The 144,179-nt window shown below is 38.6% G+C and overlaps 5 protein-coding genes and 1 long non-coding RNA gene across 15 annotated transcripts in view; 3 read left to right on the top strand and 3 right to left on the bottom strand.

Annotated features, from left to right (window-relative positions):
- The window catches only part of cebpz (CCAAT enhancer binding protein zeta), a 19,084-nt gene extending 16,678 nt beyond the window's left edge, over positions 1-2,406 (top strand). The window contains exons 12-15 of the mRNA XM_067417411.1: positions 304-485; positions 1,493-1,560; positions 1,719-1,800; positions 1,977-2,406. Of these exons, the coding sequence (XP_067273512.1) occupies positions 304-485; positions 1,493-1,560; positions 1,719-1,800; positions 1,977-2,134 (490 nt within the window). The 3' untranslated portion in view covers positions 2,135-2,406. The remainder of the gene's footprint in view (positions 1-303; positions 486-1,492; positions 1,561-1,718; positions 1,801-1,976) is intronic.
- A 12,387-nt stretch (positions 2,407-14,793) lies between these two features.
- ndufaf7 (NADH:ubiquinone oxidoreductase complex assembly factor 7) lies at positions 14,794-48,548 on the bottom strand. 6 transcript variants are annotated; one of them, XM_067417404.1, is made up of 10 exons: positions 48,373-48,548; positions 43,549-43,709; positions 38,930-39,010; positions 38,744-38,854; positions 33,074-33,284; positions 32,930-32,988; positions 32,706-32,819; positions 23,533-23,676; positions 19,545-19,718; positions 14,794-15,212 (listed from the first exon to the last, which is right to left on the bottom strand). In XM_067417404.1, the coding sequence occupies exons 1-10, from the start codon at positions 48,410-48,412 to the stop codon at positions 15,015-15,017; spliced, it is 1,293 nt and encodes a 430-aa protein (XP_067273505.1). In that variant the 5' UTR covers positions 48,413-48,548; the 3' UTR covers positions 14,794-15,014. The 6 variants fall into 6 exon arrangements, with proteins under 6 accessions (XP_067273505.1, XP_067273510.1, XP_067273508.1 ...); XM_067417409.1 differs by lacking the exon at positions 48,373-48,548 and adding an exon at positions 46,987-47,662 and having other exon boundaries at positions 38,935-39,010; XM_067417407.1 differs by lacking the exon at positions 48,373-48,548 and adding an exon at positions 46,987-47,661.
- Positions 48,549-54,704: 6,156 nt separating this feature from the next.
- Positions 54,705-60,572, top strand: LOC137041037 (uncharacterized). The gene is made up of 6 exons (XM_067416962.1): positions 54,705-55,169; positions 56,182-56,488; positions 56,998-57,138; positions 57,976-58,081; positions 59,979-60,236; positions 60,371-60,572. Exons 1-6 carry the CDS (start codon positions 54,987-54,989, stop codon positions 60,570-60,572), a joined length of 1,197 nt encoding a protein of 398 aa, XP_067273063.1. The 5' UTR covers positions 54,705-54,986.
- Positions 60,573-61,411: 839 nt separating this feature from the next.
- Positions 61,412-63,401, bottom strand: LOC137041900 (uncharacterized). The gene is made up of 3 exons (XR_010898177.1): positions 62,873-63,401; positions 62,312-62,467; positions 61,412-61,946 (listed from the first exon to the last, which is right to left on the bottom strand). It is a non-coding gene; the product is annotated as an uncharacterized lncRNA (long non-coding RNA).
- Positions 63,402-69,385: 5,984 nt separating this feature from the next.
- rps6kc1 (ribosomal protein S6 kinase polypeptide 1) lies at positions 69,386-131,906 on the top strand. 4 transcript variants are annotated; one of them, XM_067417402.1, is made up of 16 exons: positions 69,386-69,596; positions 70,145-70,180; positions 80,660-80,780; positions 84,776-84,891; positions 87,294-87,387; positions 95,608-95,958; positions 97,586-97,707; positions 100,488-100,580; positions 103,437-103,484; positions 108,101-108,233; positions 108,325-109,530; positions 112,867-112,956; positions 120,601-120,683; positions 127,708-127,744; positions 127,833-127,944; positions 131,207-131,906. In XM_067417402.1, the coding sequence occupies exons 1-15, from the start codon at positions 69,495-69,497 to the stop codon at positions 127,895-127,897; spliced, it is 2,697 nt and encodes an 898-aa protein (XP_067273503.1). In that variant the 5' UTR covers positions 69,386-69,494; the 3' UTR covers positions 127,898-127,944; positions 131,207-131,906. The 4 variants fall into 4 exon arrangements, 3 of the variants coding, with proteins under 3 accessions (XP_067273503.1, XP_067273502.1, XP_067273504.1); XR_010898081.1 differs by lacking the exon at positions 127,708-127,744; XM_067417401.1 differs by lacking the exon at positions 127,708-127,744 and having other exon boundaries at positions 69,387-69,596; positions 127,849-127,944.
- Positions 114,844-116,991, bottom strand: LOC137041899 (E3 SUMO-protein ligase ZBED1-like). 2 transcript variants are annotated; one of them, XM_067418569.1, is made up of 4 exons: positions 116,903-116,991; positions 115,752-116,371; positions 115,316-115,660; positions 114,844-115,005 (listed from the first exon to the last, which is right to left on the bottom strand). In XM_067418569.1, exons 2-4 carry the CDS (start codon positions 116,277-116,279, stop codon positions 114,913-114,915), a joined length of 966 nt encoding a protein of 321 aa, XP_067274670.1. In that variant the 5' UTR covers positions 116,280-116,371; positions 116,903-116,991; the 3' UTR covers positions 114,844-114,912. The 2 variants fall into 2 exon arrangements, with proteins under 2 accessions (XP_067274670.1, XP_067274669.1); XM_067418568.1 differs by lacking the exon at positions 116,903-116,991 and having other exon boundaries at positions 115,752-116,834.
- Positions 131,907-144,179: the final 12,273 nt, after the last annotated feature.

The following is a 144,179-nucleotide window of genomic DNA, read 5'->3' as shown; positions in this document are numbered from 1 at the left end:
TTGAAGGTAAACAACTATGACTTTTATTTAAAGGAAATTGTTTGGAAACTAATTTGTGCAAAGTGAAGAGTTGGTATTAATATTGGATTAGTTGGGAAGGTGCATAAGACTCTAGTGTAGTCTGTCCATGGAAGGTTGCTTATACATTGCACAATTATTTTTTCTTTCCACTCGAGTAGAACCTGCTTGCACAGCTATAGTGATGATTTGTTTTTAGTGAATAATTTCTTTTACACAAGTATTTTTTTTAAATCATCTTAATCTTTATCCAGTAATATTAATGGCAGTTAATCTTTGTTGCAGCAATCTGATGTCAAAGTCCAAGAAAGGTGAAGATCAAGAAGATTCAGTTTCTGACTCTGATGATGACCTTGATGATGAGGAGGTCTCTCTGGGCAGTATGGAAGATTTTGAAGATGAGTTTGAGGATGAAGGTGGAGAGTTCATGCAAACAGAAGAAGATGATGGTGATGATGATGAAGCAGGTGTGTCAAAGCATAACAGTTTTCATTATCATGAAAACAAGTATGAATTTCCGTAGGAAATCTAAGAAAGAAAAAAGGTAATTGTATCAGCTGCACCCTTAAAAAAAGGTGCCAGGAAGAACCAAAAATGGGGTTTCACTGTAATGCCATAGAAGAACCATTTTTGGTTCCCCAAAGGATCATTTTGTAAAAGGTTCTTTAAAGAACAATTTTTTCTAACCATTGTATAGTATAGTCAAAATAACATTTTTGCACTACAAATAACCTTTTGTGCAATGGAAAGGTTCTTTGGATATTAAAGGTTCTTCATTGAACCATACACCCTGCCAAAGAACCATTTAAGAACCTTTATTTTTAAGAGTTTGTAAGCTCTTGTTAAGCTCTGATTAAAGAATCGCTTTTTTTGGTAAATATCACACAACCCAATGAAACTGTTCTTTATTGTATTCATTGGGCATGGTAACTGGTCTTTAGAGACGGTCAAAATAATTGAGTTCTAGTGCATTACCAATTTGAGATCCTAACATATTTAACCAGATTAAAACTCACTGAGAAGAGCTGGCTAAGACATGATGATGATTATTATTATATTTGGGAAAATTAATAAATCAAAGGTAAACCGGTATACATAATGCATGGTTCCGGTTGAGTTTTTGAAACTAGAAGGGTGGGGGTCTGCTAGGAGTCATTGGCAGTGAAATCAGAGCCATGCCTATTAATTCTGCAAAGCAGAAGAGTTCCTAGTTTCACTGATTAAAGTGCAGCACTGTTCTTTTACACAAGTAGCTAGTGTTTTCAGTATTTCGGAGCAGTACATTTGAAGTAGATGCCACTTTAAACAAACAATTACATTATATACAAACATTGGCTAAATTTGCTTAATACATTTTTCATTGTTAATTTTTTTTTCTCATTCAAAGTGTTTTTGTGAGATTCACCCTTATGTTTTTTCCCTAATCAACTGAATCGGATTTCCCTTTTTTGTGTGTGAACCCATCATCCCAAAGGTGCTCAACCTGAAAAGAAAAAGAAAAGAAAAATGGAGGACCAAGCAGTGTTTGCATCAGCTGAAGAGGTACATGGTTTAAACTGTAACAATGTTTGTAAATAATAATTGAATATAAATAAATACATAATTATTAGTGAAGGAGATGTGCACTTATATCAAAAGAAAGAATATTTAAAGCACATTTCTAATATAGCTGAATGAACAGTAAATATCTTTGTAAACAGTTTGGGTGTTTGCTGGAAGAAAACGCAGGCTTGAAGTTTGAAAACACCGGTATGAATGCATTGGCTAATACGGACAAAGCTGGTGAGTGCTGATAATGGATTTGTTAGTTTTCTAGTGGAGAAATATTTATACAAAAAAATAAAATTATTATTATGCTTTATCATTGCTTAATAAACTGTCTGTGATTGATATCTGCTGAAAGAGTTGCTGCTTTTGTGGAATTAAATCTTTCCTGAATTCCCTGTCTCTTCAAACAGATGTTAAGCAACTGAAGTGGGAAACTCAACGGAATGACTGGGTCTGCGGGAGAGATGTCAAAACACTCAGGCGTAAAAAGGCCACGTTCAACAAGAGAAAGTTTGGAATGACCAAAAAGCATCAGGGTGTCAACAGGAAGAAGTTAACCAAAAAGTAGAATAAAAATATACTCTTCAATTTCTTCTCCAGCTTGGTGGACCAGGTCTCCTGAGCTGCTTCCCATTTGTCATAGATCCCAGCCCACTGATATACGGGAGAGGGAGGAATGCTGTGCTATGTTTCTATAATATTGTAGCTGTAGAGTTGTAAAGTAGTTCAGTCAATATTGTCTGTTTTCACTCGTTGTATCATCCCAGGTTCATACATTCTTGTGAAGATTCTTGATTCTTTTATGCTTTAAAGTTGATATTTTAATATCATCTGTGAAAATGCTTGGGTTGGTTTTTATTATACAATAAATAAATAACCTGGGGCCTATACCATGAAGCCGGTTTAGCTGGCTAGCTAGATAAGTTTAAGCTTAGTTTGTGCCAATCCTAGGTTTAAGGCACCATTAAATTGGTTTGGCTTTTAGCAGTGTTCATCGCCACAGTAAGTAATTTACGCTCCATGGCTAACCTGCTTCAGGGCAGGTTATGTTCTGGATGAGAGATCTCAAACTGAAATTGGACCAATAAGCTGTGAGTAAAGTGACACACCTCTGATGCAATAAAGTCACTCCCCCTGTTCCTACTCCAAATTAAAGGTCAGCAAATGGTTTTTAAAGATTAAAGCGCCTCGCTTTTAGTAGTGCTTATTTATAATAATAATTTTTAATGATTAAGATATAATTTATGTAATTATTATACCCTTAATCAATTACACATTTATAATTTTAGTTAATCAATCATTAATAGGCTATTTATATTCATTTTAACAAAGTGCCTATTTAAAGGTGTTTGTGAAAAGTGTTTCAGGTTTATAGACTGAAGTGGCTCAAATGGGGCACCTTTCATGGCCTCTAGGACCGTGGAAAAGCCCCAAATAGAATCTGCTGGGGTTTGAGGTAGGTTCAACCTCCTATCTCTGGGGAAGTGCACAATTAGGTTGTTTCTCCCCTATGACTGTCCGGCCACATGACAAAACTCAAGTCCAAAAGCTCTTGAAGAAAGGAGAGGACTTCTGTTACTCCACATGAGTGTGGGTCCAGGTTCTGAGGAATGCCAGATTGTCCCATTCGCCTGTGTGAGGAGGTCTCTCCTCAGCAGTATTGGGCTGTTTCTAGCAGCTGAGTCAACTCGGAGAACCATAGTTGGTTCTTCCAAAGAAGGGCTATTGAAAGCACTGCACACTAATCTCCCTAATCCGTTTGATGATCTGAGGTAACATTGCGACCTAAGATAATGCATACAGCGGACGGCTGGGCCAGTTGTGGGCAGGTGCATCCCAGCTCCAGAAGAAATATGACAGAAATATAGACAGTCTATGTGCAGCCCCTCTCCGAGATTGACCAAAGGCCAGTAATGCGCCTGCTTTTTTGCATGGCACCCCAACCTAGTTTGGATGCATCTGTCGAGATCACTTCGCATTTTGAGACTGTGCTCCTACTCAAGCCAGAATGGTACCAGTCTGCTGCTTTCCAAGGAACCAGGGCTTGGATCCAGCTGTGGATAACTTTGATGCATAAGTGACCTGACCGCTGGATGGGGCGCATATACAGTAGGCCTAGTTTGAGTATTGCTGATGCTAAGGCCATGAGGCTTAACATCCTCTAAATGTTTGAGAGGAGTGTAAGTGCCTGCTTTAAAACTACATCGCTAGGCACTGGATGGCGAGTGCGCACTGTGACGTAAGCAGCGCTCTCATCTGTATCGAGTTTACGACTGTTCCCAGAAAATAAATATTCTGGCTGGGAGACAGCGCACTCTTGCAGTGTTGATCCTTAGACCCAGACATTCTAGATGGCTGAGGAGCTGGACCTGTGAGTCATAAACTGTGCCTCTGATTGGGCTATAACCAGTCAATCGTAGAAGTAGTTAAGGAACTCACTCTCCCCATAGTCTTAGGGGGGTAAGGGCTATTTATGCACTTCATAAATGTATAGGGGGCTAGATATTACTTTGGAATGATGAAGTTGTGACTGTAAAAGCCTGACTTATTTATTGCTAAGGGGACAGTTTCCACACACCGCACAGCTCCCTTTTCTAACAGTTTTGACACTTGGATGCGAACTTTGCGAAGCATGTGACTCACGTCGCTATTCACAGATGTCTTCACCACCGCGCGAAAGTGCAGGGATCTGTGAGCAAACTGTTACGAGAAACCTTGTTTTATTATTATGTTCAACACCCATTCTGATATACCGGGGATGGCCTCCAAGTGCCCAGCTTGCATAGCAAGGGGTTAAATAAATTTAGGAGATGGGCCACTCTGTAATGGGGACTCGGTCGGCCACCTGGTTTGTGTCTGCTTGTAACACTGTTGGGACAGTGCGTATGTGTAGTGTGGCACACTTTGTAGAGGGTGCTTGCTCTACATTCAGAGAATTCTGCGCAAACTGGAAAGCGAGTCAACGGGATAATCTGTGTGAACAGTGCATATGTGCAGGTGTGCATATTGTATGGGCACCCTGCCAGCAGTCAGAGCAGAGGGAAAAAAAAGTATTTTATTAGGGAAGTTGTTAAAACAGTGTTTGTGTGTTTGATAACAGGCTAGTTGATTGTAATGTGTATATCTCCAGCTGCCTGAATATATTGGACTGGTAGAAGTGTAAAGAGAGTGTAAGTGGTGCAAGGCTTGCGACACCTTCTGTGCTTTGATGAAGTACTCGACGCTGTGTGAAGTGCTTATGTGCAGGGTGCATAGTGCTGTGACGTAAGCCACACTATCTGCCATCTATGTTCCCAGAAATAAATATTATGGGTGGGAGACAACACTGACACCACTGGCGGCTTGAGTAGAAGAGAGTCAGTGATCACTCCCCACTTCCGGATGCAGCGAGTGTGTCAGCAGCCTGGTCAGCAGAGGCATACGCTTAATCAGCGAGAGCTGACGTAGTGTGGTGGGCTTGGATGGGTGCGTTGCTTTTGACTGCTGTCCCCTAGCAGAGGTAGGGCAAAGACGTGCGGCGACCGCTTCCTCAAGAGGGGGAAGGACTCCCATAACCTTTTTGCCATTGAGTAACAAGAGCACTGAAGAAGCCAATTATTTGAGACTAGTTGAAAATGGTGTTATACGATTGCTCTCTGTGAACTTTTAGGGAAAAGGGTGCGGGCCTCTGCAGGGGGGCCTAACGACGGGCTTGCAGACACCACTTGTCCAGCCTGCTTTGCGTGGGTTCCTCGGGATGACACCAATCGAGTCTGGAGTCTCAACATCCCTGGTCAATGAACAAGACTGGCAAAGAGGATTCTTAGAGCGAGACAAGCGGGGAGATCTCCAGTGTGTGATCGCTTGTCTGCTCTGGTGCGGCCCGAGGGAGAATGGAGGGAGCGGTGTCCTCATTGACACTGATCAGTCGAGCGCGCAGGGTCGACAGCATCTGAGCAACCGCCTTTAGAGTGCAACTTAGTCATGGTCACGGCCTAAGCACGTGGTGCAATGAATGTGACAATCCCCGCCAAAGAGAGGGCCTCTGCAGGAGGCGTTTGAAACAATAGGTGCGTTTACATGGAGCACTGTAATCGGTTTAAAAGACAAATCCGAATGAAAATGCTCCATATAAACACCTCAATCAGAATAAAAATGCCCAAACCGAATAAAATTGTAATCGGTTTGAGAGAGGTGGGATAAACCTTTTCATGAACCGATCAAATGAAAAATTTCACCATGTAAACGACCTGACCCGATTACTTTTGAGTGTGCGTCCTTATATGATGTAATACAGCACGCACTTTCACCACTGAAGAGCGTGCGCCACGCTCATACAAACCAGGCTATAATGCTGACAAGAGAGGAAAGTTTATTTTTCTGAGGGGTAACGTTAAACTTTTTATTAAGTTATATATAAGTTATTAAGATAGTGTTGGCATGACACAGACATAGCCTGGCTACACCCTCATCTTGACTGCGTTTGTCCCAGGCACTTTTTACTTCAACTGCGCCTGACAGAAGAATGTATTTTTCTGAAATGATTATTACACTTTACAACAAATAAAGAGAGTTGAGTCGTTGAGAGTTGTTATTGCATCCGTGAACACATTCCAGCTGCTGGAGAGGAAAGCGTCAACATTTCTGATGGAATCGGGTCACACACCGGACTGAAGATCAGCGTCATGTCTCAGGATCTCACGCCGGACGCGCAAGCTCAATTCTGAATGACTTCTGACAGAAGAGCTGCACGGTGGGTGTATCTTGTTACGCAGAATCAAATCAGTATATTGATCAGATCAAATCAGATTTGAGGGAAATAGAATAGCCTATACATTTAATATCATATCTTGAAATGGCCCGTCAGGATTTTGAACAACTTCCTGAGTCGCCGCAGACAGGCACTGAATGTGTGTTTACACTCATTGAAAACAAAATGTTTGAATTTTAGAGACGTGGCGCACGCTGCGCTTCGCCTCCGGTGTGCCACCCCCTTGATGCGGCAGACAAACTGCATGTCACAAAATGATTGCGATTGAAAGTCAGCACATGTAAACACCAGATCGGTTTAGATAACATCTCATGTAAACAGTAAACACTAAATCTTTCAATCAGAATGACAAAAAAGTGTGCATGTAAACGTGGCTAATGTCTCAGCCCTGTTGTGAGTGTGAGTGTTGCAGTGGTGAACACACACAGCTTGTAAATGACAATGACATAAAATGATATCGAAGATGCCGGGTGGCGCACTTGGAACAGCAAAGGCTGAAGGTTGAGTCCAGAAGAAGGAATCTGGTGTACTCAGAGCTGCAGGTCGACAGTGGTAACTTCACAATCCAGAGGTCAGCAAAGGGTGAGTCCGCTGAAGGAGATTAAATCTGAATCCTATGTCATCGTGCAGGTTTTTACAGCGATAAACCACGGCCATTAGGTGGGAGTTGATGTGCTTGGGCGTGAAGCGACCCCATTGGTTCGCATGCCTCAGCCACAGGTTCGTGCAGTTGCCGCATAACAGCCAATCTTGAACAGCTAGTACTCTTGAAAGGGAATGGTAAGGACATGTCTGGGTATAATGCATGTTCTTTAAATACATAATACAAAATAGCTAGAGACATAGGATTCCTTCTTAAGATTCATCTGTGGCAAAAAGAAGAGGAACAAGACGAGGATGAAGCCAAACAAGAGAAACATAAGTGTTGTAAATCTGTTTTTAAAGTTGTTTTTCAAATAAAGATTTCCGAGTGATGTCAGCTTGTGAAAGTGTTTTTATTGTACTTACCCTGTAACTACACAAAACAAGAGGGGAACAAACACCACTTTAATTTACAGCCTGCAGATTCATACTTACCATGTAATTACATAGAATAACTAGCACCATTTACCCTGTAACTACACGGATAATTACTCCTTAGTTAAAAATAATTACACAATAAATGATTTGTTAATTTTCATGATAGTTACACCTTTATGCCGCAAATATTACATATTGATCCCATATACCTACACATACATATTTTATAGTTACACTGTAATTACATAAAGTTAAAGCTACTGTAAATTTGCTTTACTTACGCAGAACTTTCCAGACTTTGATCTTAAGTGTTACCAAATTCTGTCATCATTTACTTACCATCCAGTTGTTCAAAACCTTTATAATTTTTTTTGTTCCTACTTTGTTCTTCAATCTACTCTTGAATATCAATCCCATAGATTGGCTTAACCGACCGCCTGCTAGCAGTCTAACGTCACAGAAGTCAGATAAATCTCAGCACATATAGACTCTTTCACCTAGATATTATCACATAGTAGTCTGTTCCATGAATTAGTACATACAAAACACCATCAAAATCATTAAACGGTAACAATTGAATTAATGTCCAACAAATAAACAACATATATAATATAGATGAACAAATGATGAAGCTCGGGCTGCTGAATAGTCGATCGTTTGAACGCTTATTGTTAATGACATAATAACAGATAATCTGGATGTGCTGTGTTTAAAAGAAACCTGGCTAAAACCTGACAACTACATTACTTTAAATGATTCCATCCCCCAATATTATTGCTATAAACAAAACCCGCATTTGAAAGGTAAAGGGGGATGTGTAGCTGTAATTTATAATATCTTAAAGTACACTCTGGTGAAAAATTAACGTATGGGTTAACACAAGGTTACAGAGTAGATCGTTCTTTGGGATGTTTTCATGAAAATCGGAAAACAGATTAGCTTTTAACGCTTGTCTGTGGGGCACAGAGTAGTAAAATTAAATTGCTAGTTAATACCACTAACAAGGCTCAAAATAGCCTCACGCTTACATGGTAGCATAATGAAGGTCCCTACATGCAAACCGAAGCACTGAGAACTTTGAAAGTGTACAAGCAGTTTAATAAGAAGATACTTTATAAAGCCAGAACATTACGCATATCTGGACAGCAGCCATCTTGGAAAACGGTCTCGTCAAGCCACCAACGTTGTGCTAAGTGATGAACTGTGACTTATCTCATATAGTCCATTGTTTCCGGAAAAAAGCACTGAACGCAGCAGAGAAAATAAATAAATAAAAATATCCATGTAATTAGATTTCACAAACTTAATTCCTATCGACCAGCTCACTTAGCGTTTGTGGTTCGACTCGTCAAGACTTTTTTCCAAGATGGCTGCTGTTTGTATACGCGTAATGTCCTGTCTTTATAAAGTGTCTTCTTATTAAACTGTTAGTACACTTACAAAGTTCTCAATGCTTCAGTTTTTATGTAGGGACCCTCATTATGCTGCCGTGTTAGTTTGAGGCTATTTTGAGCCTTGTTAGTGGTATTAACTAGCAATTTAATTTTACTTACTCTGTGCCCCATAGATAAGCATTAAAAGCTAATCTGTGTTTAGAGATAAAACTCTTTACATCCGATTTTCATGAAAACGCATCCCAGATAATGATCTACTCAGTAACCATGTGTTAATTACCTCTAGGTTCATTTTTCACTGGAGTTAGTTTTTGCTGCAGATAAAGTGCAAAGTCTAAGTGATTTTAATATCCATGTAGACAATGAAAAAGACGCATTGACAATGGCATTTAGAGACATTCTAAATTCTATTGGAGTTAGGCAATGTGTCAGGACCCACTCATATCATAATCATACTTTAGACGTAATACTGTCCCATGGAATAAATTTTGATACTGCTGAAATTCTGCAGCAGAGCCATGACATCTCAGATCATTGCGTAGTATCATGTATACTTAATTTAGCTAAAACTGCAAAACATCCCCTCGCTTCAAATATGGCAGGACTATCACTGCTGTGACTAAAGATTGCTTCATAAATAATCTTCCTCATCAGTTTCATCTCCTCAGCATCCCAGAATTATAACCATGCAGCCATCTACGACAGTATCACATCAGGCAGAACATTGTAGTGTCACTGAGGAACAATGCTATAGGAGAAGAATTATTGGCTAAACTTGTTAAATCATCAAAATTAACAACTTGTGCCCAAGCCTTTAGTGACTAGGCTATTAAAAGCGAGGCTTCCAGAGGTAATAGATCATTTTCCTAATAGCATCAATTCATCGTTGGCATGAGGTTATGTATGGAAAACTTTTAAGTTGGCTAATATTAAACCACTTATTTAAAAAAATTTGATCTTACAGAATTAGTCAATTGTCAATTACAGGCCAATCTCAAATCTATCCTTTCTGTCAAACATACTACAAAAGGCCGTGTCCTCACAATTATGCTCCTTTTTAGTGATGATATCCAGTCAGGAATTAGACCATATCATAGTACTGAGACTGCTCTCATCAGAGTAACAAATTATTCACTCTTATCATCTGATCGGGGCTGTATATCTCTTCGATACTGTTGACCACAACATTCTTTTGAATAGATCTGAAAATTATGTTGGCATTAGTGGAATTGCATAGGCCTGGTTTAAATCATATGTATATGACCGTTATCAGTTTGTAGAAGTAAATGAAGAGATGTCACACCGATCACAAGTTCAGTATGGAGTACCGCAAAGCTCAGTGCTAGGAACGTTGCTTCTCACCCTGTATATGCTACCACTGGGAGATATTAGGAAGTTTGGCGTTGGCTTTCATTATGCTGACAATACTCAGCTATATATTTCTTTACGCCCAGTATGGAGACGAAAATTGCCAATTCACAAGATTAAGATAATGCATAGCTGATGTAAAAAAATTGGATGACTAATAATTTACTACAACTTAAGTTTTAAATATTGGACAAAAAAAAACCTCCACAAGTAGTAACCTAGAATACTGTCTAACACTTGATGACTGCTCTGTCAAGTCCTCGTCGTCAGTGTGGAATCTGTGTGTGCTCTTTGATTTGAAAGTCATGTTTCTAGCATCTAAAAAACGGCATTCTACCATCTTAAAAATATATATAAATTACAGCACATGCTTTCAATGACAAATGCTGAACAGTTAGTTCATGCGTTCATGACCTCAAGGCTAGATTATTGTAATGCTCTACTGGGTGGTTGCCTTGCTCGCTTAATAAAAAAACTGCAGCTGATCCAAAACGCAGCAGCTCGAGTTCTTACTAGATCTAAGAAGTATGACCATATTAACCTGGTTCTCTTACTGCACTGCACTGGTTCCCTATTAAACCTTGCATAAATTTTAAAATCTTGCTAATTACTTACAAAGCACTAAATGTTGTAGCTCCTCAGTATTTGAGCAATCTCTTAACGCATTATAGTCTATACGTCTATTGCGGTCTCAAAATTCTGGCCAGTTGATAATACCTAGAATATCTAAATCAACTGCAGGCGGTCAATCCTTTTCCTATTTAGCACCTAAATTCTGGAACAGTCTTCCTAGCATTGTTCGGGAAGCAGACACACTCAGTCAGTTTAAATCTTGACTAAAAACGCATCTCTTTACTATGGCATACTCATAAAACATTATAAATTTATATTATTCAAATCAATTAACTGATTGTTAGGCTGCATTAACTAGGTCAGCCGGAACTGGGAACACTTCCCCTAACACCTCACGTACTCATTAAATCATAAAAAGAATGGCATCTATGCTAATGCTAGTCCCTCTGTTTATCCAGAGGTCTACTGCAGTCAGCCAGATCCGGGCCGTATCCAGATCAGATGGTGGACCTGCGTCTGGTCATGACCAATGCATAACTGAAGTGTCTGCAGAGATTGAATATTCAGATTTAATATGACTTCTGAACTTTTTTGGTTGCCAGAATCATAATCATACAGTTTGTTAATTGGCCAGAGGAGAACCGTCACCCAACTGAGCCTGGTTTCTCTTAAGGTTTATTTTTCACCATTATGCCCTGATGGAGTTTTGGTTCCTTGCCATTCATTTGGGGACACTAAATTTTCAACTAAATATCTAATTAAATTTAATTACTAAACTAAATGAACTATATAAACTAAATTACTCCTTTGCCCACATTATTGCTATATGATAGTTGGGTAGCACTTTACAATATGGTTTAATTTGTTAACATTAATTAAAGTATTAACTAACATGAACTAACCATGAGCAGTACATTTGGTACTGTATTTGTTCATCTTTTTTAACGTCAGTTAATAAAAATAGAGCTGTTAATGGTTTGTTCATGTTAGTTCACAGTGCATTAACTAATCGTCTTTTTCTTTCGGCTGTTCTCTTCAGGGGTCGTCACAGCGAATCATCTGCCACCTATTTCTATCCTCTGTATCCTCTTCTCTCAGACCAACTATCTTCACTACATCCATAAACCTCCTCTTTGGTCTTCCTCTTGACCTCCTGCCTGGAAGCTCTAACCTCAGCATCCTTTTTAACAATATATTCACTCTCCCTCCTCTGAACATGTCCAAACCATCTCAACCTGAACTCTCTAACTTTGTCTCCAAAACATCTCACGTGCTGTCCCTCTGATGTACTCATTCCTGATCCTATCCATCCTCGTCACTCCCAAAGAGAACCTCAACATCTACAGCTCTGCTACCTCTAGCCCTTCCTCCTGTCTTTTCCTCAGTGCAACAGTCTCCAAACCATACAACATTGCTGGTTTCACTACTTTGGTGTAAACCTTTCCTTTTAATCTTGCTGGTATTCTTTTATCACACAACAGACCTGACACTTTTCTCCACTCATTCCAACCTGCCTGCACACGCTTCTTCACCTCTTTTCCACACTCCCCATTGCTCTGGACTGTTGACCCTAAGTACTTAAAATCCTACACCTTCTTTACCTCTTCTCCCTGTAACCTCACTGTTCCACTTGGTTCTCTCTCTTCACACACATGTATTCTGTCTTGCTGTGGCTAACCTTCATTCCTATTCTCTCCAGAGCAAACCTCCACCTTTCTAGACTTTCCTCCACATGCTCCCTGCTCTCACTACAGATCACAATGTCATCCGCAAATATCATAGTCCATGGAGATTCCTGTCTGACCTCATCTGTCAGCCTGTTCATCACCACCGCAAACTAAAAGGGGCTCAGAGCCGATCCTTGATGCAGTCCCACCTTCACCGTTAAGTCCTCTGTCTCACCTACGGCACACCTTACCACTGTCCTACTGCTCTCATACATAGCCTGTACCACTCTTACAAACTTCTCTGCCACTCCAGACCTCCTCATACAATACCACAGCTCCTTTCTTGGCACCCTTTCATAGCTTTCTCTAAATCTCTAAATTGGTGCATTAACTAATGTTAACAAGATTATAATGAAGTATTAGTAAATATTGAAATTAAACAAAGATTAATAACTGTTTTATAAGTGCAGTTCATTCATGTTAACTATGTAGTTAACAAATGTTAACTAATAAACCATATTGTAAAGTGTTACCGATAATTGAAATTAGCTGGATGACATCATCGTTCTCTCCAGAGTGGTTGTGCAGCCAAATCAAATTCTGTTGCATTATTTTCCTGTTAATACTGTGAAACTGCTTTAAAACAATCAGCATTGTAAAAAGTGCTATATAAATAAAGGTTACTTGACTTAGTCGCTCCTTTCATTTCATTATTATTTCCCTTTAATTTGTAATTACACTATGAACTAAATTTACTTGCTTCCCTTTCAATAACTACAACAAGAAAATATGGTAATTTCAAAACTAATATGAAAATAAAAAGATTTAAGAGATAATTCTTAAACAAACAGTGCTTTGCGAAAGTATTTGGCCCCCTTGAACTCTGCGACCTTTTGCCACATTGCAGGCTTCAAACATAGATATAAAAGTGTAATTTTTTGTGAAGAGTCAACAACAAGTGGGACAATTTTTAACAAATCAAAAAATTGGCTGTGCAAAATTATTCGGCCCCTTTACTTTCAGTGCAGCAAACTCTCTCCAGAAGTTCAGTGAGGATCTCTGAATGATCCAATGTTGACCTAAATGACTAAAGATGATAAATAGAATCCACCTGTGTGTAATCAAGTCTCCGTATAAATGCACCTGCACTGTGATAGTCTCAGAGGTCCGTTTAAAGCGCAGAGAGCATCATGAAGAACAAGGAACACACCAGGCAGGTCCGAGGTACTGTTGTGGAGAAGTTTAAAGCCGATTTGGATACAAAAAGATTTCCCAAGCTTTAAACATCCCAAGGAGCACTGTGCAAGCGATAATAATGAAATGGAAGGAGTTTCAGACCACTGCAAATCTACCAAGACCTGGCCGTCCCTCTAAACTTTGAGCTCATACAAGGAGAAGACTGATCAGAGATGCAGCCAAGAGGCCCATGATCACTCTGGATGAACTGCAGAGATCTACAGCTGAGGTGGGAGATTCTGTCCATTGGACAACAATCAGTCGTATACTGCACAAATCTGGCTTTTATGGAAGAGTGGCAAGAAGAAAGCCATTTCTTAAAGATATTCATAAAAAGTGTCATTCAAAGTTTGCCACAAGCCACCTGGGAGACACATCAAACATGTGGAAGAAGGTGCTCTGGTCAGATGAAACCAAAATTGAACTTTTTGGCAACAATGCAAAACGTTATGTTTGGCGTAAAAGCAACACAGCTCATCACCCTGAACACCATCCCCACTGTCAAACATGGTGGTGGCAGCATCATGGTTTGGACCTGCTATTCTTCAGCAGGGACAGGGAAGATGGTTAAAATTGATGGGTAAATGGATGGAGCCAAATACAGGACCATTCTGGAAGAAAATCTGATGGAGTCTGCAAAAGACCGGAGACTGGGACGGAGATTTGTCTTCCAACAAGACAATGATCCAAAACATAAAGCAAAATCTACAATGGAATGGTTCAAAAATAAACATATCCAGGTGTTAGAATGGCCAAGTCAAAGTCCAGACCTGAATCCCATTGAGAATCTGTGGAAAGAACTGAAAACTGCTGTTCACAAACGCTCTCATTCCAACCTCACTGAGCTCGAGCTGTTCTGCTTGGAGGAATGGGCAAAAATTTCAGTCTCCGATGTGCAAAACTGATAGAGACATACCCCAAGCGATTTACAGCTGTAGTCGCAGCAAAAGGTGGCGCTACAAAGTATTAACTTAAGGGGGCCGAATAATTTTGCACGCCCAATTTTTCCGTTTTTGATTTGTCAAAAAAGTTTGAAATATCCAATACATTTCGTTCCACTTCATGATTGTGTCCCACTTGTTGTTGATTCTTCACAAAAAATTAGTTTCATATCATTATGTTTGAAGCCTGAAATGTGGCAAAAGGTCACAAAGTTCAAGGGGGCCGAATACTTTCGCAAGGCACTGTATTAACCAATGACATTAAATGACTGATAGGGTTTTCAGAGGGATGAAGTTATTTTTGTTTATTTAACAGGGACCATACACAACACAAATGTTGTGAGTTAGGTAAATAGCTAATTTGCATCTGTATGTATGTAAATATGTATTTCAGCAAAAACAATCAGTACAATCCAATGGACATCTGTAGCACAAGCTTTTCTCTAGTTGTCTAGATATTCAGAACATGTGGATGTTGCTATGTCCAATTACAGTCTTTTCATTGCATATTCAGCTCAGTAAAGCCCGCCACAGGTGTTGTGTCCTTTTGCAATTCTGTACTTTGAGTCAGCCGACCTCGACCGAGCATAGAGAAGAACTGAAACCTATGTCCCATTTTCTCAGGGTTGATTAGCATGTCATAGCTGTTGATGAGCTGCGCTCTGGTGGAGGGGTCATGACAGCTCCTCAGGAGAACCTAAAACACAACATGACAACTAAAGGTGATGAGATAAAACAACAGTTCTTTGCTAAAAAAATAAATAAAGCCCAAGTACACTTTATTTTGGATCAGTTATCAAAACACATACTCTAAACACTTATATATGATTTTGATTAACATACACAGATCAGTCATAACATCATAACCACCTTCCTAATATTGTGTTGGTCCCCCTTTTGCTGCCAAACCTGCCCTGACCCATTGAGGCATGGACTCCACTAGACCCCTGAAGGTGAGCTATGGTATCTGGCACCAAGATGTTATCACCAGATCTTTTAAGTCCTGTAAGTTGTGAGGTGGAGCCTCCATGGATTGGAATTGTTTGTTCAGCACATCCCACAGATTGGATTGAGATTTGGGGAATTTGGAGGCCAAGTCAACACCTCAAACTTATTGTTGTGCTCCTCAAACCATTTCTGAACCATTTTTGCTTTGTGGCAGGGCGCACATGTACATAGTCTGCAACATTTCTTAGGCAGATAGTACGTGTCAAAATAACATCCACATGGATGGCAGGACCCAAGGTTCCACAGCAGAACATTGCCCAAAGCATCACACTGTCTCCACTGTCTTGCCTTCTTCCCATAGTGCATCCTGGAGTGTTCCCCAGGTAAGTGACACACACACACACACACACCACTAGCGTAGCTACGGGTGGGCCTGTGCCCACCCAGTCCCAGATTGACAGCTTGCCCACCCTGTCAGATACAGGGATTTATTTTTTATTTTTTTAATAACACTATTTTCTAATGTTTAACAATTCTTCAATAATTATTTTAAATGTGATTTATTTTATCATGCATTAGAAGTCTATTCTAATATTAATAAAAATATGCTAATTCCTCTCTTCGATTACGTCACGCCAGTAGTGATGTTATATGGTTTTCTTCGCGGCCGGCAATAATCGGATTCGATTTCAACTAGCAGCGCCTTTTTTGTTATTAAAACATAGCTAAACTGCCATTTATGAGACATTTAAGAAGAAAACACGTCTTGACAAAGATGACAGGACGCCATAACACTTTTGTTGTTTGAAAGTGAACAGAATATGAATACAGAATATGATGATATTATCAGCATCTTCAGCCAACTCCTATTTGTTTAGAACAGCTTACCCAGGTATACAAGGTAAGCTCTATGGGTAGGTTTCTAGTCTGGCCTGCCGTGGCATGACATTTGCATGTAATATTTGTGAGCAAGTGGTTTCCTTAAATGTACATAAGCCACATGTACTGTATTAGCAATGGCAGGTTTATTATACAGGACTCAGACATTGTGATTTCTCCTCATGATATAGTTATAAGGACTCGGGTTATATCTAAGTTATCTCATACTTTGTTTTTGCTTTCATTTTTTTCACGTTGCAGCCGTTCACCGGAGCTTAGTGCTTGCAGTATTTCGTTTCTGCGACACTATAGTAGCACCTAGCGGAATTGTAAAAAATTCTGTGCGCTGTGTTCAAATATCACAAACACAGTTCGTACTACGGGAGCTTGAGAAGGCATCAACATGCAGAATAGACTTTATTAAAGTAAATAGACAAAAAATGGCCAACATATGGGGAATAGCCTACTTTTTGCTGTGTTGCTATACGTTTCAATAGGAATTTATTGGTGGTTTGATCCCCGGTTCCACCTGACCCAAGTGTCGAAGTGTCCATGAGAACCTAGACACCTAACCCCAGCTGCTCCCGACGAGCTGGATGGTGCCTTACATGGCTGACATCGCCGCTGGTGTATGAATAGGTGAATGTGAGGTAAAAAAATGTAAAGCGCTTTGGATGGCCATATGGTCTGTTGAAAGCGCTATATAAATGCAGTCCATTTACCATGAGTCTCGATTTTTTGTTGAGACATTCAGATGGTAGAGTCAGAATTTGGCGAAAACAGAATGAGAATCATCATGCACTGTGCAGGCTGGTGGTGGTGTAATGGTGTGGGGGATGTTTTCTTGGCACACTTTAAGCCTCTTAGTGCCATTTGAGCATTGTTTAAATGCCACGGCCTATCTGAGTATTGTTTCTGACCATGTCCATCCCTTTATGACCATCATGTACCCATCCTCTGATGGCTACTTCCAGCAGGATAATGCACCATGTCACAAAGCTTGAATAATTTCAAATTGGTTTCTTTAACATGACAATGAGCTTACTGTACTAAAATGGCCCCCACAGTCACCAGATCTGAACCCAACAGAGCATCTTTGGGATGTGGTGGAACAGGAGCTTTGTGATTCTATTCTATTAATATGAGCCAACATTTTTAAAGAATGCTTTCAGTACCTTGTTGAATCAAAGCCATGTGGAATTAAGGCAGTCCTGCAGGTGAAAGGGGGTCAAACACAGTATTAATATGGTGTTCCCAATAATCCTTTAGGTGAGTGTGTGTGTGTGTGTATATATATATATATATATATATATATATATACACACACACAATTAATTGTGCTGTGATTCGTGATCAGACTCAACGTCCAACGTCCCGGGGCTATGTGTTTTCAAGACAGGTTACCAAAGCACATCCCCAGACTGCCTGTTGGGTTATCTTAAATAGTTAAATAACATTTCTTTATTGGTGTGCGTTGCCGTTATTCACTCTCTTGACTTGATATTTGAAGGAAAAATACAAATTGTGGGCGTTTTGATCATGATTTGATTTGTCTGACTCTGCAGTGAGGCTTGTGTGTGCATGCAGGTGTGTTAGCGATGCATGGTTTGTGGTTATATCAGGTGGGCCAAATAATTGAAAAATAACATTCCAATTAATTGCAGGTGGGCAAGAGATAAATCCTTGCCTTTGATAAAGACAATTTGCGAGTCCTTTGGGATCCAATCGGTAACCAATCATTCTGGTTACAGTTTCTCATACGCTTTCAAAACAATTTCTCATGTGTCCTCAGGGAGGAGCAGAAGCTCACTATAATATGTAAAACAGAGCGTTCCATGAGAGAGGCTTAAAACCAGGGTAAAAAAAAATTGCCTATTACTTATTCATTATGATGTTCTTTAATGTAAAAACCAAAAGCCAGTTCATGACCCCTTTAAACTTTTGTAAAGCAACTATATTTTGAAGAGTATAAATATAAAAAAATGACCATTGAGTCTTAGTCCTCTTAAATTTACCCACTTAAATGTGTGACCACCGCTCAGTTCTTCTAAACCCAGAGTGCCACGATAGTGCTTGGGCCCCGATAGTGCATTTTTTTTTTTTTTTTATACATTTATTTTATCAATTTATTAAATGTTTTAACAATTTAATATGTTACTCATAGGAGTGTAACAGTACATAAATCGGTTTTGAAGTCACGGTTTGGTACGATTTCTGTATGATTTCAGTTTTACAAAATTGCTTTTTATTTATTTTTACTTAACTGTGGTTTACTGAAAAAATGATGTTTGTCCTTAAATTAATTTAATTATAACTAAAATTTCTAACTAAACTAAAGATAATGTTGACTCTGAATGACTTAAATATGAAGTAAATATGATGCTATGGGACATTGCAAGCTGTTTTGTCTTTCCGCGGGTTGAAACACAGATTGAGCAAATACACGCAATATGATGCATTTCAGTAAGTTGTAATGTATTCTCAACATACCTTCAATATATTATTATTAATGTTTATTCTTAAGGGATGAGATGATCGCAATCACTCATGCGCCACATCATTGTTTTAACTGAGGCCGCGCCTATACTGTGATCAGTCACGTCACATTAAAGAGAACCAAAATGGCATTTATCGTTTGGTGATAAAATGGACTGAATACTTAATATGTTCATGTGGGAACTCGGATTGAAGAGTGTTCCGTACTTAAAACAAGCCATCTGTTAAGTGTTAAAGATTGCATTCATAACACGTGCACCGAACCAAACGCCCTTTACTGAAACGTTTGTTACAAATACGTATACCGTTACACTCCTAGTAACTCATTCCTGTGATAGATAAAAGCTACATTTGCAACATCATCACTCCAGTCTTCAGTGTCACATGATCCTTCAGAAATCATTCTGATACGCTGATTTGCTGCTCAAGAAACATTTATTTTTATGATTAATATTGCATGTTTTTGTAACAATGTCTTTACTATCACTTTTGATCAATTTGTTGCAATAAAAGTATAAATTTATTTCTTTTGTTAAAAAAAATCGTACTGACCCCAAACTTCTGAATGGTACCTGACAGTTATATAAAATGTGTTCTACTGGCCTTTTACTCATACACACTCAATCTCAAACTGGTGAATTTACAGTAACCCAAACTTCACATTGCTTTTGAAAAAGCACACAGACAAAACTATTGTCATTTTCACCTGTAGGCGCGAGTCAATGCCCATGTTCTTCAGGAAGGATCTTTGTGTGATGGGTCCCAAGCAGGACACCTGATTTCCAGTCATTTGCCTCAGGTAACTGAAGTCCACATCTGCTGTCAAGTCTGCCATGCCAGGGGCCTCCAAGACATTATGGTGTTGATGGCCTTTAAAGCCCTGCAACAAAAATAAACTTTAAAGTCCCAGTGATCCGGAAGTTGCAACTGATTTCATTGCAGTGCTGTGACGTATTTCCAAGTGAAACAGAATATTGAATACAGGGCAGGGCTTTACTTCAGTGCTCCTCCTCTCCATCTCTCACTTATAGCAGACTAACGGTAGCAGGGGAGTGGGTAAAAATATTCAAGGCAACTCTTCAAACTAATGTCATCTGAGAAGGAATGCCAATCCAGACCGGAAGTTACTTTTCAGATTTTGATTAAAGATTACCACGTCAAACTTTTTAAAAAACTTGTTTAATTAACTTGCAAAATTGTTGACCCCAAGACCTGTAATATGTGCTAACAAAGTAAATAATTGATTATTGATGAATTCATGAGGACTATAACAACAAAACATCAAATTCACAGAGAAAAATAAAAATACAATAAAAAGTAATAATAAAATAGCTCCATGTAGTAAACTACAAGTAAACTAGGACTTGGCATGCTCCATTTATTCTGCCAGTAGTAGGCACTTGCTACTATACGACCCATACGACTTCCTCATACCAAAAACCACTGACAATAAGGACTTGCAGCAAAGCGTATTTGATATATTCGTTTTTGACTTTGGACACTTTGCACAACAAGGATTTTTTGTTTTGACAAGGGTGATTGGGTTGTGGTATTGAATTGTTTGTGTATTGTATGTTGTCATGTTTTATCATTCAGCTGTGTTGCAAAATTCTATGCAAAGTTACATAGCTCATTGCCTCTCGATTTATTCTAACCGAGAATACTGATCCAGACCTGCTTAAAATGCCTTGATCGAACTCCAGAGTGTGAAATGTTAGCATACTGCCGACCCAAAGGCATACACAAAGGCAGAAGACAAGGCTTTAGCGAACTGTAGTGCTGTCGCCATATCGTCAAAACGCTGTAAGTATGGAATGCGAAAGCAAAACCCTGTGTTTAGCCTTCTTAAAACACAGATGAAATTAGGAATCAGAGGTTAAGATTTATTTATAACGCCGTTCTTGAGTAGTACAACCCAAGAGTTTGTTTGTGTACACTGCATTTTTGGAGGACAGCTTCCTGAACCTGAGAGAGCACAATGCCAGATATACAAAAGTCGTACTTGCAAAGTTTTTTTCCGATAAATTTACTTGATCATCCATATTTTTAGAATGTCACTCAGGCTCTAAGTAAGACAGTAAAATACTGAAACTTGTGATTATGGTAAGGGCCATTACATTTTCGACAAATGCTTAAGGTGTTTGGCCAATCACAACGCAAAGAGTCAGCTGGCCAATCAGATCACTCTGGGCTTTTCGGAAGGAGGGGCTTTGTAGACATCAGCTTGCTTCAGAAAGACTAGGAATAGAGGCTGCAATAATGTACAGTTATGTGAAAAATAATGTTTTTTGAAAATTAAGGCATGTAGGGATGCTCATTTCGGTTATTTTTCTGACTGACAACTGATGCTCTTTAATCGATTATTAACCGTTAACTGATAAGATTATAATATTGAATTACATAATATAATTGACAAGTGTCTGTTAAAAATACATTGTTTATTTTATTGTGCAAACAGCAAAACATACAGAACAGCTCAACAACAGAATCTAGATTCACACTAGAGCCCTGCATTTATGCCCGACCCCGACGGGCCCCGACTTATTTATGCCCCTATAGGGCCGGGCTTCGAGCCAATTTTCACGTCATACCTAAACGCAGGCCGAATACGATCTTGCAGGCTCAGAATTGTGGCAGAATAGTAACCCCATAGGGCCCCACTTTATATTAGGTGGCCTTAAGTACTATGTACTTACATCAAAAAATAAGTACAATGTACTTACTGTGTTCAAATTGTATTGCAAAACCCTTTAGCTGATATTGAGGTGGATACAGGTAGAGTTAGGGACAGGTGTGGTGGTGTGGGTCAGTTTAAGGGTAGGGTTAGGTGTAAGGGAAGGACCAACTGTGTAATTACAAATGTAACTACAGAAATTAATTACAGACGTAATTACAGGCAGGTATTTTTTTAAATGTAAGTACAATATTAAATCATGTATGTACCCAATAAGTGCATTGTATCAAATTATTAATTACAATGTTAGTACATAGTAGTTAAGGCCACCTAATATAAAGTGGGTCCCTCCATAGTATAAAGCATTCAAGACAAAACCGGACAAGCGTAAATGTATCTGGTTGTTTAAACCACATGTGTAAATTTTACTCCTGGCAAATGGTTAAAAAATAAAGATGTGTGAGAGCGTATTATGGGCTAAATGTTGTAGTCAGACAGATATAATGGTGCTGCAACACGCATCGCCGCAAATAAAGCAAGCCAACGCAAATGGCCGTAAATTAAACTTAAAATAAGTCTTAGATGCTCAAAAACACAATTATCTTCAATAAAAATTAATAAATGATCTTACCAGTGATCGCTCTCTCATATTGCGGTCTTTGAATTTGAAATGATCTGCTAAATAAAATGCATCTTGAATATTTTGCTTTTGTTGCGAACTCCGTTTAATATAGGCTATAACGCGGGAATTGAAGATCTGATTTGGGCCTATATTCATTTTGCGGCAGTGTAAGGTATAAGACAAACTGCATGTTCTTTTATTATTTTTATTTATTTAGATTGTTTAGCTCGTTTAGTTTGTAAGCGCCATTAAGCTGTATCAGCCTGCCTCAGCTCGTCAAAAATGCCTTTTTACTGTGGAGGTAATAATATAGTAGGCTAAATTAAAGCGTTACTTCAGCGATTAGCATATGGCTTTGTGCTATGATTGTGCTGCCCCTTTTCATATCCCCAGGAGACAAGAGATTTATGCATTTTATTTCTGAAAAAATTATTTCTGAGGCTAAAGACTACAGCCAGCAGAGGGAGCTATTTCCACATGTTTTCAACTCACACATGGGGGATGGGAGATTGCACTCACAGCTCAACTCGCAGCCTCAGGCATTCGTGGAAACGGTGCGGCTGGAGGAGTGTTTCAACTTCTCAAATTAATTTGAGATGTGTAACATGTGGTTAACTTACTGTCGGACGCTGGTCGCTTAGTCGTCACTAAAAAAACAACTTTCATTTAACAAACAAAAAATTGCTCTAAACATTTTTCTAAATTAACTTAACAAACAAACTAAACAAAATATAACTACTTTGACTTTAAAAACAAAACTGAACTATGTTGATGGCTACAACAATGTAAGCAAAAACAAAAAACAGGCGAAATCGGGCCAAGATTTTTGATAAGCTGTCGGCCAAAACCACACTACGAAAAGCATTAAACAAGGCTTCAGATGACACTGATGCCCTGGGAAAGAGACACCTCACTAGAGCGACCAGCCTCGGAAAGCGCCTTTCATTTGCTTTCCACCAGTCAGGAGCTTTACTACTGCTGTATTGTAAAACTCAATACCGTGTTGCTTATTTTGCATGTAACTTCGTCACCCTTTCTGTCAAAATAGTCCCACACAGTATGCTTCTGTTCCATTGCTTCATTTTGCGGAATATGTCTGTGTCTGCGCGTGTGGTTTGTTGCATGTGTTCGCGACCCCGTGAGTAAAATAGAAATAAAAATCTTTAAACCGTTTAACTGATAGTGTTAATCGGTCAAAATTCTTACTATCGGGTTAACGGTTAAATGGTAAATATGAGCATCCCTAAAAGCATGCTAACCTATTCTATTACACACAAATAAGGAACTTTTAAAATTTCACATCCCATTATCATGTCTACAAGTTTCACAAGACAAAAACACCACTACTAAGCAGCACTGACCCCATCAGATAAAGCCTGAGAGTATCATGGCACTTACTCTGAAAGTATCAGTTTTTGTTCCATCATGCCCATAGTCGACAATCAATGCTGCGCCTCCGTCATCTGCAATCCGATTGGCCAATTTCTGAACAATGACTCCACCTTCTGGACACACTTCCACATGCTGCCTGTTTTCATCTTTCTAAAAATAATAATAATTAACAGGTTTCATTGACAAACAAGAGTGCACAAGAAAATTAAATGGTAAATTCACCCAAAAAAATAAATTCTGTCATTAATTACTAACCCTTTAAATTAATTTTTGAATCATAAATATTTTCATTTCCTTATGGTTTTAGCTCTTGATAATTTGAACAAACCATTACATTTCATGAATTGCTCAAATTATCTGTTATTTAGAGACAGGCATGTTGGTCTACAGGTGCTGAATGTTTTTTCTTTATGAGACCACAGGCTGGTGTCAAAGTTTTAGCCAGCAGATGCTGTAATGAATCATTACAATGGTGTAAATATGTAAAAAGGATATTTCCCTCTTATAACGGCATTATTTATCTACAGTCCCTGACAAAAGTCTTGTCGCTTATCTATTTTCTAGAAATACCTGATATTAACCTGACTTTTAATTAATTAATTGGTGTTAGAAATAGCTCATATGAAAAGCTAAAACCCTCCCAAATGATGTTTAATGCACTGAAATAAATAATTTTCACAGAAAAAATATTTATCATTTAGACAAGGTCAAATTTTGGCAAGACAAAAGTTGTCGCCTATACAGAAATTGAACAAATTTACTGCAAATACAAAAATATGTCAGCAAATTAAGTTGTGGTGCTGTGAGATTCAAATTTAATATCTTGTATGACTTCCATGAGCTTGAAGGACTGCATCCATGCGGTTTGGCAAGGATTCATACAATTTATTGATGAAGTCATCAGGAATAGCTAAGAAAGCAGTCTTGCATGCCTCCCAGAGTTCATCAATATTCTTTGGTTTCGTCTTCCATGCGTCCTCTTTCATCCTACCCCACATATGCTCAATGATGTTCATGTCTGGTGACTGGGCTGGCCAATCCTGGAGCATCTTGATCTTCTTCGCCTTGAGGAACTTTGATGTGGAGATGTAAGTATGCGATGGAGCACCGTCCTGCTGCAGAATTTGGCCTCTTTTATGGTTGGGAATATAAGAGGTAGCTAAGATTTCTTGTTATTTTAGACTATTGATGTTGCCTTCCACCCTGCAGATCTCTCGCACACCCCCATACTGGATGTAACCCCACACCATGATTTTTCCGCCACCAAACTTCACTGTTTTCTGGGTGAATCTCGGATCCATTCTGGCTCCAGTAGGTATCCTGCAATATTTGCGCCGACTGTGGTGTAATTCAACAGAAGATTAATCTGAAAAATCCACCTTCTGCCACTTTTCCTGCGTCCATCCTTTTAGCCAGCTGTGAGCCTTGGCAAATGCCACACGGTTTTTCAATTGTCTTTTGTTTAGTGTTGGCTTCTGGGCACTGATTCGACCATGGAGGCCATTTCGAGACAGAATCCGACAAACTGTTCTGGTTGACACAGGGACTTCAGGTGACCAGGTCTCGTGGAGCTCTGCTGCAGTGGAAAATGGGCTGGCCATGGATTTTCGAGCCAACAAACGGTCCTCTCGAGCAGTTGTCTTGCGGGGTCTGCCTGACCTGGGCTTGTCAAAAACGTCTCCAGTCTCTTCAAATCTTTTTTTTATCCTCTGTACTTGACGCTGAGACACATTGAAGGTGTCTGCCACATCAGCAGTGGATCTGGTCTTCAGCCTCTTGATAATCAAAACTTTAGTCTCAGGGTGACTCTTAGGCATGTTTGCAGAGGTCTAGTTGCAGTTGATGTGAAGGTCTAGTGTACTGGGGTTCTTTTTTATACACACCTGAGACCTAATTGATCCATTATTAGTCACAGGTAAAGCTCATATGACAAGGTGACAACACTTGCAAAAACACGTCTTTGCAAAAATGGACTCAATGGGCTTTACCAAGCTGTGAATATTAGAATACTTTTTGAAAATTTAGTTTTTCACTGAAACATTATCACAAAAGCTGGTGGGATTAAAATGAGCAATTTCTTGTAAAAAAAATCTTGATTAGAAATATATTTCAGCGGCACTTTAGGTCAGTTTGTACACAAGCGACAAGACTTTTGTCAGGGACTGTATTGCCACTTTGGACAAGCGCATAGTGGGGTAATTTAACTCTCTAAACCACATTGGAGGCATTTAAATCTTGCTCAAAAACATTTTTTAATCTGGCATTTGAGGCAGAGCAAAGTTAATTGTTCTTGATGAGTTGTGTGATTGTACAAATTTGTTATTTATTTATTATAATCTTAATAATCTTATAATAATTTTGAAAAACATTTTGGTTAAAGGGATAGTTCACCCAAAAATTAAAATGTAATATTTATCTGCTTACCCCCAGGGCATCCAAGATGTAGGTGTGTTTGTTTCTTCAGTAGAACACAAATTAAGATTTTTAACTCCAACCGTTGCCGTATAATGCATGTCAATTAGTCCATGGGCCCAGGGCACAATTTTCACTACTTGGTACCACCCAAGGTGGCAAATTCTACTTAGATTTTTTGTTTTAAACCATATCTCTAGATGACATTACAACATGATTAACTTTTTTTTAGTGGTCGATTTGTCACAAAAAATAGCCTTCAATCAATGAAACTAACCGTTGAGCCAACGAATGAAAAAATCTTGTAACTATTTGAACAGAACATGTCATACAAAGAAAAATCTAAATAATTCTACCTTGTTTAGGAACTTATTTGGCCATTGCAAACTGTTTTTGTTTCTGTTTCTTCTTCTTCTTCATCATCATCATCACGTTTTATGACATCAGTATCCTCCTCTTCCCTCTGATTGCTGCAGGTTTGTAGCTTGCTCAAGTGGACCAGCGAAGTGTCCAAATGTCTAGAAATTACCTATACATATTTATTCTATTTTATTATTAGTTATTAGAAAATTGAATTATTGCATTTATTAGAAGTTTGGGAAGGCTTTACACAGCAGACCTGTCCGACAAATACATGGTACACCTTACAGCTCTCTGATGGCCTTGAAAACATTGGTACCTTGTACCATCGCTTGATGTGGTCCCTCAACCTTTTGACATCGGCATATCAGCAGTCCAGAAGATGGACTCAAGGGCTAACAACTATATCCGTAAGTGGCTGGGCCTTTCCCGATGTCTGTCAAATGTAGCCCTATTTGGAAGAATCTCCTTGAGGCTCTTTAAGAAATCCACTAGCTTAGACTACGAGCTGGAGAAGGTGCATCTGGTATACGAGCAGAACGACTCACCGGATCCGGCAGTGCAATATACCAAGGCCCAAAAGTAGACTGTAAGGAAATGGAAAGCATCACAGTCAGTCAGTACACCAGGCCATTACCTGCCTACAACACCAGGAAGTTGTCGGATTGGTGCAATTTGGCAGGGCAGGCTTTGTTTAGAGAACACCACCTAAGATGGGGTCCAAAGCCTAAAAGGTAGAGAGAAAAAACCTGGTGATCGCCGAAGTTGTAAGGAAGGAAAATCAAAGCCGTGAGCCAATGCCAACAAGGGAGATGGACAACCTGGGAGGTTGTCATCGACAGGGCTGTGACATGGGCTGATTTGTGGAGGATGCCTCAGGCAAGGCTTAACTTCCTTATCAGGGCCCCGTACAATACACTACCAAGCCTCCAGAATCTGTACCTTTGGTATGGCTCAGAGGAGACCTGCCAGCTTTGTGGACATGAGAACCCCAGCTTACAGCACATCCTATCCAGCTGCAAAATGGCACTGACCCATGGACGTTATTGTTGGTGTCACAACCAGGTCCTGCAGTCATCGAGGCACGCAGATTAGAAACCAACAAGGCCAGCCCAGCAGCAACTCACGGGCTGATACAATTTGTGAGGCAAGGGGGTGAGGCATTAAGCAGCACCTCAAAGAAGTGGTCCTTACTGTCACTCAAAGGCAACTGGGAACTGAGAGCTGATCTTGATCACAAACTGAAGTTCCTACAGCAGATCACCGTAACCTCCCTCCTGCCACACATTGTGCTCTGGTCTACCATCACAAGAACGGTTATATAGTTGAACTGACTGTGCCACGGGAAGACGGCCTAGAGTCTGCTTTTGAGAGGAAAAGGGAGAAGTATGCAGACCTATCAGCTGCATGCACAGAGGCAGGGTGGCACGCTGTCACATACCCAGTGGAAGTCTGCTGTCAAGGCTTAACTAGAAACCTCCATGCAATGGCTCCTGAAGTCCCTAGGTGTCAGAGGTGCCAGGTTATCAAAGACTAGAGGTCGACCGATAATGGATTTTACCAATACGGATAGCTAGGTTGGACCACGCTTGCCGATAACCGATTAATCGACCAAATAATAATAATAATAACAAATTAATCATATTTACATATGCAATTCTAAATTGCATATGTAAATATGAATATATTAAAATGACAAGTTCTAACAGAAAAAAATCTACAGAAAATAACTAAAACATTAAAATATTACAAATAAATGTTTCTTAAGCTATAACCTAGAAACATGTAAGTGAATGTCAGGTAACAGACTGCAAGTCCCATTTGTTAACACGGATTTATTAGCTTATTTAGCTAGCTTACATGAATCATATGCAATATACCTTTTACACCGTGTAATAATAGTTGAGAAATACAATTGTATCTTAATCATTTATGTTAGTTCATAGTGCATAAAAAAGGTTAACAAATAAAACTAACAATGAATAATATACTTCTACAGTATTTATTAACCTTACTTAATGTTACAAATGGAATATTGGATATAATGTATTATAATGGATTACTGTATTATATTAAGTGTCATTTCATATAACTCCAAACAGTTTGCTTTTTTAGAACACAACGGTTTTCTTATCAAAATAACAAAATATGTATTGAAATCGAATGCGTTTCTGATGCGTTTATATTTCTGTTGGATGCATGACCATACAGTTTGATTTCTTATAACCCCTAGTAAGTTGTTACATCGCTTTAACTGCTTGAGGTAAATGTTACTGCTAATGTTAGCATCCCCTCAGCCTCAACGACAAAGTAAAGTACATACATACTGCTGTTCTTTCGCTGCTAAAGCACCTGTCACCAAAAAAAATACTTTATAATGATTTGGCAACATGTACTGAAGTGTTCTGTATTCATTCCGTTTCCCTTTCGCTCTTTTAAACGCGTGTCAGATGTGTCAGCGCGCAAAGCCTCACGTGTACTCACGTGTTAATGTAAGTCTATTGGATATTCTTAAGTCTTCTGTGAGAGATCTTTCTGAAGAACTTTCTGTTGCAAAGATGCTGTCAAGCAGTTTCTTCATAGTGAAGATGCTATATTTCCTGTGATACAATACTGATGGTATGCTACCTTCAGGTAGGTCCTTAGCAAGATCAAGGATGGGGCTGTAGCCTCTTATTTTAGCTGCTCTGAGTAGCCCCCAACATTTGCATATGTCCGAACATTTTCATTGTCAGGCGAAACTGCGCCGCCGAATCAGCAGGTAAACCTTCACGTGAGGATAGTGAAAACAGCAGATCATGGACACAAATGTCATGTTCCAGGCTATGCAGGGTATGTGAGGACTTTTCATAGCATTCCCACTGATAAAAATTTCAACAGTCATGGTTGATGTTTATTATAATCGGATACCACAACAATTTAATTCAAAATCGTTTGTTTGCTCTGCCCATTTCAAGCAAGCTTCGCTCAGTGTCTAAAATGAAAGAAAGGAGCAATTCCAATATTTCTGCAAGCAGTAAGTAGTGATTTATCCACTTATTAACTGTTTAAACAATTTCTGATTAAATTTAAAGTTTCTTAGAGAGACAGCATCGTCTCAAGATGCTAGTACTGTAACAATAAGAAACTCCAAGTACCATACAAAACTAAATAGTGTGTCTAATGACAAAGATTAATATTTTGTATTACGTACGTCATACAGATCCGTCACTCGATCATTCTAGCTAACGTCACCTTCTCCACCAAGTTAAAACGATAGTCATTTGACAAGGCTTCTATTCATTTTGTAAATAATATGTATATTTTTGAGAACTGAAGTATGATGTTTTTGCATGCTTGTATTTCAGAGTACATCACAGTCACTGTGTAGCCTACATTGTGACTAACGTTATATAAACATGCAATATCGATGACGAAAAAAGACGAGTCTAAAATGTAGATTAAAAAATAAAAACTTGAACAAAAAGCACTGGTTTTGATTTTGTCGGGGGAAAAGAGGATCATTTGTGCTTGTGGTTGCCAGATTTCAGTCATTTAAAATCCCCCAAACAAAGCTTTTCAGTGAAAAGAACACGTATACTATCCGGTGTTTTGCACATTGCACATGTTTTTTTACCTAAACATGTGCAATCTAGCAACCATATGCAAACTCTCTCTCTCTCTCTCTCTCTCTCTCTCTCTCTCTCTCTCTCTCTCTCTCTCTTTCTCTTTCTCTCTCTCTTTCTCTCTCTCTCTCTCTCTCTCTCTCTCTCTCTCTCTCTCTCTCTCTCTCTCTCTCTCTCTCTCTCGAAACACCAATAAACAAGTAAGCTGCATTTCACCAATAAACAAGTAAGCTGCATTTTAGCAATCTCCATTTGAGATGTTCTGCTTAAAGTGTCATTCAGTCGGTCTGTGTTCTCTCAGGACTCACGCTGAACAGCTGAACTTGTGTGAGCTGCTGAAATAAGCTGATCAGAACAGAGCTCAACATTAATATATATGACCCTTCCAAATAAGGCAATAACAGAGCATTACATCCTAGGGACAATTTCTAGGGTTGTAAATGGACCTGTAAAATTGTATCTGGACAATTTTTGCCCTTAAATAAGCCACATACCCTCTATGTAGATATCAAAGAACAATTTAACGGGTTAGTTGACCCAAAAATGAAATTTCTTTCATTAAAGACTCACCCCAATGTCGTTCCACACCCGTAAGACCTCTGTTCATCCTCGGAACACAGTTTAAAATATTTTAGATTTAGTCCGAGGCCTTTCTGTCCTTTGAATGTAAGTGTATGCCCACTTGCTGTCCACGTTCAGAAGGTAATGAAAACATTATCAATGTAGTCCATATGTGACATCAGTTGAATAGTTATGGTGGTTTCACACCGCAAGCGTGAGCGGCGCGTGAGCAGCGCATATTTTTTCCGGCACCCATGTTAATCAATGAGTGCATTCACACCGAGAGCAGGAGCAGCGCGTGAGCAGCAGTGAAGCGGGGGTTTCGGCGGCAAGTCTATTTTTGCTGCACTGCTGATGCCCCTGACACTCAATTAAAGTGAAAGCACACTTTTAAAGGACAAAATAAATATGATTTCACACAAAAAGTGCTTAAAATGCACACAAGAAGCACGTGTAGTGTGTATTAACAATAACTGGAGTATGCCAGAAAAGAAAACGAAGAATAAAAAAATAAAATGTAGAAGATTTACCCATTTAAACTTGTTTTAATTATTCAGTTTGGGTGAAAGTATGGTTATGATTATAAAAAATAAAGTAAAAGAGCCAGAAAATATGATAAACTTTCTTTTAGTTTAGTATGTAGCACTCAGACAGACAGACAGGGATATTTAGGCTCTAGCAGCTGCAGTCACGGTGTAAAGTGAAAGCACACTTTTGATGGACAAAATAAAAATAATATCACACAAAAAGTGTTCAAAATGCACACAAGAAGCATGTGTAGTGTTTTTAAATTTATGTTTTTAAATTTACCTTTAAACTTGTTTTAATTATTCAGTTTGGGTGAAAGTATGGGTATGATTGTAAAAAGTCAAGTAAACTAGCCAGAAAATATAATAAACTTTCTTTTAGTTTAGTATGTAATACTCAGACAGCTATAGGCTCTAGCATTGTGGAAGCCGCTGCAGTGACACTGTACAAACGCTTCCAGTGTGAAAACTCTTGTGCAGCTGCAGTGACGGTGTAGTTACACTGAAGCGCTGCTCATGCTTGCGGTGTGAAACAGGCGTTAGACTCTTTTGAAGGGTCGACAATACATTTTGGTCCAAAAATAACAAAAAATACGACTTTATTCAGCATAGTCTTCTCTTCCGGATTTGTTTTCAAACCTCAAATAAAGATTCAAACGGTCGAGAATCAGCAGATTGATTCGTGATTCATATCGTCAATGTCACTTGATTTCAGTAGTTTGCCAATTTGACACACGATCCGAATCTTCCATCATGACCGTTTGATTCTTTATTTGAGGAACACGGAAGAGAAGTCAATGCTGAATAAAGTCGTATTTTTTGTTATTTTTGGACCAAAATGTATTGTCGATGCTTCAAAAGAATCTAACTAACCAACTGATATCACATATGGACTACTATGATGATGTTTTCATTACCTTCTGGACGTGGACAGCAAGTGGGTATCCACTTACATTCAAAGGACAGAATGGCCTCGGACTAAAATCTAAAATATCTTAAACTGTGTTCCGAGGATGAACAGAGGTCTTACGGGTGTGGAACGACATTGGGGTGAGTCAAAGAAATTTCATTTTTGGGTGAACTAACCTTTTAAAATATTGTTTCAAATCATTCTAGGGCAACTTTAAGCCATACCAAATAAAGGCTTAATTCATTCCTTCTCCTTTGTTTACATCTGACTGAGTGCCTTGGACCTGCCTTTTTGTGTCATTGGACTTTTCCCCTTTCCCAAGAGCACCTATTACAGACTATTTAACTCTTCCTGTGTGCCGGGCTGAAACTCTTGCACCAGATGAGATTCGTCTGATTTAAAAAAATAAAAAATAAAAAATAAAACTTTTCAGTTTCTCGCAGAATCCGATCTTTTCATGTTTTAAAACATCAATGTGCCGCCACGAGCCATATGGTTTTAATAAGGATTTGTATGTCTGTGTGTTTTTTACTCTCATAGTGACTCTCATAGAAAACACTCCATTGACATGCATTATACGAGCAACGGTTTGAGTTAAAAATTTTAATTTTTGTTCTACTGGGAAAAAAAAGCACCAACATCTTGGATGCCCTGGGGGTAAGCAGATAAAAATTTAAGTTACATTTTTGGGTGAACTATCCCTTTAACAGATGTTGTTTTTAAATTTTAAAATGGACTTTTCTTTCCATCTGCTGACTATGATTGGCCACATAAATGTTCTCGGCAAAGGGAGAGAGAACTCACCTGTATAAGGATGCTGGAGGCCAGTGTTGGCCTGTGAGAAACCACAAATCTCAGTTTTTCTGGACTTTCAGGGTCAATATCAACCATCACCTCCCTCCAGCCATTCTCTGTTTTCTAAAAGATTATGTATTGCTGATGTTTAAGTTTGAAAATTACTATTTAAAATGAATGTGCTAAGGTTTTTAACATGTCATGTGAATATTGTACTTTACAATCTGGTGTACCTGAAACTTGTGAATGGGTAAAGCATCAAAAAACTCATGGGCAAGGAAGACACTAAAACCTGGCAAAAGGAAAACAGACTTTGATTACAAGAAAGCATTATTACCTTATCAAGGAGAGAGTGTGTCAGTGTGGTGCATTCATACCCCTTGGAACATCCTCTATCCTGTGGTACCAGTATATAGGCAGGCCAGTACATGTGGTGCCACTGCGATAAACAGGCTGATCATCATTGTGTGTCCATGTCTGGTCTCCAGTAAGACATTTGGCCTGAAGTTGGCTTAACTTTGGGCTGACTTCGACAAGATGAACAGAGATATCAGTCTCTCCCAGGACAGCTTTTAACTGACTGAAAACCTGGCACATACAAACACAACACTTGTCCTTATGAAATTCAAGGCAACCCCACACTTGTAAGCACATAATGCATTTCTTTGTTATTCTAAATTGTACAGTCATTAGTTTGTGCTTAGGCTACTATTATTGCATTAGGCTACACTTGCATTGTGTTTTAAACAAGACTGCCTTCCATGGTGAATAAATGGCATTGCCCTCTCTCGTTCTATTTTCAAATTTAAGGTGCTTTATAGGTATGACCAATATTTTTACATAGTGATTGAGAACTTTAATTCCTGAGGACAGTGTTTCATTCAAAATATCCACAGAAAATCTTTTAAATGTCAACTTTTAATTTAAGAATTTATTAATTTAAAAAGACTGCCTTTTTTTTTTCTTATGCATTTTTTAGCCCTATTTTAATTCCTTTCTATGTAAAGCACTTTGAATTGCCATTGTGTATGAAATGTGCTATATAAATAAACTTGCCTTGCCTTGCCTTGCCTAATTTATAGTTTTTTTTCTCCTCTAAAACAATTATTGATGCCCCTACAATTCTTTAGTTAAATTGAATAATAAGTGAAAAATTAAGTATATTCCAATTAATTTTGTATGCCTTATTAGGAACACTTACAGCCAGAAGCAAATGTTCTCTATCTGCCTCTTTAAGTGCAGAATATGAAAAACTAGTTAAGAAAATTAGAGAGTACATTAAAAAAAATGCAGAAAACCTGCCTCTCACAGCAATGCAAAACACAGCTCAGAGAGCAAATAATTAATTTTTTTAACGGCACTAATTTTATTAACACGCGATTAATGCAGCGCGCATTTTCTGTTTGATCCATGGCCGTAGTTGGAGAAATTGAGATCAGCCATAGACGTAAAGGATGCAGCAGCAAACATTAATAGGGAAAGAAAAGGGTTCAATAACATTACTCTAAAACAAGTGCAGTTATAGCCTAGCCTAGAAATCTAGATGCACCCTAGTGGCAGCAAATTTAATCTGCCCGCAAGTGTCGTCTAGCAACTCTCAATACCCTTCTGAGCTGTATTCCCCTAACTCTTGCCGGACCAATCACATTGTGTATAGAGTTGGTGGGCGGGGTCATAATGATGACGGCCGAGTTGTGTTTGCGCGCTTCTAATAAACACAGAAACTGGCGAACGGCGGCGGTCTTTCGAATCAGCTTTGACCGCGATTCTGGAAGACTTGGAGTTAAGCTTTTCTCTGAGAAAAGAACAAGGAACAGCACTGAGATCATTCTTAAAAAGGGAAGATGTGTTCGGAGTTTTGCTGACCGGATACGGCGAATGTTTAATCTATCAACAAGCTCTGTTTCACATTCGTTGCTCTGGTTGGTGGTAGCGTTATCCTATTGCGTGCAGAGGGAGTTTGAAAGATAACCGTTTATCCCGCCCCTCGGATTGAGCCCTGTCTATGGTGAGTTTCCAGACCAAACATCTTGATTTGGGTCTGGCTTGTCAGGCTAGTTATAGCCTACATAAGCTACCATATTTTCAGCTTAATTTGTATTAGACTCCAGGTCGAAAAAAGTGCAAAAAAACCTCCTCCTATATGATTTATGTTTTCCTCATGGGGACCTAAAAATGTCCCCACAAGGACAAGGATTTCGGATATCGCCATCTTTGTGGGTACATTTTGTCCCCATAACGTAGGGATTACCAGCCAATACACACACACACACACACACACGTAGTGTTTCCATGTTTTATGGGGACTTTCCATAGGCGTAATGGATTTTATACTGTACAAACCTTATTTTCTATCCCCTTACACTCCCCCTGCCCCTAAACGTACCCATCACAGGAAACATTCTGCATTTTTACTTTCTCAAAAAAACTCCTTCTGTATGATTTATAAGATGTTTTCCTCGAGGGGACCAAAAAATGTCCCCACAAGGACATGTCGGATATTGCCATCTTTGTGGGGACATTTTGTCCCCATAACGTAGTAATTACCAGCACACACACACACACACACACACACACACACACACACACACAATACCTGCAGTGCAATAGGAAACACGCATCTCTTAAAGGGGCCACACTATATTCCTACAAGATCACTGATTACGTTCTGCGCTGTGCTGTGTGCCGGAGGAGGGGCGAAGCTTTCCAAACGGGGTGCAGGTCTGATGTGAGCAGGGGTGTTGTGTACGCACCGCGGTTCATCTCACATCTTATGATGCATCTATAATATGGGTTGTAACTTGAAAATAATGCTTTATTTATGTTTCTGTCGATGATACACGTGCTGGCTCCTCGGTGATACGTTACAACAGGGATAAAAGAAACACGTGGGCAAAACGATCTCTCTTTCTAAACTTTGTTCAATGCATGCGAGTGCTGCCGTATGTTCAAATATGACCAGTTATTTTTGCGGTCATAACCCACATGTAGAGCCAGAAGACGCGAATGAGAACTCGCGCGCTGAGAGAAGATCTGTCTCTGTGCATCATCCGAAAGCACGCACTCATCTCACAGCTCGCAAATATTGAGTTATCGTTCAAGTTTTGTGCTTTTTACAGTCTATGGCTTAAACGGACAAACTTACACAAGAAGTATGTTAACATGTCCATCTTGATGAGTCGAACAAGATGACACATATCTGTGTAGTAGGTCTTAAAGGGGCAGTAGCCTTTACTGCTGTCTGATTAATGGCAAACAAAAGATAGGAACATCACTCACTGCTCTTGATTGAATAGCCTTTGTAAGTTTAATAATGATTAATCTTTAATTTAAACAGTTAAATATGCAGTTATTTTACATTTAATTATTTTATTCAATATCTGTACCTGAAAACGAATATTAGAAAAACCTGAAAAGCATTGTTTATTTTATTATTAGTAGTATCTTTGCTCGACAGTAATTATTTGTGCTGCTGCTTGTATTTATATTATTTGTTCTTATTTTCTTTATTTTTATTTGACAGTATTCTATATCTTTTTTCCCCTGAACATATAGCAAATACCAAACCGTACTGAAACCATAAACCTAAAACCGTTATACAAACCGAACCGTGAGCAATGTGTACTGTTACACCCCTAGTGTAATGTATGCGAGGGGGTGCCACAAAATTTTGAACATTTTCAAAGGGTGCTATAAAAAGGTTGGGAAACACTGCAATAGCGTAATGAGATTTAACACAAGTGCTTTTCATTGATTAAATATTTGTCAAATAGACTGACAGACGTAAAGGTTGACCAATAGCATTGCTTTATGAAAAAAATTGTAACAATTAATAATAATGTTCAGTTATAAGTTACGTATTAGTTAATTAGGAACTAATTATTTACAAAACATTAGTATACATTCATAAATTATTAATAATTAATATGCTAAAATGTTATGAATGTTTTGTTTATTTAGATATAAGTCATTTATAAATTTTCCCCTTGAAAACAAATAAAAAATGCTGTTCTGTTTTAAATTAAAAAAAATTAGCAGACCTGCATTTGTGTGCTTTTGAACACAGACCAGCTTACACTGATCATTTACTAATGGTCTGTTCATAATTAGCCATAGTTTATTGAGATGATACTAAAACAATTTTGACAAAAAATACTTTAATGATATATGTTATAAATAAAGTATCATCTAATAACGCATCAAACATCTATTGATCTATTTTAATTTATTTCATGATTGAATTATTTTTAAGATAACAGCACATTTGTAAATTGTTAAAATGCCATTTATTGATGTTATAAAAAAGTCATGATTTGTTAATGATGAGTTAATCATTAAAGGTGGGATAGGTAGGACTGATCTAAAACACTTTTTTCCAATTTTGTTTAAACTTTCTTTATATGTCAATACATAATTAAAATGTAAGTACTCTGAAAAGGAGAGTATAAAAATCGAGTGACTCTAGACTTTTTAATCTGCAATAAACACTGCTCATTATTTTCGTTCGGGACAAAACAAATGATTGGCTTGGGCGACTGTCATTCTCTCTCGCTACCATGGCAACCACCGCTTTCGCTACAGGATCTGCCCACATGTGCACGCTCGTTTGATTTGAGTAGTTCAAGAGGCAAGAAACCTAGGCAAAATAATGGCAGAGAAAGAGCATTCAAAATTCACAGTGCAGGGTTTTACAGTCAGCGAAGGCAAACAATGCAAAAAAGGAAGACAGTACGAGAAAAGGCAATGCACAGAAAGTCTTTGGATAAACAAAGAAATCAAACGCGAGTAAATATCTGCGTGGCTTTTCAACGATGGTGAGAACTGAGGGACCTGAAAAACGACTCATTGCTGGCTGTATTTCTGCTGGACAGTAATCTTTCACTTTGATTATAAATTTTTTTGGTTTATGTTTTCATGAAGCATATATCAAGAGCACATGAAGCCGCCTAATATAGCTAACATAACATTACTTAGCATAAAGTTACAATGTTATACACTTAGACATTAGTAGAGATTAAAAATACTCAATATGTTTAGCTCAAGTTGATCGCTGTTGAATTTCGCAAAATTTAACTTTAGATAACAAAATGCATGTGTAAAAGCTAGTACACCGCATCCAGGAACTTTTTTTAGAACTAAGTTAGCTTTAGCTACTTCTAATCAACAATGCTTTCATCATGGAAACTCTTACATGCAAAACACTGTATATATTATGAATCTTATACGAAATTCATCTTCATTACAGTATAACTGAAAAACATGATGCTACCCGTTTTCTTTGCCTTATAAATATAACTTGCTCGTTATCAAATTAAACAAAAATATATTTTAAACTTTACCAGTACCGGTATTCTAGCTTGATAGTGAGTACTAAAAGACATCTTATTTGTTTATATTCATACTGATAAAGTTAATTTTTTTTATTACATGTGATTCTGCCATGATGTGACTACATGCACACTGCTCGTCTGAGGTAAATAATGCGTCTTCCAGCTGAGCGGCTGGTGTAGCTCGTTCATGTGTTTTGGGGGCGTGGCTTTGGAGAGTTAACTCATGACAATATGCGATTAATCACAATTAAATATTTTAATCGATTGACAGTCCTAGTCTTAATATTAGATCATTATTAATTAATAAAACATATTCATTTTGTTTTCAGGGATGAAAAACTTTAATCGTTTCAAGGGTGTCTGCAGAAACCCCATTATATGGGCTTAAGATTCAAAAGTTTGTGTGTTTTAAGATAACTTTTTTGCATGTTTTTATTTTTAAGTGCCGTTTAAATCTATTACTTTATATGTCCTATTTGTTTTCTTTCAGAAAAACACATATTTTACTTAAAGGCCTTGTATTAAATAGTTATTTTAGTTGACATTTGAAAAATAGAAAATCTATTATTTTCAATCTAAATAATACGATTGAGCCAAATGGGAAACACTTTATAACATGTTACGAATGTATTAGGCCTAATATATTTTTAAAATAATAAAAAAATAGCACCTTTATGGCACCTTTTTCTACCAGGCAATATCCATTGCAGTATTTACCCTCAGGATGTCACTGGCCAATGAACCTCTACCTGGTCCAAGCTCCACTAACTGGAACAAACTGGATTTCCCCGCTGCCATCCACTCACTGACACACCAGACACCCAACAGCTGTAAAAGAAATACTTTTTTTTTAAATAAATGTATATGGTATTATGTTCAATTTGTATTTAAAACAATGCTTACCTCACCAAAAATCTGACTGAGCTCTGGTGACGTAATAAAATCACCACCTGCTCCAAGCATGTCATTTTTCACATAATATCCCTAAAAAAACAGAAAACAGAGTTTTGGTGGATTACAGAATTTTGATGGATTACAATCTAATTAGCTCATCATGTGGGTATGTAGGTTTATATTAATGCATAAACACTTACTATGTAACATTCTTGTCCAGATAATAAATTGTTTTATGCTGTATACAATCTACTGAGCTACTGCTATTCTTGCAGGCAGTACAATTCAGACATGGGGTGACAAAAAATCCAAATTTCTCCATGAAGTCTGCTTTTTCAAAATAATAAAATGTTCCTAGCTCTTTAATGTAAGAAGGGAGAAGGATCAAAGACTAGATTTGCACAAATAGGGTAAAGATAATACAACAGCCATTTAAAACATGTCAGTGCTTATATTCTTATAGTAGTCCTATAAGTAATCAATTTGGTCCTTATCTACTATGTTTTGGACCATGTCAGCAGCAGTCACGTCATGCCTATTCAACAAAGGGATCTGAATGCAGCTTCCAGAAAACAATATATATATATGAAATATTTCACGTCTTTTATTGTTTTAATACTGATGATTTTGGCATACAGCTCATGAAAACCCAAAATTCCTACCTCAAATAAAAGGTACCAATAAAAGAAAAGTGTTTTTAATACAAAAAAAGTCAACCTTTAAATAATTATGTTCAGTTATGCACTCAATACTTGGTCGGGAATCCTTTTGCAGAAATGACTGCTTCAATGCGGCGTGGCATGGAGACAATCAGCCTGTGGCACTGCTGAGGTGTTATGGAGGCCCAGGATGCTTCGATAGTGGCCTTAAGCTCATCCAGAGTGTTGGGTCTTGCATCTCTCAACTTTCTCTTCACAATATCCCACAGATTCTCTATGGGGTTCAGCTCAGGAGGGTTGGCAGGCCAATTGAGCACAGTAATACCATGGTCAATAAACCATTTACCAGTGGTTTTGGCACTGTGAGCAGGTGCCAGGTCGTGCTGAAAAACCAAATCTTCATCTCCATAAAGCTTTTCAGCAGATGGAAGCATGAAGTGCTCCAAAATCTCCTGATAGTTAGCTGCATTGACCCTGCCCTTGATAAAACACAGTGGACCAACACCAGCAGCTGACATGGCACCCCAGACCATCACTGACTGTGGGTACTTGACACTGGACTTCAGGCATTTTGGCATTTCCTTCTCCCCAGTCTTCCTCCAGACTCTGGCACCTTGATTTCCGAATGACATGCAAAATTTGCTTTCATCCGAAAAAAGTACTTTGGACCACTGAGCAACAGTCCAGTGCTGCTTCTCTGTAGCCCAAAAGTGGATTGACCTGGGGAATGCGGCACCTGTAGCCTCAGACTCAGTCCACTGCTTCCGCAGGTCCCCCAAGGTCTGGAATCGGTCCTTCTCCACAATCTTCCTCAGGGACCTCTTCTCATTGTGCAGCGTTATTTGTCACACTTTTTCCTTCCCACAGACTTCCCACTGAGGTGCCTTGATACAGCACTCTGGGAACAGCCTATTCGTTCAGAAATTTCTCTCTGTGTCTTACCCTCTCGCTTGAGGGTGTCAATGATGGCCTTCTGGACAGCAGTCAGGTCAGCAGTCTTACCCATGATTGCGGTTTTGAGTAATGAACCAGGCTGGGAGTTTTTAAAAGCCTCAGGAATCTTTTGCAGGTGTTTAGAGTTAATTAGTTGATTCAGATGATTAGGTTAATAGCTCGTTTAGAGAACCTTTTCAGGATATGCTAATTTTTTGAGACAGGAATTTGGGGTTTTCATGAGCTGTATGCCAAAATCATCAGTATTAAAACAATAAAAGACCTCAAATATTTCAGTTGGTGTGCAATGAATCTAAAATATATGAAAGTTTAATTTTTATCATTACATTATGGAAAATAATGAACTTTATCACAATATGCTACTTTTTTGAGAAGGACCTGTATATGTATGTGTGTGTATATATATATATATATATATATATATATATATATATATATATATATATATATATATATATATATATATATATATATATATATATATATATATAAATTACACCGGTAATTTAAATTTGATAATATAGCTTTTGACCCCTCCAATAGGATAGAACAGGACCCCGGTACCGTGGCAGCAAAGTCACGGCAGTGATATATGACTTTTACGACAAAAAGGAATGTAAAACAGTTAACTCTCACTCCATTTCCCTATTGAAACATACATAATGCCCATAAAAAAGGACTCTTTCCCATGCATTCATGGAAAACCTTCTATAAAGGAACATGCATATCTCCAGGACATTTTGTGTATGATTATAACTGTCTTTTCCTACTCAGTTGTATAATCACTTGAGACATGTAAAATTATGTATCCAATTTCCCTCATGTGTTCTTTTGTATTGTTTGAGTATGTATTAATCATTAAATGAATGTGTTAGTATTACTTTAATCAAGATTATTAGTAGACTTTCTGCTTATTATCTACTAACACTTTAATTTGATGTTCAATCCCATTTCTACCCCTTACCCCTACACTTCCACCCCTCTGTTTTGCGCATTCACATGAAGGGGTAGAACTAATTTGACATAAAAAACATAGGATTCAATATATTCTTAAAATAGCCTCTAAAACTAACAAGGGATAAATATGATTATTTTTCACTGAAAGCCAAAACATTCAACCAAAACCCAAAAACTCTGTTTTCAAGAGTTTCAAGAAAGTTTTCAACATGATTTTGAAAAAATTGTCTGTAAATCTTGGAGCAACAGGGTAAGTCACATATAAACATTGCCAAAGGCTACAGGATTGAAAATCACCACCAATACTCTGCTTAAATATGTTGTAAATCAATCTTGTGCTTATTATTGAATTTTATCTAATTGAATTTAACATTGAAAGCATTTGAATGGTAGTGTACATTTTATTATAAGCCTATTTATTTATGTTTTATTTCATGGGGGACGATAAGTTAACTAGATAATCTTTTCCCAATAAATATTCCTAACATTTTATAAAATTACCAGAGATTTTTTCTAGAATCACTTTTGCTGCTGAATTAACTACTAGTCAAATTTATAATATGTCATAGTTTATGATTACATATTTTACACTTTTTTCTATAATTAAGCAGTGTGCATTTAGTTGATTGTGTTTAACACATAAAAAAGTGATAATCAATTCCACACACAAAGGTATACATAGTCTACAATGAATAAGAAAAAAAACACCACTGATATCAGATTATTATTGGCCGATACTCCGAATTCAGCATTGGCATTGAATTGGTTATAAAAAAGGTTATTGTGCACCCCTAATTTAATAATTAAAAAAAGGACTGCGATTCATTTGAAAAGTTACATTTTACCCAGCCCTAATTGTAATGTTACAAAACATTTAAAGGTGCCTTTAAGTGCCTTGAAACCATAGACTGTAAAAAAAAAAAAAAAAAAAGAAAGAATGGTTGATGTTTATTTACAATCGGCTACCGCAACAATATAATTCAAAGTTGTTTGTTTGCTCGGCCCATTTCACCACGGAGAGTTTTTCGAACCTGGGCTCAGCGTCTCCTGAAACTGAAAGGGCCAATTTCAACCATATTCCTGCAAGCAGTAAGTAGTGATTTTATCCACTTATTGACTGTCGAACCCATTTCGGTCAAAATTGAAACTTTCTTAGTAAGATAACATTACAATGATATCCCCTGTGTTGTCTAGATTCAACGCAAGATGCTAGTAAAATAACAATTGGAAACTCCAAGCAGCTCACATAACAGTTTGTCAAATGACAAAGGTTAATATTATTTCCTGCCAGTGCTGTCATAAAATACAACAGTAGATACGCATGTCGATCTCTTTTGACGGATTGAAATCTAAATTAGCCTATATTTCATCATTAAAACATAACCCAGAAACCAACTACGTTTACTACTACTATTTCGTTGCTTAAAGATCGCTCACTCGATTCTTGTAGCTAACGTCACCTTCTCCACCATCTAAGTTGAAACGATAGTCATTTGACAAGGCTTCTAGTCAATTTGTTAAATTAATATACATTTTTGAGAACTGAAGTATATCATTTTGCAGCGGGTGAGTAGTAAACATGACACTGACTTTTGTGGCTTCTACATTACTTTGTTTGGCTAAATAAATTGACTTTTAAATCAGTACTCTACTGTCAAACTATAACGTTACTGTAAACAACATATTTACGCGCTACCCAGTTCGTGATTCAAAGCTGAGAAGATATCATTGTAAAATCATTGCACAGCAGAGCAGAGCTCAACATTAATATCCATGACCCTTTCAAATAAGGCAAAAACAGAGCATTACATCCTAGGGACAATTTCTAGGGTTGTAAATGGACCTGTAAAAATGTGTCTGGACAAATGTTGACCTTAAATAAGCCACATACCCTCTATTTAAATATTAGAGAACAATTTAACATATTGTTTTAAATCATTCTAGGGCACCTTTAAGGCTAACATTGTCAAACTAAAAGCTAAAAAAACTTCAATTTTGATTTCAGTGGGCCTTTAAGAATTCCATAATACACAGTATAAAAAGTAATATGATACATACCGTCACTGGATTAGTGAGTGCCTCCCTCATATACTCAGCTACTGAAATTGGACCTGTGGCAGTGATTTTGGAAATAAGATGTTTAAGGGTCGATTTGTTTGACTCCACTCTCTTGATGGAAGAATTTGAGCAGGATCTGTTTCCCCAAATGGTCCACAGCACTACAACAGACAGCACTGTATTATTACTATGCAGCTTATACAGTTGTTGTGACTGTCATCTCTCTCTACAAAAAGATAAAACCCTAAGTTTTTAGGTTTTTAGGCAGTAAGTAAGCAGTAATATTAAGCAGTAAGCACATCTTGTTGTAAGAAAGGCTTAATGGATTAGCCAAAAAATTAACCACCACCACCAAAAAATTATAATTAACATCAGCAACTTAGAATGATTTCTGAAGTACTATGCGACATTGAAGACGGGAGTAATGGCTTCTGAATACGCAGCTTTGCAATCACAGGAATACATTAAATTTTAAATTATTGAAAAAAATAAACCTTTTTTAAAACTGTAATAATATTTGACAATATTACTGTTTTTAGGATCAAATAAGTGCAGCCTTGGTGAGCAGAATAGACTTCATTCAAATATCTTCAAATATTAGTTTTGTATGGTAGTTGGAGTTTCCTATTGTTACTGTACTAGCATCTTGCGTCATCTAGACAATCGGGTCTCTCTAAGAAACTTTCCATTTAATCAGAAATTGTTTAAACAGCTCAATAAGTGGATAAATCACTACTTACTGCTTGCAGGAATACAGTTGACCCTTTCTTCAGTTTAAGACGCTTAGCGAAGCTTGCTTGAAATGGGCCGAACAAACGAACGATTTTGAAATAAATTGTTGTGGTATCCGATCATAATAAACCTCAACCATGACTGTTGACATTTTTTATCTGTGGGAAGGGTAGAAAAGTCCAGACATCCCCTGCACAGCCTAAACATGACGTGTCATGAGAGCCGTTTTTGCTATCCTCCAGTGTCTTGTTTACCTGCAGTCCCAGTTACCGTCAGTTCCGACTGACTATGAACATGTTTGGACAGTCTATGGTTTGGACAGATGCAAATGTTGGGGGGCGTGCATATAAATGTTCCCCAATGCTTGCGTCACGGTTGGGTTTATGTTGAGAAGCACTTATTTTTCCATGGTGTTTTTGATTCACGAAATTTACATATGAAGGAGGAGGGAATGGTGTTTGAGACTCACAGTATGTGATATTTATGTACTGAATTCTTATTATTTCACTATGGCAAGGTTAATTCAGTTTTTCATTCTAGGGCACCTTTAACACTGTGAAGCTGCTTTGAAACAATTGGACTTGTAAAAACATTATGTAAATAAAGGTGATTTGATTTGATGAGACCCTGTCGTGGGCAGGGCGACCAATACAGGCGAGTGGAACAGAAATTATTATTTATTATTAAATTATTTTTAGCGCAAGCACCTCAGACCGTGTTTTGTTTTATGGATTATTTCATACAGGTAGTAAAGATGAACAAAGTTAAGCTTAAAACGGTAACACTTGAGTATGGGGAACACATTCACTATTAACTACTACTTTTGCCTCAATAAACTCCTAATTTACTGCTTATTCATAGTTAGTAAGGTAGTTTTTGTAGCATTTAAGTTTAGGTATTGGGTAGGATTAAGAGATGTAGAATAAGCTCATGCAGAATAAGGCATTAATATGTGCTTTATAATTACTAAAAACAGCCAATATCCTAGTAATATGCATGCTAATAAGCAACTAGTTAATAGTTAATAACTGAACCCTAAAATAAAGTGTTATCGCTTAAGCTCCACACAGCACACAATATATACTGCACACCTACAATAAAGGCATATTTCACCAAATTTCACAGATTGGTTGTTATTGACATCATAAGATTAAGCTTTTTAACAGTGGATGATTGCAGGTTTAAATAAATATTTACAAATATATTATTGTTTTTATTCTGTCTCCCAAAATTGTCTGCAATCTGCATGTTATTAATGAAAATTATGAAAATTATTCCATTAATTACTCACCCTCGTGTCGTTGGACACCCGTAAAACCTTCGTTCATCTTCGGAAACAAAAATATAGATATTTTTGTTGAAAGCTGATGGCTGAGAAAGGCTTTAGATAGGCCCCTATTGGCATTCAGTACATTTTTACTGACCCACACACAAGACCCATAAAAGGCACTAAAGACTTTGTTACAAAGTCCATCTCACTACAGTGGCTGTACAATAATTTTACAATGCGACGAAAATAGTTATTGTGCGCACAAAAATCAAAATAGCGACTTTATCCACCAAGTTATTGATGTGAACTCGACGCATGCGTGAGAATATGACGCAGCTCCACCGTTCAATACGTGACCTGGAAGAGGAAGAGCGCCGCTATCGCGTGAGTTCCAGGTGAGTTCACGTCAGAGACCTACACGGAAGACAATAACTTGGCGGATTAAGTAATTATTTCGATTTTGCGCACAAAAACTATTCTTGTCGCTTCGTAAAATTATTGTACAGACACTGTAGTTAGATGGACTTTGTAACGAAGTCTTTAGTGCCTTTCATGGGTCTTGTGAGTGGGTCAGTGGAAATGTACTGAATGCCAATGGAGGCCTTTCTGAAGCCTTTCTCAGCCATCAGCTTTCAACAAAAATATCTTCATTTGTGTTCTGAAGATGAACGAAGGTGTTATGGGTGTCGAACAACATGAGGGTGAGTAATTAATGAAATAATTTTCATTTTTTGAGAATTACATGATTTCACAGGGTGACAGGATTTGTCATGACACCGGAAGTTACTTTTCATATTTTGATTAAAGATTACTGCGACAAACCTTTTTTTGTTTGTGTATTAACTTGCACTGATTAATTCTTGACCCTAAGACCTTTAAAGCCGCACTTGGCTACTTTTGCTCTCGGGGTCCCCCAACAGTTTGGAAAAAATAATGTCCTCAACTACTGTCGTAAGAGCTGTCATCCTACAACAGGAGATGCCATCGCGTGTGCATTTGTTGACATGACAACCCTGATAGCCCTGAACTAGTGATGCGTGGGTCGTCTCATAACCCGCGGACCCCGTATGTCTATTTAATGGTCGCGGGTGCGCGGCGGGTTGTAAAAATATATACAGTTGTGCGGTGCGGGCCAAATAACTTCATAAAAGTGGCGCCGCGGGTCGGTGCAGCACTAACAGTTCCCCTGAACACTGCAAGAGGAGTTCAGAGTTCTTCTGGCGTCGCGTGTGAAATGTCTTCATCCCAGGTAACGTTAGTCAGTGGCATATGTTTCAGCATGTCATATGAATATAATTTCATGGGTTTTATTTTTTTCAAACGCCAAATAATCACGATGCTCACGTTTACAAGCCAGCATCATTATAGTAGTCTATTGGTTAGCGTTTTACAGAATCTATATGATACTTCAGTTCAATGTTTGAGTGGTAGCTCACCGTAACAAGCATGACAGCATCGGTCGGGCACGCCTCCTTCAGCTCACGCCGACAAGCAAACGCTGGTCACATGTTGATCCTCGTCCTGCCTTTAATCCCATCACTTTTTCGTTTCCTCTTATTGCTTTCCTCCAACAAAACCTTTTATTTCTTATTTGTCTGTGCTGCTTCGGACATGACTTTATTATCCGACGAACAAAGTTGGGCTCGCACGTCGGAATTTAAGGAAGTGTGGGTGGTGGTGGAAGTGACGTATATGCCGTAAAGCAGTCGAATTTTGTAGTTCTTTTTTTTCTCGGGTTACTACCCGAAACCCGGAGTTTAAAAGTACTATTAAAAACGATACAGACCCCATCAGGCTATGGCAGACGTGTCATTCAACCTATTGTAAGTCGATTTATCATCACAAGAGTCTTAAAAAATATATTATGAAGGTTGAAAAGTTACCTAGTGTTGCTTTAATATGTGCTAACAAAGTAAATTTAGATTTCATGAGGATTTTAAATTTTAGGCTGATAGCTCAAGACCACACAAGAGTTGCATGCTTTGAATGATGCTCTACACTCAAATGCAAAAAATTTTCATACAAAACCCCCATACTTTATCAAAGGTTATCCATCTATCTATTAAATAATCCATAAAACAAAACGCGATCTGAGATAATTTCTGTTCCAATCGCCTATACTGGTCACCCCAGCATATTTGATCATGCTTGTTTGTTGTTGAAAAAGGTAACAACAACAAACTCCAGGCCATTGCACCCTTTTCATGCATCATATGTCATGTACATAACTTGATTATATTATGTATATTACGTTTTAAAATTTAACATATATGATTACTTGCATTTTAAAAAATTTATGAAACCATTATTATTGCATATATATATATATATATATATATATATATATATATATATATATATATATATATATATATATATATATATAATTTTATTGGTTGAACCACCTGACATAAAAAGTGTACCACCTACCCATACTTCAAAGTAGCTATTTTTGTCATTATTTGAGAGATCTCTACAAACCTTTTTACGTTGCCACGATAATCAGTTATTATGATAATTAGTTATATGAAAGGTTTATAAAATGATGCCATTATATTTATTTGTATTGTATTTAATTGCCAAATATAAGCAGTAGCGTATGTGCATTTACCACATGCATGCATAGTATTATCTGCTATTTATCAGACCTAAGTTTTATTTTGAGTGACACTCGAAGAGCTAAGCACGAAACGTAGTAAGAATATATGACAAGAATGCAGCGCACTGCTGGAAACGTTTACCATTGCTTTAATGTTTTAGTGTTCAACACGTTAGTATTTAATTAACAATAGCCTATGTATCACTAAATAAACTCATCTCACCTCCTGGCATTAGCCGCTTCAGCCCCAGCATAATCCTCATGCTTCTCTCATTGACAACTTATTTCATGCCCCGAAATCACAAAAATTAATGCTGAGATGAACACTAACGTGCGACACACACCCGCAACACACCGCTGTCATAAGTCCTAAGTTCTTTCCGGTTCTTTCTGAGTCGTCTTTTTCTTCTGTTTTTTTGGCAGTTCGCTCTCAGTGCATTACTGCCATCTCCTGGTGGCGTGATAGTTCCTTTCCCGGTCTATGGGTCTGACTCGTCTTGACTGCAGAGCCACGGAGTTTTTTATTATTTTGACTATTTTATTGCAATATACACATAACAAGACAAGGAACCACCAACAATGTAAGACACTTCCATTGGGACACAAACGGAGTTTAAATGTGCGAAGAAAACCAGAAAGAGAAAAAAAGAAAGAAAAAAAATGGTCACAAGGAACAAGAATCAAGACATAAAAGTTGACGAAATAAACATTTTTTAAAAAAAAAATACTAAAATAATAAATAGTTTGACAAAGAGACACATAGTGTTTCAGACTTTCGATTATGTTTCTTAAAGCATTTGAAACTCTGACACATTTGAGCAAACTCACATAGAAAAATATTAAATGAGGGCTTGAGCCATAGACAGTAAAAGAAATGGACCGAGCGATCCCATTGACGTCAACGGCGAAAGAATGAAGTCAACCTAGGGGCACTCACTTCCTGATGGCTGAGCGAACTGCGCAGGCTCAGACTGAGCTTGACGACGTAGATGTGACGTGAGCCTCCTGTCAGACAGCTGTAGGTCTTCTAGTAGATGTGGAAAGTGAAAGCTGAATCACGTTGTTTAAATATTTTCTCCCGTTGCTTTTGGCTCACTATGGGTTTCTCCCCATTCTTCCCCCTTGACTTTATCAGACTTTATGTCTCCACGTCCCCCTGACTGTCTCATAGACAGTAAAAGATTGCCTGCGAGCGTCTCCTCAGGTCTATACGGTAATTTCTCAACTGTGCGACAGGGTCGCGTTGGTTATGACGCAATCGTTAGCCTATTTTACAAAAACAGCTTCTGCGGGGCGATAGTGTAAGATACAAGGTAATGGAGCCTTTTATACATTGTCGTGTTTCTTTAGAAATAAACAATGGACAAATGGAGTCTTTAAACGTCTCAGATGTAAAGTTATTCACTGTCAAAGTGACTCAAAAATGAATGGGAGTCAATGGGATGCTAACAGCAGGTGATGGCTTGGTTAGCAATGGCAGCCCCTAGGGGTGGAACGCTTTCCGAGCGCTAGATTACCCCCTTGGGTTTTACCCAAGCCTGCAGTCTCCCTTTCATTTACTGAAGCTTTCGCGCCTCGATCGCCCCCCGGTGACCGGTCCCAGTATAGCCGCCCCTCTGTGTTTTCTAATGGACGCGAGGCAAACTAAATAATAAAATTACACTTCAAAAAATTTCCCCCAAAGTTAGTTTATGTCACTGAAGGCAGTTATCATCACGATGATTTCATTTCAGGTGTTCGTTTTAAAAATAAGTTTAGTTTGAGTTAGTTATTTGATGCTATAAAAACGGGGGGTGTGACGATTGACAGCTGAGACTGACGGCTTCTCTGAGTGAAGTTGTCACTGAGGCACTAACGGACTTTATTTGAAATTTTTGGGAGCAGATTAGAGCTTTAGCTTTAATTTCTCTTTTCTATAACTGTTTATTTCACACCAACATAATTAATTGTTCTGCATCTGCGAGAGTGTGGGCGGGATTTTGATATCGCAGCTGTACTTCCTGCTCTACTTCCTGCGCTGTACTGCGCAACTCCGGTCCCGAAATCGCTACTGCGTAGACTCGGTCCCAAGATGTCCGCGCCGTGCAAGGCAAGGGGGTAATCTAGCGCTCGGAAAGCGTTCCACCCCTAGTATGGAGCTAGAAATATGACAAAATGATCTGAATTTGAATTGTATAAAATCTGAATTATTGACAAGTGTAATCTAACAAAACTGAATATTATGTTGCATTTTACATAGTTCTGAATTTGAATTTTTTAAAATGTTGAATATAGAACCTTTGAAATTGAACACATCTGAAATGTTTTTATGTCGAAATTGTTTAGACATGTATTTTCAAACAGCAGATATTTTGTTCTGAATTAATCGACTGGAAATATTCAGTTTTTGAAAATACAGATTCAAGATTTCAGATGAAAAAGAAATTCAGATCATCAAATTCAATATTCTAAAATTCAGATCATCAAATTCAATATTCTAAAATTCAGATAATCAAATTCAATATTCTAAAATTCAGATCATCAAATTCAATATTCTAAAATTCAGATCATCAAATTCAATGTTCTAAAATTCAGATCATCAAATTCAATGTTCTAAAATTCAGATCGCAGAAATTCAGATCTTACAGAAAGTAGGCCAGAGGTCATCAGGGAAGAGTAAAGGATGTCAGAAAAATCCAACGGAGCACCATATCTGATCATTTCATTTCCTATTTGTAATGGAATAAAGAGAAAAGATCAAACAACCCCTTTATACTTTTTTGTTTATTTTAGATTAATGCACAGAAAAAGAGATTTCGGCTAGATTTCTCATTTTTCGTGCGTGATTTACAAATCGCTGATTAGTGAAGAAAATCTAAGCGTTTGACGTCATCTGTCGTTCTCCAGGGTTGAATCCAAAATCGCCCCCATAAACCCTCACTATTCCCTACTTTAGTCCACTAATACAGTTAACTCGAACAAGTGAATGAATGTAGATGAATGAGTTTTCTTTTGGGGGTGGGGGGTGAAGTTGTTAACAATAATAATGCTCTAATGATGCGTGACCTATTTTTAACAGTCTATGGCGTGACATTCACAGATCACTGTAGCCCTCGGTTCAAACAAACGGCAGCGCTCATGACATGAACCAATCACCTCCGCTTTACAGCACGAGAGAAATCATGAATGAACACACAGGGCTGACTGTAAGGGCTCCACATTATCTTTGTCTGGGACAAATCAAAGTGGGTTTTACTTTCCCGAAAGGACAAAAAAAACATTAAAATAACCAGATAATTTATTTATTATTATATTCAATGTAAACAGCGACTGATAATGGAGTGGATCTCTGGTAACAAAGTCGCGTTGAGGCTGGCGCTGCCTGTCTCTTTGTGAGACATTCGTGGAGAAATCAAAACAAGTGAGCAGCTAAACGATTTCAAATAGCTACATTGCAATCGTGAATTGTGTAGCATAATTCATTATTAGGTACTTACATTTTAGACTCAAAACCCTTTTTTTTTCTATTTCAACTATGATTTCACCAACGAATATAGTTCCAAAGGAACAACACTCAGCGATGTGTTTTGAACTGAATGAATCAGCGTTTTGAATGAATCATTTGAATGAACGACTCAATGACTCACTCATTAAGACGATCTTTTGCTGCCACCTATTGGCGGTTTAGTTTCATGTTTAAAAGTATCATTGCATTTTTTTATTTGTATATTCAAACATTTAGAACATCAATCTCATAACATTATTCATTGCTGTTTTATTTTTGAAGTTTAAATTAATTAATTTGATTGGTAAAAGCCCTAGTGTCTTACTAATATAACTGCATTTATTAATCAAATGTAAGAATTGAACATGAAATGCATACATTTAATAAGATTTTAAAAAATGGCCTTTATAAAATGACATAACGCCCTGGGGTAAATATCACAAATATGCAGATTTAATTAGGCCTATGTAAAAGCTGATAGAACACTGATGAGAATATTACTACAAAATCAATATATTTATATCACCAAAAATCCCCCCAATACACTCTACAGTACATACAATTTACTCTGTACTCTACCTGATAGGCCGGATTTTGAAACTTGTTTGCAGGTATTGAGGGTATAGGGGGCGATTTCAGATTCAGCCCAGGTCTGTTCAACAAAATAGTAGTCTTATAGCAGTAGAAGACTACCGCTTCGCACCATCAAAATGAACCAAATGAAAATTGGCTTCTAACTTTCATTTTCAATTTCTTTGCAGCAGTTTACAAACGGATAATTGACTCTCGTTTTAATTTTTCAATTTTAGGAATTTAATTTGTTGCTTCCGAATCTGATTTTTGAAATAACATAACAACGATTAATAATCGGATTTTACATTTGTCGTTTTGCGCTCCCGGTTGGACTGTACCAGTGGGAGGAGGGCGGGGGGGTTGTGGTCGTGGATGTATTTACCCAGAGCGCTGTATGTATGCCTATCCATTAACACGTCTGACCATGCAATAATTTATCGCCAACAATTTACACTATGTCAATAGCAACGCGGTGCAAGTCTATGCCTACTTTTTTCTAGAATGATCTAATCTTCTGTATTCCTGTGTTTAAGACATCCCGATTAAATTGTAAATGCTAAATACATTACTGATGGGACACTATATCTACCTATATTACAATAATGCTGTCAATACCTAAGGTTAAGCCATACAAGCATCTCAATTTCATTGGTTAATGGTTTATATATATATATATATATATATATATATATATATATATATATATATATATATATATATATATATATATATATATATATATATATATATATATATATATATATATATATATATAGACATTCAGGAAAACTTATGAAAATAAACAAATACAGACAAGATGCAATTGCAGTAACTACAGGTAGGAGCATATTTAAGATCTAATATTTAAAAAAAAGCCATGTAGGCCTAATCCATGGGTGCAAAATTCAGGAGAGCCACAGCCATGCTCATTTTTTTTTCAGGTTTTAAAATAATATTTACATTTATAGCTGAATCAGGTGTGTTTAATTAGGGTTGAAGCTAAACTCTGCAGGTCTGTGGCCATCCAGGAATATTTAAGTATTGAATGTATTTAGGGTGACCAAACGTCCTGTTTTCCCAGGACATGTCCTGTTTTCAAGTCCTGGTCATCCTGGTTGTTTTTTATAAAGTGATGAAAATGTCCTGGTTTTAATTTATTTTTCATTGGGCCATTAAATTGACAGGCACTAGGGTAATCTAAAGTATCTCATTGCTGGGTCGAGTTTCCTGGTTTACGGCAAGCAAAATATGGTCACCCTAATTTATTGCTGTTATAGGATTAACTTGGGTAGCAGAAATAAAGAGATATGTTCTGGTTCAGCATCATCATTAACAACAATATCAACTCAGAAATTGCTCAGAAAAGATTTGATAAAGTTTGATTATTTTGTTCAAGTGTGTTTAATTGGGGTTGGTCCATTCCCGGCTGTATTTTGGGAGCATAGTGCTGCTAGAAAATAATATTTGCAAATGTTCACTGTCAAGGATTGAGACTTGCCTGAGCTTTCAAGACCTCTCAGTACAAAGTCTATACACAGAAGCAAATTAACCATCTCTTCAAATTAGATGCTTGAAATAATTCCTTCAATTTGCAATTGAGACAATTAAAAATAATCCAGCATATAAATCGATGTTATACCCACAATGTTTACATCTGTACAATGTACAAATTATATCAGGCCCTGTGAAATATGAACTTGGACATCTTTACAATCCAACCCAGATTCACTTCTGTCCAGTTGCTCCATGAATTTGAAACAGTGATGCATCCATTTGGAATTGTCCTGTGAGAAGGAGGCTGTAACGTAGGAATAGGGTCAAATGATTGACAATCACGTCTCTGCTGCAGCAGTGGGCTAATTGCCCACCAACAGTATCCCAAACCAAAGTTCTTTTTTTTTCTTTTTTTACAGCAGAATTTTACTCTACTTGTTCTGAAACATATTGAAAATGCAAGAGGACAGAACTTCATGGTGTTTACTGATTCAATATGTCTATAAGCTCTGAAGTCTTTGAAGATAAACCATCTAAATAATTATTGATATTATTTACAGCAATGTCTACCAATTTAAATCAAGACACGACCAAGTATAAGGTCATGCTAGACTCATGGACATTTATTCAAAGGTGAAGAAACACCACAATGCCTGTACCAACCTTTCTATAAAACATCCTTTGGGACTGCTCAATTTGTAATGTTATGAGACGACAATTTTTTATCTGGATAAACTTTTAAGGTTTTATTTATGGATCTAGAAAAACGTATACAATTCTTAAGGAAAGGTACATTTAAAGAATAGAAATGTAGGCCTACTCATTTTGTATATGTACTTATTTTTTGTTTGTTTGTTGTCTAAGTAGATTTTTTTATTACATTGTATGTATTATATTATTTTTATTAAATTCAATATGTATGTAATAGTAGGCCTAGGTGATGCTGATATGGCAATAAACTCAAATGCTACTATTGCAGTGACCCACCAGGAGCAGTAATGGGAACCCCTGCTCTATAGCCTATAAATATATAAATATTAATATTTCACCCTGCTTATGGGTAAAATTTTATTATTTATGCATGTATAGTAGGCTACTCAAAATAAAATAAAGAATGAAAATAATACATCTATCATAAGATTTGTGAAAGAATTAGGGAGATAAAGAGCAAGAGATAAATGTTTAAACATTGCACAGGCAGTCCATAGTAAAACGAGACACGTCAGAAGATAAAGACGGGCATTCGGAACAGTAGGTGGCGGTGTGTGCGCTTGACAGAAGCAGCTATGCAATATCTGCGTCATTACCGTCTATGGTCATTACCAACAATTGGGCGCACTTCACATTATCACATACAAGTAATCATGGAGGACCTGTACCAGCCACAGTTCAGCCTACACCACGGCGCAAAAAGGCTGATAATGCTAGCCAGAGATCTGTCGAGGGACCGATTGGAGTCCATTTTTAAGGTGAGTAACTAGTTATTTTGAAATCTTTCGTGCATTCTTTTGTCTTTAATTACTTTCGTTAATGTTATAGTAGTTTGACAGTTAAGCTAGCGTTATGCAGCCAGCATCAAGTGCTTGCGCTGGCGAGGGTTAAATTGGAACGTAAACTTCAACGGTTATTAATAACTCCTAATTTGTAGTGTTTACACGACAACGATGTGCTAAAAAACAGACACCAACTTTGTCGCAACGATCTGCGAAATATATATTGTATTATGCAAGTCCGGCCAGTAGTTGGCGCTATCGTTTTCTCAAGAAGAAACAGGTGTTACCCCGCCAAAGCTTAATGCGCATGCGTAATACATTGCCGTTTGGCGGTTTCATAATTATTATTTTTTGGTTAGAGACCGTAAATGATTATTTTTCAGAAACTTGCGCTTTGAAACCTTTTTTTTCTTCTAAAGGTTGCGTTTGCAGCCCCCCAAACCGCATAAAAGTTTCTGTTTCAGTTGAAACCGCGGTGTCACCTATGGGTGTCACTGCTGTGTAACGTTAAATGAACTCTGCACTTAACTGTGCGCACAATTTGCTTCCAAGGCAAAACTTTAGTAATGCGTAGTCGTTCATCTTTATTGCCAGCTGGCCAAGTACAGCCTTAAAATTTGTTGGCAGAAGTTTTGTATAATGTCATTTCAGTTTGTCCTGTTTAAATTGAATTTTGCCTCTTAACATATGGTAAAAATACAGTTCCACTGATCTATACTTGATCATGAAATAATGCAATCCATATTTTATAAGTATTTTTTTTTTTTAGAAAATTAAAGTTGTAAATACGAGTGGGAAGCTCTGGATGACCGGTTCACATAGAAACCTGAGATTTGTGATTGAATGCTTAATGTCAGTAGTCTGGTCGCTTGAGTGGTCATTATTATTCAATAAAAGCTGTAAAAAAAACTGTTCAGTGAGTCTGAAGGCTACTATACAGGCATTAAGCAGTGACATTAATCGAGCATTATTGTTTCCTTCCCTTTAGGTCGAGCCAGATAGTCTTTACTTAGAAGATGACATCACAAGAGAAACATTTTTTCCAGATCAATCTGGACAGTTCCAGACCACCCTCATGAGAGACAGAGGATCTTTTGCTGTGTCAGGGACAAGCAAAGAACAAGCTTTGACACCAGTTGCAGGCCCTTCAACACCAGTATCCTGTCGCCCAAAAGGGAGTGCTGCCTTTACACACCCATCCAATACATTCCAAAACCCTCTCCGAAGATCCAAATCTGCAAGAAAGCAGATTTATGTAGCGGACATTGAGGATAGCGGGAAAATATCTCCCTACAGTATGTATTTGTATCCTTCCAAATCTTTAAGCTCAAAAATTATACTTCATATGCTCTAGCTAATGTTAAATTGGATCAGCCATGGGCCTGGAGTACCACCATCTCTGCGCATTAGGGGTGTAATATTATATCGTTAAACAATATATCGTGATATAAAAATGTGACGATATGTATTGTTGATGGAAACGATATGACTCGCAATATAAAGTTTTTTTAATCCAAGGATCAATTTGCTGTAGTCGGCCTATTTATAAGGTATAATTCACCCAAACACAAATTTACAAATGTGCCACAAATGTTAACTGTCGTCATGAACTCACCATCATGTCTTATTTCGTTTAACTTCCAAACACAAATGAAGATATTCTTTATGAAACCTGAGGGATTTCTGTCCCTCCATTTAAAGTCCAAAAAAAAATTGTCTGAAAGAAAAAATGTGCAGTATTTTGGGGTGTTCCCATTAGAGTTGAGAACCATATAACTGGTTATGAATACTTTCTCTGTCACAGCTACAGTGCATGTCACAATATCTGAAGGCCAGGGTGTGCAGGCAGTGGGACAAACGGTGCAGGAATATTTAAATTCCGCTGACAGCTACAGTATCTGCGATGCAAAAGGGCTGGCAATTGCGGATACTTCAGAAACCAAAGGTATTTCACTGCAAATGTCCACATGTTTGTCCCCTAAACTACCATACATGTTTATCAACTTAACAAAGAGTCCTTACACACAAGATGTATGTGTTGGTTAAATATGTCTCAGTTTGCATCCATTACCTTTTTAAGTAAACTATTATATTGGTACACAAGCAAACTAGACAACTAAAAACTTTTAAAATTTTGTTTTCATAGTGTTAGGCTATTGTAAGTGGGTTTGTCAAGACTATATAACCGCTTTTCCACCATCGGACTGGTGTGTTTCCAAAAAACCATAGTTACTAACCTGTTAGCAACTTAGTTGGTTGGCAATGGGAAATTGCATTGCAACCAACAAAGTTGCTAACTTAGTTAGCAACTATGCTTTTGTGGAACGCACCGCTGAGCGGTCCTCATAGTGTAACAGTTCCTTTCCTTGCCAGCTGGTGCTTGTTTCGTTTTCCACTGTGAGGCTGATCACTGCCATTCTTTTGAATGTAATATAAAAGCGTCAGTCTTTACTTATGACATGAGATCATGTAATAACGGCTGCGTTATGGCGGATTATTAATTTGTGTTTGCGTTGCTCAAATTGTACCAGGCTCGAGTGGAAACACGTCTGGAACCGTTCCTTACCATTCTAAGAACCGTTCGGCCCGAAGGTGAAAAAGTGGCTTTGGAAGCACACTGTAACACCGTGACTGAAAAAGGCCAACAAACATGTGCTAGAAATTAGGTTTTCCTCGCATATTGATTGTGCAGTTATTCTTAAATTGTGTAAAAGTTTTAAAATGTAAGCAGAAACTGTGAAATGTTATGTGGGCATAATTTAATGCTGTTTTTGCATTTTAGATTTGGAATTTTGGAAAACATCGAGTCGGAAGGTTTACGCCATCAGAACCGTAGACCTGGCCAAGCTCAAGACGGGAAGACTTGAAAGTGCCTCCAAAAAGAAAAGGCAAGTTTGTTTTCAAGAATCAAAATGATCTATTTACACAGCTTAAGGTATAATTTAAGAACAATGTAGAGTTAAGAAGGTTTTGGGAAATCCAACCCAAGTCTATTCAAAATCAGTGATAAAAGGAAAGCTTCTCAAGGCCTTTAAAGCAGGCAAAATTATCAAGTTACATGCTTAAATATATACAGTTATGCAACAATACACTGTATAGTAAAACCAGTATCTAACGGTTACCTGTACGTCTGTAACTGTACTAGTAACCGAACAGTCTGTGATGCAATGCTTTGATCTCAATGATCAACAGTTACTATCTTTCATTCTGAAACCTATACCCTAAGCAAAGAAATGTTTAAAATTCAAAAAAAAAAAAATAGGGTTGTGACAATATAGTATCATGTACTTATTATTATTATTATTATTTTTATTATTGAAGGGTTAGTTCACCCAAAAATGAAAATTCGGTCATTAGTTACTCACCCTCATGTCTTTCGAAACCCATAGAACCTGCGTTCATCAATCAATCAATCAACTTTATTCATATAGCGCTTTTACAATGACGATTGTTTCAAAGCAGGTTCTTAGTGTCAAACAAGATAATAAAAGGCTTTATTGAGGAAGACGTGCCAGTGAGGCAAATTCATATGGAGACACCCATTGACACAGTCTCAGCAGACACTCCAGGATGCGTTGATCATGTGTTCATCTTCGGAACAGAAATAAAGATAGTTGTGTTGAAATCCGATGGCTCAGGAAGGCCTCCATTGGCAACAATGAAAAATATAGACCAAAAGTCAGGGGTGCAATTAATTAAAGAAAAATTTACTGAATAATAGTCTGCAGTGTCATCAGCAGAAGCTAGCTTCAAAGTCTCACAAGGAGTTTGTAGGTTGCGCTAAGCGCACTCCCTCTACCAGTCAGTCTTGTACATACAACAGTTATACTGTTTTCAAGGTCTATCTACGTCATTACTGCAAGTAGAATGATTCTGATTTCCTTTTTTCTTTTTCTTTTTTTTTTTGCGCACAAAAGATATTCTTGTCGCTTTATAAAATGATTGTAGAGCCACTGCAGTGAGATGGGCTTTGTAACGACGTCTTTAGTGCCTTTATGGGTCTTAAAAGAGGAAATGACATTGGTGTCAATGAAGGCCTTTCTGAGCCATCGGATTTCAACACTAATATCTTCATTTGTGTTCCAAAGATGAACAGAGGTCTTACAGGTGTCTAATGACATTAGGGTAAGTAATTATTGACAGAGTTTTAATTTTTGGGTGAACTAACTCTTTAAGCTAGTATTATCAAATTGGCCCGCCATAGTTTTACTTAAGCATCAAAGCATATAGCAGGCACAAACATGCGCATACTCCAAATTGAAAAAACTATGTTCACAAATTTGGTCAAGAATGCTTTGAGAATGAGAGAATTTACCAATTTCTTACACTGTTGTGAAAACCGCATCGGCATTAGTCAGTATTTTGTTCCTGTTGCATAGCACATTAACAAAATGTTTATGATAGGCATAATAATGTAATACAAATGACAACACCTAACAAATCATTATTTTATTATATAATAAAAATGTATAGCTAGTAACAGTCTAATAGGTCCGCAAAATCAGTCAACAATTAAATTTAAAAGCAAATTGTTAAACCTACAAACAACTGAAAGAAAAAAAAGATTATAAACCTGAAGAATAGTGAAATAGTGGCCACATACAATAACATTAAGAATCTACGGTGGTATAATTTTAATGTAACATTTAAAATTTGTAATAAAACTATTAATGATGACTTATTACACAAACTCTTGATATTGTTGATTTTACAGATAGACTGCTGTGAATTGAAATGCTGATATTGTCTCTGAAGTAATGGACATGTCTTTTTCACTATTTTCAGGGTTGGCTCTGAAGAACATGAAGTTCTAGATGGCCTGCTCGACATTGAACTGGAGATAAAAAACTCTGCATCAAGGCTAGCTGAAAACATGGATGAAAAATTTAGCGAGCTATCCATTTCAGTCAACCACATTAAGGCTAATGTGCTACAGGTAGTGCAACAGATTGAAGTGTTGGCGGAGATGAAGGAGAAAGTTTCTGAAGTGTCAAAGTCGCTATCCATTGCTTCCTCTCTGCGAGATGCTTTAGCATGCAAGATGTGCACAAACATGCCCAATTCTGTGCTTGTAATAACTGCATGTTGTGGTCAGGTGGCAGGGTGTGGCCCCTGCATCCAGACGTATCTTAATGACAACGACAGCTGCCTTTTGTGTAAAGCAAATATGTTTGCAGGCAAACTGGTGTTTTTAAAGCTAGGAACACACCAAGCCGACGCCGATCAACTAGTGGCGACGAAAGCAAACTGCTGAGTCGGCTCACGTTGGCTCACGTCGGCAGCGTCTTGGGTCCAAAGCGGTCCAAAGTTGCCCTGACACACCAAGCCGACGGTCGACATCAGACGGCCAATAGCGCGTCCGTTCTGCGCCTGCGTTAGAGGAAATACCTTTCCGTCCCAGCTGGTGGCAGTAGTCTGTTTTCGTTATTCGAAGCGGGAAACCGGAAGAGCTATAAAGATATCAGCTGTCGTTTTCGTTTCCCCATCCCCACACAGACGGATTCGTGCATTTCAGAACGTTGCAAATGGCATTGCCGTTGTCAGCCCTTGGTCTTTTACTTGTGGAAGAGGAAAGGTAGAAGCGGACGCGAAAAATACGAGGAACGCTCACTAAATGGGTGAAACCATACCCGAAGTCAAAATGTGAAACCATAGATTATTACACTTGTTCACCTATCAATGAACCATAACAATAACAGGGCATAGCTCAAACAATACCCTGCAAATTGGCTCATTCAGATGCATTGTGGAAGTTAATGTGACACAATCTGAACAATGGCCACTTATAAGGATTGTTAAAATAAATATATGTGTATGACGCATTCTAATTTACAGTAAATTATGTTTGTGACAATGCTTGGTGCTAGTTCAATGAATTATGACAGAATTTGTATATATTTTATTCATTGGAAACATGCCTATGGTGACATTTCTTCAAAATGATATCATGCTGCTTCTTGCACATCACATAACAGCAGTTTGGAAATGAAATCTCCAGTGGCACAGAAATGTTAATGAAAATAATGTAACACTAAACCATACACTGAACTTAACTGACAGTAACCATGCTAACTATTAATTTACAGATATTGCACTTTGATAACATTGTATTGTGGAAGTAACACATTATGAAAATATGTCTCTATTAATTGAAAATCTATTTTCAATTAGGGGCGGCAGTGGCTCAGTGGTTCATGTAGGTTGTCTACAAACCGAAAGGTTGGTGGTTCGATCCCCGGTTCCACCTGACCAAGTGTCGAGGTGTCCATGAGCAAGAGGCCTAACCCCAGCTGCTCCCGACGAGCTGGATGGCGCCTTACATGGCTGACATCGCCGTCGCTGTATGAATGGGTGAATGCGAGGCAAAAATGTAAAGCGCTTTGGATAAAAGCGCTATATAAATGCAGTCCATTATAAATGCAGTCCATATTTATTCTTAAATTAAAACATCAATACAGATGTGTTTATTTACCCTGCTAGTTAGATGTCAAATAGCAAAATAAGGGTTAGAATTCTGCATCATCTTGTGTTTTGTGATCCTTTTTTACATAAAGAACTGTGAATGCAAGTACCCAAAGTCAAAGTTTTTTATTTTCCAATGTTCAGTACAATGGGCACAAATAGCTATATAGAGAATAGCTATAAAAGTAGCTATATGTGTAGATTCAGCCAAGGGTGTACTGGGCCGTAGCTCAGCCGTAATGAAGCTGGGCTCCTCACGGGTGCCAATCCAGGTGTCACTGTTGGTACCATCTGAGGGTAAACAGGATTCACTTTCAGACAAAGGTTCCTTAAAGAAACAATCAAAATGTGAACAATGTGATACAATAGATTCTTACACTTGTTCACCAATAACCCATAACAATAACAGGGCATAGCTAAAACAATACCCTGCAAATTGGCTAAATGGATCTATTCAGATGCACATTGTGGAAGTTGATTTGTTGAATTACTTGTAAATAGACCCATCTGAACATTCATTGGCCACTTTACCAAAAGCAAAATGTTCATTTGTCCAAATGGAAAGAAAAAATAAATAAAATAAATTATACACACACACATATATATATATATATATATATATATGTATGTGTGTGTGTGTGTGTGTGTCTGTGTACCCTGAGTTAGATTTGAGGTGCACTCCTTCCTTTTTGTGTGAGGTTCTAGAAACTGCAGGTGGGTCTTCTGAGCTCCAGAACTTCCTGAGGGTCCATGTTTCTTGTAACACATGTACTGGGTTCGCAATGAATCCCACCGCTTCTTGAGCTCTTTCTCTGAGGGACAATAATAAATAAATAAAAACATTACGCTGAGTTATGTCAATTTCATGGCTATTGTAATGTTCATTTTTGTTCTACTATTAACTGGATGTATTCTGGATGACAGCATTTTTTTTTTTACAGTCGCTTGAACACATTTCTCAATACATTTAGGTCACTTTTGCAAAACTCTCCACACAGTTAGTACAACCGAAATATATGAGGGCTAAACTGTGGATTTATCATTGCTTTTGGACATAAAGACATGCATTAAGTGTTTTGATATCTTTAGTGCATTTTGAATGTGAAATTAACTGCTGTGCAAAGATGAAAGTTGCACACAACAATCTAACATGCATTTTTTTTTGTAAATATTGACTACTGAAGAAGAAAAAACAATTGCAAAAAAGGAAATCTTACCTGACATGACAACTTTATTTGCGATCTCACGCCACGGTTCTGCTTTCGCCACACAGTTGACATAACGTTAACATTTTCCCGTAGTGTGATACTAAGCTGGCCTTTGCTGGATCATGCTGATCAGTTTGTCTTCACTTGCCTCGGTCTACACAGCCATATATATTAACATGTGTTAACATGTATCGTAATGAGGAATATAATCAAATGAGACGACACCTTTCTTTTACTGTCTATGGAGGAGACAGGCGTTCTGTGTTCCCTCTTGACTCTGTCGTTTACTTGCTTCGTCACTTCCGTTTTATTTTCTCGTGCACTGGTTCGCTAGCTGAACAGCAAATCAGAACGATCATATGTCCCGACTGACCGACATGCCGCGACGCCGATTTAACATGTCGAATCGGCTGAAAAACAGCCGACGAGGACCAACGCCAGCCGACGGCGTGGAACTGTGTGGAACACACCGAGGAAACTTAGTTGGCCGACGCACAAAAACTGCCCGACGGCCGACCGTCGGCTTGGTGTGTTCCGGCCTTAAGAGGTCTGAGTGAGGTGCTGGCAAAACTGACAAATACAGCTTCTTAAATGGGGTCCGGCTGACAGTTTGTTGCTCAAAAGTTCAGAAATATTGATTTTCCACATATTTTAGTTTTACATATTTTTATGTATTTGTTGTATTCTTGGGCATAGGTTCAGGGTTTAGTATGGCATCAAGTAATTTTTGTTTTTCTGTATTACTTTTTGTATGTGTAGGGTGTAAATTCAAAACAGCCAACTGAGTTTATTTTTGTACTCCAGTGCCATATACAGTATCGTAACTTTTTTTTACTGAACTTACTTACAGCATACTCTGTTCTTGAATAGGCTGTTTAAAGAGAGATGCCCTCCATTTTCTTCTATGTACACTATAGTCATATAAACCACAGCGCATTTTGGCTCTCCGAGCAGAATATGCTTGTCTGGGGTCATTTCACGGTTCAAAACTGTTAAAAAAAAAGAGGACCTGATAGTTGTACAAGGTTTGTATATCTTGTGGGTATTATAAGAAACTAAGTACAGAATTAAACAAATGTTGTAAATGCTTTAATGGTAATTAGCAAAAGTTAAAATAAAACGTGCTTTTTCAAATGGGCTTGTGTCTTTTATACTTTTGTATGTATTATATATTAAGTTCACGATAGTCATAGCTGATAATTACAGTGATATGTTATGAGTTACTGTACCAAACATAAATCATATTAATGCAAATAATGCAATTAATTAATGCAAATAATGTCCTTGTACTGTAGCATGAAACCATTCCATGGAGTGAAAAAAAGACTGACAGAACAGACGATAGGTAATAAACAAAATCCAAAGATTTTGATAAAGACAGGTGAGTTCAATCGAACAAGTGCTGGTCTAAATTGGGTAGGTCACTTAAATGATCAACATAAAACTTCATTAGTTGTCTGCATTTACTTTTGGATGAGTAATTATTCTGCATTAATATTGTGTTTTACTTGAAATGCTGTTTCTTTTCAAATAGTGTTACCTTTAGACAGCAGATATACAACAACACATTTTATAATCTCATGTTTGTAGCTTTGTTGTCCTGCAACCTTATCTAAAAAAAATGACAACTTTTAAATACACAATTTAAATGAGACTTTAATAAGGAACTAATTTGAGAAGTAACCAGTAAAGAAGTCAAAAAGATTGTAGTAAAAATTGTTTGCCTCTGAAATAGGGCAGAAATGCTCTCAAAAAGTATTTGAAGGCTGCTGTTTAATCTGAACAAAAACAACGCCATTACACTAGTTATTGCTCCAGTCTACGTGTAATGTTCACATATGCCTCCAAACCCTCCCAGAATAGGCCACTGTGACCTAAAAGACAGTCATAAAACATTTCATCATAGCTACAGGTTGACAGCAGCAATGTTTCCCTCTGCACCTTAAGGTCAGGGTGTCCATCAAGGGGGTCGCGTCCAAAAGACCCAGGATAAGTCAGAGTTCCTCCGTTCCTAATGTAGTCAGCTGCAAGTTCCTCAGCAGGTGGAAAGAACTGAGCTGGGATACGAGCGGTTCTGAGATGGCCTGCAAAAAGAGCATCGGGTATGCCTTTGGATGGGATGCTATGTGCATTCCAGGCAGGGATGAAGTTCTGCAGCCCAACAATGCAGCATTTTGAAGCAATGGCCGAGACACAATGCTTACCAAATGGGTCATCAATGTCCAGAAATCCATTGTTGACCAAGGCACACAGTGTGTACTTAACTGGGTAGTTTATTCGCGAGTTGACTTCTACCCACTTTCTTTCAGCAGTGTGGTTCTGTCTTGACTGAGTTTGAATGAAAGGGTGCCTGTTGACATTAGTGCGAAAGGCCCTGAGATTATCTTGTTGATACAAACACAAATAAAATTCACGTCCGTGATCAACTCTTAGCTGATCAAAAAGGCCATGGCTCAAGCTGATTTCTCTGTACACTTCGTCATAAATTATAAGATTGTTCTTTATCGGCATTACAGAAAATCCTACAATTTTCCCACTGAAACCATCAGAGGCAACAACTTCAGTAACCCCAAAATCCACAAGCTTTTCATTTTGGTCCATATGTAGCTTGTGACCAGCATACTCAGCGTAATAGACGTGGGGATTCGTCTGGCGAGCAGTTCCCTCTCTTCGCATCTGAGTATACTGCGGGGTAATTTGTGCCAATGCGCGCCTTACTGCTCTTTCACCCAACCTGTATCCCGATGCTCTCAACATCCCTGTCATCATCTTTCTACCGTACACAGGGCCACAAACAGTAACTGCTGGTCGGACGACTGCATCCACACCATCTCTCCCTAGCCGTGCGTAATCAAAACGATGAATGTTCCTCAATGCACAGAATTTAGAAATGGAGGAAATACTGGAGCCTCTCCCGAGTCCATATTGCTGCTGTAGGACCTCTTGAACTTGTTTGCATGTGTATCCCAGCTCCTCTACTAACCTGCGGATTACACTTTCGTAGTCATCAAGCACACTCCACTCACACATCGTACAGACAATCTGTGGTTGTCAACGCGCAGTTACCATGGCAGTTACACAGTTAATGGAGGTCTGTCGATAAATTATTGCATGGTCAGACGTGTTAATGGATAGGCATACATACAGCGCTCTGGGTAAATACATCCACGACCGCAACCCCCCCGCCCTCCTCCCACTGGTACAGTCCAACCGGGAGCACAAAACGACAAATGTAAAATCCGATTATTAATCATTGTTATGTTATTTCAAAAATCAGATTCGGAAGCAACAAATTAAATTCCTAAAATTGAAAAATTAAAACGAGAGTCAATTATCCGTTTGTAAACTGCTGCAAAGAAATTGAAAATGAAAGTTAGAAGCCAATTTTCATTTGGTTCATTTTGATGGTGCGAATTGAACAGGCAACTTTTCTGTGCAACTTAACCCGTTTCACAGAAAAAAAAGTTTATCTGATATATAAAATATTAATCAAATGGACAAATCAGTACCCAACCTTATTTAATTGTGCGGTAAACCACACGAAAAATGAGAAATCTAGCCGAAATCTCTTTTTCTGTGCATTAATCTAAAATAAACAAAAAAGTATAAAGGGGTTGTTTGATCTTTTCTCTTTATTCCATTACAAATAGGAAATGAAATGATCAGATATGGTGCTCCGTTGGATTTTTCTGACATCCTTTACTCTTCCCTGATGACCTCTGACCTACTTTCTGTAAGATCTGAATTTCTGATCTGAATTTTAGAATATTGAATTTGATGATCTGAATTTTAGAACATTGAATTTGATGATCTGAATTTTAGAATATTGAATTTGATGATCTGAATTTTAGAACATTGAATTTGATGATCTGAATTTTAGAATATTGAATTTGATGATCTGAATTTTAGAATATTGAATTTGATGATCTGAATTTTAGAATATTGAATTTGATGATCTGAATTTCTTTTTCATCTGAAATCTTGAATCTGTATTTTCAAAAACTGAATATTTCCAGTCGATTAATTCAGAACAAAATATCTGCTGTTTGAAAATACATGTCTAAACAATTTCGACACAAAAACATTTCAGATGTGTTCAATTTCAAAGGTTCTATATTCAACATTTTAAAAAATTCAAATTCAGAACTATGTAAAATGCAACATAATATTCAGTTTTGTTAGATTACACTTGTCAATAATTCAGATTTATACAATTCAAATTCAGATCATTTAGTCATATTTCTAGCTCCATAGAAGTTGGCCGTTTGATAAATGCAAGTTAATTCTTCAGTTCAATATTTGTGTCTAAAAAAGGCACATAAGTTCCTGTAGAGATAGCAATACACATTCTCCTCTTTTTTTTTGCCAAATAAATGAAAGCATGTCATCAATGTCTTTCTCTTGCTGTATCAAAATCTCACCTAGCTTTCCTCAAGTTCAGTTTGTGCATGATTACATGATATAACAATTGTGTTAATACTGTATCCTGAATTGTGGATAAGTAAGCTATATATCATATTATGCTGAAGTAAATTTCTGGAGTGTTAACAAGTAAAAGCAAAAACAACAACAACAACCATACAGAACTTAAAAACCGTGACCCTAAAGCCGTGATACGAACCGAACCGTGGCTTTTGTGAACCGTGCCACCCCTAATGTGTACCTAAAGCAGTTTTCATCCATTTTATTTATTGCTTTTGGTATTTATTCAAGTGTATTTTTTGTTAACAGACTGAGAGTCCATTGCTTTTCTTGTTTTTTGGTTGTTTTGTGAATTTATTGTGGATATTTAAAATGTTTTCCGTATCAGTGTTAATTAAATAGTCTTTAGAGATAAAAGTTTATTGATCTTTAAAAAAGGTGTACCTGCATTATTATGCCATTATCATTCTTTTAGATGAAAATGGGTTTAGAACGAAAAATCTTATCATTTATCGCAATAATTTCTTGACCAATTTCTTGTCCAGCAAAATTTGTTATCGTGTGCTGTTTTTGCCTTTTAAACTCTGGCGTCAATTAAAAATGTTTCTTTGATGGTCAGTGAAAATCACTTTATCAGTCTTTTTATTCAGCAAGTTCATCCGTGTGTGTTCATTGCACTGCACTGCCATTCAGCTCAGTGGTATCATAATTTTCCTGTTAGACATCAAACATGGAACTCAACTCAAGAACTCAAGGTCTTTTATTGATGTTCTGTACATGTTACCACATAAGAACGAAATACGTACTCAGGCCCAGCAGTGTAAAAAAAAGATAATTATCATACAGTAGGCTACATAGAATAATTAAAACATAATTTAATAGACTACAAAATTTTAAAGTAACATAGTAGATATATGTACAGTATAATTATAAGGTAGTCATTGCTTTTTTTTAGGCCTTACTTAAAACGGTCAAGGGCCTCCAACCAAATTTTGCTTAGGGCCCCCAAAGGTCTAGGGCCGGCTCTGATTCCGGTTACCGACCTCATCAGCAGGCTTTCGAATACGATTTTCTGCCATCTACAAAACCCGGTTTTGTTCTTAAATGTTCTGACCTAGGCCTATCTTTGCTTTTTTGTGTTTGATGTAATATACTTAAACTAAATATTTGTTTATTCTATTTTATTTATTTTAAAAAAATGTATCTGTATGTTCGCTTACCACATGCTGTTATAATAAAGTTGAATTAGTTGAATAAACTTGTATGTAATTTTTATTCTTCAAAAGTGTGTTGCAGGTGTTGATTATAATGAATTTACTGTTAGGCCTATAAATAATATGATAAACAATAGGCATATAAAAAGTATAATAACTGAAATTAAAAATGAACCTCTATGGGCAATGGGGTTGTCAGAATGTCGTCTTGAAGTTGCTGAATGTTGCGCAACAACGTTGCTACAGCCCCGTCGCGTCTTACAATTCTACGTTGTTACAATGTTGCGAGCACGTCGACATGCGACGTTGCCATAGTAGAAATGCAATGTGCCACAGACGTTGCCACAACGTAAACGTGTTTGCTGGTTATCACTTCTCATTATTATTATTTTTTCTTTGGAGATGTTGAAACCTCGCCAAGGGATAAAGCTTTTAGCTGTTATTATGGCATACCCATTTGCTCCAAATGTCAAGGAGACTCATTACAAAATCATGTTTAAGATTTACCCAGAACCAATTTAAGGTGAATCCTTGTGGATTTTGGTATTCTTTTCCTGGAAAACGTATTCTTTTATTGTGAAGTTACTTTTAAATTTTGGTTTGATACACAGCTGGTTGTCAGTAAAAAAATAAAAAATATGTATATCAGTGAATATTTAAATCCACCCTTCTCTTGTGTTGTAAATTTTGATTTATTTATTGGGTAAATATAATCTCCACAAATGGGATGTAAACCCTCCTTTAATAGCCTATATTTCTATGTGAGTTTGTTCAAATGTTTCAGAGCTTGAAATGCTTTTTTTCAGATCAGAGCTTTTTTAAAACACTGAACTATCCCTTTAAATGTTAAGCTCGCTTGCCATAATGTCTTCGACGCTCCCCGGAAGGTTACCTCGTAGCGTCAGTACGGCTTGCTTATTATTCATGAGCTCAGCTGTAGCTCTGCTGTCTATTGTACGGGGTAATTGTCCTGCTATGGCGATGCTCGTCTCAGGATGATCTCCGCGCGGAACAAAGACGAAATTGTGCGATTCTACACGGTCACCGACCCTACGACACACAAGAAAGGCTACACGGTGTATAAAGTCACGGCCCGGGTAAGACTTGACGGATTTTAGCTAACGTTAGGTGTAACATTAGTGCCCATGTGCTAACGCTAATGTTTACCAGGAACCCTAACACAAACACGTAACATTTGTAATGCCATATATATATATATATATATATATATATATATATATATATATATCTGTGCTGTGTTTACTAACGTCAAGTAATCTAATGCATCTTAAACACAGTTAGCTGTGTAATATCATACTGTGATTTCACCCCCCCCCCCAACAAAAACACAAAAAAACTTTGACACATGTCAACAGAAGCATCAGATCAGATGTGTCTGACTCAAACAGACAACTATATGTAATGTCAATACATTAAATATGTTATTTAATATAAACAAATTAATGGTGTTTTTATATGGTTTGTTTCAGTATTTGCATTCTCTTCTTATTTCCTCTTACACACACACACACACACACAACAAACAGCTGACTAAACAAGCTTAATCGTTGTTTATGATATAGTTCAAATATGTTTGCTGCTCGCTATAGAGTACTGATGAGTATATTATTATGTGTATTCATAGATTATCTCACGGAAGAACCCAGAGGACATTCAGGAGGTGAGAATCCTAAACAAAGTCAATCAAAATGACCTTATTTACTCTTATTCAAGCATTTCACTGGTCTTGTGATCATGTGCATGTTTAATAAATACTGTGCATTTTATTACTCAAGGGGAAAAGTACTGTTTCATCAAAATGCAATAACTAGTTCTACCTCTTAAACCACTTTACTTTAAAAACATTTTTTTGTTGTTGTCATTTTAGGCCAAATAGCTGATTAGATATATTGAGGCTACTGGTTATGCTGCTGCTTTGAAGTAGTTATATAAACTGAATGCAGGTTAATGTAATGAAAAATATTTGCAATTGAAAGTAACGACACATTTGAAAGTCTTGTTTCATTCATAGTTTTGCAGCCATAGCGGCTCCTGACTGTAAATTTAGGTAGGGCGGATTCTGGGTCTTAGCTGTAGTTCATAATCATTTTGTCAGCTTTAAAGGGTTAGTTCAACCAAAAATGAAATGTATGCCATTAATGACTCACCCTAATGTCGTTCCACACCCGTAAGACCTCCAATCATCTTCGGAACACAGTTTAAGATATGTCACATTTAGTCCGAGAGCGTATGCAATTGTATGCACACTATAATCATTTTTTACTGTACTATACTGTCCATGTCCAGAAAGGTAATAAAAACATCATCAAAGTAGTCCTTATGTGACATCTGTTGGTTAATTAGAATCTCTTGAAGCATCGAAAATACATTTTGGTCCAAAAATAACAAAAACTATGACTTTAATCAGTATTGTCTTCTCTTCCGGGTTTGTTTTCAATGCTCAAATAAAGATTTGAAATAGTTATGAATCAGCGTATTGATTCTGTTTTGGATCGCGTGTCAAACTGCCAAACAGCTGAAATCACGTGACATTGGCGATCCGAATCATGAATCAATATGCTGATTTATAAACATTCTAATCTTTATTTGAGGATCCGAAGATGAACGCAGGTCTTACAGGGGTGGAATGACATTAGGGTGAGTCATTAATTAAATAAATTTCATTTTTGGGTGAACTAACCCTTTAAATTGAAATCGTGGAACTAGGAATGTGCTGATATAAATTTTTCATGTTGCGATTAATTGCTGAAGCTTTTATCACAGTATACGATATTATCACGTTTGAAATAATTTGCAAAAAAGTGTTGTCATAGCATAATAACAAAAATAACTGAATGTTTAAATACAATAATACAATGCACCAAAAATATATACAGCTCTGGAAAAAATTAAGAGACCACTTAACATTGAGTTGTAAAATTACAATTTTCAAGCAGATTAAAGTGCAACAGAATTAGGCTATAAAGTACAACAGGTAACAAATTACAATAAGGTCTCATTATCTAATGCATTAACTAAGATTGAGCAATAGCTGCATTTGTTACAGAAAGTATAATGTTTTTGGTAATGTTAGTTAAGAAATACTTATCATTAGTTTTATCTTAGGTCCATTAAAAAAGTTATTTTGTTTTTAATGTTAATTAAAACATTAATTGTTTTTAATGTTAACTGTTTAATAATGTTATTAAACAGTAACTAACAAATTAACATTACTTAGAATAATTAATTCTTTATAAGTATTTTTCATTGTCAGTTTGGTAATAATGAATTAACATGTTAACTAATGAAGTCGTGTGTCTCAAAGTTTTACTGAACAATAAAAAATAATCAAAAAAAGTCTAATCATTAGGGCATGTTGTAGTCCAGATTAAAACATAAAAATGTTTAAGTTTGAAAATAAATAGCCTATTAAGTCTTTAAGTCTTAAAGCTACAATGTGTAACTTTAGTTTATTCTTAGCAAAAAACACTTAGTTCTTTCAAAAATATGTGCTTGTTAATGTATATTTGCTTCTTTCAAGTAATAAAATATTCTCGTAAGTTTATAATATGCCATTGAAAATACATACGGGTGAGGGGTTCGAATGCTAGTCGCCATGTTGCTCCTCCATCTTGAAAGTAGATTAGCCAAAGAGGGACACCCATAAATTCAAGCTGCGCCTTTCGCGTTTTAACAAACGATGGCACCATGTCGAATGTGAAGAGGGGGATTGCCATGTTAATCTTGGACTAAATCGGCCATTGTAGGAGTTAAAACGAAATCAGAATTGAGAGGAAGATAAACTATTATTCACTAGATGGTCATATACCTTTTCAACTCTAGATGGGGGAAAACATCACACAGTGTAGCTTTAAGTATTTGGTGCTGTGATGAACAACACTGAGATTACAAAAAAAACGAATGGCTGTTTTAAAAAACTTCACTAGCACGGTTGCTTTTGTTTGTGGGTTTCTGGGGTAAGCGCTGCATTCTGCAGTTCATCAGCGCCCTCTGCTGTCATTTACCGGCACTTCATTAGCACTTCTACACTCGCTCATTACATCTGACTCTGAGCGCCAACCCTTTGATGCAGAATACAGCGGTGTTGAGCATTTATACGGGTTGATGGACAAAGTATTTTTGAGTTTTTTAATAATTGTTAATAAATTATTATTTGCGATATTTTGAAGTGCCCACGATAACAGTATCGTACATATTCACTATCGTGATATACCGCATTACCGAAAATCGGCACAGGTCTACGTGGAACACGTGAAACATTTTGGCAGAGGTTGCGTTATTCAGCTTTAGGTTGGCACTCTAATCTTGATTGACAGAGTAGTATTGTAATCTTAGTATTGCCTTACTACACACTACAGTATTATTGCCTCTGAATGTTGTTTTAAAATGGTGGTGGCAATTCCAGCAAGAAAAAGAAAGTTTTCCTTACCTGTTCAGCGTGATGACGTTTAATCTCCCTGACTTCCAGGGCTGAACGTTTAATTGCATTTGCAATAATATTGCAATATAATAAAACACAATTTTGTAACTGCAAATGCTACGATTACAATCTGGTCACGTCACACGAAAAGAAGCATCAACTTGGCATGTTATGCCTACAGGAAATAACTGTTTGTGTTTAATCAATCTAATATTGTGTAGGGAAGGGAGAAAAGATTCTCTTTCCAATGAGTCTGGACTAATTCTGAGTTTAGATTTTAACTGCAGGTGTGCAATACAACAGAACAGTTAACAAAATTCTAGGTCTAATTCTAGTTGGGACCTAATCCCTTTGGGACTATTTACAAACAATATTTGCATTAATTTGCATCAAATATATTATTAGTCCCAAGATTCTTCACATTAGTGAATAAATGATGGGCGTTGCCATTTTGCGAGTGAGTCATCGCGTGTCACTCCCGGATAACAGAAAATGGGCAAAAAGGCGGGATGTAGGCGGAGTTTAGGTGACACAATAACTATAGACTGCGGATAAATGGCTATCCACCTGTCACTCAAAGTAACCACGCCCTTAATTATGCAGAACTTTAAGGCTTTATTAAGCATAAACGAATGAGTTATAAAAAGTTCACCCCCCTCACAATTGTCATGAAGGTCAAAATTAGCCGTATAGGCCAAAACCGCAATTTGTATCAGGCTGTAAACATGTTAAAGTTGGGAATTTTAACATGGGGCTCAATGAGATTCTGCTTCCTTCTGGTGCCTGTCACTAGTAGTGACCAATCGATGAAATGCAGTTTACATTACTTCTGTATTGGCTTCAAGAGAGATCGCTGGAGGTTGTTGCTTGATAAATACATAGATTTGCTATAGACATTTGAATACCCTAGTGGTCTGGTGGTAGAATTTTTTGAAGGTTCTGGATGCTAATCCGCCCTCGCTTTTTTCCCCTTCTTATTCTGCTTCATTAAAATCATCAATGTTCATCAGTGATTGTATATTAAGAGCAGAGATACGTTTGTGTGAATTTTGTTTTGTGATTTCACAGAGTCTTTTTCCGAAATTCTTTCGAGATTATCCGACCACTAATACAAATCAATTCTATAGTGGTGAGTATGAGCTGATGATGAATAAATGCAGCTCATATCTGTTCATAGACTGTAAAAAAATATGGACGTAGTGTCCGTGACGTCACCCATAGGATTCCGATAAGGCGTTCTGAAGCTTAAAGTATGGTCGAGCTGGGCGTTGCCATCTTGTGAGCGAGTCAACGCATGTCACTCCCAGATAACAGAAAATGGGCAAAAAGGCTGTGCGCGGAGCTGAGGTGACGCAATAACTATAGACGGCAGATAAATGGCTATCCACTTGTAACCACGCCCTTAATTATACAGAACTTTAAGGCTTTATATAACGTAAACGAATACGTTTTTTTTTTATTTGTAGATTGTAGGCCTTGGCTGTTTCGTTTGCGAGCCCCATTGCGAGCAGCAACAGTCCATGTCTCAACATGTAAAAAGTGCCTTTTTACTGTGGTGGTAATAGTAAACATAAACATTGTGAGATATTTGAAGTGTTTTATATCTACCGGTATTCACTTTAGGCAAGACAAGTCAAGTGTTGATTTGAGAGGCTAAATTGATCAAATATGTGGTTAACTCTCTGTCGGCCGCGGGCCACTTGCTCAGCACTTAAAAATTTGAATTTAACAAACAAACAAAAATTCTCCAAAACATTTTTCTAAATTAATTGAATAAGGAAACTAAAGGAATTATAACGAATTTAACATTAAAAACAAAACTGACCTATTTTAGTAGTTTCATTTGTATTTAACAAACAAAAAATGCTCCAAAACATTTTTCTAAATTAATTTAATAAAGAAACTAAACTAATTATAACTAATTTAACATTAAAAACAAAACTGACCTATTTTGGTGGCTGTAACAGTGTGAATAATCAGATGGTTCACAAAAATGTGAACACTGGCTCTCTCTCGGTCGTATCTAAGCAGAGGTGGAAAGTAAAGAAGTACATTTACTTGAGTACTGTACTTAAGTACACTTTTTGAGTATCTTTACTTTACTGGAGTATTATTTTTTCTGGAAACTTATGACTTCTACTTCACTACATTTGAAAGAAAAATAGGGTACTTTTTACTCCACTACATTTCTATCAAGGTCGAAAGTCGTTTCTGTAGCAGCTCTGAAAGTCGGAGGATGATTTTTTCCTTCTTTTAAAGGTTTTTTATTGTTGTTGTTTCAGACAGTCTATCAGTTCTTAGGCTCAAGTGTGTGCACCCATAGCCATACTTTGAAAGTATGTATCAGTTTAAAAAAAAATCAAGATTAGTTTAGTTGGCATACACTTGGTGCATGTCTAATAAAATATTAAAAATATAAACGTCTGGGAGAAAGACGACTTAAGTTGAGAGAATATCAGAAGTGTATCAGTGTATTGGATCCATGCGCTCTGCCTTAGTGACAGCAGCTGTGCAAAGAGCTTTGTAACTTATATACAAGTATTTAAGTTAGTCGTATGCTAGTCGGATGGAGCATCACTGACTGGCTTAAACCATGACGACAGTGTGCATTTATACAACAATTTTAAAATAATGTATTGGCATAAAATAGGAATTTACTTTTGATACTTAAAGGGGTACTTCAGTGCTGGGAAGATGAATCTGTATTTAAACTGGGTCATTAATGTAGTAGAAATGTGAAATTATTTTTTAATTTGGTGCTTTCTAGACTGAGAAAAGACAGAAAATGTATTTTTGTCTCATGGGGATGAAAGACTACAATTCCCAGAATGCTTCGCTGCCCTGTGAGGCCATTCACAAAGCCACAACTACTGGATTACAGTGACTGAGTTCCTACAATTAAATACTGAACGTGTCTGTTCAATATAACGATCGAGTTGCCGCGTGACTTTCACAGCAGACTCAGATTACATTTAACGTCATAAATGAGTTGATGAGCTCTCGTGATGAGAGCTGAGGTAATCGCGACCACATTCGCGGCATAAGTTACATTCACAACGCGTTTTCAGTTCATGCCTTTGGAAGCTTAACTTTCATAGAAATTAATTTGAGAAGTTAAAACACTTGCATTGCTTAGCATCCGTTCAAGTTAATGCCTGTAGCTGAGCTGTCCTGTAAGTGTGATCTCCATTCCCCATGCACGAGTTGAAAACATGCGGAAATGGCTCCCTCTGCTGGCTGTAGTCTTTAGCCTCTGGGCAATCATTCCTCTCGTGATGCAAATATCATCAATTTGCGTCACGAGAGGAATTTTTCCAGAAATAAAATGCATAAATCTCTCGTCTCAGGGGGATATAAGAGGGGGGAGCACGATCATTTGAATATACTCCAGGGTTTCTACTGATACAAAGCCATATGTTAATCGCTGAAGTAACCCTTTAAGTACTTTTTAAAACAAATACGTCTGTACTTTTATGTAAAACATCTGTTTTTACAACTTACAATATTTGACCAGTAGTACTTTTACTTTTACTCAAGTAATAGAGTTGTGTACTTTGTCCACCTCTGTATCCAAGGTAAATCCTCAACAACACTATCATCCCTTACGTTATTGAACTAATGACATTGTAATCGGCTAAAACGCACATGCTGGTTACTTTTCTTCCTGAACAAGTGCGCACCCGAGTGTTGCTCACACACACTGTATACTTGCGTGGCATACACCGGTAACGGTAACTTGGGGCGATGTCAAGGAACATCAAATAATGTTTCGGCATGTTACAATAGTTATATGGCTTGAGTTAATATAGCCTATTCCCTAATGAATTAAACGTTATTATACGGAATGAGAGTGTGAATGGTCTCTCTCTCTGTTTATGTGCGTAGAATATACATGCGGGGGAGGAGTTACGATTTTCCTGCCGATTGCCGAAGCCATATTTCACATTTTAATATGCCATGCTTACTTTCCGACTTAAAATCCGAAAAATATTTGTTGCAGAATTCTGATTGCGCCTCTTTCAGTTTTTTTTTTTTCTTCTCGTATCAGAGCCAAAGAGACTCAAATAACTCTGTCTATTTTTATAATTTGGACAAGTGTTATAAATTATTACAATCTGTTAAGTATTTTTATTTGTGTACACTCACAATAAAAACAAATTGTTATGCTTTTTGCTAAATAAAGAAAACAAACATGATGCGCGATCTGCAGCCTCGCTCAATGGCGTTCATTCAGATAGTCTTCAGAAAATTAACTGTAACTTAATGAGTACTTGTCACACAAAGATGAGACATGACATATGTTATGTCAGGTTTTAAATAATGTAAATAAAATCGAAAGTAAATATTCTGTGTTTAGGTAATATGTTTGAAAAGAGAGAGATGTCAGTCATTCGCGAGGCTCTTCATTAGTTTTAATTCATTAGCGCGTTCTGTTGAAAGTCAAATACTGGCGCGATCAATGCAAACAGTGAAAGCCCACATCAACTCGTATAAACTAATCAAGATTTGTGCATTGTGCATTTTAAGACGCGGTAAGGAATAATCCTGGAATAATTTACCTCAGAAGAAAAGCTGTTTATTTCTAAGAGTAACTGATCCAGGATCCGGATTGTAGTTTATTCTTTTAGTGTCTGTGAATATTAAACTGCAAAACAAACGTTTAGTCTAAATTAATCCTTCTGCAACATAAAATGTCATAGACGTAAAGACTGTTTAGACAAGATTTACTTGGCGAGATTGATGTGTTTATTGTAAAATAGCCTAGTGTCACATCAATAGTTGCTTTTGTTTGCAAATTTCTGCTCAGATGCTATATAGTCAAACCAGTCAAACATTTTGTGTTCAGTAGGCAACTTGTAGCCATTAAAACACATTTTTTCATATTGATGTTATTTATATTATTGAATTTTTATATATATATATATATATATATATATATATATATATATATATATATATATATATATATATATATATATATATATATATATATATATATATATTATGTTGATTATGAAAAATGCGCAGCATGAGTAAGAAGACATCATAAAATGTGCAATATGTCAGAAGACATGGATTATGTCAGAAATGATTTTGATCACTTCATTATGTTTTTTGTAGAAAGCCTTTCTTTAAAGTTAAATTTTAATTAGTTACGTCAGCCAATTGCCTGGATTTAATAAATAAAAAGCTAATATAGCAGACAATAGCCTTGTACAGAGTTCTCACTGCCTGATTTTAGCCCCGTTTTGACTCACTGATAGGTTTTGTAAAATTGCAGACTACTACTTCTTTCGGCTGTTCCCTTCAGGGGTTGCCACACCGAATCATCTGCCTCCATCTAGTCCTATCCTCTTCTCTCAGACCGACTACCTTCATGTCCTTCTTCACTAAATCCATAAACCTGGATGGTTTGGTCTTCCTCTGGACCTCCTGCCTGGCAGCTCTAACCTCAGCATTCTTTTACCGATATATTCACTCTCCCTCCTCTTAACATGTCCAAACCATCTCAACCTGGCCTCTCTAACTTTGTCTCCAAAACATCTCACATGTGCTGTCTCTCTGATGTACTCATTCCTGATCCTATCCATCCTCGTCACTCCCAAAGAGAACCTCAACATCTTCAGCTCTGCTACTTCTAGCCCTTCCTCCTGTCTTTTCCTCAGTGCAACTGTCTCCAAACCATACAACATTGCTGGTCTCACTACTGTCGTGTAAACCTTTCCTTTCATTCTTGCTGGTACTCTTTTATCACACAACAGACCTGACACTTTTCTTCACCCATTTCAACCTGCCTGCACACGCTTCTTCACTTCTTTTCCACACTCCCCATTGCTCTGGACTGTTGACCCTAAGTACTTAAAATTCTGCACCTTCTTTACCTCTTCACCCTGTAACCTCACTGATCCACTTGATTCTCTCTCATTCACACACATGTATTCTGTCTTGATGCGACTAACCTTCATTCCTCTTCTCTCCGGAGCAAACCTCCACCTCTCTAGACTTTCCTCCACCTGCTCCCTGCTCTCACTACAAATCACAATGTCATTTTGTGATATTGCAGACAAATGCCCAAAATCATAGGAAAATCGGTGCATGTGAGTGACCTCCTGATCACGCCATGTGAATGATCAAAGACAACATCAGAGAGAATCATAAATGAGTCGCCGATGCCGTGAGATATGTGGCATGCAGGTTTTATCTGGACCTGTATGCGATTCAAACTCCTGAACTCCTAATGTATGAAATGTGTTCTGACTGAAAAAAACATCTGCGATAACCTACAGCCAATGACAGAGCAAGATACAGGGCAGCAGGAGGTTTAGGGAGGAGGTATAGACCAGAATATCTGTATTTTAATACATATATTTACAATTATATCAAACAGAAACAAAACACAAACATTTGCTTGACCAGCCACACATTGCAAAATTATCTATTTACCTCAAACTCTCTTTGCAGAAGAAAATCCTTTCTCCTTAGTGTCTCCCCAACCATTTCCTCCTGCATAATCTGTTTTTCTTTTTCTCCTTTTTGCTGCAAATCACACGTGCGGGATCTTGCGTTGTTTACTACTCACATTGCACGTGTTTGGTTGGTAAACATAGTTTGCGGATGGGACAGAGTTGTCGGCCATTCTTCCTCTTTTACAGTCATGTAGTGTGAAAACTCGTGTCAGATCGTGCAGTATGAACAAAGCAGCAACTGAATGCTACCCCAGATAGTCTTGCAGTGTGAAGAGCAGTGATCCAACCAGTTTGAAAATCATGCAGTATGAACTCGGCATTGGTGCTGGTGCAATCATACTTTGCACAGCACGTCTCATAACTGAATCGAAGTTCAATGATATTTGAGTATTGTGTGTATCGAATAGTTTACAAAATCGAATAAATCAGAAAGATTTTGCCAAAAGTGTCCCAATCAACCTGATTTCACCCTATACTCTATGAAATCATAATTGCGTTGCATTGTTTTAAATTCCAAATATTTTACTTATTCAAATATTTAACATTCATCATTAACAATTATTCAGTTTTTACTAAAATAGTGAATTGTTCAATATTACTGTTTTTTTTAGCATGAGACTTCTTTAAAAAACTTTAAAAATAGTAGTCAAATCTTTGATAATTTAAATGTAATAGGGCTTTGTAATGTGCCTTTGTTAACTATATACTACAACAAAATATATTTTTTTGTCTTGTTCCTTAGCTCCCTGTCACATAACTGACTCAAAGGCTCATCATGCAGTTAATTATGGCTTCTATTGTCTCCTCAGTTGTAAATCATACCATTATTCATGATCATTCACAACCTATCGCATAGGGCATTTGTAAAGAAAAAGTGTATTGCCAAATATGTGAATGAGCAGGCACAATGATTCTCACAACAGTTTGAAACAAAACCTCATGGGCCCAAATTCTCTTGGCACATATCTGCTTGTGTGTTTTGTGGCCTTAATTCAGTGACTTTTTTTTTTTTCCAAAAAAAGAAGCATAAACTTTATTCTCTCAAAGATACAAGCATGTACATACATGTTTCTCACATATTATGGAAACCCAGTTTGTGCTGAATACACAGTGCAATGGGGTTAAACAACTCAAAACAATATTTAGAAAACTGTACAAAGCATGGCAGACTTCAGTTACCGAACATGCCAGTGGAGTGAGATGCTAACAGACATTGGGCTGTTTTTTTTGTTGTCTGACTTACTTTCGACAGATCACAGTGTGGAAAAGGTATAGTGATTTCAAAAAGCTTCATCAAGACCTTTGGCAGATACACCGAAACCTCTTTGGGCAGTCAGAGCTCTTCCCTCCCTTCGCCAAAGCTAAAGTCTTTGGTAAGTGTGTGTGTGTTTGTGTCAGCATACATGGAAACAATTAAAAAATTACATATACATATATATTTTATATATATATATATATATATATATATATATATATATATATATATATATATATATATATATATTCATGTATGTGTAATACATTTTTTAATTGTTTCCATATATATATATATATATATATATATATATATATATATATATATATATATATATATATATATATATGTGTATATACAAGTGTATATGTGTATATATATATATGTATACATATATATATATATATATACACATATACACTTATATATACATATATATATATATATATATATATATATATATATATATATATATATATATATATATATATATATATATATATATATATATATAATGTATATGTGTGTATGTATGTATGTATGTATGTATGTATGTATGTATATGTATATGTATATACAGTGCCTTGCGAAAGTATTCGGCCCCCTTGGACGTTGTGTCCTTTTGCCACATTTCAGGCTTCACGCATAAAGATATAAAACTGTAATCTTTTGTGAAGAATCAACAACAAGTGAAATGAAAGTGAAATGTAATTTATTGGATACTTCAAACTTTTTTAACAAATCAAAAACTGAAAAATTGGGCGTGCAAAATTATTTACTTAACCCTTTACTTTCAGTGCAGCAAACTCTCTCCAGAAGTTAAGTGGGGATCTCGGAATTATCCAATGTAGACCTAAATGACTAATGATGATAAATAGAATCCACCTGTGTGTAATCAAGTCTCTGTATAAATGCACCTGCACTGTGATAGTCTCAGAGGCTTGTTTAAAGCGCAGAGAGCATCTTGAAGAACAAGGAACACACCAGGCAGGTCTGAGATACTATTGTGGAGAAGTTTAAAGCTGGATTCGGATACAAAAAGATTTCCCAAGCTTTAAACATCCCAAGGAGCACTGTGCAAGCGATAATAATGAAATGGAAGGATATCAGACCACTGCAAATCTACCAAGACCTGGCCGTCCCTCTAAACTTTCAGCTCATACAAGGAGAAGACTGATCAGAGATGCAGCCAAGAGGCCCATGATCACTCTGGATGAACTGCAGAGATCTACAGCTGAGGTGGGAGATTCTGTCCAAAGGACAACAATCAGTCGTATACTGCACAAATCTGGCCTTTATGGAAGAGTGGCAAGAAGAAAGCCATTTCTTAAAGATATCCATAAAAATTGTTGTTTAAAGTTTGCCACAAGCCACCTGGGAGACACACCAAACATGTGGAAGAAAGTGCTGTGGTCAGATGATACCAAAATTGAAATTTTTGGCAACAATGCAAAACCTTATGGTTGGCGTAAAAGCAACACAGCTCATCACCCTGAACACACCACCCCCCCTGTCAAACATGGTGGTGGTAGCATCATGGTTTGGGCCTGCTTTTTTTCAGCAGGAACAGGGAACATGGTTAAAATTGATGGGAAGATGGATGGAGCCAAATACAGGACCATTCTGGAAGAAAACCTGATGGAATCTGCAAAAGACCGGAGACTGGGACGGAGATTTGTCTTCCAACAAGACAATGATCCAAAACATAAAGCAAAATCTACAATAGAATGGTTCAAAAATAAACATATCCAGGTGTTAGAATGGCCAAGTCAAAGTCCAGACCTGAATCCAATCGAGAATCTGTGGAAAGAACTGAAAACTGCTGTTCACAAACGCTCTCCATCCAACCTCACTGAGCTCGAGGTGTTCTGCAAGGAGGAATGGGCAAAAATTTCAGTCTGTCGATGTGCTGATAGAGACATACCCCAAGCGACTTACAGCTGTAGTCGCAGCAAAAGCTGGCACTGCAAGAAGGAATGGGCAAAAATTTCAGTCTCTTGATGTGCAAAACTGATAGAGACATACCCCAAGCGACTTACAGCTGTAATCGCAGCAAAAGGTGGGGCTACAAAGTATTAACTTAAGGGGGCAGAATAATTTTGCACGCCCAATTTTTCAGTTTTTGATTTGTTAAAAAAGTTGAAATATCCAATAAATTTCGTTCCACGTGTATTTTTTTTGTCCTGCTTGTTGTTGATTCTTCAAAAAAAATTACAGTTTCATATTATGTTTGAACCCTGAAATGTGGCAAAAGGTATATGTATATATATATATATATATAGGCACTGTATATATATATATATATATAGTCTATATATAAAAATTTGCATATTGTGATAAAGTTCATTATTTTCCATAATGTCATGATAAAAATTAAACTTTCATATATTTTAGAGTCATTAAACACCAACTGAAATATTTCAGGTCTTTTATTGTTTTAATACTGATGATTATGACATACAGCTCATGAAAACCCAAAATTCCTGTCTCAAAAAATTAGCATATCATGAAAAGGTTCTATAAACGAGCTATTAACCTAATCATCTGAATCAACTAATTAACTAAACACCTGCAAAAGATTCCTGAGGCTTTTAAAAACTCCCAGCCTGGTTCATTACTCAAAACTGCAATCATGGATAAGACTGCCGACCTGACTGCTGTCCAGAAGGCCATCATTGACACCCTCAAGCAAGAGGGTAAGACAAAGAAAGAAATTTCTGAACGAATAGGCTGTTCCCAGAGTGCTGTATCAAGGCACCTCAGTGGGAAGTCTGTGGGAAGAAAAAAGTGTGGCAAAAAAACACTGCACAACAAGAAGAGGTGACCGGACCCTGAGGAAGATTGTGGAGAAGGACTGATTCCAGACCTTGGGGGACCTGCGGAAGCAGTAGACTGAGTCTGGAGTAGAAACATCCAGAGCCACCGTGCACGGGCGTGTGCAGGAAATGGGCTACAGGTGCCGCATTCCCCAGGTCAAGCCACTTTTGGGCTACAGAGAAGTGGCACTGGACTGTTGCTCAGTGGTCCAAAGTACTTTTTTCGGATGAAAGCAAATTTTGCATGTCATTCGGAAATCAAGGTGCCAGAGTCTGGAGGAAGACTGAGGAGAAGGAAATGCCAAAATGCCTGAATTCCAGTGTCAAGTACCCACAGTCAGTGATGGTCTCGGGTGCCATGTCAGCTGCTGGTGTTGGTCCACTGTGTTTTATCAAGGGCAGGGTCAATGCAGCTAGCTATCAGGAGATTTTGGAGCACTTAATGCTTCCATTTGCAAAAAAGCTTTATGGAGATGATTTCATTTTTCAGCACAACCTGGCACCTGCTCACAGTTCCAAAACCACTGGTAAATGGTTTATTGACCATGGTATTACTGTGCTCAATTGGCCTGCCAACTCTCCTGAGCTGAACCCCATAGAGAATCTGTGGGATATTGTGAAGAGAAAGTTGAGAGATGCAAGACCCAACACTCTGGATGAGCTTAAGGCCGCTATCGAAGGATCCTGGGCCTCCATAACACCTCGGCAGTGCCACAGGCTGGTTGCCTCCATGCCACGCTGCATTGAAGCAGTCATTTCTGCAAAAGGATTCCCGACCAAGTATTGAGTGCATAACTGAACATAATTATTTGAAGGTTGACTTTTTTGTATTAAAAACACTTCTTTTATTGGTCGGATGAAATATGCAAATGTTTTGAGGTAGGAATTTTGGGTTTTCATGAGCTGTATGCCAAAATCATCAGTATTAAAACAATAAAAGACCTGAAATATTTCAGTTGGTGTGCAATGAATCTAATATGTATGTATGTATGTATGTGTGTGTGTGTGTGTGTGTATATATATATATATATATATATATATATATATATATATATATATATATATATAATATAGTATATAATTACATCGAGCCTCAATATTATATATATATATATATATATATATATATATATATATATATATATATATATATATATATATATATATATATATATATAATTATAATGACGATTAAGTAGTTCTGAATGAGCTAAAGGTAATTTTTGACTGGTACTGCAGGTTTGAAATGAATATACTGAAAGCAAGTGTTTATTGTTAACTTGTGTTGTGTTTTCAGGTCGTTTTGATGATTCTGTGATTGAAAAGAGAAGACAGTGCTCAGAGGATTTGCTGCAGTTCAGCGCTAATATCCCTGCTCTGTATGGCAGCCAATACATACAGGATTTCTTTAAGGTATGTATATTGACTAAGATGCTGTCAAAGCTGTCAGGTTGTGTTTGAGGATATTTCAGCATTTATTAATTTATTAAATATAGTCATGTGCATTTAAACTGTGAACTTTCACAAGTAAAAGAAAATTATAACATAAAGTGCCTTATTTCACCGCCAACTACAGTGCATTCAGAAAGTATATTTTTAACTTTTTAATGTTGCAGCCTAATGCAGAACTACCTTCATAGTTTATAAAAGTGTATAAGTATAGACACTCGTGTGTGTGTGTGTATTTGTATGTGTATATGTATATATATATATATATATATATATATATATATATATATATATATATATATATATATATATATATATATATATATATATATATATATATATATATATATATGTATATATATATATATATTAGGGCCGGGACTCGATTAAAAAAATTAATCTAATTAATTAGAGGCTTTGTAATTAATTAATCGAAATTAATCGCATTTTAATCGCATATAAATATTTAACCTGAGAACAATGAGAAGTAATTTTTCACATGTATTTTTAGTATACCATTGAATAATGACTGAATACATAAGCTTAATAAACAAAATATTGTTTATTTATTTCAGTCCAGCAGACCATTAAGTTTAGCAAAAGCATATTTGTGATATTTGAGGCTCGATGTACTGCGGTGATACGCGAATTCCTTGTTGTATAGCTTGCACACAACCCTGCTCTTGACGACGCTTCCATTCTTTCGTTTTTTAAAACAAAATTTCCCATCCACGGGGCCGAGCAAAGCGGTCTCATCAGCTTCTTCGTTCATGTTCGCTCATGCCCTGCGTCTCAATCAGCTCCCTAGTTCCCTAGTCAGGGCACTGATCAAGACATAAGTCAATGGGCTTGACTCCCTGATCAGTGCCCTGACTACTGAACTAGGGAGCTGATTGAGACGCACCCAAGGTTTGTTGTCTTGACTCCGGAGCGCTAGTTGGTGTTCCAGTATAATCGGTCCGTCGAAACTGATTCATTGAAAAACGTTCCGCGGTGCAAAAATAAATGCGGTTAAATTTTTTTATTTTTTTGCGTAATTAATTAACGCGTTAAAGTCACGTAATTAATTAATCTTAATTAACGCGTTAAAGTCCCGGCCCTAATATATATATATATTAGGGCTGTCAATCATTTAAAATATTTAATTGTGATTAACATATCAAATGATCATTATTATTAATAATTATCATTATTATTATTATTAATAATCAATAATACAGCATGAAGTCTAGACATGTATCAAAGGTCATAGATGTTTATCAAAGAACGTGTTCATGTCTTTAATAAAGCCTAAGCTTATTCAGAATAAGCAGTGATTCCTCTCATTTTAAGAATATAAATAAAGAGAGTTTTTACACTGGCAGTTTAGCTCAGAACAGGGAACAGTGTGTATGAAAAATTGGTAATGTGAAAGCTGTCATACGGATATGGTAGTGGGCCAGTTCCACACCATACCTGGGGGGGTTATAACGACTAGAAATATAGTGTGGCCCCTTTATGAGCTGCACACTATCTATTTAACAGTTGGTATTTTGAGTGTGTGCGCGCCGAACTGTGCCGCGTTTCACATGAACAGTGTGAGAAACACGGACTTGGGAGCGCTCTTGTTCAGAAAAGTAACCTGCGTATTCGTTTTAGTCAATTGTAATGTATTTAGTTCAATAAAACACATGTACTGCAAGTGGTGATGGTGTTAATGATTTACCTCGGATATGAGCGAAAGTGAGCTTGCAGTGCATCGCGCTCAGACTGCAGAGAATGTGCTTAGTGTAAAAACGCATTTTCTTTCGACCTGGAGTCTAATAAAAAGTTAAGCAGAAAATATGGTAGCTTATATAGGCTATTATAATATAGGCTAATGTTATAGTTAACCCTTTTTTTCCCCTATTAATGTTTGCTGCTGCATCCTTTACGTCTATGGCTGATCTCGATTTCTCCAACTTTGGGCCATGGATCAAACAGAAAATATGGGCTGCATTAATCGCGCGTAAAATTAATTTTGACAGCCCTAATATGTATGTGTATATATATATATATATATATATATATATATATATATATATATATATATATATATATATATATATATATATATATATATATATATATATATATATATATATATATATGTATATGTATATGTATAATTTTATTATTATTTTTTAATTTATAATATGCGGTCAACAAAAAAAAAGAAAGAATCGCGCTCTGAGAAAACCCGTCGTTCTTGAGTCATATTAAAGATTTGTTCAAAATGAGTGCAAAGTACAGACAGAGTAACCATTGTTTCCTGCATTTCTTGTTTATCATTTCTTCCCATGCTTGCAGTAATTAAACATTGTTCTCTAATGGTTTGTGTGTTTTAGGGTGGTGAGGTGCAAGACAGTTCTGAGCTCATCGGCCCAGCCGAGCCCTTCTCCGATTTCCTAGCTGACAGTCTATTAGAGAGCAGCTCTGAAGGTAAGTTTTTTCATTAAAGTGTCAAAAACTCGCTTTATTAAAAGACACGCACAAAATATTCCCACACCTTGAGTTAGCATGAATAAATAGTATCCAAAAAGATATCATTAGGATCATTAGGTAGTGTCCATGCAGCTCTTCAGTTTAGTTTCATATCTGTTTATTTTTGTTGTTGTTTGCTTTTCAAGACTGCTAGGGTGTGTTCACACTTGTAGTTTGGTTCAGTTGGTTACCGAACATCCAAAACAATCCTGTGTGCCGGGCTAAATGCGCTTGACCAGCTGAGAACTTGTGAAGCGCTTATAAAATGTTTAAAGAAGTCAAAACAGGCACACACAAACAAAGATCTGCTAAGACATTGCGACTATGACAAGAAAAACTAACATTGACTATGACGAGAGAGGTATTCTTGAGCATTATGTCCTTTTTACGGTCACATCTTGTCACAACTGTTTTTGGTTTGTTTACATGTCTTTGGTCCTTGTTGTGTAAATATTTCATTTGAACCGTACCAGAGTTCGTTTGGACGCAGACCGAGACCCATCTTTTCAACTGTCTCAGTCTGCTTGTTCGGTTTGCACCAAGGGTTCAGATGGCAGCTTTCACACTCATTCAGATGATCTGCACTAACAGAGCAATCGCACCAGTTTTTTTTTTTTTTTTATCAAACCAAAATGTGAGAACACCCTTATAATACCTGAGAAAATGGTTTAATTTATTTATTGAATAGTTTTATTCTCATTTTTTTTCTCAAATTATTTCTGTAGTTCCTAAACATATCAGTTTTGTGGATGATTTAGTAGTGGCCAACTCATCTGGACATGAGCATAATTGAGACCATCCTGATTCACAACTCCCTAATGATCAAATCCAAGTTAAGTCTCAAGTCTTGTTTCTATTTTTTTAGCTATAGTTCTTTCAGCTAGTCATTGTAATTAACAATGTTTTGAAAATATCAAAACTACTTCTACTTCAAAAATGTCTATGAAAGTACACAAAGTTTTACTATGGACTTTAGAGCAGTGGTTTTCAAACTTTTTTTTAAAGCGACAAAAGCCTCTTTTTTTTCTTTTTTGTTGTCGAGACGCATATATAGGCCTACAAACATTTACATTCAAATAAGTCAAGCCAACCATAAGATTACTTAAGATTATATGCAATGGGCCATTTGACTGTGTTCTCCATTAAACCACTACACGACACATATATTTAGCTCAGCACTGTTCAACACAACCCGCCTGATGATGTGTTTGCAACGCAAAGTTGATTCTGCACCGATTTGAAAACTAGGCCTATAAATGGGATTCTTATTAACTGGTTAACCTTTAACCAACAATAACTTTAACCAATTAATCATTTGCGGCATGCACTTTTCATTCCAAAAAATCTCAAAGTGCAACAAAGGGAAAAAATAGCAAAAAAATTAATAACGAGTAAAAATATAGAATAATACAAACAATCAACCAACACAGAAACAGAGCACATATATATATTTCTCATTACCGTACACACAGAACCCAATATTAACAGAAAAACACAGATTTGTTGACATTTTTTGCAGATTAAAAAAGAAAAACTGAAATTTCACATGGTCTTAACTTTTCACAATATTTAGTAGAAGCACACTTTTGATCTAATACAACCATGTGTCTTTTTGGGAAAGATGCAACAGGTTTTCCACACCTGGATTTTCAGGTCTCTCTAGAGGTGCTCAATTGGGTTTAAGTCAGGGCTCTGGCTGTGCCATTTAAGAACAGTCACAGAGTTGTTGTGAAGCCACTCCTTCGTTATTTTAGCTGTGTGCTTAGGGTCATTGTCTTGTTAGAAGGGGACCCTTCGGCCCAATCTGAGGTCTTGAGCACTCTGGAGAAGATTTTCGTCTGGGATATCCCTGTACTTTACCATTCATCTTTCCCTCGATTGCAACCAGTTGTCCGTTCCCTGCAGCTGAAAACACCCCCACACCATGATGCTGCCAACACTTTGCTTTACCATTGGGACTGTATTGGACAGGTGATATTCTCCACACATACCGCTTGGCATTAACTGAAAAAAGTTCTATCTTGGTCTCATCAGACCAGAGAATCTTATTTCTCACCATCTTGGAGTCCTTCAGGTGTTTTTTTTAGCAAACTTTCATGTGTCTTGCACTGAGGAGAGGCTTCCACAGGGCCAATCTGCCATAAAGCCCAGACTGGCGAAGGGCTGCAGTGATGGTTGACTTTCTCCCATTTCCCGACTGCATCTCTGGAGCTCAGCCACAGTGTGATATTTTAGTTTTTCTTTTTTAATAAATCTGCAAAAAAGTTAAAAATTCTGTGTTTTTCTGTCAATATTGGGGTGCTGTGTGTACATTGAGAAAACATGAACTTAAATTATTTTAGCAAATGGCTGCAATACAACAAAGGGTGAAAAATGTAAGGGGGACTGAATACTTTCCGTTTAAACTGTGTGTATGTATATACACTCACCTAAAGGATTATTAGGAACACCATACTAATACTGTGTTTGACCCCCTTTCGCCTTCAGAACTGCCTTAATTCTACGTGGCATTGATTCAACAAGGTGCTGAAAGCATTCTTTAGAAATGTTGGCTCATATTGTTAGGATAGCATCTTGCAGTTGATAGAGATTTGTGGGATGCACATCCAGGGTACGAAGCTCCTGTTTTACCACATCCCAAAGATGCTCTATTGGGTTAAGATCTGGTGACTTTGGGGGCCATTTTAGTACAGTGAACTCATTGTCATGTTTAATAAACTTATTTGAAATGATTTGAGCTTTGTGACATGGTGCATTATCCTAATGGAAGTAGCCATCAAAGGAGGGGTACATGAGGGTCAAAAAGGGATTGACATGGTCAGAAAGAATGCTCAGGTAGGCCGTGGCATTTAAATGATGCCCAATTGGCACTAAGGGGCCTAAAGTGTGCCAAGAAAACGTCCCCCACACCATTACACCACCACCACCAGCCTGCACAGTGGTAACAAGACATGATGGATCCATGTTCTCTTTCTGTTTACGCCAAATTCTGACTCTACCATCTGAATGTCTCAACAGAAATCGAGACTCATCAGACCAAGCAACATTTTTCCAGTCTTCAACTGTCCAATTTTGGTAAGCTTGTGCAGATTGTAGCACAAGCTTACCTTTTTTCCTATTTGTAGTGGAGATGAGTGATACCTGGTGGGGTCTTCTGCTGTTGTAGCCCATCCGCCTCAAGGTTGTGCATGTTGTGGCTTCACAAATGCTTTGCTGCATACATTAAGTTTGGAGTTCAGGAGATTGTCTTGACCAGGACCACACCCCTAAATGCACTGAAACAACTGCTATGTGATTGGTTGATTAGATAATTGCATTAATGAGAAATTTAACAGGTGATTCTAATAAACCTTTAGGTGTGTGTACATGTTTATGTATATGTATGTGTGTATATGAATGTGTGTGTGTGTGTGTGTGTGTGTGTGTGTGTGTGTGTATAATATAATATAATATAATATAATATAATATAATATAATATAATATAATATAATATAATATAATATAATATAATATATATATTAGTGGTGGGCCGCTATCGGCGTAACATAAGACTCTATCGGGCGATTAAAAAAATAACGCCTTTAATCTATTCTCCAAGTTGGGTTGGGAGCTGTGTCTTTACCAGCGTTTCCCAACCGGGGTGCCGTCTGACAAGAGCTGGGGTGGCGTGCAAAAGGTCCACTTGCACCGCGGTTCATTTCACATGTGATGACGCATATTTAATATGGGTTGTAACTTGAAAATAATGCTTTATGTATGTTTCTGTCGATGGATACACATGCTGGCTTCTCAGTGATGCATTACAACAGGGATAATAAAAGAAAAACGTGGGCAAAAGGGCCTCTCTTTGAAAACTGTTCAATGCATGCGAGTGCTGCCGTATGTCCGAAATATGACCAGTCATTTTCACCGTCATCATCACCCAGGTATATTCGCCAGAAGACGCGAATGAGAGCGCACTGTGAGAAGATTTGTCTCTGTGCACTCGTCCCAAAGCCCGCAAACATCTCTCAACGCGCAAATATTGAGTTATCTTTTAAGTTTTGCGCTTGAACGGCCAAACTCACACAGAAAGTATGTCAACATGTCCATCTTAATGAGTATCCAAGCAGACATTGTCTGTATATGCCTTAAGTGAACTGTATAGGGTCGCGAAAGACGACGCATATCCTGCATTGGGTCTTAAAAGGGCAGTAGCCTTTATTGCTGTCTGTCAAACAAAAGATCACTCACTGCTCTTGATTGAATAGTTTGTGTAAGTTTAAGTAAGGGATAATGTACATCCAGCCGGTTGTTATTGCAGAATAAACCCCCGACAGAGTGATCAGGGCCGTGAAGCGGAGGGGTCTTGCATCACTCTGAAGGGGTTTATTCTGCGATAACAACTGGCTGGGTGTACATTATCCCACTTATTACACGGCTACTACTCTCAAATGAATTAGACACAAAATATTGTCTTGAGATTAAATATTTTATTAGCTCTTCCGTAAAGCTTCCGCGAAGAAAAACAGTCCCAAACTGCTTTAAGCCTTTATCTATTGCTGCTAAACGTTGAAAATGAATGCTGAAAGGGTTAGTTCACCCAAAAATGAAACCAAGCCTATGATTTACTCACCCTCAAGTCATTATAGGTGTACATTCTTCTTTCAGACAAATACAATCGGAGTTATATTTGAAAAATCCAGGCTAATGTTAATCCAAGCTGTAGTTTTCCATTTCTCCATCCAAGTGCACATAGACCACAATAATAATAATGCATTTTATTTAAAGGTGCTCTATGCAACTTTACGTCCACTGGAGGGCACCTATTCAAAACAAATGCATAGTTTGATGACGCAAAGTTTGAGCGCAGCACCTTGGAACTTGGTCTTCGCCTCACAGCTGGTGGAAAATAGGACTCGGGCAGAAATCACGTTCATGCATGCGGTTATTAACGTTACTGTAGTGTAAAGCAGAGCAGGACTGAGTTTTGTGGAGCTGAGCACAGCTGCAGGAGCGATTATTATACAAACACGCCTCGCGAACACTGGGACTTTTATTATGACGGGACGAGACACAGTCGCCGGGCGTGTGCACTGATCCGCTCTTCCGGTTATGATTATGAGGTAATGTAGCTCTGTTTATCATATTAGATACATTTAAGTGTGTTGAAAATGATGTTATGACGTTACTCTGTGCGTTCACTTGTTCAATCAATCAACTTTATTTATATAGCGCTTTTACAATCACGATTGTGTTAAAGCAGCTTCACAGTGTCAAACAGGACAATATTGCTACAAAATTAGATTTGGCTGTACAGTCGTTCTGGAGAAAACAGTGATGTTTTCAGCTTATTTTAATGTATCATATAGTGACAATGTTGGCAGATCAGTGATATAGTTTATATAATTAAATAAGACCCAATTCATTAATTTTTATTTGTATATTTAGTTGAATAACTTTAATCATAATTTTAGTGTCCCCAACTGAGCAAGCCAAGCCAAAGGCGACAGCGGCAAGGAACCAACACTCCATCAGGGCATAATGGAGAAAAATAAACCTTGGGAGAAACCAGACTCTGTCAGGGTGCCAGTTCTCCTCTGGCCTATTAACACGCCGTGTATGATTATTGTTCACTTGTTCACACTGCTAAGAGTAAAGAGTAAATACATCATAAATCACACTTAAAACACACATGCATCATAGAGACAGAAAAATAAGTAGTAAATCATAAAAAAGCCTGTGTAAAAAGGTAGGTCTTAAGACAGGATTTAAAAGTATGTAGACTGTCAATATTACAGATATCGAGAGGGAGAGAGTTCCACAGGCGAAGGGGCCACATGGCTAAAAGTTCTAGCTTCCATGGTCTTTAAAGGGGTACTTCAGCGCTGGGAAGATGAATCTGTATTTAAACTGGGTCATCAATGCAGTAGAAATGTGAAATTATTTTTGAATTTGGTGTCTTCTAGACTGAGAAAAGACAGAAAATGTATTTTTGTCCCATGGGGATTAAAGACTACAATTCCCAGAATGCTTCGCTGCCCTGTGAGGGCATTCCCAGCCACCTACTTGATTACAGTGACTGAGTTAGAGACACTACAATTAAAAACTGAACGTGTGTGTTCAATATAATGAGTGAGTCACCGCGCGAGTATCACAGCACTGAGCACTAACTGCACGAGTGATGAGAGCTGAGGTAATCGCGACTACACTCGCGGCATACATTCACAACGAGAGTTCAGTCTGGCGCGTTTCAGTTCATGCCTTTGCAAGCTTAACTTTCATAGAAATTAATTTGAGAAGTTAAAAGACTTACATTGCTCACCATAGCTCCGTTTAAATGAGTGCTTGTAGTTGCCAGCTGAGCTCTCCCTGCAAGCTGAGTGTTATATCCCCTCCCCCATGCGCAGATTCAAAACATGCGGAAATGTCTCCCTCTGCTGGCTGTAGTCTTTAGCCTCTAGGCAAACATTCCTCCTATGATGCAAAAATCGTCAATTTGCATCATAGGAGGAATTTTTCCAGAAATAAAATGCATAAATCTCTTGTCTCAGGGGGATATGAGGGGGGAAAGCACAATCATTTGAATATACTCCGGGGTTTCTACTGATACAAAGCCATATGCTAATCGCTGAAGTAACCCTTTAAGCATATATGTGGTAACACGAGAGAGTGTGATTGTAAAGTGCGTGAAGGAGTGTAAATATGAAGAAGATCAGTAAGATAGGGAGGAGTGAGACTGAAGTGCCTTAAATGTGAGAAGCAGGATTTTAAAGTCAATTCTATATTTCACTGGTAGCCAGTGAAGTCGCTGGAGAGTTGGTGAAATGTGCATAGTAGAAGGGGTTCTAGTAAGAACACTAGCCGTAGTTCTGAACCAACGGAAGTTTGCGGAGAAGTTTGAAAGATGGACCAGAAAGAAGAGCGTTGCAGTAATCAATACGTAAAGTAACCAGTGCATGGATGAGAATTGCAGTATTGTTCATTGAAAGAGATAAACGAAGGCGATTTAATATTATGAAGATGAAAATATGCGGTACGTGTAACATTATTAATATGGGCTTCAAATGAAAGTGTGCTATCCAGAATAACAACCAGGCTCTTAACCTGTAAAGAGGGATAAATGGGATGTTGATCATTATCCACAGAAATACAATCAAAATTTGTCAATTTCGATTTTGTCCCTACAAGTAGGACCTTGGTTTTGTTACTATTAAGCTTAAAAAAGTTATCTGAGAGACAGTCTAATTTCAGCCAAACAACAGGACAAGTAAGGTGGTGGAAAAGAGTCAGAGGGTTTGGAAGACCAGTAGAGCTGGGTGTCATCGGCATAGCAGTGAAAGTGAATACCATATTTCCTGAAAATGTGTCCAAGTGGGAGTAGATATATAATGAATAAAAGCGGGCCCAAAACAGAGCCCTGAGGAACACCAGTAGGGACTTTAGATGATCTTGATCTGAAGTGCTTTAATTTGACAAACTGAGGCCAGAGAGATACAATATAAACCAGGACAGGGGTGTGCCAGTGATCCCAATAGAAACTAACCTGTCAAGGAGTATCTTGTGCGAGATGAGCATGAGTACAATGAGTATTGAACACACTCTCAGAGCAGTGGGCAGCCCCTTTTTTGCTGCAGCACCTGAGGAGCGATAGGGGGGTTAAATGCCCTGCTCAAGGGTACCCTAGTTGTGGGTAATGAGAGTGGAAGAGTCTATTACGACTTTCTAACCATTAGGCCACAACTAGCGCAGAAGAATCCTCATCACTGTAGGGGAATCGAACCCAGACTTCAGTGTGGCAGGCTGAGATACTGTCCACTATACTAATGATGCCCATGTAAAATTGTAACAAATAACAGAATGTGCAAAGAAAAATGTTTTGAAGCTCTTAGCATGCTTAAAATTTCATGAAATTCAGCCCTTTAGGAGGCATAGGCAAAAGTTGAAGCATGGATGTGCAGTTGGACTCTGTAATGCCCCCCTTTGACTAGAGTGTGTGGGGATTAAATTAATGACAAAGAAAAAATGCACATTGCTTTCTTAAAGCTGTTGGATAGTGGTGGAACCTTAGTGTTTTGGCCTCCCGTTGCTGCTTGCAACTATATGTTTATTGTTTTTTTGTATTTTTCTGTACCAAATAATTTATTTGCATCATATCCAGTTATGTAGTTCATGCTAGATTTGTGTCTTAAACTGCAGGTGGCAGCAGTCACAGTGATCTGAATTTTCTTGAAGTTGATGGAGACTTTCTGGCTGCTGTGGATGATGGAATGGCATCAGGCAGCATCAAGCACACAGCAACACAAAGCAACTCGTCTTCCATCCCACAGTCAGTGAAATCCCCGAGCCAGGTGGGAGTAGAGTCCAGCCATACCAGTGGGACACTGAGCTTTGCCTCCAGTGTCAGGAACGCCACAGAGAAGGAGGACTACCTAGAAAAGGCCAGTGAGCTGATCACTCTAGCTGTCCAGAAAGAGGGGGAGCAGGAATTTGCTGTGGCGTTTTCTTACTATCGTAGAGGTGTGGATCTTCTGCTGCAGGGTGTACAAGGTGTGTCATTTGAATTCATGTATTTCAACAAGCAAAGCTACAACCAGCATGCGCTTGCTTTGGCTCATTCCAGGGCTTATGTAGAAAGCTGTGTTCAGAAACATCATGTAAATGCAAACTTTGTGCAGTGTTTGAGGGATTGAGAGAACCGTTTAACATGCCTATAGGTTTCTGCCTAAAATATGATAAACTGCATATACTAATGAAAGCTTTTTACCAGTGTGCCTAAATACAAAGTAGGGATATCACAATTAGGGTTGCACTTGCGAAGATGGTATCCAATAAGCAAAACATGCAGAGCAAAAGTTTCAGCTAAAGCAGCGAAAATGTAGCCTAGAAATCTAGACGCACCCTAGCGGCAGCATATTTAATCAGCCGTGAGTGTCGTCTAGCAACTCTCAATACCCTTCTGAGCTGTAAACACCAAACTCTTGTCGGGCCAGTCACATTGCGTAGAGTCGGTGGGCGGGGCCATAATGACGACGGCCGAGTTGCGCTTGCAAGCTTCTAGTAAACACAGAAACATGGCAAACGGCGTTCTTTCGAATCAGCTTTGACCGCGAATCTGGAAGACTTTGAGTTAAGCTTTTCTCTGAGAAAAGAACAAAGAACGGCACTGAAGTCATTCTGTAAAAGGAGGGATGTGTTCATCAGTTTTGCCGACCGGATATGGCGAATGTTTAATCTATCAACAAGCTCCGTTTCACCTTCGTTGCTCTGGTTGGTTGTAGCGCTATCCTATAGTGTGCAGAGGGAGTTTGAAAGACAACCGTTTATCCCGCCCCTCGGATTGAGCCCTGTCAATGGTGAGTTTCCAGACCAAACATCTTGATGTGGGTCTGGCTTGTCAGGCTAGCGAAAATGTATATTTTGCTACAGTGCCTCTGGGATCAGCATCCAGAGATTCATGCCCAGATGAGGGTAATAATTTTACAAACATTGTAAATATTACTTATCTCCATTAAACATGATTTATAGCGCGCCCAAATCCAATCCCATCCAAATGTGTTGACATTGCTAAAGCCGTATATAGAGTAAACTCCTCTCCCACTTTATTGTAGCATAAAATAAACACAAATGAACCCCAGAAGGTATGTTGAAAAATTTAACTTACTGAAATATATCATGCTTAGTGTATAAGCATGTTGATGTCAATAAAACAGCTAGTGACCAATATGTAATATAACACTATGGTTTCATGGTTGTAGCATAATATAGGGGGAATCATAGGCTTTATTGCTCAGGATAAACATAAGTGTGCTTTGTGTGCGTTTATTTTGAAGGGTGCTTGTGGAATGTGGCTGTAATATTAATCAAACTACATTAATACAGAGAAAAAGAGAAAAATCATACTTATAGCCCTCATAGATATTGAATGCAGTTTTTGTTTATTGTTTATGTTTTTGTCCCTTTGTTACCTTCTATTTGCTATTATGAAGCTATATTTAGTCAGTTAATAATTCTTAATATACAATTGTTTGTATGGAATTTGTAATTATTCTCAAAAAGTATAATATAAAAGGAATTTTTAATGAAAATACAAAATACATTTGATATTCTTAACATGAAGTGCATAAAGATTCACACCGCTTGTGTTTATTTTGTGTGTATTTATTGCCTAAATCAGGAGAGGTGAGTCCCAGCAGAAGGGAAGCTGTGAAGAGAAAGACTGCAGAATATCTGATGCGAGCTGAGCTCATTTCTGCAAAGCTCAAGGACAGCATGGGCCAGAGCTCCACTCAAAGCAGGGTCTGTGTGTGTCTGACCTTTCACCTGAGACATCATTAATAACATGCACATGCATTTTTTATCCTCTATAAAGTGAGGAACAAATGAGGTGTTATAAAGGCATAAACTAGAGAATTTGTTTGTGTAATTTATTTGTATTTTTTGAATAAGTAAATAGGCAGAAAATCTAAAAGAACTGGATATACTTCTTTATGAACAATATATTTTTTTAGAAATTTAACAGGCATGTGTGATATGTGCATCACAGACTAATGTAAAGTTAGCATGTCTGGTTTTGGCTTCAGGTGAGTCCAGAAATTTGTTTTTATTTCAGTGCATCTCAAGCAGAAACTGAAATCAATGTCCTTTTATACACTATATTGCCAAAAGTATTGAGACATCACTCCAGTTCATTGAATTCAGGTGTTCCAATCACTTCGGTGGCCAAAGGTGTATAAAATCAAGCACCTATGCATGTAGACTTGCTTCTACAAACAGTTGTGAAAAAATGGGTTGCTCAGGAGCACAGTGAATTCGAGCGTGGTACCGTGATAGGTTGCCACAATTCCACCTTTGCAATAAGTCCAGTCATGAAATTTCCTCACTACTAAATATTCCACAGTCAACTGTTAATGGTATAATAAAAAGTGGATGCACTTGGGAACAAAAACAACTGGCTGGCCACAACAGAAAGACATAGAAAGTGAAAGGACTCCAAAAGTCCTAGAGTGGGGTCAGCACATGCTAAGTTGCACAGTGTGCAGAGGATGCCAACTTTCTGCAGAGTCAATAGCTGCAGAACTCCAAACTTTGTGTGCCCTTCAGATTAGCTCAAGAACACTGAAAATCGCTTCATGGAATAGGTTTCCATGGCTGAGCCGCTGCATACAAGCCTTTCGCCTGTTTCACACATACTCCGTCTGCAGTGCGGTGCGTGTAGCGTTGCGTGTGCGTTGCAGGATCCGCACACCATGTTGTGCTTTCACATATGCTGCGTTTGCAGTCCGCATCTAATCCGCTGTTGCATACCACAAACACAGCATTTATTCATTATTTTTTATTTAAAATCCAAAAGTTGTTACTGAAAATGGCTCTTCAGAATTGCAATTCTCTTTGTTTACTCTTTTATAGAAGTCAGGTTAACGTACTACATTTAAACAATAATTTATTAATTTCATTAATTCATATTTATATAGCCTATTACTTTAGATTTAGCTTACACAAGTGGCAAAATATTTAAACATGGGTTATAGCCTAAAATCAAACATTTTCAATTAGAAACTTACAATAGGCTATTCAAAAACAGCCTACCCTCGTCTTGTCTTTCGTTTTTAAACCCCTTTAAAAGAAATCCTGCAGGTCATAAATAACTTTTTTTTCCACCTCCAAGAAAGGACAAGTGTTATCCGTTATGGCACTTTTTTTAAAATCTAAATGCAAGGTAAGGTGTCATTTCTTTGCTTTAGGCTACTTGAGAAAAAAGCCATGTGTTGACTTTGAAACGAGTATATTTTTAATGATATGCGTCTGTGGTGAAATTACTAGATTTTCACGTCAGTACACATGTTTATTTTAATGCGAACAATGTTCTGTCACTTTAATGCTGCAGTGCAGCACAGCAAAAAATAGACTCGGTACGAAAACCATCGTTGCGCTGCTGCGTTGCGCTCCTGAAACGCACTGACGGACCGCATCCGTGTGCAGCGTGAGAGCTGTAATCTGTTAACATGGGTACGGAAAAAAATACGCACTGCAGACAGAGTATGTGTGAAACGGGCGTTACATCACCAAGTGCAATGCAAAGCATTGGATGCAGAGCTGTAAAACACACCACCACTGGACTCTACAGTAGTAAAGACGTGTTCTCTGAAGTGCCAAATCATGCTTATCTGTTTGGCAATCCGATGGACAAGTCTGGGTTTGACAGTTGCCAGGACACAGTCCTTAGTAAGAAGAGGTACTTATCTGATCGCATTGTGCCAAGGGTAAAGATTGTTGGAGGGGGGAATATGGTGTGGGATTGTTTTTCAGGGGTTGGGATTTGCCCCTTAGTTACAGTGAAAGGAACTCTTAATGCTTTAGCATACCAAAACATTTTGGACAATTGCATTCTCCCAACTTTGTGGGAACTGTTTGGGGATGGCCCCTTCCTGTTCCAACATGGCTGTACACTGGTGCACAAAGCAGCGTCCATAAAGACATGGGTGAGCGAGTTTGGTGTGGTGGAACTTGAATTCCCTGTGCCTGTACCCGATAGAACACCTTTGTGGTGAATTAGAGTGGCGACTGCAAGCCAGGCCTTCTCGTGCAACATCAGTGCCTGACCTCACAAATACACTTATAGAAGAATGGTCAAAAATTCCCATAAACACACTCCTAAACCTCATGGAAATTCTTCCCAGAAGAGTTGAGGCTATTATAGCTTCAAAGGGTGGGTCAACTCCATATTAAACCCTACGTATTAAGAATGGGATGTCATAAAAAATTTATGTGAATGTAGGCGTGTAAAAAACATTTGGCAATATAGTGTATGTATGGCAACAGAAAAGCATGTGTAATGTATTTGTCATGAACTTCTATTCAGTTTATGCTGACTTGATTTTTACTTGATTGATGTAAAAGTTAATAAAAAAATGAATTAACAATATTTACATGCACAAAGGATCCTGATGAGAGTCAAAATGTGGACTTTTTTGCATTTTGCATATAATTGTTTTATACATCATTCACAAAAACATTTAAAACATTGAGTTACAACCTTTCCATTTCCATCATGTGTTTCTTTTTTTGTGTCTCTTCAGACTTTGGGCTCGCAGTGCTGTGGTGGCTCGTGGTCTGAGCAGACTCACTCTGATGAACTGAAGCATTATAGAGTGCTGGGCGTTATCGATAAGGTAAACATCACAATCTCCACAAGCTCTTTTCTAAGGGTAGCAGTGTAATGCCCAAAATCATCACAGTACAAGTTGGTATTTGTCACAATTATAACTGGGATAAGTTGAATCGGAAACAAATAAACTTTAATAAAATTAGCTAGGGCCTGAGGGATTAAGCTGGGATATTTTGGTGATCTTGTCATCTGTATGCAAAATTTTGTACACCGCTGTCATGTAAACGTACCCTAAAGGCACACTCACACCAAGAACAATAACGATAACAAAAGATGTAAATTAGTGGATAAATTGAGCCAGGATCACCAAGATATCCCGGCTGAATCCCTTATCCTAGGTTTGTGCAATAGGCCCCTGGGTGGGGATTTATTTAAAACAACATTGACAGAGTATGTATAAGCCAGGGGTGAGGATTTCGGTGCTTATAGTAATTTATAGTAATTTGACAACTAGATTAATAAGCCAGCTATTGAGGAGAGGAGAAATGCAGAGGCAAGGTTTTATTGTGCGTGTTTGTGTCTAAGGGTGCTTTCACACCAGCACTTTTGGTGCGCACCCGGGTTCGATTGATTTCAGAGTTTGGTTCGTTTGGATGATATGAATGCGCTCTTCCAAACTCGGGTGCGCACCCGCAAACTATACCCGAGTTCGCTTAAAAGAAGTGGTCTGGTGTTTGTTTCATGTGAACTCCGGCACGGTTTGCTGCTGATCTGAACGCAATCATACTAAATCACAGAAGTGAACTGCTATTAATGACATATGAGTTGATAAATGTGTGTTTCACCCGTTTACCTGAGTGTGACTGAAATACTGCAAGCAGAGAGCTGTAAATCTAATTTCTGCTCGTCTTTGGCGTTGTTTAGAGCATTTGCAGTACATTCGCTGCTGATAGACGCAAGTGCCATTTTTTGCCAAGTGGGCAAATTTTACAGAAGCTTTGGTAACAAAATCAACAGTTCATAAACAAAAATATAAAAGTGACGGGAGCAACGCTATGCATTTCGTCGCCTTCACGCTCGCTGTCGTTACTTAGCAACTGGGTAAACAGCTGCTGCTTTGATGTCGCAAACGAACTCCGGTTCGGAACCAAATAATATAATATGAACACAGTCCAGCGGGGGGAGGGGGGAGCAATCGAAGTGTGAAAGCACTTTTTTTTTGTTGCTATTCTACATATTATTGCACTATATCACACGCCCACCTTTTGTAAAAACATTTATTTTGAAGTTTTCCTTGATTCGTGTTTATTTTATTGCAGAATTAAAAAAGAAAATCTCTCTCTCTCTCTCTCTCTCTCTCTCTCTCTCTCTCTCTCTCTCTCTCTCTCTCTCTCTCTCTCTCTCTCTCTCTCTCTCTCTCTCATGTATTAATGGAGACATTGATCTACGTCGATGGCTCCCTCACAGCTTTCCCTCAATGGGATGAAATTAGTCTCAAAATGATTAGCAAATGCATGCACAATTATCCATGAGCTGGATAAATGTTGCAGATATGACTTACTATCAACAATCAAGCATCTTTCAACTTGCACGTGCAAAATTCAGAATTAAATGAATGTGCAGCAGTTTTGTAAATTTTGTTTTCTTTTGTATTTGTCACATCATAATTTGCAAATGCAACAAAAAAATATGTGCATTTGTGGATCACATGTACGTTCATTGACGTCTTTTCTCAGTTGTCTGAGAAAGAAAGAAAAAATGAGTCCATCTCAGTTGATTCTTTTGGATTTGGATACTTTTTTTTTTTTTTTTTTCAGTTTTCAAGCATTTCACAACCAAGACACAAACAACTAACAGTCAATAAGCCTGGTGCTAATTATTAATCTGTGCACAACTACCCTTGTATTTGAAAAATTCACAAATGTGCATTATTACATTTAAACTAATACTTTACAACTAATACTAATATAGAATTACATATACAAATAGAGACATTGCTGTGAATATAAAACTTTTGAGATTTATTTTATCCGGTTTAGCCTTGCACACAAATAGCTTGCAATACACACCGCTGTCTAAGAAAACCTCTACCACTAGATGGCAGTAGCCTTCTGAAACAGACAACAGCACACATGCCTAATGGCCCTGTCCCAAATGGGACCCTAAACACTTGTGACCTTCCTACAAGTCCGCACTTTCGTGACATAACGACACTTTGACTGTCTTAAAGAAGCCTGAGGACCTTGCATGAGTGTTCATATCGACCGCAAAAGGGCCCCCTTGTGAGCACTCAAAATGACAAATCCGGACAACCTACTGTCTCGGGGACTTACTGGACATGCGCCCACGCCAGTCTACAAGACCAAAAGTGCATATGAAGTGTGCCATAGAAAATCTTTCTAAAGAAAAACCCTAATGTAATGCAATTAAGACAGTAGGCTAACAATTAAAATACTAAACTCCACAAGCCTTTAGGGCTACCTTATTAATAAAGCATACTTTGTATAGGCAAGCAGATTAAATAATGTTATGAACACAACATGGGAAGTTAAGCATTTTTCTCCCATAGAAAACCCTAATAAAAACGCTTACTGCGCAATATAGCGTGTTACACGTTCATTAGGGTATATATATTGAGTTTTAATATCACCGCCTTACTGCATTATCTGTAAAACTTCACGTTTAGTAAGGTGGCCAGATGTCTCCGTTTTTGGTCTTCTGTCCCAGAATGGCATGGTCCTTGCATATGTCCCCATTTTACAACAACCCACAAATACATAGCAAAAAAAAAATTCTATATATATGCTTCAGTGATTCACATTTACTGTAAATACTCCCTAGACAAAATGATGTTTGGAGGTTGGCCTTATATAACAGTTCTAAATGTTCTTAAGTGTTTTTGTATAAATTTTATGTGCAGGTGCTGTTGGTGATGGATAAGAGAACTCAGGAAACTTTTATTTTAAAGGTAAGTGGTCCATTTAGAGTTAATAACACCTAACATTTTTACAGGTATCACTTACAGTGAGTTATAATGCTACACCCCCCATCCCCCACCCTTCAACATCTGGCAGTGGGCCTGGTTTTGTGTGTTTTCGCAGTATTCTAACTGTAAACTAATGCTGCCTCTCAGCTGGGCGTAACCGCAGTCACTGCAGCTGACGGTGACATCACGTACATTCCCTCTATTGAGGGGTCTGAAAACCAGTCAGTATCTGGCGTGACCTCCATTTGCCTCATGCAGAGCAACACATCTCCTTCACATAGTTGATCAAGTTGTTGATTTGTGGCCTATGGAATGTTGGTCCACTCCTCTTCAATTGCTGTGCGAAATTGCTAGATAACTGGCTGGAACATGCTGTCACATACGCAGATCCAGAGCATCCCAAACATACAGGCTGGGTATGCTGGCTATGCAAGAACTGGGATGTTTTTGGCTTCCAAGAATTGGGTACAGATCCGATAAAATGCAGCTGTGTTCGTTGTCAAGTCAACTTTATTCATATAGCACTTTTACAATGAGGATTGTTTCAAAGCAGCTTTACAGTGATAAACAGGAAAATATTGCAACAAAATTTGATTCAGCTGTACAGTCGTTTTGGAGAAAACGGTGATGTTATCAATTTATCATATAACGACAATACAACGGCAGATCAGTAATATAGTTGATACACTTAATTTAGTAATTTATTTTATTTGAATCTTTAGTTGAAAACTTTTTAGTGTCCCCAACTGGAGCAAGCCAAAAATGCGACCGTGGCAAGGAACCAAAACGTCATCAGGGAATGATGGAGAAAAATAAACCTTGGGAGAAACCAGGCTCAGTCAGGGTGCCAGTTCTCCTCTGGCCTATTAAAAAACTGAGTATGATTATTATTCTGGCAACCTTACAGGTCAGAAATCATATTAGATCAGAATATTCAAAAGTTTGAGGTATCACGCAAGAGACGGGTTTATTGAGTTTGAATTTTGAAGGTTATTTTGAGGTAATTGATTTTAAAGGAGTGGTTGCATGCAATTTAAATTTTTGAACTTTAGTCAGTGTGTAATGTTGCTGCTTGAGCATAAACAGTATCTGCAAAGTTACAGCGCTGAAAGTTCAATGCAAACAGAGATATTGTCTTTTAATGTTATGGCAGTTTATTGCCTACAAAAATGGCTGGTTTGGACTACAGCGTGCTTCTTTCTGGGTTGGTGACATCATAAACCCTTGCTATTAACATAAACACTGTCCCAGATGTGACTTTTGCCCGTAATGGTAAGGGGCGTGGCGTTTCAGGACAACCTGTGCTTGGCACTTTAGCCGATAAAAATACATGAAACTACATTTGACCATCTAACCAATCTAAGACCATTGCGTTTTTCGGAGGGTTGGGCTTCATAGAAGCAGGAAGCAAACAAGCCGTCCAAAGGACAGTGGAGTAAGGTAAAATATAAGAAAAATATGGCAAAAGTAGTGGAAAGACATGTTATACTGTTCCCCATAAACACGACCAAGCCTAGAAAAAAAACCAGACAGGTTTATTTAGGATGACGTGTCGCATTAACAATTATTGAATGGGAATATTCAAAAGATCAGAGTCGTCAGAGTCATGCTGCCGAGTCTGTAGCCATTTTTAAAAAAACATCTTAAGACACATCTCTTCCAATTGCCCCTGACCAATAAAGAATAGCACTTAACTATCCATTAATTTTTGTTTGTTTGTCACACAAAAAAAAAAAAAAAATGGTGTACTGTGCTAATTAACTGAGACTTCTTACAGCTCTTACAGGTTGTTGGCCTTGTTTGTTTCGTTGCTTCTATTGCTATCCCCTTTTTTTTAAGTCGCTTTGGATAAAAGCATCTGCTAAATGATTAAATGTAAATGTAAATGTCACGCCGGAGACAGGTTTATTGAGGATGACGTGAGGCAAATTCAGAGGAGACACTAATTGACACGGTCTCTGCAGACACTCCAGGGATGCGCTCGTCATGTCTGGGCAAAGGTCCACCATCTGATCTGGATATGGCCTGGATCCGGCTGACTGGAGTAAACCTCGGGATAAACAGAGAGACTAACATTAGCGTAGATGCCACTATTTTTATGATGTAACGAGAACATCAGGTGTTATGGAAAGTGTTTCCGGTTGTTGATTTGTGGCCTATAGAATGTTGGTCCCCTCCTCTTCAATTGCTGTGCGAAATTGCTGGATAATTGGCAGGAACTGGAGCACGCTGTCGCATACGCAGATCCAGAGCATCCCAAAAGGTTCCGGCTGACCAAGTTAATGCAGCCTAACAATCAGTCAATTGATTTGAATAGTGTAAGTTAAAAATGTTCTGTGTATGCCATAGTAAAGAGATGCATTTTTAGTCTAGATTTAAACTGACAGAGTGTGTATCCTTTCTGAACAATGTTAGGAACACTGTTCCAGAGTTTAGGTGCTAAATAGGAAAATGATCGACCGCCTGCAGTTGATTTAGATATTCTAGGTATTAACAACTGGCCAGAATTTTGAGACTGCAATAGACGTGATGAAGTATAATATGTTAAGAGCTCGCTCAAGTACTGGGGAACTAAACCATTTAGTGCTTCGTAAGTAATAAGTCAGATTTTAAAATGTATGCGATGTTTAAAAGGGAGCCAGTGCAGTGTTGACAGAACTGGTCTAATATTATCATACTTCCTGGTTCTAGTAAGAGCTCGAGCTGCTGCATTTTGGACCAGCTGGAGTTTATTTATTAAGCGAGCAGGCCAACCACCCATAGAGCATTACAATAATCTAGCCTTGAGCTCATGAACGCATGTACTAACTGTTCAGCATTTTGCATTGAAAGCATGTGCCGTAATCTAGATATATTAAGATGGTAGAATGCAGTTTTACAGATGCTAGAAACGTGGCTTTCAAATGAAAGATTGGTATCAAAGAGCACACCCAGGTTCCTCACTGATGACGAGGGCTTGACAGAGCAGTCATCAAGTGTTAGACAGTATTCTAGGTTACCATAACATATGCCTGCCCATACTATAACCCCACTATACCACGGGCCACTCAATCCACAATGTTGACATCAGCAAACCACTCACCCACATGACGCCATACACGCTGTCTGCCGTCTGCTCTGTACAGTGAAAACCAGGATTCATCCATGAAGAGAACACCTTTCCAAAGTGCAAGATGCCATGAAATGGAATGTGAGCATTTCCCCTCTCAAATGGGTTACTACAACAAACTGCAGTCAGGTTGAGACCCTGATGAGGACACAGAGGAGCTTCCCAGAGATGCAGAAATTCTTTGGTTATGCAAACCGATTGTTGCAGCAGCTGTCTGGTTGGCTGGTGTCAGACAGTCTTGGAGGTGGAGATGCTGGATGTGGAGATCCTGGGCTGGTGTGGTTACATGTGGTCTACTGTTGTGAGACCAGTTGGATGTACTGCCAAATTCTCGGAAAACTTCTTTGGAGAAGGCATTGGAAGATAATTGAACATTCAATTCACTAGCAACAGCTCTGGTGGACATTCCTGCAGTCAGCATGCCAATTGCTTGCTCCCTCAACTTGCGACATCTGTAGCATTGTGCTGTGATATAAAACCGAACATTTTAGAGTAGACGTTTATTGTGGTTAGCCTAAGGCACACCTTTGTCTAATCAGCATATTGATATACCAGACCTGTGAGGTGGATTGTCTTGATAAAAAAGTGCTCACAAACACAGATTGAGATCAGCTAATGATAAATTGGGGAAAAAACAAGTGTTATTGCATAGGTTGAGCCCAATTGGATATTAATGTAAAAGAGAGTTTACAATTTCTTATGTCGAAACCTTATGATAAATCATAGAGAAAGCTACACACCAAAATAAGATCCAAGAGATTTAAACTTTTGAATTAACTAATTTGTGTGAATTAAATGATAATTTTGTCATGTGGAATGTAAGTATTTGTTGTGTGTGTGAGAAATTATTTGGACAGTGAAAAACAAAATGCATTTTTTATGATCCCTGCTATTTTTTTTAAATGATAAATATCTCAAGGAGATGTAAAATTATGGAGTGCACAACTAAGAGAAGAACCAAAACAAGACGAGACATATTTTATTTTTTATTGATTTATGAAATTCCCAATAGCTGTAAATTGTGAAAATAGTCTATATATTTATAGTCTATATATTATAGTCTATATATTTCTGTTTAGCATTATTAGAATTCAAACAACCCAACCAGCATACAGCATGTTTAATACTGCAGTGGTTTTTAGTCCTGGTTCTGGGGACCCACTGCTCTCTGAGGAAAGTGTAAACAGTCCATTTAGAGACTAGAAACATCTCAAGCTTTCTTTGATGTAATGGTTAGATGTAATACAAATATATAAGAGGACTGTATAGCAATAAGTTTACACATTATATTTGCAATATTTTAAGTTTGCGGAACAAAATAAAGTGATTGGATTAGCAGTACAGCAAATAAAAATTGGAAACTGAGCTTCCGCCATCTGAATGTGTAACTGACAAATTTTTTACAGGTTTTTATAAAACTCTTTTTGGACTGTAGACTGGTAGATTGAGATCTTTGATTTGTACTGATGTGATTTCTGTGTGTGTTCAGGGTTTAAGGAAAAGCAGTGCGTGTGGGCGTGTTAAGAAGACTGTTGTGCCTCGTTCCGTGCCTAACATGGTACAACTGGAGAAATACATTATCTCAGAGGATTCCATCTTTCTTTTACTAGAGTATGCTGAGGGTGTGTTGTTTTTCCTTTGTTTTTCCTTTAAAACTAAAAGCCTAAGTGTGTAAACAAGAAGTTTACTAGTACTTCCTCTTTGTCTCGTCAGGTGGTAAATTATGGACTCATATCTGCAAGTATCTGCATGGCAGCAGTCCTGACGAAAGCTTCAACATACCTTTCATCCAGAAAGCTACAGCTATACATTCAACCCTGACTCCTGTGCCCACCGGTTCCAGCAGTGCGGATTCTCGGGGCCTAAGCATTGAGGAGCGTCCTTTAGAAGCCCAACTGCCAGACTCGGGTGCCACCTCTGAGGAGGAATGCACCAACAGCTACTTAACACTATGCAATGAGTATGAGCAAGAGAAGCTGGAGCCGGAGGAAGACCACTGCACACAAAAACATACATGTTCAGTGTTAAACACAGATAGTCTGTGCTCTCCAATTTCAATGCAGGAGCTGTGCTTCTTCACTGAGGAGGATCAGCTGGCTGACTTTATGGATCAATGCACACGTTCACCTGACCATCTGAACCAATCACCGCCCAAGGAGCTCTTATCCAGTGAGAGTAAAGATGTCTGCAAGCCACTGTTTTTACCTTCAGATGCTGGTATAGAGGTCACAGAAGAGCCACTGGAGAAGCTACAGGAAGTGTCTGATCTCTGGAGGTCTGATGGTGATCAATGCTCAAATGAGTTGGTGCCAGTCATTTCCTTTAAAGAGGCTGTATTGGAGGATGCCAATGTCAGCTGTGCTGTAGAGGGACAACCGCCTGATCTTTTGGTCAATCTGCCAGCACTCGAAGGGGGCACAGTAGACGTCTTAGCGGAGGAGCTTATCGCTGAAGGCATTGCTTTCGCTGTTGTAGACCAAACCTCTCCCACATTTGGCAGGCCAGATGTTCTAGAGAGAGGAGAGAAAGCTGAGTTGGACTTGTCTGTTGATATAGCCACTATTCCACTTCTACATAAACCATCAAAAACACCTTTTAACGCAGATTTATTGACTCTGTCTTCCTCCATGCTCTCTGGCATGCTGGACTCAGCTGTACCCAGAACTCAGAAGAGCTTTGTTGAACATGAAGTTGTGTTGTTGGGGTCAGAAGGCACTTCAGGGGAGCAGGAGGTTGAGAAAGTGTCAAAGTTGTTTCAAGAGCTGGATAAGTTGGCCGCTGTTTCATTAGACACACGGATCCCTGAGGCTCTGGTGAGGAGCTGGGCTGCTGACATGGTTGTGGCTCTAGATGCACTACATCAAGAGGGAATCATATGCCGAGACTTGAACCCCAGCAACATACTACTAAATAACACAGGTAATTTTTTTGTATGGCTGATTAAAAAAAAATGATTCCTGATTGCTTAAAACCAAAAATTAAGGAATTGTTCATTTGTTACTTTTAATGATTGACCTGGGGTCCGTTCTTCGTACCTCGCTTAATACATGTGAGATTATTTGACCGATTTGACTGTCCCTTTTAATAGTGATAACTAGGGCTGGACAATAATTCAATATCAATATATATCGCGATATATTTTTTTTCAATAACGGTGATATGATTTTTAAACACATTTCCGATATTTCGATATGACTGACGTTCAGGGCGCATGCCATCAGAAAGAGCAGAACACGATTGGCTTCTTGCGTGATGACGTAGGCCTACACCACGGACACGCAGCCAGTGCTCAGCAGTAGTAGGCTGATAGATCCAACGCGGCACGTTTTAGCTACAAAGAGAGTTTCCCTGACCGCAACACAAATGTGACTGAACGAGCTTCCACAAGTAAGGAGAAATAAATAGTTGATAAGAGAAGAAAGACTAACTTTCTTAAGTGGCGTGGAAGTGGTTCGTCTATCTAAAGCACTATTCGCACGGGATTAGTATTATCTAGGGACCTCTGTGATTTAGAAATGACTCCTCCACATCTGAGTTTTGCGTGGCGCATTCGCACGGGATAAGCAAAGCCTGTGATTTTACTCGAATTTACTGACTTCTCCCGGATATGATGTTCGTTATAGATAGCTGTATGAAATCATAAACAGGCATCGATATCGTTTTGATTATTTTACAGTAGCCTAATAAATAAATATAATTTCGTTCAGTTAGCGAACAGACGCCATGCATTGAGCTCAGACCAGCGGCAGGAATCAGATTTCATTTATCACGAGTAGGAAGCTGACAATATACGGCGGAAGATTCAGTTTCAAAACTAAATGTAAAAGCGCCTATTTAAACAAGATTGTCATTGTACTATACTGTTCTGTTATGTTTTTCATTCAGAACAGTATTGATGTTAATATTAAACACACCATTCAATCAGATTACTCTCAAATTGATACTCATTCTAAAGTGAAAGTATAATCCGTGCGGGCGCGGCTGCACGGGAATTAACGGTGCGCATTATGAATGCAGACTTTATTCTTCGTGAAAGATAAAAATAGAAATGCTCACAGGAAGAAAAAAAGCTTGCAAAAAGTATATACAATCCGCCTAATCCTGGCCAAATCACAGAGATGTCGATTCGCACGGGACTAATGTTATCACAGGACCTCGGTGTTCGGCGAAATATGGTAGGTAGGCTAATTTGCGGGGGAATTTTTACTTTACAAATTACAGACATGGCCGATTCGCACGGGATTAAGATCACAGACATTCTCTGCAATTATTACAAATCACCAGAGGTCCCCAGATAATACGAATCCCGTGCGAATGGGGCTGATATTAAACTTGTGCCGGAGAGGTGCCGACTAGGGGTGTAACAATACATCGACATAGATGCATCAATCTAATGTCTAACAATACGATGCCAATCCTTACAAATAATCCATGTAGACTATTTATGTAAGAGGAAAGTGGCACATTTGTTTTAATACTTTCCACATTTGCACACAATGTCATGTATTAACACCAATGCGTTCATTCTCGTTTAAATTACCTTTCAAAGCTTGTGAAAGACGGTCAGACATGGCTTCACGAAAATGTATCATTTGCTCGTGTTTAAAGCCTTGCAAAAAGCAGCGTGCACTCATCTCAACCAGAGCACAAATAGGCCACTGAATTGAGTCTTTTTTTTTTTTTTTTTTTTGTGCATCAGTAGATAAAGGTATAGTTTTGCATAAAAGGAGAATATAGCGCTATGAATCGTTCTTCACTGAAATTTAAAACTTAAAAGAAAATGCTCAATAAACTGCGCCTGCGAAGTGAGAGTCTTGTTTATTTGAAGGTGATTTCACATTTCTTGTTCGTATAAAGGCTAAATACAAATAAAAGGTGAACATTAATTTATTTGTACCGTTTTTTTTTTCTAAAATATTATATAGTTTTATAGGAGGAGGTTTCATAGACTTGGCAAATTAATTTGTAAGTTTGTAGGTACAGAAATCCTTTGTGGCAGTTCTTGGTAGTTTTTCTAAAGCTTTTATGTAGTTCATATCGATATTGAAATTATATCGTATCGACCAAAATTAAGAAATATATCGTGATATAAATTTTGGCCATATCGTCCAGCCCTAGTGATAACTGATCTCTGCAGATTGGATTAAAATATATGGATTAAGTTGTCTGAAATCACTGCACGTTCTTGTGTTCCCTGAAGAAGGCAGATGCCTTTACTCGAAACCACGATCAGCAATACAGCGATTGATGACAACGTAATGACATATAATTAAAAAAGGCCACCTGGCAAAAAAAAAAAAAAAAAAAAAAACTTGACAAAGAAAGAACTTGACTGTAGTGAGACTTCCATGACATGAATTGGCACAATGACAAATAATTTTGTCTCATTATAATGGGAAACAACTTTAAAATATTTTGTAATTTATGGTCATACAGAAAAGCATAAGGTATTCAAAACTAAAGGATCCATTTTTATTTGAGTATGCTGTTTTGCAAAAAAAAAAAAAATTAACATCTGCATCTCTGTTTCTTTACCGTTAAGTTTGTGTAGTGCGTCACAAAAAGGAATCTACTCAGCATATAGCCTACTTGCAAACTTTTTCATGCCTTTTGAACTGTTCTTTTGGGATGGTACTTGCAGTGGGTGCAGAATTATTAGGCAGGTTGATATTCTGATAATATTTTTTATTTCCAGACACATTTTACCAGTTCCAAACCACATTTATTTTAATAACTATTCATTTTGTATTTATTCATTTAGAAAGTGATACATAATTATTAATGAAGGCTGGAAATGAAAAACGGTATGCTTATATTCCGGTATGCAGAATTATTAGGCACTTTTTCTTTTAAAGATACAATTCTATTTTTTGTTTTGTTTTTATCAATTGACGTGCGTGTGTGTTTGTTTGTCTGTCTGTCTGTCTGTCTGTCTGTCTGTCTGTCTGTGCGTGCGTGTGCGTGCGTGCGTGTGCGTGCGTGTGCGTGCGTGCGTGTGCGTGCGTGCGTGCGTGTGCGTGCGTGCGCGTGCGTGTGTGTGCGCGTGTGTGTGTGTGTGTGTGTGTGTGTGTGTGTGTGTGTGTGTGTGTGTAAATGCCACTGGCTATTTAAAGGATATAGCCCTTAAATATAATTTAAGCCATTTTGAGGGGTCTTGAATTATAACTAAATATTAAAAATTACTAAATATAACACTACATAACTTTTTTTAAAAGCTGTTGTGTAATCTGTGGTGTAAAACTCTAACTCTCTCAGGTCGTGTGCAGCTGACCTATTTCTGTAGCTGGAGTGATGTAGAGGAGTCATGTGACCCCAACGCCTTCTCTAAGATGTACTGTGCACCAGGTCAGCTTGTCTTAACATTATAGACACATTCTGTACTGTTTTGTGCTCATTAATTAAATGCACGTATTTCATCTTTCATTGAGTTCACTATTCACCTCAATCAACTATGGACTTTTAAAAAATCTAAAGCAGAATTTAATAATCATAAAAACTCTAGATCAAAATATCCATTCAAACTGAACTGTGCCACAGTACCATTCTAACGTGCAACTGCTGTTTATCAGCCTGCGAAATCACATCAGCCTATGCATTGGTGAAGAAGCAAAAGACCACTAACCCGAGAGTTGAAAGAATTATAAGCACATTTAGAAACATATCTTAAAGGGGGGGTGAAATGCTGTTTCATGCATACTGATCTTTTCACACTGTTAAAGACTTGGAATCCCATACTTAACATAGACAAAGTTTCAAAAGTTAAGGTGGACGTTTGATGGGAGTATTTCTTTGTCAAAAATACTACTTCCGGTTAGTCATAAGTTTCGGCAAGTTTTTTGAGATCATGCGTCCCCTTTGACGTTAATGGGGGCGGAATTTCCTTGTATGGGCCTTACGGACAATTCTACCGGAAGCGCGTGAGAGAGAGAGAGGGAGAGAGCAAAAGTAACAGGCTACGCCCATCAAAGCGCTGGCTTGTAGGATGCTGGACAGGTGATGTGCACATAACAATGTCACCAAAAAAGTGCGTTTTTGGTTGCCAGACCAAGACAGTCCTGCACAGATTCGCCAAAAACCCTGGGTTAAGGCAACAGTGGATGTAATTTGCTTTTCCGGATCAGCAACAGAGTTGCGCGAATGTTTATATCTGTTCGCTGCATTTCGGTGCCGACTATTTCATAAACAAGGCCCAGCTCGACGCCGGATTTTCCCAATCGCCTAATGCTGAATGATGGAGCAGTCCCAACGTTAGAAGGGTGAGTGAGACTGCTTCAAATGTCTGTGTTTTTTTTAGTCCGCTTACTGTCTACACAAACCACGCGTAAACACACAAACACACGTGCACAACTGCACTTCCAACATGTACACCTTCAAAGACAAAAATACGACGATATAATTCAAGTATAAATATGTAAATAACACAAGCCGCTAAGCATATTATATAGTTAGTGTATAACTTGTACCACATACAGACGTCCTGCTCTAGTCGTTTTTGCTGCTGCTCCTGTTCAACTGCAGCCTCTGGATCTGATTCCGGATCATAGATGTATGGCTGTATCTGATTAAAAGCCATATTTTTATTTTGAATAAAGTTTTTTTCCCGCTGTTAGGGATGACACAGCTTTACGACGCACTCGACTCAACACAATAGCAGCAGCGAGCACACGTCATTATTTAGCTCCGCTCACACGACACGCCCCCACCCGCTCGGCTTTTTTCGGAAAGACTCGGAACAGCGCATCTTTCTTATATAATTATTAAAAAAATAAAGACTTTTCGGAGATATGCAGGATGCAATGCTACTCTATAGGTACTCAAGATTGACATGACACTGACTGAAACTGAATGTTTCACCCCCCCTTTAATTTTTTATGGTTTCTGTTCAATGGTTCAAAGGGACCCCCTATTAAACCCTCTAAAGCCCGTTTGCGGTGCGTATGCGATACAGGAGCAGCATGAGCTGTTGTGCTTTCACATATGCCGCATTTGCAGTGCGTAACTGATGCATGGCTGTATACCACAAACACAGCATTTTTTCAAAAAGTTGTTAGGCTACTAAATAAGGCTGCACGATATTGGGAAAATATGCGATATGCGATATCGTTGTTGAATATTGCGATAACGATATTTCTTGCGATATCACATTTCCCTTGAGAAATGCTAGATTTAATAGCTTTTTTATATATATATATATATATATATATATATATATGTAACGATCATACTAAAATAAACAGGTAATAGATTATCTTCTGATCTAATTAAATGCACTGAGAACAAAGGCTTTTTTTCCCTTTTTATTTAACGGTTAAGGTGCAAACATTTATAGTTTAAATTAACACTATGAATGACTGAAAACCTTGGCACATATTTGGATTTCCGGTTTGCTGTTACCTGCCAACACAAAAAAAGCACATTACTCTCTCAAACATTACTTTTTTTTAATTCACATGTAACCATGCAATCATCAGCATCTTGAACAAAATATTCTCTTTCTTGCCTGTTTTTTATAAATAAAAATATACTATTATTAAACAAAGTGTACCGGCCTTAAATAAATTGGTATTTAGTGGAAATCCTAACATCTTGTCAACATCCACCAGAATAAGTGTAAACATATTTCAGCACAATGCAATGTCATATGTGCTTAACAGTGAAAGGAATTTTATTTCAAGTTTTTTGCCAGGAAAACTAGCATATTGACCTTGGTAGGTTTTAAACACGTGCGTTGGCATGTCACAACATTTCCTGCTGTACTAAAAAGTCTCTCAGAAGGTGAACTAGTTGCAGGTATACAGAGATACTTCCTGGCTAGTTTACTCAGGTGTGGGAAGTTGACCTGATGGAGTCGCCACCAAGTGAGAGGGTCCATTTCACTGTCTATGGTGGGAGACACCAAGTAGCTGTTCAGTTCAGCCTCCACAGCGTGCGATGGTACCACAGATGATGGAGCTGGGGATGTCTTGAAGAAACTGCCCAGGGATTTTTTTGCCTTCTTTAGGATGACATCTGATGGACCCTGGTGGTCTTGATTACTTAGGCTTTGCTCCTAAAATAGAAAAATAAAGTAAACTAAATATTGCAATCAAATCTAGTAATAGTGTATTATCATCACTTACTATTGTCATATAAACATTTACCTTTGACACAGTTGCTTCAATTTCAGACATCACCCTGGCACTGATGTCTGACACCTTGTCACTGCTGATGTAGCCGACTTTGAATCTGGGGTCCATAAAGGTGGTCATGTCCAGAAGTTCTTGAGTTGCTGGGTTGTCGTACTTACTGTTCATGTAGTCTAGAATCTTCATCTTTATGGACTTTGTTAAATCACTGTCTTCTTCATTTGCAGCAAGAACTGAGGTGTTCATCAAGTGAAGTACAGGTTTCACGTACGAAACACTTACGTAACTTTCACCTGACAAAGCATCTGTAAATTCTTGCAGAGGCTGCAATGCCTGGTTTATGGACTCAAGTACATCTAGGTCCTGAGAAGAAGGAACCAAATGTCTTGACTTTCTGTTTGCTGACAGGAAGTCACTTATGGCCCGCTGCTGCTCCAAAACTCTCTGAATCATTTTCTGTCTCGAACCCCACCTTGTAGGGCATTCTGTGATGAGGAAGTGTTCCGGGAGGTTGTGCTCTTTTTGTGCATTTTTCAGGGCCATCTTCTCCTTCCAGCTGTGGGAGAAATGTCCAACTAATCTTTTGCAAAGACCAACAGCTCGAGTAATGCGCTCATCACCTTTAACAGCATTTTCTGAAGAGAGAAGACAAAACAAGGACATACGGGGTTAAATAACATTGCAATATTATAATTACAATTTTATATAAGAGCATTTGAGATAGAAAACAGTCGGCTACAATTTACTATCCCTTTCCTAAATAAAATTTGTCTTAAATATTATTTTAAAAATAAATATCGAAAACTATTTCGAATAATGGTCATTCATTAACATTAGTTAATGTATTAACTGACATGAACAGTACATTTGTTACTGTATTTTTCATCTTTGTTTATGTTAGTTAATAAAAATACAGTTGTTCATGCTAGTTCACAGTGCATTAACAAATGTTAACAAGATTTTAATAACGTATTAGTATATGTTGAAATTAACAGAGATAAATAAATGCTTTATAAGTGCAGTTCATTATTAGTTAATGTTAACTAATAAACCTTATTCTAAAGTGGTACCGAAATATAATCTAAAATATAATATCATGCCTACATTCAACTACACCTTTTCTGTTTTCATTGAAATATTTGCAAATATAAACAATTAAAACTCACCGATGGCCAGATGCAAGCGGTGACCGAAGCATTATAGTCGGACCCAATTGTTCACTTCGGTAGCTTTCACCACATTAGCGCCGTTGTCTGTAGTGATGGACACTTGATTCTCTTCTTTTAAAGGGGGGGTGAAACACTCAGTTTCAGTCAGTGTCATGTCAATCTTGAGTACCTATAGAGTAGCATTGCATCCTGCATATCTCCGAAAAGTCTTTATTTTTTTTATAATTATATAAGAAAGATGCGCTGTTCCGAGTCTTTCCGAAAAAAGCAGAGCGGGTGGGGGCGTGTCGTGTGAGCGGAGCTAAATAATGACGTGTGCAGCAGCGCGCTGCTATTGTGTTGAGTGCGTCGAGTGCGTCGTAAAGCTGTGTCATCCCTAACAGCGGGAAAAAACTTTATTCAAAATAAAAATATGGCTTTTAATCAGATACAGCCATACATCTATGATCCGGAATCAGACCCAGAGGCTGCAGTTGAACAGGAGCAGCAGCAAAAACGACTAGAGCAGGACGTCTCTATGTGGTACGATATACACTAACTATATAATATGCTTAGCGGCTTGTGTTATTTACATATTTATACTTGAATTATATCGTCGTATTTTTGTCTTTGAAGGTGTACATTTGGGAAGTGCAGTTGTGCACGTGTGTTTGTGTGTTTACGCGTGGTTTGTGTAGACAGGTTAAGTTAGTGTTTACATAGAAAGACACGGAATAGTAGCGCATTTGAATGAAGAAGCGTGCTTATTTAGTTCAACATATTTCCCCCCTCTTTGTGTATTGTTGAGTGCTTTTACAATACACAAACATAAAGTTACACATATAGTGGCCAGCTAAACAAATGTACACGCACTACACATCGCATGCTCCATTGATCAATTTCTATATATAGTAATATAGTAACTATACGTGATCATGTTTGGGCTACTTGATGAGCATAGACACAGACATTTGAAGCAGTCTAACTCAGCGCCCGCGGTTCTAACGTTGGGACCTTTATCGTTGGGACTGCTCCATCCTTCAGCATTAGGCTATTGGAAAATCCGGCGTCATGCTGGGCCTTGTTTATGAAACAGTCGGCACCGAAATGCAGCGAACAGATATAAACATTCGCGCAACTCAGTTGCTGATCCGGAAAAGCAAATTACATCCACTGTTGCCTTACCGCGGGGTTTTGGGGGAATCTGTGCAGGACTGTCTTGGTCTGGCAACCAAAAACGCACTTTTTGATGTCATTGTTAATTGTGCACATTACCTGTGCAGCGCAGCCTACGAGCGCTTTGATGGGCGTAGCCTGTTACTTTCGCTCTCTCCCTCTCTCTCTCTCTCTCTCACGCGCTTCCGGTAGAATTGTCCGTAAGGCCCATACAAGGAAATTCCGCCCCCACTAACGTCAATGGGGACGCATGATCGCAAAAAACTTGCCGAAACTTATGACTAACCGGAAGTAGTATTTTTGACAAAGAAATACTCCCATCAAACGTCCACCTTAACTTTTGAAACTTTGTCCATGTTTAGTATGGGATTCCAAGTCTTTAACAGTGTAAAAAGATCAGTATGCATGAAACAGCATTTCACCCCCCCTTTAAGTTCCAGCTGGCTAAAACTTCCCGCAGTCCATGGGCTATGTTTTCACTGGTGTGGGATTCGGGAAAATATACAACACCCAGACAACGTGCTTTTAATTCAAAGTCTTGTGTAAGAAAGTGAACGGTAAAGCTCATGTAGGGCTCGGTTGTACGACTGGACCACAGGTCAGTGGTGCTAGCGTAGAATTCCACTTGCCGCAGCTCTGTGCTCACTGTCTTCACGCAGGTGTCGTACATCTGTGGAATGGAGACTTGAGAAAAATAATTTCTCGATGGCATCTGATATCTCCGGTCCAATTTGTTAATCAGACTCACAAAGCCATCTCTGCTCACGGTGTTAACAGGCATCATGTCTTTAGCTAAAAAACGCGTGATAGCTTCTGTTAATTCCCTGTGGCGTTTCAAAGTTTTTTCATAAGGAGTTACATTAGCAAAACTTTGATCAATGCTTGTTTGTGAGACTCTGTTTTTTTGACTTGGAATTTCTTTAGCAGTTTTGGGCTTACTTTTGAAGTCGTTATACAGCTCCCTGTGGTTGTGTTCCAGGTGACTGTGGAGATTAGTTGTATTTCCTCTCGACGTGGCCACAATCGTTCTGCATGACTTACAAAGTACCTGCATTTGTGACACGTCACCTCTCTTGAAGCCAAAATATTGCCATATTTCAGACGTACAGTTCTTTTTAGCCACAAGTTCATCGCTGTCATTATTTTCCTCGCTCGTCTCAACTCCCGCCATTAGTTTTAATTTTCCAACATCTGCTCTGGGCGCTCTTCTTACCGCTCTGAGCCAGTAGGTACCTCTTACTGAGGAGGCGGGGTATAAAGATAGTAAGGCCCCATCTGATTGGTCAATTTTGGATAAACGACATATGCATGCAACGCACAAATGCTTGGCACATTTTTTATTTAAAAAAATGTTTTATATATCGCACGTCTCCGCGATACAGATATCGCATATACTATTATCGCGATGGCGATATTTTCGATATATCGTGCAGCCCTACTACTAAACATGGCTTGTCATAATTGCAATTCTCTTGTATACAAGACGGGTTTAAAGGCACTAATATAACCGGCATTTTATTAAATTCCTTTATTCCAATTCCTTTATATTTATGTAGCCTTTATATTTATATATTACGTTGCTCGTACAACGCAAGTGGCAAACAATTTAAACATATGTTATAGTCAATGTTAAAATCACAAACATTATAAGAGACAAAAAAATCTTGTCTTTTTTTCATACATCTTTTTCTAAGAAATCCAGCAGGTCATAAAGAACTTTGTTTTTCACCTTCAAGAAAGGAGGAAGGATGAGTGCTATCCATTAAGTCTCCTTATTTAACTAAATGCCAGGTATGGTGTCGTTTTCCTTGCTTTACCCAAGACCAAAGCCATGTGATGACTTTGAAACACAGTAGAATTATGAATTATATTCAAATTATATGCATCTGAGGTGAAATTATTAGATTTTCGCATCGATAAATGTTTATTTTAATGCAAACAATGTGTCACTTAATTCAGCGCATGGAATGGATCACCGGACCGCATCCGCTTGCAGTGTGAAAGCTGTAATCCGTTAAATTGGGTACGGAAAAAAATATGCACCGTATACAGAGTATGTGTAAAAACGGGCGTAAGACTATAGATGAGTCATGAGTCCCAAGAAGAAAAAAGGGTCTTTTAAAGGTACTCTAGTTCTGAACCAACTGGGCAGTGAATTGAGTCAAAGTTGCAGATTCCTGCACAAGGACACAAACAAACAGCACTTGAAAGCATAGAGCTTTCTAGTAAAAGGAGTTCTTGCATTAAAAATGCCTCTGTAATCTCAGATGAGAGTCCAGATTTGATTAGAGAGCCCTTGTTCAAATGGCAAACTAAAGGTTTCCACATATCCAGTTTGAGGTGACATGGCAGTTATATTTGGATGGAAATTATGCAAGGCCGAAAGTTGGAAAAGTAGCAAAACAACTATTTTACTAATTTAGCGGGTTTATGAGTTGACATACACCAATTACACACCCAATGCATATTTTATTGCAAAAGCTTTCTTGCCTTTGTCAGTAAGTAAGTAAAATTAATTTCTCTTTATCTATGACATTTAGAAGTGGGCGGAATCTGTGAAGAGACTCTAGCATGTGATTGGTGGAGTTTGGGAGCCCTTCTATTTGAGCTCATAGTTGGAAAGGTGAGAGTATTTCATCAACAGTTTAATTATTTTCATGAATCATTTTAAAATGTATGTATTGGAGGGTTAATTGTATTTTTATTTTTATTCAACATGAAAATGTTAAAGCTTAAAAGGGTTAGTGTACTCAAAAATGAAAATATTTTCATTAATTACTTGCTCTCCTGTTGTTCGACACCCGTAAGACCTTTGTTCATCTTCAGAGCACAAATTAAGATATTTTGGTTGAAATCCGATGGCTCAAAAAGGCCTCCATTGGCTACAATGTAATTTACTCCCTCAAGACTCATAACAAAGCCCATCTCACTACAGTTGTTGTACAATCATTTATGAAACAACGAGAATAGTTTTGTGTGCAAAAACAAAAACTAAATAACTTGTATTGCGTTGGCCAATTTCAAAACACCGCTTCGTAAAGCTTCGAACCATTATGAATCAGTGTATCGAATCAGGGGTTCGGATTGTCAAAGTCACGTGATTTCAGGAGTTTGATGGTTTGTCATGCGATCCGAATCATGAATCGATACGCTGATACATAATGGTTCAAAGCTTTACGAAGCTGTGTTTTGAAATAGGCCATCACTATACAAGTCGTTATTTAGGGGTTTTGCACACAAAAACTATTCTCGTCACGTCATAAAATTATTGTTGGACCCCTGTGAGATGGACTTTGTAACGACGTATTTAGTGCCTTTATGAGTCTTGAGGAAATTACATTATGGCCAAAGGAGGCCTTTCTGAGCCAACGGATATTTATTTCTCTAATTCCATTCAAAAAGTGAAACTTGTATATTATATTTATTCGTTACACGCAGACTGATATATTTCAAATGTTTCTTTCTTTTAATTTTGATTATTATAACTAGCAATTAAGGAAAATCCTAAATTCAGTATCTCAGAAGATATTCACAAAGAAGGGACTGCAGCTGGAGTCAATGCTTCAAGAACGTACTCGGTTACTTTCGTAACCTCGGTTCCCTGAGAGAGAGGAACGAGTATTACGTATGGGAAAAACTCCTTTTCTCGAGAATGTGAAGCAAAACTTTTAATAAAGGTATCTATGTAAAGCGCAGTGAGCTGCACGGCCATAGCCCAGCGCGAGGAGCGCTCTGATTGGCCGGGCTGCGGCAACTGCAGGAACCTATGGTGAGGCGGCTGAGAGGAACGAACCAATGGGGGGCGTTCTAGAAGCCCGCCGAAAAAGGTGCTTATATTTGCATACAGGAGGCTATATAAGACCCTAATTCGCCATAGGTGTCAGATTTTATCTCCTTCAGCGATACCTTCGCTGGTCTCCGGAAGAAGCACCGCCGTTGAAAAGGCACCAGCGGAACCTGCAGCTGAGGACGACGGACTCCCTCTCCGCCTTCTCTGCTGTTCCAGCTACGCCATCCGGCGTTATATATCCTTTAAACTGTGTCTATGTTGAGTGTTATATGTGTTTGTGTGTGTGTTGCCGCTGCAACGCCACTTCTAGAGCTTACAGGCTTGTTCTACTCGAGGACTCTCTCGTTCCGCCGCGTCGTTAAGCGCCGCGGAAAGACGGAGCTCTTCTCACTCTCCCTCTGCTCTCGTCCCGTCGCGCTGAATAGCGCCGCGGAAAGAGAGAATGTTAGAGGACATGAGCACACTCAAGCCGAAGCTCTCTTCACTCTGCCGCCGCCGCGGCTCTTCTTCCGCCGCTGCCACAGAGTTGTTCCCACTCTTCTCTCATTCCGTCGCGCTACAGCCGCGGACAGAGAATACTAGAGTGAATAGGCGAACTCGAGCCGAAGCTCTCGTCACTATACCGTCGCGCTGAGGAGGCGCCGCGGACAGACGGAGTTTTTCCTCAGTCTTCCTCTTCTCTAGTTCAGTCGCGATATCGCCGCGGACAGAGAATACTAGAGTGAATAAACAAACTCGAGCCGAAGCTCTCGCCGTGCTAGAAGCGCCGCGGACAGAGTTTTACCTCACGCTTCCAATTCTCTCGTCCTGTCGCTCTATCGCCGCGGACAGAGAATACTAGAGTGAATAACCAAACTCGAGCCGAAGCTCTCGCCGTGCTAGAAGCGCCGCGGACAGCGTTTTACCTCACGCTTCCAATTCTCTCGTCCTGTCGCTCTATCGCCGCGGACAGAGAATACTAGAGTGAATAAACAAACTCGAGCCGAAGCTCTCGCCGTGCTAGAAGCGCCGCGGACAGAGTTTTACCTCACGCTTCCAATTCTCTCGTCCTGTCGCTCTATCACCGCGGACAGAGAATACTAGAGTGAATAAACAAACTCGAGCCGAAGCTCTCGCCGTGCTAGAAGCGCCGCGGACAGAGTTTTACCCCACGCTTCCAATTCTCTCGTCCTGTCGCTCTATCGCCGCGGACAGAGAATACTAGAGTGAATTAACTAACTCGAGCCGAAGCTCTCGCCGTGCTAGAAGCGCCGTGGACAGAGTTTTACCTCACGCTTCCAATTCTCTCGTCCTGTCGCTCTATCGCCGCGGACAGAGAATACTAGAGTGAATAAACAAACTCGAGCCGAAGCTCTCGCCGTGCTAGAAGCGCCGCGGACAGAGTTTTTCCTCACGCTTCCAATTCTCGTTCTGTCGCGATATCGCCGCGGACAGAGAATACTAGAGTGAATAAACAAACTCGAGCCGAAGCTCTCGCCGTGCTAGAAGCGCCGCGGACAGAGTTTTACCTCACGCTTCCAATTCTCTCGTCCTGTCGCTCTATCGCCGCGGACAGAGAATACTAGAGTGAATAAACAAACTCGAGCCGAAGCTCTCGCCGTGCTCATTCTACCGCCGCCGTGCTGAAGCGCTGCGGACAGAGAATACTAGAGTAAGTTAGACGAGCGAGCTCGGGCTGTTGGGTATGTCAAGAACAATGTCGCTGCAGCGCGCGCTTACTGCCAAGGAAGTTGTAATGGCTGCCTTGTCATGATAGCGCGCGCCCCTTCCACAGCGCGTTGCTGACTAGAGCGCGGCTTACGTCATAGCACGCGCTCACTGTCAGAGCATAAGGGCGTCGGAAAATGGCTGCCAAGCTAAGCCCTTTTTTCACTCTATCACTTCCAGTCCCCTTTATTCAGGCGGCTGGAAAGGTTTTTACACTGTAGACAAAGTGTCCACTACACAGTGTGCACCCCTACATAAGCACTGTTAATTCAGCCTCACAAAATCACAAATAAATCCCGCCGCGGCCGGATTACACCATATAAAGTCAACTAGCCTTATTGCAGTCAACTAGCCTGTGGTCAAACACGCTTGTCTGCATGCGCGCTTTCAGTCTAGACTAGAGCATAACGGCATTGTGGAATGGCTCACATACCACCCGCACTTCCTTACATTCTCCCAGTTCCCTTAAGTTAAGTGACTGGAGATGAAATATTGCAGTCAACTAGCCTGTGTTAAACACGCTCGTCTGCACACTAATGCTGTGTGCGTTTACACCTGTGGATTTGCTCACTGGTTTGCACCGTGGGTATTCTACGTAGGTTGTGCGCCACTGCACATTGTTTACACTACACACAAAAGAGCTTTCTATGTAGGAAATCTGCCCACTTTACAGTCTGCACTCCTGCACCCAAGCACTTTTCACAAAGTTCACTCTCGCACACACAATATAAATGTGAGGCGTGCGCCCACTGCAAAGCCTGCACCGCCAAAACTAACACTATCCCCACAGTGTTACAAGCAGTGTTACAGCACAAGCAACCCGGCTAACAGGCCCCTATTACTAAGCGGCCAGCCCCCGAATCTAATTCAACCCCTGGCTTTACGAGCCCAGGCCTGGCAGGCCATTCCTGGTATATAATATTGGGTGTTGAACATATAAAACGAGGTTCTCGCTACAGTTTTGCTCGCAGACCCCGCGATTCAAGCCGTGGTCGAGCCCTCTGTAAGAAGCAGTGTCAGTCACGTGCTTCTCGCTGAGGCATTGAGACTGTTAAAGGAGAGAGCGGCGAAAACAGTACACTCGACGCTAGCGAGTCAGGTTTTTACTGTCGCTAATTCCTCATGCCGAAAATGGGTGGCGGTCTCAGGCCCATTTTCCAGGCATCTGAACAAAGCACTTATGACACGCTCGTTTCAAGGTGCTGACGGTGAAACAAATCCTCGCGCACATTCGCCCCGGGGATTGGGTTTTCTCAATAGATCTGAAAAACGCATACTTCACGTTACGATAACCCCCCACCCCCACTACAGGCCATTCTTGAGATTCGCCTTCGAGGGGCAGGCTTATCAGTACAGTCATTGTCATAGACTCAAGACTTACGGCATAAGAACCACCACGTCTTGATAATGTACATAAAATCGCTAGGGCAGCCGAGATCAGACTCTGTTCACTGCATGGCTAAGCATCTCCTTTTATGGGCAGAGCACAATCTGAGCTCCCTAAGGGCGGCTTACGTGCCAGGTATTCTGAATCAGGGTCCGGACATGTTATCCAGAGGACCCATGTCCCCAGGGGGATGGTCCCTTTACCCGCAAACAATTCAGCTCGCACAGCACACGCTGCCCAATATTTTTTCTGCAAACGCAGGGATGCCCTGGCCCATGTTGGCCCAGACTCCCTCTATATGTTCCCTCCGATCGCGATCCAGCTGCAGCCTGTGCTTTTTAATAGCCCCACTTTGGAAGAACCGCACATGGTTCTCCATACTGTTTCAGCTGTCAGACACAGCCCCATACCTATTCTGCCAATGAAAGGGAAGGTCTGGCATCCCAATCCCGAGCTGTGGGCCCTCCACGTATGGCCCATCAACGGTATCCGGGAACCTCTCTGACAAGTTATGAACACTATTTCGGAAGCTAGAGCCCCTGCTATCTGGCAGCTCTGCTTTGAAGTGGTCAGTGGTTTTCTAACCAATGTGCTACGCGAAACATCGACGCACACTCATGCGAACTGGTGGAACCGCTCGCTTTCTCCAAGAGCTAATGGATGCGGGTCGTCCCCCCTCCATACTCGGGGTGTGTGTCTCCGCCATAGCAGCTAGCCACGCTCCGATCGCGGCACATTCACTAGGGAAAAGTGATCTTATTGTGTGTTTTCTTAAAGGGGCCAGGAGATTCAGCCCGCCTTGCCCCTACCTCGGTCCCTATTTGGGACCTCGCCATGGTTTTGGAGGCCGTGAAGGGTTCCCCCTCCTAACCACTTCAGAACACGAGCTTGAAGCACATATCACTCAAAACCGTTTTTCTGCTGGCTGTGGCCTCGGTTAACCGAGTGGGTGGCTTACCTGCACTCTCCGTGAGCCCTTCCTGTCTTGAGTTTGGGTCCAGCAACTTCAAGGTTGTGCTCAAACCGAGGCATGGTTTTATGCTGAAAGTGCTATCAACCCCTTCAGTATGCAGGTCTTTGCACTGCTTAACCCGCGTCTCAGAGAGAATAAGACGCAAACCTATTCTGCCCAGTCAGAGCATTGAGATTGTATCTAGAGCGCTCCGCCCCCTTCAGGCAGTCGGATCAGCTCTTCATTGCTTTGGTGGCCGCACTAAAGTTTGTGCTGTCATGAAACAGTCTCTCACACTGGATAGTGGATGCAGTCCCACTAGCATATAGGTCCAGGACCTAACCTGTCCTACAGGCATTTAAGCCCACTCCTCTAGAGGCATGGCTTCATCTTGGGCTTGGTCGTGTGACATTTCTTTGGAAGATATCTGTGCGGCGGCAGGCTGGGCCTCTCCGTCCACTTTTATCAGATTCTACAAGTTGGAGGTTCCAGCTCTACAAGCAGGGCTTCTCTCCATCTAGGCTCTATCTTGACCCTGGCAAACAGATTGCCTTACATTTTGGCCTGTACACATTAGTCCTTAAGCACTATTCATTCATCAAAAGATCCGACTATGTCCGATCAGCTGTTCAAACGAACCGACTCTTCCGGTTCTTCATTCCCCTTATAAGCCGCCTCTGTCGGTGTCTCGGGGGTTTATAACATGTGCTTTGGGTATACTGGGTCAGTCAGCACACACGGCGCTTTACATTGTGTTCCCATACGTAATACGAGGAACCTCTCTCGAAAGGGAACGTACTCGGTTACTTTCGTAACCTCGGTTCCCTGAGAGAGAGGAACGAGTATTACGTTCCGTGCCGTGTTTATGCTTCTCAGGTATCGCTTCAGTCGATCTTAAAACCTGACACCTATGGCGAATTAGGGTCTTATATAGCCTCCTGTATGCAAATATAAGCACCTTTTTCGGCGGGCTTCTAGAACGCCCCCCATTGGTTCGTTCCTCTCAGCCGCCTCACCATAGGTTCCTGCAGTTGCCGCAGCCCGGCCAATCAGAGCGCTCCTCGCGCTGGGCTATGGCCGTGCAGCTCACTGCGCTTTACATAGATACCTTTATTAAAAGTTTTGCTTCACATTCTCGAGAAAAGGAGTTTTTCCCATACGTAATACTCGTTCCTCTCTCTCAGGGAACCGAGGTTACGAAAGTAACCGAGTACGTTCTTGAAGCATTGACTCCAGCTGCAGTCCCTTCTTTGTGAATATCCCCCACATTTTTGAATGGGCTTTGTTTCACAATCCTCTCCATGGTGCGGTTATCCCTATTGCGTGTATACTTTTTTTCTACCACATCATTTCCTTGCCTTAGCCTCTCTGTTAATGTGCTTGGATACAGAACTCTGTGAACAGCCAGCCTCCTCTGCAATGGCCTTTAGTGTCTTGCCCTCATTGTGCAAAGTGTCAGTGGTAGTCTTATGGACAACTGGCAAGTCAGCAGTCTTCCCCATGATTGTTAAGCCTACAGAACTAGACTGAGACCATTTAAAGGCCTTTGCAGGTGTTTTGAGTGGCACCAGGTGTTTTCAATATTTAACTTTTCTCAATATTATAATTTTCTGAGATACTGAATTTTGGATTTTCCTTAGTTGTCATCAAAATTAAAATAAAATAAACATTTGAAATATATCAGTCTGTATGTAATGAATGAATATAATATACAAGTTTCACGTTCTGAATGGAATTAGAGAAATAAATCAACTTTTTGATGATATTCTAATTATATGACCAGCACCTGTATCTTAATTTGTGTTCTGAAGATGAACGGCGGTCTCACGGGTGTCGAACGGCATGAGGGTGAGTAATTAATGACAGAATTTTCATTTGTGTGTGAACTAACCCTTAATCACTCTTATAGTTTAAGTTTGTTGTTGTTCATCTTTAGTTTGCTGTGTGTATAGTCTCTGTATCAGTGTCATCCTGCTGGCATTGGTAGACACTCCTCCCTGAACATTCCAGAATTTGTGTCAGAAGAGGCGCGCTCTCTGCTCGAACAGGTACATAATACCATAATATGGTGAAAAAGGACAAATGTTTGTACTTCCATCTCTTTATTACGTAATTAACTCGGTTATAAGTGAAGTTAAATGGACATAGTGAGAGCTACTATCACTAGCATGTCTCAGTAAAGTATTATTTATTTGTTCAGTACATTTCATTGTGGATTCTAGTCATATGATGTTCTTTGCAAATCAGGCCAGTGACTGAACCGTTAACTCCACATATTCTACATTGTTCCTCTTAGCAGCATGAAAATAATTTTTTTATATTGTATTTATTTATATTATATTGAATTATATACAGAAAGTGAGCAAAGAAAGCTCCCTTTATAATGAACTGGAGCTGTCAACTTTAGTTCAGAGCAAGCATATGGAGTTCTACACTCTTGTCAAAACTCAGTGGTGATATCACTGCAATCGTGTGCCCAACAGATAAAACTGTGTTATAGTGTGTTCAGTGCCTCATCCATTTATTCTGTGGGAGTTAGGGATGGGACGATTACCGGTTTCATGATAAACCACGATAAAATGTACTGACGGTTAGTATTATTGTTTTAAATTGAATTGCTGTTTAAATTTGATTATTATGATTTTGAAAACTCGCTGTATGAGTCTGGCGCATATGCAGTGCACAATGTAATTTTTTGAATGAGAAGAAATGGTGAAAACCAGTGACAGTGATCAGGAGATTTTAAAACGGTCAAACGAGATGTTGACGGTCATTATAAGGAAGGAAATGCCACATTAAAAAGCAGCTCTATGTACTTTTTAAGCAAGATTGTATTCTTTGTTGTTTGTTGATTTTCAGATATAAATATACAGCTCTGGAAAAAATGAGAGAACACATAACATTGATTTCTCACTCTGAATTAGTCTCTTAATTTTTTCCAGAGCTGTCTGGTCTCAGTATGTGCATCAGTTCTTTTCGAACACTCATCTCATTTGAACAAAATCGTTATCATTTTCTCACTATAATCGTGTTATGACATTTTCATACCGTCCCATCCCTAGTGGAAGTACATCAAAGTATAACACTATAATTCCTTTTCACAATAAGTTTATCTCAGCAGTTAAAATGTGGTAAAAGTTTCAAAAGTGTTCCACTTGTAATAACTTAGGAAATATCCAAAGATGTTTTCAAATCATAGCGGTAGGCAGAGGAAGTCTCAAATAAGACCCTTCCCTTTGCAACCAAAGGGCTAAATTTGGGTTAGAAAATTGAACATTGCACTTTTATTTCTAAAACATGACAGGAACATTATAAGTTAACATAAGAAAACCTTATAAAATAATTACAATGCAGTCCATTAACCCTTCAATTCCACATTCTTTGTCTTTCATTATATGGAATGTCTGTGAAGTAAATTCCATTTAATAAAAACTGATGGGTTGCAGAAGGATCAACACGTTAGCGGATGTACTGTATTCTACAAGACACTCACTTAAAGGACAACAGCACATTTTTAAGTTTATCGTTATATCTTTGTGAGTACAGTCTGTTGAAGAAAAAAAAGAACCGGATTGGTGCTTGCAACACAGAGTTTTTACAGTTAATGCCCAGAGCGCAAATGTATACAATTCGGAAAGGCACAAACGCGAACAATTTCTTCTTCACTCGTGGGCATTAACTGTAATAACTGTTAACTGTGTTGCAAGCACCAATCCGGTTCGTTTTTTTTTTCTATAGACTGTACTCAATAAGATATAACGATCAAGATAAACTTAAAAATTCGCTGGAGTTGTCCTTTAAAGGGTTACTTCAGCGATTAGCATATGGCTTTGTATCAGTAGAAACCTCACAGCACAGGTTGCAGCTGTCGGCATTAATTTAAACGGATGCTAAGCATTGTAAGTGTTTTAACTTCTCAAATTAATTTCTATGAAAGTTAAGCCTCCAAAGGCATGAACTGAAAACGCACCAGACTGAACACGCGTTGTGAATGTTTGCCGCGAATGTGGTCGCGATTACCTCAGCTCTCATCACGAGAGCTGATCAGCTCATTTATGACATTAAATGTAACCTGACTCCTGCAGCGTTAGTCCTGTGAGACTCAGACGGCAACTCGATCGTTATATTGAACAGACACTACAATTAAATACTAAACGTGTCTGTTCAATATAACGATCGAGTTGCCGTCTGAGTCTCTCAGTCACTGTAATCCAGTAGTGGTGGCTTTGGGAATGGCCTCACAGGGCAGCAAAGCATTCTGGGAGTTGTAGCCTTTCATCCCCATGAGACAAAAATACATTTTCTGTCTTTTCTCAGTCTAGAAGGCACCAAATTCAAAAATAATTTCACATTTCTACTACAATAATGACCCAGTTTAAATACAGATTCATCTTTCCAGCGCTGAAGTACCCCTTTAATTATGGTTCAGAACTGTTGGTTAGTCAACCTTACTTTGCGTCTTGCACCAGTATTGTTGACCCTGGTGGGCAATCAAAACATTAGAAATCCTTAAAACATATTGTAAATCTTTATATTCCAAGTAAGAATAGTTAATTTGTCTTTAATTTTGTTTTTGAATCCACTCTAATAAATGGAGGGGACTTCAACACAAGTGTTTTTTTTTTTTTTTAATCCTTTGCCAGCTCGTTTTCGTTGCCAGTCATCATTATATTGGCCAAAAAATGTGTGATCTTTACTCCTTTGTTGGTAAAGCACAGGAAGCCTGTTTAAATGAGTGTAGATTATGGCGGTAGTCTCCCTTATCTAAAATGTTAATTTCACTTACTAGAGTTCCCTCCTAATGAGCTGATGATCTAAAATGGGGTGCATTGCTTAAGTCTACCAAAAAACGCTTTAGGAAATATAAAAAAAATCTACTAGTCATACATTTGTGGAGTTTGCGCGCAAGAATTCAGCCCTTTTAGAAAAGTGGTTTGCAACAAGCAACGTAGCTAATATGATCAGTTAAAAGAACTTGGAAGAATGCATTTACTGTGCCAAAGCTCATGTCTAGCCCTTTGCATCCACAATTCACTTTTCATTGATAGACTAGAGAACCAATGCTGCTTTCACATCAGTGATGTTGACATTTTTGACATTGATATTTTGATCTCAACCAATCTCATATGGTCACTATAAAATGTTTGTTTTCCATTAAAAAGTAAGGCAGAGTAAAGAACTAAGTAAAGAACTTGAGTAAATAACTTTTGTTTTCTTGGGATAAGTAAATGGGATAAAAATCACTCTTTTTAATTCTTGTTTTCTTCTCTCTTTTTTTTTTACTAAAACTCTCTGTCTGTCTGTTTGTAGTTGTTGCAGTATAATCCAGTGGAGCGGCTTGGTGCAGGAGTGGCTGGTGTGGAGGATATTAAGTCTCATCCTTTCTTTTCTCATGTGAACTGGACCAGTTGAACTATCTGATGCTTTACTAGAATGAGATGAAACTGTCTGAAATGGGTCTATATGTACGAAAACAATGTCATAAATACTGCAGAAAGTGTTTATTTCACAAATGCTCCTACCTACAAATAGACAGACCTCACTGTCAGTTGTGAGGAAGTCTTAAGTATTGAGGGGATAAAAAGCATTTGTGGAGGGGCAATTGTTTAGCCATTTAGATTCAAGAGTTACTTGAAAAAAATAGGAAGAGATTGTTTCCTGTTCAAATCAGATGAGTACTATCAAACGTATTTGTGGTTCACAAACTTGGTCCTGTTGTACCCCAACACATTTTGGATGTCTCCCTAATCAAACACACCTTATTCTTCTCATCCATAAGGGTATATAAATCAAACTGCCTGTCTATGTGTGTATTTAATTTATACTGTTTATAAAAAGCAGCTGACAAATTTCATTGCGTGAACATCTTTAGCATGTGCAATAACACACTTTTGGTGCGATTTGTTTGATTTAAATCGATCACTATAATATTTATCATTACTAAATATTCTCCACTAACCCATCTAATGCTGTTATTTATTAAACACTCATTAAACGATTGGTTCTTTCACTTGGTGTACAGTATTACTTTTTCAGCGATGGTTCATACTCTTGCAGACAAATACAACTACTGAGCTCAATAGAATAGAGAAGAATTTGTCATGCATATGAACGGTCAGAACACGTTACAAATGTTCTATTTTAGTTGAAAATGGTGTAATGTAAGTGGCCCCAAAGTACATAACCATTTTTTTTTTTTACAACAGAAATAAATTAATCAAAAACTTGCTTTAGCTGGGCAAATAAAAAAATTCTCAAACATTCTGAAGTTTTTTGATGTACAGCTAAAACAATTTATCTTCATTCATTTCCTATAACTGCATCTGGAAAGTATTCACAGCACTTCACGTTTTTCACATTTTATGTTACAGCCTTATTTTTAAAAAAAAAATCTCAAAATTTAACAAATAATACCTAATGATAAGAATGTGAAAGAAGTGTGTTTGAAATCTTTAGAAATGTATTAAAAATTAAAAATCACATGTACATAAGTATTCACAGCCTTTGAGAAATTTGAGCTCAGGTGCATCCTGTCTCCACTGATCATCTGAAGTTTCTACAATGCGATGTCTTCTGTGATGTACTGTAATCCAGTTGGACAACCTGGCAGAGTGGTGGTGGAGGCATTGGAGGAGGTAGCTGTACTGGACGACCACTGGGTGGGATTTACTATAAGTCCCTTGGGAATGATGGTTTCAGGTTTGTTTGCTGACATCTTCTGGAGTGTGGAGGCGAGAGAACATCAGCTTTCACATTCTTGGTTCCTGGACGATAGGAGATGGTAAAATTGAAGCATGTGAAAAGTAATACTAACATGCTTGGCGGAGATTGAGTCTCTTGGTGTTTGGTAGGTATTCTCCATTCTTATGATCAGTGAGGATGGTGAAGGGATTTTGTTCACCTTCCAACCAATGCTTCCATTCCTCAAGTTCCCTGTTGCCAATGTTGTAATTTCTTTGCCGGGCTGGGTTTATGGGAGAAGGCGGCATATGGATGGAGTTTGGTTCAAGTCCCCTGCTGGTGAGACCACACCGCTCTTACCCCAGTGGTTCCATGATGAAGGGCTTGTTAGGGTCTGAATGAATGAGGAACGGTGTGCTAATCTTTTTAATCTTTTTTTTATTTTTTTATTTAAATGCTTCTGTGGCCGATGGTGACCAGGGGCCTATTGCACAAAACTAGGATAAGGGCCTAGATACTGCATCTTGTAGTATTACCTGTTACTTAATAGTCAGGATATCTTGGTCATCCTGGCTCAATTTATCCGCTAATATAGAGTTATCTTTCGTTATCGTTATTGATCTTGGTGTGAGTGTGCCTTCAAGGTACATTTACATGACAGCGGTGTACTAAATTTTGCATACAAGATGACAAGATCACCAAGATATTCCAGCTTAATCCCATATCCTAGTTCTGTGCAATAGGCCCCAGGACAGACACTTGGGCTTGTCTTTCAACAGACTGGGGAGTGGACAGGTGATAGAACTGTAGATGTGGGTTATGGATGAACCGTCTGAATAAGTTTGAGAAGCCTAGAAAGTGTTGCAGTTCCTTAATGGTGGTGGGAACGGGCCAGTTCTTGATGGCTTCCGCCTTTCCCTCGTCCATTTGGATACCCTGTTGATCTTGAACCTAGGGAACTGCTCTGAGGATTGATGGATGAAGAATTTCTCTAATTTAATTATCTGAGGGTGGCAAAGGCATCTTCACCTCATTTCTTCCCCCCTGATCAGTGGGAAAGAGATTCAAAATACTCAGTCGATTTTTGTCACTCAAGTGCAAATGTTCAGCTTTGTTTTTGTTTTTTTTGCAAAATAAAGAAAACAAACATGATGTGCATGTGTATGTAATATGTTTGAAAAGAGAGAGATGTCTCATTTGCCAGCCTCTTCATTAAGTGTTAATGTAATTTTCTTTTCTTGGCCCCCCTTGAAAACGAGATGTTGCATTTCAAGGGGCTTTCCATGAATACATTTTCACTAATGTGGCCACACCCATGCCCCTTGTCAAAAAAATGATAAAATATGCCATTTAGAATTTATATTATATTTTGAAACAAGATATTTATTTATTGTCCTATAAGATTCTTATCTGAAATGAAAATAAAGTAATCTTTTACTCACCCTGCTGTTGTTCCAATGCCTGTTGTTTTTGGACCTAAAAAGGATTGAAATTATTTGAAAAATGCCCTGCCTTTTGCACTTCTCCATAATGGCAGGGATTGGCGACCAGGCTAAAACTTTGCAAACATGGATACAAAAGTATCACGCAATGATACAGGGAGGCGCACGCTATATATGCAAAGTGTTCAGGAGGCATACCATAGAAAGAAACCATATTATTCGGTCAAAATTCTTTAATCGGCAGTTAATCGGCACTGAAAAAAATGTGATGGATTTTCATGATTTAATTGTGTACATCGGTCCCACATGAATCAACTAAGTTAAACATAATTTGTTCATGTAACTTTAACATCATGGAATGAATACATTTTAAGTGACACAATTAGTCTCAACCCACTGTAATTTAAAGGGTTAACCCACTATAATTTAAAGGGTTAATTCACCAAAAAATGAAAATTATCCCATGATTTACTCACTGTAAAAATAAAATAAAAAATCAGGTCTCCATTAAAAAAATTCTAGTGACTGATCACATCTAAATTTTTCAGTTGGCCCAATTGAAATTCTGTTAATTAAATTGCATCAATTCACAGAAATTTAATTTGCTCAACTGAACCATTAAGATTTGACCAGTCACTAGAAAATTTTCTTAAAATTAAATAAAATGAATATATATATATATATATATATATATATATATATATATATATATATATATATATATATATATATATATATATATATATATATTGTTTGTTTTTGTTTTGTTTTTTTGTTTGTGTGATTGGGACAGTACATCTTGTCATTGATTTTGGCTAGTGTAAGCATTGTTGCACAAGTTAGTTCATCACTTTGTATCATAACTGTTCAGATCCAATTTGTGTGTCCATGCACCTCTACAAAATGACATCTTATGAGGCAGTAAAAATCTTAGCCACGTTTACATGCACACTTTTTTGTCATTACGATTAAAATAATTCCGAGAATACATGTGCTGACTTTCAATCGCAATCATCACATAGCAGCTTGATGAGAGGATGAGATAAGAGGAAGTAGCCAGGCTATATCTGGGTCATTATACCAACATTATCTTCATAACTTCTTATGAAATAAAAAGTGTACCCCTCTGAAAAATGTACTTTCCACTCAGCATTATAGCCTGCGTGTGGAGCGCGGTCAGTGGGGAAGGCGCACGCTGTGTATAAGGACGCACACGGGTCAGGTCGTTTACATGGTTACATTTTTCGTTTGATCGGTTCATGAAAAGGTTTATCCCACCCCACTCAAACCGATTACAATTTCATTCGGTTTGGACATTTTTATTCCGACTGAGCCTGAGGTGTTTATATGGAGCATTTTCATTCAGATTGGACTTTTAAACCGATTACAGTTCACTCACCTCTTGTTTCTGCAGCATTTTTCAGCATGTTTGCTATAACATCGTCTGATGTTTACGTTTTTAAATGCAGTGAAAAAAAGTCACATAAACCCCATGAAATCCAATCAGAGTGGTCTGAAAGGGCAGGTTTTTGCTGTTCACACTTAATAAATTAATCGGATTCCAATCAAATGTGCACAAAATTTTTATTTCGATTGACAGTTTGAACGTAGTTAGTGTATTAGGGTAAATTGTCATAGTTCATAGCATATATTGCACAAAACTTTACAGGAAACATGAATATTATGGAGTACTACTGCAACAAAATCAGTTAAAATGTGCAACTGTCATAGGCGAGTGGTTGAGAACACAATTTTAGAGCACACCTAGCATACACAATTGACTGATTGTTAGGCTGCATTAACTAGGTCTGCCGGAACCGGGAACACTTCCCATAACATCTGATGTACTCGTTACATCATAAAAAGAGTGACATCTACGCTAATGTTAGTCTCTCTGTTTATCCCGAGGTTTATCTCGGATCCGGGCTGTGTCCGGATCGGATGGTGGACCTGCGCCTGGACATGACCAACACATCCTGGAGTGTCTGCTGAGACTGTGTCAATTGGTGTCTCCTCTGAATTTGCCTCACCGGCACATCATGCTCAAAAAACCCGTCTCCAGCGCAATAATTCCGATCTTTCATGTATTCATACACTTGTATAATCGACGCACCATCCTAAATAAACCCACCTCTTCCGTGATACCCTGAAATTTTGAATATTCCGATCTAATATGATTTCTGACCTGTAAGGTTGCCAGAATAATAATCATACACGGTGTGTTAATAGGCCAGAGGAGAACTGGCACCCCGACTGAGTCTGGTTTCTACCAAGATTTATTTTTCTCCATCACGCCCTGATGGAGTTTTGGTTCCTTGCCACTGTCGCCTTTGGCTTGGCTTGCTCAGTTGGGGACACTAAAATTATGATCCAAGTTATTCAACTAAATATACATATAAAATGTATGAATTAGGTTTGAATTAATTCTATAAACTATAATACTGATCTGCCAACATTGTTGCTATATGATAAATTAAAATAAGCTGATAACATCACTGTTTTCTCCAGAACGACTGTACAGCCAAATCTAATTTTGTTGCAATATTATCCTGTTTGACACTGTGAAGCTGCTTTGACACAATCGTCATTGTAAAAGCGCTATATAAATAAAGTTGATTGATTGATTGATTGATTGATTGATTGATTGATTGATTGACAATGGTTCTCTGTTGCATAGTAAGTAATTTTCTTAATAAGCAAAGCCTTTAAGCACTGTTCCAATCACCCAAAACTATATGTCCTATTCACCCAAATTGTGTTTGGTTGGATGGGACAAAATAAAATAAAAACACCAAATTCTGAAAACAAAAACATTATATTAACTATGTTTGACTGATTTTGCTGCAGTAATACATCATATTCATGTTTCAATCAAGGTTTTTGGCAATATATTTGCTATGACAATTTTATGACCTTATTATTAAAACTAGCAAAAGCTGATTTTCCTCACCTCATATGTTGCAGGGTCAACTTCTTGTTTGATGTTTGCTCCACACACCCACAAGAGGTCACACAAATGAGGGCATGCAATTTTGATCATGCAGTCTCACAGCTAGGGCTGAGCAAAAAAGTTATTTTCACTCATCAGGAGAGGATATAGACTCTGTATAGTTGTACTGTCCCATTAAACCTTATGTCCCAGTCACCCTTAATTCACTGTATTAAAAATTTACTTGGCTCTTCCAAGCTTTAATGGCAGTGACTGGGGTAAGTTTTTATTTTTTGAAGTCCATGTAAGCGCATTTGTCTGTAATAAAACTGTTCTGGCTCCGGGGTGCTAATGAAGCAAAGTGGAAAAATATCCATATTTAAAACCTCATACAGTAAATTTTTTAGCTTCTGGCAAATCTCTTTCTGTACTGCTAATTGTGCGATCACACTGCCAGCGGCAAAGAAAAGAAATCCACTGCCCAGTTTCGGTCAATGCAACAGAAACTAATTATGTAGTCCCAACACAAATGGTTTATGTTAACTTCAACTTTAAAAGGTCTATAGCCAGTGTCGGTGGGACAAATGCCTGACAAACTCATCAGCCCTTGCAGAGTGATTACCATGTAAAGCATATTTATATACCTGTTTTTTACTTTTACAATGATTCAAATTAAGTAATGTAATGCAGAACAACAATAACTAAACCGAAGTATTTGAAATTTAGACTCCCCAAACTGGTTACAATACACAATAAATAATTACAGTGTAAATTTTAGTGGCATAGCGGCTCCCTTTTGAAGCACATAGAAAAGCTACGGTGGACACAGGACAAATATGTCACCGTCTGAGACAGCAGAGCGTAACTTGCACTCTGTAAGGCAGTTTGTCCATTTAGGGCTACTGTAGAAACGACAGCACAAAATGGTGGCTTTACTGTAAGGGGGCCCCCGTGGGCCCCGCAGTTCATATTGAACATTAATAACATTAATAAAAATGTAACAGTTCATTATATACGATCATTATACACCACTGAAAACATAGTTATTTATATTATATTATGTTTGTCAATAGATCCTCATAAATACACACATTGTTCACTTTAAATCAGGGGTGGGGAACGCTGATCCAGAAGGGCCACTCTCTTTCAGAGTTTAGCTCCAACCCTAATCAAACACACCTGAAGCTATTAAGGATTACTAAAGTTACAGGGGGTGCATCTCAGGCCCTGTCCACACGAACACGGGTATTTTCAAAACCGCAGCTTTTTCTACGCGGTTTGGTTGTTCGTCCACATGCAAACGCAGTATCCGGTTACTGAAACCGGACTTTTTTGAAAACTCCGGCCAGGGTAAAGATTTTTAGAAACTCCGGTTACAGCGTTGTCGTGTAGATGGTGAAACCAGAGATTTCAGCTTTTTAAGTCGAAGTGCGTTTTCCACGTTATCTCCTTTTGATTTACGTGAGTCGAGTCTATGCGGTGGACTCTACTAACAATGATTATCACATGTATAGCTTACAGATACATGTTCAGTTATTTCATTGTATTGCAGAACAAAGGCGCCAGAATACAATAATACAAAATAGTAAAGCAAGTGTGTGAAGCTATTACAGTCCACTTCGGCCCGGCACCTGTGTATACAGTTACCTGCCATTGAGTCCAAAGTAAAGGAACTTCATTTTGGATTTCACTTGAGCCCATGGCATCCCTCAGTCAGTGCAATGTGCATTGGTGCCGTGGATGGGACCCATGTGGAAATCAGGCAGCCAATCATAGCGTAGTTTTGTGTTCTCATGTGGACAGATTTTTTTTTTTTTAAACCGTGCTTGTGTGGACGCGATTGTTTTTTAAAACGGAGGAGGAAAAACTCTGGTAATAAAAATACCCATATACGTGTGGACTAGGCATCAATCAGCTCCCTAGTTCGGTATAGTCAGGGCACTGATCAGAACATCGGTGCCCTGACTACTGAACTAGGGAGCTGATTGAGGCAGGTGAGTGTTTTTTTCCCAGTTTTTTTCCCCTCTAAACTCTGCAAGAGAGTGACCCTTCTGGATCAACGTTCTTTACTGCTTTAAATGAACCATATGTTTTCAGTTTTAAATGGTAGAAAGAAATGTCTACGACATGCAAAAACAGAAATGTTCAACAAACATGATGCTTTTCACACACAGTATAATTAAAGAAAATTCACACATACCCCTTTGTTGAACTGCTTTTCCCATATACGAAATACTGGCACAGACTTGAAGAAACTGTTGAATAAAGTAGTTTTTTTTTGTGTGTGTGTGTTTTTTTTGCATACGTAAAGTATTCAGCTGTAGACACATGGAATATTTCAACAATATTCAAAACAACAGTTTTTGTAACCTTTCTGGACCTTGAAAAAGGTAATTAAATAGCTATCAATGGAAGGGTCAGAAGAGGAAGGTCTTACGGAAAATGATTACTGCAATTCATAGAAACAACTGGAATGGTGAAACGGATAGTGTGATATCAGGTAAAATGGGCCTAGCCCCTCTGGATTTTAGAGCCAATGGCTGCATTTACATGCACGTTCTTAAGCCGATTATGCCAAATAAGCTGACAGTGAACATGGTCATGTAAACGCAGTAACTGTCACATGCCTGTCCTGTCTTGTGTTTCACATGTGGGTTTTGTCAGTATGGCCATTGTGCTTCTGTCCTTGTCTGATCCCTCCCCCCTTGTTATCTAATTAGTGTTTGATTTCTCCCACCTGTATTCCCTTGTTCGCTGCCTCATTTGTTCCCTTTATAAGCTCCTTGTGTTTGTCCGTCTGAGTCAGATCCTTGTATGTCTACGTCTCCCGTTTCCCCGTGATTCCTTTTTGGTATGTTTGAGTCTTTGGTCTATGTTTTATGATTATGTGTTTTCCCCCTAATGGGTTTTTGTTTTGTATTTATGTTTCTTTTTATAAATAAATAATTCATTTCTGCACTTGAGTCCTCGCACCATTTTCCTTTGTATGTATCGTGACCATATGAGGATCTCAGACGAAGTTGTTGTTTTTTCCTGGTCGTTTTTTCCCCTGTCTTTCCCCATGGAACTGTCAAGACAGCTGCTGATCATGCGTCATCTGAACTCCAAGTACATCCGGCAGCAGGGGATGGATATACGCATGGCAGTTTTTGATTGAGGTCGACCATTTAGTTCACAATGAGAGCATGAGAGTAAAGAGGCCTTCAATCTCTGCCTGGACATGCCACTCTGTCCAGGGGAGATGGAGAGGCTGGGGAAGCTGGGATTCTGGGACTTTGTATACCATCTAAAGGAGTCCGAACCTTGTCGACCAGCAGTATCCCAGCCCACTGACTGTGCCAGGATTCCATCTACAGTCAGTGGAGACCCCAGCCCTCCAAGGACTCATGGACGGATAAGGAGGGTTCTAAGTTCGGTGGCTCCTGTTCCAGATGACCTTGCTTCGGTGGTCTCTAAGCGAAGGAGAAGGAAGCTGCCATCCGCGACTGCACCGGTGGATTGTGTTCCGGTGGTCCCTGTGCCTTTGGATCGTGTTCTGGTGGTCCCTGTGCAGGTGGATAGTGGATAGTAGATTTTTTGTAAGTTGCTTTGGATAAAAGCGTCTGCTAAATGATTAAATGTAAATGTGGATAATGTTCCAGTGGACTCTGCTGTGTCAGATGCGTCACTCCAACGCCCTGCTCTGCCCGTGCCGCCCAGCGCCCCTGCTCTGACCCCGCTGACCCGGCGCCCTGCTCTGACTGCGCCCCCCTGGGCGCTTGAACTTTGTGGGCCACCATGGCCTCCTGAGAATTTTTTTTCCCCCATTTCTTGTTGACCCCTCCCTTGTTTGTTCCTTCCTTATCTGTTTCCCTTGTCCCTCCCGTGCCGCCCTGGTCTGTCCCTCCCTGGTCTGTACCGCCCGTCTCTAGTGGAGCGTCTGGTAGCCACTCCTTTAGAAGGGGGTAATATAATGTCACATGCCTGTCCTGTCTTGTGTGCACATGTGAGTTTTGTCAATATGGCCATTGTGCTTCTGTCCTTGTCTGATCCCTCCCCCCTTGTTATCTAATTAGTGTTTGAATTCTCCCACCTGTGTTCCCTCGTTCCCTGCCTCATTTGTTCATTTTATAAGGTCCTTGTGTTTGTCAGTCTGTGTCGAATCCTTGTATGTCTACGTCTCCTGTCTCCCTGTAATTCCTTTTTGGTATGTTTGAGTCTTTGGTTTATGTTTTAGGATTATGTGTTTTCCCCTGGTGGGTTTTTGTTTTGTATTTATGTTTCTTTTTATAATTAAATCATTCATTTCTGCACATGAGTCCTCGCACCATTTTCCTTTATGTGTCGTGACAGCAACCCGTTTTCTTTTATTGGAGTAAGGTCATAAACGGCTTAAGTATAAACCGGTTGGAACAGGTAGTTTTTTTTTTTTTTACCCCGATTATGCATTAACCTTCTCTCTGTCAGTTTATTGAAGTGTGCATGTGTTATAGGTGACAAAAACACGCACTAAGAGCAGATTTAAATGCATCCAGAAAGAGTGGGCTAGCGTTTTGCATGAAATAAGGACATATATCTAGCCTGTCAAGCTAGACCCACATCAAGATGTTTGGTCTGGAAACTCACCATTGACAGCTCAATCCGAGGGGCGGGATAAACAGTTGTCTTTCAAACTTTCACTGCACACGATAAGAGCGCTACAACCAACCAGAGCAATGAAGGTGAAGTGGAGCTCGTTGATAGATTAAACATTCACCGTATCCGGTCTGCAAAACTCCGAACACATCCCTCCTTTTTAAGAATGACTTCAGTGCCGTTCTTTTCTCAGAGAAAAGCTTAACTCTGAGTCTTCCAGAGTCGTGGTCAAAGCTGATTCGAAAGACTGCCGTTCGCCAGTTTCTGTGTTTACTAGAATCACGCAAACGCAACTCGGCCGTCATCATTATTGCCCCGTCGATCAACTCTATACACGATGTGATTGGCCCGACAAGTGTATGGCGTTTACAGCTCAGAAGGGTATTGAGAGTTGCTAGATGACACTCGCGGGCAGATTAGATTCGCTGCCGCTAGGATGCTTCTAGATTTCTAGGCTAACATATATCACAAATGCAGACTCTTTTAAGATGTGTTCTCATCTCATGCAGCAGAAGTAGAAGAGGTTCAGTCAAAATGCTGCATAACTGCATGCAGCATGAGGGATAATACGATCTGTCAAACTGCTGTCATAACTGTCACGGTTCATCAATACATTGTCTCCTTCTTGTTGTGTTGTGTATTGGTGTTGGAGGCGTGGTTACTGATTGTGGAGCTCATCGTCTCCACCTGCTGCACTCATTACCAGCCTTTATCAATGGTCGCGTCCGAAACCTGGAAAATGCTGCCTTCGGAGGACACATTTGAAGGCAGGAACGTATCAAGCAATGTCCGAATCTAATGTTTTCTTCGCTTCCCGTCTCCTGAGATACCTTCATCTGATCGATTTTTGAAGGCAGCATACATGTATCCTCGCTGCCTTTGATATCCCACAATCCTGTGCTTTCCATTCAGTGACTGTCGAGCTTGGAAAATAAGATGGCATCCGAAAGTTTAGTTTGCTGGTCAGTTTGTGTAAATGTATGTTTTTAACCAATATTTTCCACTTTTGATGTCATTTCTAGCGAGAAATTGCTAATGTAGAAATTAAATCTGTGTTTATTTCTCACCAAAAGCTCTCTCTATTTTGCTGTCAATTATTAAACTGTTACATTGCCTTAGAAGTATGTCCGAAATCAGCTTTGTGAGGTGCCTTCATGCACAAAACGCTGCCTTACAAGCCATTGCCTGATAAGAGGCAACGAGTCAGCTGCCTAGGTTTTCAGACGCAGCCAACGTATCTCTCACCTTTACTCATTGTCAGATCGTTTCAGGCAGTTCCTGGTGGTGTTCCCGTGTGTCTGTGTCCCTTGTGTTTCCTGGGTGTCCCGTTCCGGGTCCAGGAGGATCGCTGGCCGTGTTCCTACTGCATCCCTGTGTCAATGCCTTCATCTCTGCTGGCCTACTCTTTTTACTGTGGCTGCGGTTGTTGAGCTCAAGTTTGCTATCTGCTCTGCCTGCTGGTTCCTGCCACGTCCGCGAGAGACTTTCTGTGGTCCTTGGACTTTTCATGAGTAGTATTGTAGTTTTGAGTTTGCTGAATAAATCATCATTCTTGGAGCTGGTGCTATGAGTGGATTCACGATTGGAACTGCAAGATCAACGCACCCGCACAAGAAGAACCCCTGGGTTTCATTAGCACTATGGTTCTGTCTTGGTCAGCCCACCCAACGATCCCGAGCCCATGCTGGTGTGAAGAGCTCAGCTTTCCTGGAAGGAGAGGGAGCATTGTAGGACCGGAGGACTGTGGTTTTGTGTTACAGGAGAATTTATCTAACATGCCCAGAGAGTACCTCGACCTGAAGGAGGTGTTCAGTAAGTCTTAGGCTGCTTCTCTTCCTCCTCATCATCTCTATGACTGTGCCTTTTTACATCCCTTTTTTCACACATTCTGACTTTCTTTCTTTCTAAAAACATTAAACCCGATGCTTTGTCGCACATTTTTTATCGCTCCGAATGACCGTCTACTCCTGAGTGCATTTTACTGCTGAGTCTTTTTGTCTTCACACTCATATGGGAGGTCGAGTCGAAGGTTAAAGCAGCTTTAGAAGGGGTAACGCCTCCGCCCAGAGGACCACTGAATCGTCTATTTGTGCCTGAGGGAGTCAGGTCCGACATTATATGATGGGGTCATTGTTCCAATGTAGGAGTTATTAGAACCAAGTTTTTGGTAGTTCTTGCCCTCCCAGGGCAAGACGGTCATTTTGATGGTCGGTTCTTGAAAATGGTTAATTTCATTCACTTGCCAGTTTTATTTGCCTTGGCACACTGGCAATGGCAATTCAAAATGCTTTACATAGAAATAAATTATTTGTTTCCATGAATTACAAGGTCTTCCGATGGACGTGGTTTCCGACAGGGGGCCTCAATTTGTGTCCAAATTTTGGCAAGAATTTTTGTAGGCTGGGGGCGACGGTTAGTCTGTCTTCGGGGTTTCACCCTCAGAGTAATGGGCAGACTAAGCGGGCCAACCAAGACCTTGAGGGAGATTTACAATGTTTGGTTTCCAAGAATCCTTTCTTCTGGAGTCAGCAAATCTCATGGATTGAGTACGCTCTTAATTCATTACCAGTGTCAGGTACGGGCCTTTCGCTGTTTGAGTGTAGCTTAGGGTACCAGC

This window comes from Pseudorasbora parva, chromosome 15 (assembly GCF_024679245.1).
Source record: "Pseudorasbora parva isolate DD20220531a chromosome 15, ASM2467924v1, whole genome shotgun sequence".
NCBI classification, from domain to species: domain Eukaryota; kingdom Metazoa; phylum Chordata; class Actinopteri; order Cypriniformes; family Gobionidae; genus Pseudorasbora; species Pseudorasbora parva.
This window is presented reverse-complemented; position numbering and strand designations above follow the sequence as displayed.

Coding starts and splice junctions, on each gene's coding strand:
- ndufaf7 (XM_067417404.1), bottom strand. CDS start 48,412: ATGAGGATTATGCTGGGGCTGAAGCGGCTAATGCCAGGAG. Junction 38,855..38,929: donor TCAGTCAGATTTTTGGTGAG/GTAAGCATTGTT, acceptor TTTCTTTTACAG/CTGTTGGGTGTCTGGTGTGT. Junction 32,989..33,073: donor GATAGAGGATGTTCCAAGGG/GTATGAATGCAC, acceptor TCCTTTTGCCAG/GTTTTAGTGTCTTCCTTGCC.
- LOC137041037 (XM_067416962.1), top strand. CDS start 54,987: ATGCAATATCTGCGTCATTACCGTCTATGGTCATTACCAACAATTGGG. Junction 55,170..56,181: donor GATTGGAGTCCATTTTTAAG/GTGAGTAACTAG, acceptor CCTTCCCTTTAG/GTCGAGCCAGATAGTCTTTA. Junction 56,489..56,997: donor CGGGAAAATATCTCCCTACA/GTATGTATTTGT, acceptor TCTCTGTCACAG/CTACAGTGCATGTCACAATA.
- rps6kc1 (XM_067417401.1), top strand. CDS start 69,495: ATGATCTCCGCGCGGAACAAAGACGAAATTGTGCGATTCTACACGGTC. Junction 84,892..87,293: donor ACATACAGGATTTCTTTAAG/GTATGTATATTG, acceptor TGTGTGTTTTAG/GGTGGTGAGGTGCAAGACAG. Junction 103,485..108,100: donor AGGAAACTTTTATTTTAAAG/GTAAGTGGTCCA, acceptor GTGTGTGTTCAG/GGTTTAAGGAAAAGCAGTGC.
- LOC137041899 (XM_067418568.1), bottom strand. CDS start 116,399: ATGTCCTTGTTTTGTCTTCTCTCTTCAGAAAATGCTGTTAAAGGTGAT. Junction 115,661..115,751: donor TTGAAGCAACTGTGTCAAAG/GTAAATGTTTAT, acceptor TTTCTATTTTAG/GAGCAAAGCCTAAGTAATCA. Junction 115,006..115,315: donor CGTGTTTAAAACCTACCAAG/GTCAATATGCTA, acceptor TTGTGTTGGCAG/GTAACAGCAAACCGGAAATC.